At 34.9% G+C, this 129,938-nt stretch overlaps 9 protein-coding genes across 19 annotated transcripts; 3 read left to right on the forward strand and 6 right to left on the reverse strand.

Annotated features, from left to right (window-relative positions):
- Window positions 1-1,670: 1,670 nt before the first annotated feature.
- Window positions 1,671-3,867, forward strand: LOC128215334 (uncharacterized). The gene is made up of 4 exons (XM_052922030.1): window positions 1,671-1,985; window positions 2,219-2,415; window positions 2,634-3,557; window positions 3,849-3,867. The coding sequence occupies exons 1-4, from the start codon at window positions 1,671-1,673 to the stop codon at window positions 3,865-3,867; spliced, it is 1,455 nt and encodes a 484-aa protein (XP_052777990.1).
- A 1,388-nt stretch (window positions 3,868-5,255) lies between these two features.
- LOC128212779 (uncharacterized) lies at window positions 5,256-8,032 on the reverse strand. Its single transcript, XM_052918086.1, has 3 exons — window positions 7,532-8,032; window positions 7,028-7,191; window positions 5,256-6,555 (listed from the first exon to the last, which is right to left on the reverse strand). The coding sequence occupies exons 1-3, from the start codon at window positions 7,946-7,948 to the stop codon at window positions 5,391-5,393; spliced, it is 1,746 nt and encodes a 581-aa protein (XP_052774046.1). The 5' UTR covers window positions 7,949-8,032; the 3' UTR covers window positions 5,256-5,390.
- Window positions 8,033-8,535: 503 nt separating this feature from the next.
- On the reverse strand, window positions 8,536-13,614 carry LOC128213196 (uncharacterized). Of its 5 annotated transcripts, XM_052918753.1 has the most exons (4): window positions 13,506-13,573; window positions 11,163-12,126; window positions 9,738-9,953; window positions 8,536-9,422 (listed from the first exon to the last, which is right to left on the reverse strand). In XM_052918753.1, exons 2-4 carry the CDS (start codon window positions 12,052-12,054, stop codon window positions 9,100-9,102), a joined length of 1,431 nt encoding a protein of 476 aa, XP_052774713.1. In that variant the 5' UTR covers window positions 12,055-12,126; window positions 13,506-13,573; the 3' UTR covers window positions 8,536-9,099. The 5 variants fall into 5 exon arrangements, with proteins under 5 accessions (XP_052774713.1, XP_052774710.1, XP_052774711.1 ...); XM_052918750.1 differs by having other exon boundaries at window positions 8,541-9,953; window positions 11,163-12,057; window positions 13,519-13,614; XM_052918751.1 differs by having other exon boundaries at window positions 8,541-9,953; window positions 11,163-12,057; window positions 13,506-13,613.
- A 10,035-nt stretch (window positions 13,615-23,649) lies between these two features.
- On the reverse strand, window positions 23,650-36,688 carry LOC128212966 (tripartite motif-containing protein 45-like). Of its 7 annotated transcripts, none has more exons than XM_052918385.1 (5): window positions 36,555-36,688; window positions 29,862-30,767; window positions 29,570-29,686; window positions 28,902-29,018; window positions 23,650-26,398 (listed from the first exon to the last, which is right to left on the reverse strand). In XM_052918385.1, the coding sequence occupies exons 2-5, from the start codon at window positions 30,763-30,765 to the stop codon at window positions 26,103-26,105; spliced, it is 1,434 nt and encodes a 477-aa protein (XP_052774345.1). In that variant the 5' UTR covers window positions 30,766-30,767; window positions 36,555-36,688; the 3' UTR covers window positions 23,650-26,102. The 7 variants fall into 7 exon arrangements, with proteins under 7 accessions (XP_052774345.1, XP_052774344.1, XP_052774347.1 ...); XM_052918384.1 differs by having other exon boundaries at window positions 36,550-36,688; XM_052918387.1 differs by having other exon boundaries at window positions 36,648-36,681.
- Window positions 36,689-46,965: 10,277 nt separating this feature from the next.
- LOC128214306 (uncharacterized) lies at window positions 46,966-52,530 on the reverse strand. Its single transcript, XM_052920700.1, has 3 exons — window positions 52,433-52,530; window positions 49,935-50,835; window positions 46,966-48,257 (listed from the first exon to the last, which is right to left on the reverse strand). Exons 2-3 carry the CDS (start codon window positions 50,830-50,832, stop codon window positions 47,404-47,406), a joined length of 1,752 nt encoding a protein of 583 aa, XP_052776660.1. The 5' UTR covers window positions 50,833-50,835; window positions 52,433-52,530; the 3' UTR covers window positions 46,966-47,403.
- Window positions 52,531-59,917: 7,387 nt separating this feature from the next.
- LOC128215335 (uncharacterized) lies at window positions 59,918-60,319 on the forward strand. Its single transcript, XM_052922031.1, has one exon. The coding sequence runs from the start codon at window positions 59,918-59,920 to the stop codon at window positions 60,317-60,319; it is 402 nt and encodes a 133-aa protein (XP_052777991.1).
- Window positions 60,320-69,068: 8,749 nt separating this feature from the next.
- LOC128214179 (tripartite motif-containing protein 45-like) lies at window positions 69,069-75,160 on the reverse strand. The gene is made up of 2 exons (XM_052920517.1): window positions 75,067-75,160; window positions 69,069-71,481 (listed from the first exon to the last, which is right to left on the reverse strand). The coding sequence occupies exon 2, from the start codon at window positions 71,476-71,478 to the stop codon at window positions 70,537-70,539; it is 942 nt and encodes a 313-aa protein (XP_052776477.1). The 5' UTR covers window positions 71,479-71,481; window positions 75,067-75,160; the 3' UTR covers window positions 69,069-70,536.
- Window positions 75,161-83,001: 7,841 nt separating this feature from the next.
- LOC128215336 (uncharacterized) lies at window positions 83,002-85,559 on the forward strand. Its single transcript, XM_052922032.1, has 3 exons — window positions 83,002-83,418; window positions 83,759-83,922; window positions 84,395-85,559. The coding sequence occupies exons 1-3, from the start codon at window positions 83,002-83,004 to the stop codon at window positions 85,557-85,559; spliced, it is 1,746 nt and encodes a 581-aa protein (XP_052777992.1).
- A 1,981-nt stretch (window positions 85,560-87,540) lies between these two features.
- Window positions 87,541-93,587, reverse strand: LOC128215337 (uncharacterized). Its single transcript, XM_052922033.1, has 7 exons — window positions 92,885-93,587; window positions 92,254-92,367; window positions 90,999-91,248; window positions 88,962-89,349; window positions 88,532-88,728; window positions 87,952-88,313; window positions 87,541-87,602 (listed from the first exon to the last, which is right to left on the reverse strand). Exons 1-7 carry the CDS (start codon window positions 93,585-93,587, stop codon window positions 87,541-87,543), a joined length of 2,076 nt encoding a protein of 691 aa, XP_052777993.1.
- Between the last annotated feature and the right edge of the window lie 36,351 nt (window positions 93,588-129,938).

Consider the following 129,938-nt stretch of genomic DNA (forward strand, 5'->3'; position numbering starts at 1 on the left):
TGCCAAATCTCTTAATTGGTGATATCTATGCTGACAACACAACTTGATTATTGTGCGACTAATTATCTTATGTAAAGTGCATTTTGATTGGCTAATTATGTCGTGCGCACGACTTAATAACATCGTGCGCACGACTAAGTAACTCGTGCACACGACTTAGTATCTCGTGCGCACGACTTAGTATGTCGTGCACACGAGATAAATAAAAAAATACACATGTCACCTTTATGCCACCGTAGAAACAAGGTCAGTAGGTGAAATCTTTGAAAAATTGTGTCCCGAACCAAACATTGGTATTAAATAGTCAGTTATGTTCAAATTTGGTCAGAATGTTTACCTTAATGAAATCTTACAAGAGTTGTTAAATTGGTCACATGGGATAAAAACTAGGTCATAGAAATCTTGGGAACACTCAAGAGGCAATATATCTGCTCTAATGTCCATGAAACTTAATCAGAATGTTTGCATCGATGAAATCTTGGAATAGTTTGAAACTAGTAGGTCATGTGGGGTCAATTTTCTTTTTATTTCAAACAGTTGCAATCAAACTCAAACTCATATGTATATTTCATCAACACTTGATTTCCATTCCTTGACTTAGCCCAATTAGGCGGGCGATATCAATTTGCTTGTTAAAACTTCCTGCCAAGGAAGGTTACTGGTTAGGAGATTGAGAACAAATTCGAACTTGTAATGGTACTGTGAAACTCCAATTATTCAGGAAAAATGTTTTGAGACCAATATTTAACAAAAAAATATACAGATCCTTTACAGTTTTAAACTTCGTTACCAATAAAATTAAACATTTTTTAACATACCATTTACCACAATTAAACGTGTGACGTGAAAAATGTCTTTTACATTTTTGAACGGGTACCTTAATTTAGCTAAATATTTTACAATATCAAAAGAGGCGCCGACTAATGACCTACTACAGATCAATTGGGCGTTCTACTTAACAAATGTTTATAAGCAGTTTTTTTCACATACATGTGTATCTCAGGTGAGTGATTCAGGGCAGTAATGACCCTATTCTCTTTAAGATTACAAATGGTTTGCTTTAGCAATCGAAAAGCGAAAAGATCACTTATTTTGCCTGCGAAACACGGCAGACACTCAATAAGTTTTGAACGACTTGGTATGAAGTTTTCGACCTTTGTGGGCACTTAATCAGAAATTGATGTCGAAATTGCATGTTTAATGTCATGTTTATAAAATTTATTATCAAAACTAAAATCAACTCCCATCATGCACTTTTACGTTTTGTTGCAGACACTTGAAACCTTTTGTGCGCATTGAACATGGCAAGTAGATGACCCCGATTTATTATGGGGTATTCCGTCAAAGGTATGTACATGGTCAGTAGATGACCCTTATTGCTTTTGGGGTCAATAGGGCAAAACTTAATGTAAAGTTCATGACATAATATTTCAAATCTATGATGGTTTTCGTCTACTTTCAATAACTTTTTGGCGTAGACTCTTGAAACTTACTATGCACATTGACAATGGTTAGTAGATGACCCCGATATATCTTAGGGATACAGGGTATTGTCCTTTCCGATAACTCGATTATCTTTCCCTGAATACTCTTCAAGTGGGCATGCGCAAAAAGCGGAAATTTACTTCCGGGGACTACACAAACCAGGAAGTAAACAGCAACAAGTGAAAATGGAAAGTAAAGATTCAAAACTAATAAAGAAAACGGGCAGGAAAACCCCTAAGTACTGTTGTATTTGTAAAGGAATTTACAGAGGAAAGGTTATTGATGGGAGAAAAGTGTCATTGCACCGTTTTCCTCAGAACAAACGTTTAAAACGTGTGTGGGTGCAGCGATGTAAAACGGTCATGAGATCGTTCCAGTGGAATGAACACAGACGATTGTGTAGTGAGCATTTTGTTGGCTTCAGAGGACCTTCATTCCAGCATACACTTCCATCTATGTTTCCAACTGAGACTGGTGCTACCAAAACCTTCCAGCCAACGGTATTTTTTATTTCTTATATTAGTTTAAGTTCTTCCTTACATGCACCTCAAAATGAATTATGTTATATCAACGGTGCTTAAAAACAATGTCACAGCACTTATTTGTAAATTTTGTAATTTAAGAAATGATTAAAGAATTGTTTTCAAATACAGCCTGGAAAAATGTGTACCATATAGCCTGGCAGATTTTGTACTAAAACATTTATCTTATACAGTTTCATTTGCAATTTCAGCTCCTTGATGAAGACGTAGGTGATGATGATGATGGTGATACGGTCAATGACGATTTAGACCTAGAACTGTCAAATGATGATAGTATACAGCCACAACTGTCATTTGTATCCCCTTCCGGGCATGCCATTGATACCTCTGTCCACCTGCATGATTACTGCATGGGACCAGTACTACAGCCACAGAATCAGTCCTTTAGGTATTGTTCAATATATATATATATTGCTTCTTGTGCTATGAAATCGATCTGATAAGTTAATTACTTCTGATCATTTTTCTTCATTCTTTAACAAAAATAGGAAAATTTAAGTGTTTGTAAATGTTTAAGGCCAAAAAAACAAACATTTGGTTAGGGTTACCAGACTGTACATGTAAGATGTGGTAAATGGGTACATGATCAATTTGTATATGTTTCAGATGTTGTGACACACAGACTGAGAACAACTGTGCAGTGATGGAAGTACAAACTGAAGAAAGTTTCCTGGGAAAAACAGCAGACTTCAGTTCACAAACAGAACATTCTACTAGAGACTTTGGTGTACAATGTCAGCTACCTATGCTCACATATGATGACGTAAAATACAATGACGATTTGGTCAGTTTTTACACCGGAATCCCTAATCGAGTTGTGTTTGAAGCTTTGTTTGATGAAATCAAGGATGAAGCTGAAGTGCGGACATCAAGGCGGAAACTTAACTATAAAGATTCAGATGGAGGACGGCCAAGAACTCTAAGTGTTCTGGATGAATTTTTCATGGTGCTGATGCGCCTACGTCTAGGTCTGTTATTTGAAGATCTAGGTACTAGGTTTTGCATATCCACTTCACAATGTAGTGACATTGTTGAAAGATGGATCAACTATTTACATGTACAATTATCCTTTCTTGTTCAATGGCCATCTCGTGAGGTAGTGAAAAATAACATGCCTGAACAATTTAAAGAGAAATATTCTAACACTAGAATTATTATCGACTGCACTGAAATTTACAGTGAAACATCCAGTTCTCTTTCTTTGAAAAGTTTAATGTACAGTGATTACAAGTCTCACATGACTCATAAGATTTTGGTGGGTATAAGCCCAAATGGTGTTGTAACTTTTGTTTCTGACTGTTGGGTGGGCTGTACCAGTGACAAGAAACTCACAGAAAAATGTGGACTCTTGGACTTGCTTGAAGAAGGAGACGCCATAATGGTTGATAAGGGTTTCACTATTACAGACCTTACTACTCCAAGAGGCATTCATCTCATTATTCCACCATTTAAACAGAAAGGAAAACAATTCTCTAAACGTGAGGTTCTCCTTACAAAAGATATTGCAAGTTTACGAATACATGTTGAAAGGCAAATGGAGAGAATCAAGAACTTTCGAATATTGCATGGCAATATTCCTATAACACAGTCAAGGAGAATTTCTAAAGTGTTCAAAATATGCACATATTTGACAAATCTATGGCCACCACTTGTTCAATAATAACTCATGTGTCAATGAAAGCGTTTGTATATATCAAGCATTAGATTTAGGGATAAAAACTTGTATACTTCTAACTAGAACAATGAAATTACAATTTTGTTTTAAAATCATTTTTTCGAGCAAGTTATATGATAACATATGAGATTACACATTTGATTCAGGTTTGACAAAAATGGATAAGGAAATATGCTCATGTGAATGGATTTCAAGATTTGATTTGAAACATGTATGCATTAACTGATCAATTTATTGATATAATTTTTTGTTTGTGAAACATCTGCTTTGTATTTTGTGGTTTTATTATTTGTAACATTTCTAAGAATAAAAGTCAAAGATCACTTATTAAGTTTGGCTCTGAAATGAGTTTTTTTTTATTTGCCATGTGTAATTGATCTACCACGTACTTCAAATCATTAGTATTGAATTGCTTAAAGGATTTTTCAGTATGAACCATTTTCATATCAGTTTCATAATTGAACTAAGTGGAAATAAGAATAGGCAAGAGTGCCATAGATCAAACTGAAATGCCCGACAAATGTTAACTTTAAGATACATTAGATTAAAAAAACTAGCCCCATGCTAAATATGTCCCAATGTTTAAAGGGACTGTACACCAGATTGGCACCAATAAAGTTTTTTTCTGTAACAAATCTCAGGACAAATTATTTAATAAAATGTTTTACTCTTCTGATATGATAATGGTAAAGAAATACCAAAATGTAAAAGAAAATTGAGCTATGGATTGAACTAGTGTCACCAAAATAGCTGTCCAGTGTTGTATCCACTTTGCTACGAAGGCTTATCCGAAACCATATGAATGCTTAAGCTAATATACCTTACTTGGTTATATCCCATGATATCATCAACTAGCAAATCACGCATAAGAATGAATTCTACTAGGTATACATACCCAGTAAAAAAAAATTAATGGAGAAATATGGAAAAAATAATGCGAAAATAAATTAATTGTATACTACGGTATGTGGTACTTCAGTTAGTTAGTTTCAATGCATTGTACACATTGATACCAAGTTTATGTCAGTTTTTGACAAGTTTCTTTTTTTTTTTTCGATATTTCATCACACGGTGTATAGCCCCTTTAAGTTTTGCACCCTGCAAACATAAGAAAGTAACACTCATTTGTTGTTTTTAATTAGCAAGTCAGAAAAGGAGAACAACTCGACAGTCTTGAGTTATGGGCCGTGCAGTAGCTACATGCAAACCAATATTCAATTGAACATCTTCAATTGTTTTAGAGTAAAACTCAGCTACTTCTTTAAACAATGGCAATATAAACGCTATCACTATCCTGCACACAAAATGCAATAATAACACACTTGAAAGGTTAAACATATGTCCATTTATTAAGCTCAGAAATACATCCCTGAAAACTAGATAAATGGAAAGGAAAAGTAGAAAAGGTCAAACATAAAACAAGGAAATAATTAAAGTAGATTTACAGCATCGCATAATCACAATATGTTGACAAAAGTACACATACTTTCAAAATACTGCCCAAAATTTAGATTTACAACTTTTTTATTCATGGTTTCAAATTATAGTAACAATACAGTCATTTTGGAGTTTCATTTTGAATATAGTTATGAAAATAACTGAAAGCAAACAAGATATTCACATAAATTGCCATTATTGATCATTCAAATGTACATGTATAAACAACACATAACTAGACGATGTACAAATCAATTGAACAGACTCATTCCCCTTTTAACACGTTGTGCGTACAGTTCAGGAATGTATGATTCAAGGCAAAATCTGTCAAGTTGACACAACATTTTCAGCCAAAATGATTCACAAAATGCAATTCTCTGTATAGAAAGACCTACACATGTCCAAACTACAAAATCACACCATTTCCTCCCGGTGATTCCCATCTGCCCTTGGACCTGGTAGTAATATTTGTGTGTTTCCTTGAGTAACACCTTGCCATTCTCTAACTGACAAAAAAAATCATTGTCTTCACAGCATTCCTCAGGCGTTTGCATCCTCCATTTCTTAGAGGCAGGACACTTAATCTCAACCAGACCAACACTTTCTGTACAATGTGAACAGAACACAAGCCCATCTGGACTGGCACCAAGGTAGGGTCTGTCGGCACATACAACTAGACCACTGTCTTTAACTGCTAGTCCTTTGTGGTCAGTTTGCATTGCTTTCGCATACATTCTCTTTGCAGCCTTCTCATGTTTAATTCCATATTCTGTGTACTTGCTTGTGAAATTGGAATACAACATCTGCCGCAGGAGTCCGTCAGGTTCAGTTGATTCTTTCCTACGACAGATGCTGCCAAAGTTTGAAGCTGTTAGGCGTTCTTTTCTGGCCTCTTGCCATTTCCCACTTTTTTGGCCCCTTGTTAAGATTTCAGTTAATTGAATTTCTTCAGCGCTTTGCTTCAAAGAGTCAAAATGATCCAAAAACACTGTCTTACTAGAACTGTCCCTCAAGTTTACACTATCATGGTAGTTGAATGGCACAGAATGTAACACAGGGAGATCTGGTTCATTTTCAGTTGTTTCAATTTCAAAGTTTTTTAACCAGCCTACATTCAACTTCGAACCAACCAGTTTCTGCCTAAATCTGTCAATGTTAACAGTGCATCCATTGATAGAGTTCAGTTCATGGTTTTTGTTTACAGAAACTTTACGTACTGACACGTTGTACAGTTTCTTCTTTGAGAACATAAGATCTTCAGATTTCCTAGGCGACAGCTTACGTTTCCGTGGTGCAGACAGCATGCTGAAGTTGTTCCAGGCACAGGGTTTGGATGTTGGAGCAAGGGTTTTTTTACGCGTCAGGTCTTCAAGTCCATACAGCAGGGCACCAATATGGTTGCAGCATTCACCTTCACTAGATGAAAATAAAAAAATTCATTTACATGTGTGCCTTTTTACTTGTTATACTTACATGTATATTCCAAAACATTAAAGTTTGAAAATGGAGGTGAATACACAGTATTTTACACTTAGTATTTCCTGGTAGGCCATGAACATACAAAACACAAACAGTGCCATAAGTAAACACCAACACGGTGAAGGGAGTTCATTGAATCAATACATAAGCTCGCCTGTTCTTTCATTCAGAAAAAAATAGCAAAACTCAGCTAACCATGAAAGCCAAAATTATGACAGTTATAACATGTGCTTTTTTGTCTCTTGTAACAAGTGTACCAAGTTTGATAAGAAGATATGAAATAGTTTGAAGAATGCCCCAAGTTTAAGTATTTGATAATACTGACAAAATAGCCTAGCGTGTGTGGGTTTGACACCTTTCATCAATGCAGATCAGAGACTTTGATTTATCACAAATTAATTCAACTTACCCAGCTGGACAGTTGCAGAACGCGGAGTGTATGCAGCCAGTCACTTTCGACAGAAGGATCCAGGGTTGGTACTCTGGTGACTTTCTTTTGTCTGCAGTTGGAAATGATGGCAGCACGGAAGCTTGAACATAACAGTGGCTGCACTCTTCGCTTATGAGATGGACCTGAAGAATAAATTATAAATAATATTTTAATTTAAATGACAATAAATAAACAACATACATCATAGAACATATGAAAATTGTACAAAATACATTATTTTTTTTAAAATTAAGATAAGTATATAGTCAGTGTGGTTCGACACATACATGTGCTTGCATCCACCACACCCCCCTTAATTGTGGCTAGCCCCGCCTACATAAAAATGTTGAGTACATTTTTCACACCAAATTATTTTTATGTCCAAGTCAAAATAGTCCCCTTGAGCTAATTATATAACTAGATGAAGTAAACATGGCAGAAAAAACAGCCTCAGACTTATTATAAACTCACTATTTGACATACCTCAACTTTCTGTACATGTCCGTCCACATAATAAGTCCTCGCCTTCAATTGACGTTTCGAGTCTCTTTTCAGTACAATGTAGTTGTATATATCCTTTTCCTCTACAGCAGGAAACAGATCAATAGTGGACTTCCATGCCTTCAGTGTTGATGGCGGTGGAAGACCCTCGCCACATGGGAGGATAAAGCGTTCGGTTGCTCTTCTCTCTCTTTCTTCCCGATCTCTCTCCTCCAGCACGCGTTTGTCAGTTATAGAAAGTCTATATGCGCCTTTTATCCTCTCAATCAATTCGCATTTAAGACCTGATACATTCAATTTCCGGTTCGCAAGGTATCTTTTCAAATCGACGACCTTAAATGGTGTCAACTCATTGTTATTCATACACGCCCCAGTGATCTCATTGTCTACGTCGGCCATCTTGCAAAATGTATTCCCCGGAAGTAGGAAATGGAGTAGCCTCCCTTAGAAATCAGGGGAAGTAACCAAGTTATCGGAAAGGACAATAGGTTAAGGCCATGGTGACCTTTACTCGAAAGTTTATGGATGTTCTCATCTTGATGTCTTATGGGCGCTACCGGCATACATTTAACAGGGTAAAGGCTACATTCATGAAACTTGGTGGTTGCTATGAGAACAGAAAAAAGTGTGGATGTATTCCCGCTCATCCGGAAAAAAATGAATCCTGCTATAACTAAAGGCATATGCAAGCTATGTACATGTATCATTTGGTACAAGGGGAAAGGGGCTATTTTTTATAACTGTTACTATGGCAAAAAAAACACGATAGGTTACTTGTGCAATGCGAGCAATTCATCTCTCAGTAATTGGAACTCCACAAACACCGCAATGAAGGTCAATCAATAGCTTATTTGGGAGTCAAAACTGCCTACTACGAAATTCATAGCAACACTTCCAAGTCTCCGCCAAACATTTTATATGGGAATTCAATCAAACATTGTATCGCCCATTCCCTCCCTGTCTAATATCAAAAGACCAAAGGCGGAATACTTGCCTTGTAACCATAACTTATTATTATTTTACAGTCAAATAATTGTCAAACTATGTTGGAATCGGAACAAATAAAGATTTCAAAAAAATTCTTCGTATCCGGGCCTTTTTACCTGTTAACAGTCAACAATTAATTCAATCTTCACATAATACATATTGTAGAGCACCATTTTAAAGGCGTTTATACAGATCAGCTGAATATCAAGAAAATACCATCTAGAAATACCATTATTATAGTAATATTGTAATTTAAACATTAAACGAAGTAAACATATAAATGAAGAAAGAAAGAGATAGAGTCTAAGCATTCCATGTAAATGCATATCGTGTACATTTTTTCAGACTGAGGAAGTTTATAGGTACATCACTCAGTAATAATATTTTTTAAATTACAATGCTTTGGAAGCTGTGGGAAGTTGCCCGCTTACCACACACATACTGTGGCGACCTTGAGTAATTCCCCCAAGACAACATTCTAAGATAGAAGATGGCAATGGAAAACATATTTTAACAACCAATTTATTCAGATATTACAAAATGGTTTGTCCAAATGGCTGTTATTATTCTATTGCATTGTACACTTTCACTGAATTTTCCGCGTGGTTAGCATGTCCATGCTTATTAAAGGTGACATAGAGCTTTTTCTGGAGTGGACTGTAGACACAATATTCTGGATCTGGTATTACGTCATCTTCCACATGCAACTGGCTCATCTTGCCACTGGATAGGTTTATGCATATAATGTTGTTACGTTTGACACAACAGATAATCAGCTGGTTCGCAAATACTGAAATGCCCATTGGCCCTTTCAATGCAGGGTCCCTGAACGTCTGGAGGAAGTTTAGGTTCATGTCAAGCTTTGTGATGGTGTTCATTTCAATATCTGAAACATAGACGAAGGCAGTCTGACTTGCTCTGGCCACTATTAGGTGGAAAGGACTAACGAGCACTTGCTGACCATTCATATACTTTTCGGTCTTTCTGATAACGCCCCCTTTCATGTTAAGTATCTGTAGTTTTCCAGAAAAGTAAGACACTATTAAACTTCCGTCATGGTGGGCGATGCCTCTACAGTCATCATCTACCTTGATAGAATCACTAAGAGTAAGTTGTCCTTTAGTCTCCAGAAACTGGATAATAGTTTCCATGGTAACAGCCACCCTATCCCCGGGGAGTAGACACATCCCCCAAGGCTTACCTGGCACACTGACATGGGACACCATGGAGCTGGTCTGTAGGTCAACCAGCTTTAATGTGTCGTTGTGCCAGTCAGCTAGCAGTAGCATGTTCATCGGCAAGAGGAGCATGCTGGAGATGAAGCAGTCCCTGGTGTCAATTGGGGACTTGACCGGAATGGATGCAGCGCGAATAAGCTTCAGTTCTGTCAAATCAACATCCGATTCGATCTGCATCCCTGTAATCAAATCCATGAATACATAAAATAATAAAATCATATTATCGCTGTTTTGTTTAAACCGGGACTGCTGTCTTTATACTGAATGTAATTTAAATATCCAAAAGATCTGTCTTCCGGATTGTATTTATTGCATTTCATCAATTTATTTTAAATGATTGCTTTAATTTTATTTGAAATACGAGGCTGTCCAACGAAATCGTAAAATCGTGTAATATCTTCCATTGATGAAGATCAATTGTTAAAAACTAAAAAGTATAATAAAGTACCAGTAATTAGTTGCATTATCCACACGTGAATTGAAGGTTTGTAGTGCATGTTTAAATTTAACCAGTGTGCATCGTGATCGTGAATCAAATCAGCTCGTTTACGGACGGCATAGTCGAAGACTACTGTTTAACTTGTACGGCAGAGTTATTTATTAATGTCACATGCCTGTGCAAGCTATATACCTCGTCTGCTGATTTATGAATAAGAAAAAGGTACGCGTAATTGCTTCATGAAAATTTCTTGCACGACACCACATATATCATATTTCCCTTAATGACACCGTAACCTCCGACGAAGCTTAGGTACATTACTACGAGCCGGAAGATAAACGCATGTCAATGGTAAAGAATTGGCATGCAGCCTTTCACTGAAAAAGGCAAATGTTTTCTATAATCAACTTTTGCTGAGATTCTAGATTAAGTTAAATCAACCATAATTGCACATTATTTTACACCTTAGGTTCTGAGATAAGAAAATAAAGAGCTTAACCCTAACTCCCCAAAAGAGATCTTTACGTCATAAAGGTACTGTTGTTGGACAATTTAAATTTCTCAAACAATCTAACACATGGACCATTATCACCTTATTTCAATACCATATTCTTGACCACAATTTGGAACTATCATAGTGGCATTTTCTAACTTAATTAAAATGGTTTCATGATGAAAATATTATTTCTAGGGAAAAAAGCTGCGAGCATGTATTTTTCAATGTATTGACATCATCGACTAAAAATTGCTTCAAAATAGACAAATTAGCAATTGCTTGTGTTCCGGGCGAAAATATTTCAACATTTATTTTAAACATATATCATTATAATACATCAAGTAAATTAAGACGTATAGCAAGAGTCCACGTTATACTGGATCAACCTTTGTATATGATTGGGTAAGGATTCAACTAATACATAAATTCCATTGGTAAATTATTAATGTTTACCTAGTGCATTTTGGGTATCAATGACTTCTTTCTCCACAATGCCAAGGCCGGTATTGGATTCCATCAGCCTCTCTGTGGCCGAATCGATATTGAATCTGTATTGGTGAATGGTATTCTTCTTGTTGATTTCCGCAAGAGCGGTCTGTGTTATTTCTAAAAGTTGTTTGGCCCGTTTCGCCTTTATAAACAACTGGATTGTGTTGTTTTCTTGTGTTTTAAGGTGTTTCTTTATTTCTTCTACCTCAGTCTTCAGGTTATCACATTTTGGCCTTAGGTTGTCCAGCAATGCTTCATCGATATTCTTCATCTGGTCAATAATCCCCAGGAGTGCATTTTCTCTTTCCTCGAAGTATTTATTGACCTCATCTCGACATCTCCTAAGTTTAGAAACCTCACATTCACTCATCTCTGCTATTAACGTCTTGTTCTTCTCAACGTCAGAAACACACTTATCAATGTCTTTAAATAACTTAGCAATTGCTTTATCAATGTCGCAATACTCTGGACCATCCTTAAAGGCTTGGGATAGATCTGAGATGACATCAACATGGCATGATCGATGGTTTTGCACTACACAGTGTCCACAATTCAGGGTCTGGTGAGTGGGGCAGAAGTATTTGATGAACTCTTTTGGATGGATCTCACACCATTCTATGTATTCATCGTCATCGCCACTCATTGAAGTAGGCATGCTGAATTTGTCAAGGAGTGCATGTGATCTAGATATTTTCAGTTTCTTGTGTACACTTGCGCAGTTTGAACAGAGGAACTCTTTACAAACAGTACAGTATGCATCAGCAGGAAGGTTGTCCCCATCCTTGAAGCAGGGCTGGCAGTAGGTTGTGTCAACAGCAGATGTTTTTAGCAGCAGTTTTTTCCCGGGGACCTCCATTGTCTAGTATCCAAAGTAATACAATTTGTAATATCAAGGCAACCATTGACTTGTTACAGTAGCATTGTGTGCCTGTAGTAATGTGAACATGTTAAATTAGAGCTACATATTATTTGCACGTGCATTTACAAAGCTATCCTCAACAAAGATAAACACCTCAGCACTGTTGTAAATTAGTCTATTTGAGTTTTTTTAACATTCCAATAAACATTTTCAATTGGTCTTGAAAATTAGACTTGAACATCACAGCAAGTATGAATCAATAAAATGTGGACCTAATAAGAATTTAGACGAATTGCATTTGTCTTTTTTCAAAACAATTAATTTATTCTGACAAACGGAATTATAGTCTAGTCCATAGTCACTAACGTTCAAATCAATGTCTCTTGATAAAGTTGCTGGTAACTTAAAATGTTGATATCATTTATAAAATGGTTACACGTAAACTATAAATAATAGAATTAAATAAAAACTCTTGAATATTTAAATGTTTAATTTATTCAACATATGGCTTTATTTTGATTTGTTTGTTAAACTCTATAGATTTTATATCAACCCTATACTCTTAACTATATTTTTCAATGAGTTCACTTTACTCTGTTTGAAAAAAATCCTTCTTCAGGAATAACTAAAGGAATTGTTTTTACCTAATTAGATGTAATTAGAGGCACCCCAACGCAGCCCATCACCTTAAAGCTGCACTCTCAGATTTACCGTTCTGCCAACTTTTTAATATTTTGTCTAGGAATGGGCCAATTGTTGCGTAAATATCTGCAAAGCAGTGATATTACACTGCTGACAAAAGATCAGATCGAAGATTTTCCTGTTTCCGTTCGGAAATTTATGTTTTATGGCTGAAATCGTTACTTACGGTTTTAGAAAAATGTATAAAACATCATATTTCAAAATTAAATATGAAAATCTGCAATCTGAGTTTTTGTCAGCAGTCTTATATCACTGGTTTCCAAGCATTTTCGCATAAATTGGCTCTTTCCAAGAAAAAGAAAAAAAATGTCAAAACGTTCAATGTCAATCTGTGAGAGTGTAGCTTAAAATTGTCCAAGGGAACATTTTTATTTCGATATCAGAGAAACATGAATAGAAAACACTGGAATGCACCATTTCAATGGTCAAAATGTTTTGGAAGTCATCCATCGCCAAATAATAACTTGTTAGATGAAACTGAAGTTTCGCCCCAAAGGCTCTTACACCAATATAACGTTCCTTTATTAAATAAGTCCTAAAATAAAATTTTAAGTACATGTTCGCATGAAATAAGATGGATCTTATGTCTTATGAGTAATCGATCGCCGGTTAAGAGTTTAAAATACTCAAGAAAATGTTATTCTATAATTAATGTTAACTTCCGAGTTATAAGATCTTTAGAAATACAAATAACAAAATATATACTTTACGATCAAAAATCAATGCAAAACGAATACAATACGTACCAAATGCACTTACATTGTGAGGGAGAAGCAGTATAAACGAATTTCGTTGACAAAAATACCCCAAGAAACGAAACTAGTTGTTGTTCGTTGTAGAAAAGGACAAATTTTCTACTAAGGGAAACAACTTTACAAACATTGAGACTAAAAAAAGGAATGATGCATTAAAATACGTAACGGAACACTAAAGTACAAAAACACCCGAATGCATAAGCAGAACTTAGTCTGGAGTTCCTTCCCCTAACACTATCGTTATCGGGTCAGGCAACGACTAACAATGGCGGCGCCCAGTGGACGTTATAAGGTTACCATATATTTTACTTTTGTTGATCAAGTTAATATAACAACGGCATTTGAACACTATTTATATGTAGAATATAATGGTACACTCGAGTTTCGGTGATCTCTTGTCTGGGAAGAAATATTTTGACTTGAGTGAAGTTTACGTAATTCGGACGTTGTGTATTTTCGGATGATTGTCAAGTGAAAATGAATGCCTTATATGATTTCACCTTCTCTTATGGGGTCACGGACACTACGGACCATGGACATTACGGACCAGACATTACGGACCAGATTTAGGGACACTACGGACCAGATTTAGGGACATTACGGACCATCTTCAGAAACTTACGGACCATCATTTATAATGTTTTTAATGGTTGGTTTCAGTGCAATATGGCACCAAAACGCTCGACTCGAGCCGAAAATCAACGTAATACCTATAATTATGATAGTTTCTTGAAATTTAAACATAGCCTATCATATGCCTACCTACCTAGTGTGTATTTACATATCCATATTTTCCTTGAAACTGATACCGTTTTCGAGAACACTTCTGCAATGTTTCCAACATGTACACAATCCGACTGGTAGGTTACAGTTCCATTTATCATTTTAGCTCAGATTTAGTAGAAAATGAGATAAAAGTTCAGGAAAACCGCATAAAACACTTAAGTTTTGTTTAAATATAACAGGTACGGGTATTTGTGAACAAATATATTAATGATTTTAAAAGATATGAGAACGAAAAGAAAATGATAGGTTGCAGCTCCGATTTTTACAAAGATAGGTTGCAGTTGCATATACTGGGCAGTTGCCTAATTCAGGATCAATTTTGAAGTTCTCTTAAGATACTGTCGGAATTACTGAAGTATAGACTTCCGTCTTGACTGCGAATTCTTTGACCTTTTTTTAGTGTCCAAACCAAAAGTATAACCTTTAACTTTTTTACTTACATTTGAACAAGATCAACGAATTACACTCGACTGGTTTTTTATGTCAACATGCCATAACCTCATTTTCCGCTAAATCTGAGCCAAAATGATAAATGGCACTGTAACCTACCAGTCGGATTGTGTATTGAGCCGTGGGTTCAGTGAAAGGGCGCCGTTACAATCGGTTTTCACACTTTTATGATTGCCAATTAAAGGTTGTCAGTATAATGTTTGTTTCTTTTGTAATATACCGCCGATAATTACGGGTACAATTTGTCACGTAACGCTACTGTTCACTTAACTTTCGTGATAGTTCGTTCAGTAACCAACCAACAACTGTTCAAGTGTTCTAAGTCTTTATTGTTCACCGTTCTTTCTAAGTATAATAATCAGTATATAATAAAGTATCATACGGGCCATATGTCTAGTCCACGCCCAAAATCTAACCTAACTAAAATGAGTAACATGCGTTCATATATACTGCTGATCTCGTCCAGTTTGTGACAGGTATGCATATCTAATATCTTATTATAGACGAAGGGATGTATTCTATAGTCATGAACTGTCACGCTAATTGGTCTAATAGCCAGCGGCTATCACGAACTGTCAGCATCTAAGTGTATCTACATTTGATCATCATGATGAAGTATTTACTTTTTGATACAATTAAACTTTGAATTCTATTATTGATTTTGGTTTTTACTTTAAAGTGTTTCATACGTAACTTTTATGTTACGTAACACTTTAAAGTTGATACGTAACGACGGTTACGTGACAAATTATAACTAATAAACACTAATTAAGGCAACAGAAATTGCCAGTTTCAAACATCAGTTTGCAAGAATTGCAACAAACACACATCGTTTATTTAATATATGCTCGATTTATTTTGGTAAATAAACTGTTTTGGAAAATATCTCTGCTCGATTTATTTTGGAAAATAAACTGTTTTGGAAAATATTTCTTCTGTTGCTTTTAACTGATTTAACTGCCGATCTTTCAAATTTCGTTCATTATTGTTCACATAATTGTTATAAATGCATAGGTCTTTAACACCTTTTGGAATTTCACAAGATTTTATATTGATCTATTCGAACTTCACGGGATTTTTCACAGTTTTATGGAAGATATAACGTCATACTGAGCACTCATATTCAAGTAATTATTAACAAATTAAAAACTAATGAGTGATTAATTAAAAAAAAAATGTTTAAATCATGGTCCGTAAGATTCCGAAGATGGTCCGTAATGTCCCTAAATCTGGTCCGTAGTGTCCCTAAATCTGGTCCGTAATGTCTGGTCCGTAATGTCCATGGTCCGTAGTGTCCGTAATTCCTCTTATTATAACTGATGGTTAAAACGGGAAATTCAAATGAATAGTTGAACAAGTAAATAGAACTATTACACTGTATTTATTGCATGATTTGATTGTTTGCTTAAAAATAAATGGGGATTTATGTTATAATTATCAGACCAAGAGATCACCCTAGGGACCAAATCGCATTTACACATTTCTGACCATCGTGACATACATAAATCTGTATGTCTTGCGACTGTGAGTTCATCTAGATACAGAATAAATCATTAATATAGAACTGTCTAATGCCATAATGCACCTTTTACCGATTTCAGAGACTAGATACCACAGGATGATTTAGTGTACTTTTCTTGTTTTATTTTTAGGATAATTAAAAAAATTCTGCTACATTTAGTGAATTTAACCTCCTTATGAACCAGATCTTCAAAGAATTGAAAGCATTACAGATAATACAATTACTTTCCTGTTATATTAACTTGATCAACAAAAGTAAAATAAATGGTAACCTTATAGCGTCCACTGGACACTTATCAAAGTTTATGTTATGCTTGGAGGTCACAGCAAGCCAATAACATCGTTTTGACACTATTTTACCCTTGTGTCCATGATGTTGCGCTGTTATGATGGAAACGTCTGCAGCAAGCAACAGCAACATACATGTCGTATTATTTGGCCGATTGTCCAGAACTTTGTTAAGTTAACAACATGATTAACATTATCGTTGTTAGCTTATAACGTGGAATATTTGATGGTGTGTTGTATGTTTAGATATAAACAAGTACAACATCAGATCAGAGATTAAACTGCCAGAACAGTGACGATTTTGAAATTTAACAACGATGACGTTATCAATCTTGTTTACTTGAATAACAGTGAACAATTATACCTTTACAACAGCGATTGTACGCATGTTATAAGAATTGATCAAGTTCCTATATAAAGCACTATGGTACTCATTGTCAAGCGTGAGTTTTGATGTTTTATCGAGGACGTTGCGTTGTTATGAATGATTTTTGGACGTTTCAGGTTACATAATCAAGTATTGGTTTTATAACAATAATTTTAATCAAACTCTTATTTTATGCAGAATGGTACTCATTGTCAAAAACCTCGCGTTTGTTTTAAAAGTACTTCATTCACAGCGAATACCAAGGCAATGACAAACCTTTTCCGCTATACTCACCATCAATTACACTTACTTGTATCCTAGTTATATTGAAATTCACTGTGAAACATATCAGTGACGCAGCCACAAAAACAACAAATGATAATAGAAATGCTTAACTTGGTTGTTTTTGGCAGCTGTCGAAATACTGGAACACAGGCAAAAACTGGTTTGTCTTGCTGACACCAGTGAAATTGGATGGAGGGTGGTATCTGAGTATGAGAGCAACCCATTGGACGATGACTCGGATGATGAGAAGAAAATGTATAAAGCAGAAGTCCGAGCAGCCAGGAAGCTGAAGGCCGAGCGAGGCAAGCGGACCCGTACTCGCTTTTCCCCTATCTGAGGGAACCGGCACGCCAGACGCCACGTGCAACGCCGTCGTCCACCGCAAATGCAACAAAGCCGGGGTTGTGTTTCTTGTGCGGCAAGGCCGGGCATTGGAGGTTGGAGTGCCCTGGGAGCACAACCAGTGGAAATAATAAGATAAGTGAAGTTTTATGTTTGGATCAGAATGAGGATCAACTTGCAGTTAATCAGGTGAGTTTGGGAAATAATGCTACTTCTGTAAAGATGGAAGCACCGTCTGTTATTTCTCCAGTTGGTAGACTTAAGGAGCACATATGTCGGAATCCGTGGACCCATACATAGTAAGTACTGTTGAAAATGATTATAAATTGCCTTTTAAATCATTTCCGGAAGCAAAATGTATGAAAAAACAACAAATCTGCCAGGGAAAATCCTGATTTCGTATCAGATGAAATTGATCATTTGTTGTCAAAAGGAGTGATTAAGCAAGTAAATAACGTACCTACAGTTGTTAATTCACTCACAGTGGCGTTTGGAAAGGGAAAGAAGCCCAGACTGTGTTTGGATTGTAGACATATTAATCAACATTTGCATCTTTTCAAGGTAAAATTTGAAGATATAAAGGCTGCAGAATATTTGTTTAAGCCAGGTTCATAAGTATTTACCTACGATCTTAAAAGTGCATATCATCATATCGATATTTTTGAACCCAATAGATCTATTCTGGGATTTTCATGGGAAGTCGAAGGGCAGAAAAAGTATTTTGTATATGCTTCTCTTTCATTCGGAATCAAAACGGCAGGGCATATTTTTACTAAGACACTTCGTGTTGTAGTTAAATATCTCCGTTCAAAGTGACATAATATTGTGATGTTTCTAGATGACGGTATTGGTGGTAGTATTAATTATACTGACGCTCTAAAATCAAGTCAACAGGTAAAAATACATTGTTACGTTTTGGATTTCTCTTGGCGTCTGGGAAATGCAAGTGGGTACCTAGCAACGTAACCGAATGGGTACGTGCTAGATTTTATAGAAACTGTTTTTACATAAGGGAAGACAGGATTTGCATACTTGAGAGGGTTGTTGAAGAGGCTTTGAGCCAGGTAAGGTTAGATAAATTCCATCTACTTCCAGTTAGATATTTGGCGTCAATATTAGGACAAATATTATAGCTACAGTTTGTGATTGGCAACACAGTCCGTATGCAAACCAGGTGTATGTACAATTGTATACTAACTCGAGCTAGTTGGAATTCTCCAGTCATGGTATCGAATAAGGCTGTAAGAGGAATGAAATTTTGGCAGAAAAATGTTCGGAAGTTTAACAATGCTGGTAAGAGTATGTCGACTTTGAAAACCTGTGATTTTCAAATTTTCTGTGATGCTAGTGCAGAAGGTTATGGTGGTAACATGGAACATATTGATTCCGAGTTGAAAGATGTAAAAGTGAGCAGTAGGCTCCCAAAAGTGAGAGATAGTAGGCTCCCGGAAGTAAGCGATAGTAGGCTGCTTGAAGCGAGCAGTAGTAGGCTCCCGGATGTGAGCGGTAGTCGGCTCCCAGAAGTAAGTGATATTAAGCTTCCGGAAGTGAGCGGTAGTAGGCTCCCGGAAGTGAGCAGTAGTAGACTCTCGATATTGAAGTGTAAGAGCTTCCCGGAAGTAATTAGTAGTAGGTTCTTAGAAGTGAACGGTGGTATACCCTCGGAAGTGAGAGGTAGGAGGCTCCCGGAAGTGAGCCTTGGTAAGCTCACGGAAGTGAGATGTGGTAAGCTCTCGGATGTGAGCTGTGGTAAGCTCCCGGAAGTGAACGATAAAAGGCTCCCGGAAGTGAGCGGTAGTAAGCTCCCGGAAGTGAGCTGTAATAAGCTCCCGGAAGTGAGCTGTAGTAGGCTCCCGTAAGTGAGCGATATTAGGCTCCCTGACGTGAGCTGTAGTAGGTTTACAGAATTAATCAAAGGTAAGCTCTCTGAATTGTGTTCTTGTACGCTTCAAGAAGTAAGCATTAGTGAGTTTTCAAATGTTAGCAGGAGTAGTTAATCGGAAGCGAGTTTAAGTGGAAGTGAAAACCTAACAAAAACAATAAGCGGAAAGATCGCAATTTCTAACAATGGTTTTGTGGTAAGATCAGAAGAACAAGTAGTTGGTTCATGGTCTTTAAATGAAGGAACTAAGAGTTCCACTTGGAGGGAAACAGAAGTTGTTCAAAGCAGTGCTCATATATTGCAAATCATACAGTTAAAGTGTATTCTGACATTAAAAATGTAAAATAAATTTTGTTAAACGGAATAAAAAAGTGTGATATTCAGTCTATTGCTTCAGATTTACATGATTTCTGTGAGAAATTCAAAATAATATTAGTTCCAGAATGGATTCCACGTGTTTAAAAAAAGCTTACAATATCTGAGTCAAGCAGAGTCAAGGAAATTGAAGTAAAGTCAGTTTTATTTTGAACAAAGTCAATGAATTAACACGCATTAGTAATATTCAAATACAAAAACATGTCTTTGTTGAATAAATGACATTATGAGAACGAAAATAAGGCATACTTGCATGCTACAGTATCGAATTCAAGCTGCGCCAAGCAAAGTCTAGCAAAGCCTAGCAAAGTCAGATTTATTTTGAACAAAGTCGATATTTTAACACTCATAAGTAATATTCATATACAAAAGGATGTCTTTGTTGACTAAATTACTTTATGAGAACGAAAATTAGGCATACTTGCACGATATAATATCAAATTCAAGCTACGTCGAGCAAGGTCAAACAAAGTCTAGCAAAGCCTAGCAAAGCCAGATTTATTCTGAACAAAGTCAATTTATTAACACTTATAAGTAATATTTAAATACAAAAGGATGTCTTTGTTGAATAAATGGTTTGGATGATACAATATCTGAGTCAAGCAAAGTCATGTAAATTGAAGCAAAGTCAGTTTTATTTTGAACAAAGTCAATGAATTAACACGCATGAGTAATATTAAAATACAAAAAGATGTCTATGTAGATTGATTGACTTTATGATAACAAAAATAAGGCATATTTGCACGATACTCTATCTGAGTCTAGTAAAGTCAATGAAATTAGAGCTAAGTCAGTTTCATTTTGAATAATGTCGATGAATTATTGGCTCAACCAATAAAGAGCGGGGTGAGCGGGGCGGGACGGAATATTTTCACTGGCCGAGAAATACAGGCCACATTATGTAAGAGGTGTGAATATTCTCACGGGAGAGTGGCGAAGATGTGAATGCATTCAGTGGCCGAAAACTTGACAGCGGCCGGATGCGATGTTGTTTATGGCCTGTGTCAGTTAGGCCCTGTGCATTAAAAGACACCTTCAACCATTTGACACCTGACAAATGTCGTATTATGTGTGTTTCCGTAATTTACCGAGTTCCATACATGTCACCTTGCTTTGTTATTTAACTTTATATTTCTAAACCATACATAAACATTCGTATTTAACATTTTTAAAACAACATCAATTCCTTTCCATATACTCCTTACTTCTAAAAGTTCTAAAATTGTATATGGTAGAGTCTGACTCTATTGGTGAAGCACCTTTATTGCTTGTCTATCGTTTTTCGGCAAGCCTTTTCTTACAGGTGCGCACTTCTATTTTCAAGCAATCCTAAACAAATGTGTTTGTTGTACAGCTATATAAAATAGCTGATATAAACAACGCATAGCTAAATGTTTAGATATCCCTAATTTCTGAACCTAATTTGTTTCTTGTATCTTTAAATAAAAAATCGAGGGAATTGAAGGGGGGGGGGGATTAGCAAATTCACCACTAGATCAACCGACATGGGGGAATAAAATTAATCCTATTGACAGCCTCTTTCAAGTGATGTATGACTACTGATTAATGATGAATGCCAGGTGTTTTAATCTCCAACCGTTGATAGTTATCAACTTCTGTGTATTCAAATATTTTCATTTATGACAACAGTGCAATAAATAATCGATGGCTGCACAACAGCAGAATTAACCAGCAAACAGATACTTGATAGTAATGAAAATAAATGATACATAAAATTCAACACATTTATTTAGTTATTTTGCATACGTGTGCATTCCCCCCAAAAAATTATAACGTCAATTATTCAACAAAGACATCATTTTTTAATTTAAATCTTACTTATGAGGGTTAATTCATTGACTTTGTTCAAAATATATCTGACTTTTCTAGAATTTGCTTGACCTTGCTCGACGTGGCTTGAATTAGATATTATATCGAGAAAGTATGCCTTATTTTCGGTCTCATTAAGTCATTTAGTCAACAAAGACATCCTTTTGCATTTGAATATTACTTCTGAGTGTTAATATATTGACTTTGTTCAGAATAAATCTTACTTTGCTAGACTTTGCTTGACCTTGCACGACGTAGCTTGAATTTGATATTGTAGCATGCAAATATGCCTTATTTTTGTTCTCATAAAGTCATTTATTCAACAAAAACATCTTTTTGTATTTGAATATTACTTATGTGTGTTAATTCATTGACTTTGTTCAAAATAAAACTGACTTTGCTTCAATTTCCTTGACTTTGCTTGACTCAGATATTGTATCATGCAAATATCATGCAGATATGCCTTATTCTCGTTCCCAATAAGTCATTTATACGACAAAGTAATCTTTTCGGTATTTAATAACGATTACAAGTGCTACTAAACTGACTTTTAAAAAACAAACAAACTGACTTTGCTTGACTTTGCGAGGCTTTGCTAGGCTTTGCTTGACTTTGCTAGGCTTTGCTTGACTTTGCTAGGCTTTGCTTGGCTTTGCAGTATTTAGTAGGACCGCGGAACATGAGCATGCCGATATGTTGAGTAGATGCGGCGATAGTGATGACTGGTTTATTTCAGATAGTTGGTTTGGTTATATAGACAGCATATGAGGTCCACATACGGTAGATCGTTTCGCTTCATCAAGTAATAATATATGAAAGCGTTTTAACTCGAAGTAAACGAGTCTCATAAGCAGTGTGTGTTTGCTTATGTTTTTGCTAAGGGTGTGTTGAGACTGGTTTTGTTTTCTTGTGTTTTAAGGTTATTCTTGATTTCTTCTACCTTAGCCTTCAGATTATCACATTTTGGCCTCAGGTTGTCCAGCAATGCTTCATCGATATTTTTCATCTGGTAAATGATCTTCAGGAGTGCATTTTCTCTTTTGTCTAAGTATTTTTTGACCTCATCTCGACATCTTCTAAGTTTTGCAACCTCACTTTCACCCATATCTGCTACATTTGTACTAAGGTCTTGCTTGTTCTTGTCAACGTCCGACGCACACTCATCAATGTCTTTAAATAACTTAGGCCTTAGGTCGTCCAGCAATGCTTCATCGATATTCTTCATCTGGTCAATAATCCCCAGGAGTGCATTTTCTCTTTCCTCAAAATATTTATTGACCTCATCTCGACATCTTCTAAGTTTAGAAACCTCACTTTCACTCATCTCTGCTATTAACGTCTTGTTCTTCTCAACGTCAGAAACACACTTATCAATGTCTTTAAATAACTTAGCAATGGCGTTATCGATGTCGCCATACTCTGGGCCATCCTTGAAAGCTTGGGAAATATCTGAGATGACATCAACATGGCATGATCGATGGTTCTGCACTACACAGGTTCCGCAATTCAGGGTCTGGTGGATGGGGCAGAAGTATTTGATGAACATTTTGGATGGATCTCACACGGTTCTATGTATTCATCGTCATCGCCGCTCATTGAAGTAGGCATGTTGGATTTGTCAAGGAGTGCATGTGATCTAGTCATTTTCGGTTTCTTGTGCACACTTGCGCAGTTTGAACAGAGGAACTCTTTACAGACAGTACAGTGCGCCTCAGCAGCGAGGGTTTCCACATCTTGGGAGCAGGGTTGACAGTAGGTTGTGTCAACGGCAGATGTTCTTAGCTGTAGTTTCTTTCCGGGGACTTTCATTGTCTAGTATCCGAAGTTAAAAACAAAGTAATATAAAGGCAAACATTGTGTTGTTACAGTAGCATTGTGTGTCTGTTACTATGTGAAAATGCTAAATTAGAGCTACATACTATTCACATGCATATATATACAAAGCTATCATCAGCAAAGATAAACTGCTCATCACTGTTGTAAATAAGTCTAGTTGAGTTTTTGAACATTTTATTAAACATTTTTAAAATTGATCTTAAAAATTAGGTTTAAACATCAAAGCATATATGAATCAAGAAAATGCTGACTTTATAATAACTGAGGCAAATTGCAATTGGTTTTTTTTAAAACACTGATTTTTTTTTCTGACGAACGAAATTTTAATCTAGTCCATAGCACTAATGTTCAAATCCAAAACAATGAATTTCTTCTGACAAACGAAAGTATAATCTAGTCCATAGACAATAATGTTCAAATCCAAAAACAATGAATTTCTTCTGACAAACGAGAGTATAATCTAGTCCATAGCCACTAACGTTCAAATCTATGTCACTTAATAAAGTTACTGATAAAATTAAAATGTTTGTATTAGTTATAAAACAATATTTTATTGACTAAATGTTTGAAAAAAATCGTTCTTCAACAATAATTTGAATGTTTCTAAATTTTAATAAATAATGTTTAAGGATGTAAGAAGGGCACATATTAATGTCGATATCGGAGAAAAAATGAATAGAAAACACTGGAATGCACCATTTCATATATACAATAGTCAAAAATATGTTTGGGAAGACACCCCATCGTCAAATAATAATAACATGGCTTTTTAGGTTTTCGGGGTTGGGACGTTTCGCCACAAAGTGTCTTACACCTACATTACGTTACTCTTATTAAATAAGTATTGAAAATAAAAGTATACCTGTTTGCATGAAAAATACTATTTCTAATATCTAATGATTAATCCATCGCCGGTTAATAAGAGTTTCAAATAATTAAGAAATTGTTATACTTAAGATGTTTCATTGGTAAACTCCATTGAAGCGATATAATCTATATTGAAATATCTACTACTCAACATTTTAAGCTTAGGTCTATCATTAATTTAAGGGTCGGCAGCGATGCAAAAGTCGATTGAGGGACCAAATATTTTTTAGTTTTAAGGTTCAATATTTAACAAATATGACTCAAATATCCGATGCAACATGAAAAGCTGGATTTAGGAGTTGCAAATTTTGTACGAAATAATATTCTATCAGATTTCCAAACAAAAAGCATTCAAGTTTTCCAGGAAAAGTCAAAATTATCGGAACTGCCGAATTAACAATATATTGTGGTTTTGTTTTAATTGCAGCTATTTAAAAAAAAAATATATATGCATTTTTGTAACATGGAAATGAATTTCATCCACGAAATTTCATTATATTTCTGAATAACTGTTTTATTTGACAATATAGCATCAAGATCTCTCAAGACATTGTTGAATAGGTAGTCTGGGGCTACGAAGTTCTAATGACGACAGACATTTCCGTAATAATGTGAATGTTTTTTTATCCAAAATCTGTTAAACTATTTTTTTAAATATTTGTTTAACTCCTAACTAACCCAAAACATGTCGCCAAGAATAAATGTTTCACTCCCAAAAAAATCGTTCCTCAAAGCTAAATCAAACATCTATTTTATTAAAGTTTTAGTTTTTGACCTTCCCCACCCACTTTTTCATCGCTGCCGGCCCTTAACCGTACGTTTAACTTTGAGTAATTAGATCTTTAGAAATGTAAATAACAAACTATACTGTACTGTTTACGAACAAAAAATCAATGCAAAACGAATACAAGACGTATCATACATATGCACTAAAATACGTAACGGGACCCGAAAGAACGAACATCCTAATGCATTTTATAAGCAGAACCCATTATGAATAAATGTTGTAAAATTAAAATCCAAGCTAAAAAAGTTTTTTAAGGTTAACTTTGGGTTCTGTATCATCTAAAGAAATGAGATCCAGTAAAAGAGGAAGTAAAATGAATTTCAAATGTGAAATTTCTCTGATAGGAAACTATGTCACGATAACAAAATAGCTATAACAAGAGTTTTTCCCTTTTTAGTGACTTTATCAAAAATTGTGTTTTCTCAACCATGCTTAAATCCCCATAGCCCCATACTTCATATGCATTAAAAAAAATAGGTACTAAAGTGTTATAAAATAGTTTAAAGTGACAATCTAATAGCAAACATTGGTTAAATACAAACTAAACAAAGCTTTTCTTGCTTGTTGAAATACAAGTAATTTTGCTTTAACAGAACGTCTGTTGTTTTTAAAAAACACCAAGGTATAAGCACATCTTATGAGACGATATAATTATCAACAGAGACAAATGAATAATGATTTTTAGTGTATATATTAATCGACAAAATACATAGATCGTTGTAATAACTGATGTTTAGTAATTATCTAACATAATACCTCGTCAGTTCCAACATAACAGATTAAACATCATAACTATTAAGTTAACAAATAGTATCGGCTTCACGATAAGTGTTGTTTAATTAATGGGTTTACAATAATAAATACAAATACTTTTACACCAATAACGCAGGATAAATTAGTATCTATACATTTTGAGATATTCTTCCGAGGCTTTCTATGATTGATTATAACCATCGGAGGGGTCTTTGTCATCTATTTGTTCCAGGCTCTCGATACGCTGGTCGCAACCTTTCGATGTTGGTGGTCATTACGGTACCGAGAATCATTTCGGGTTTCGGGTCTACTGCCTTTTTCGAATTCGTTATGAGGCGTCTTAAAGCCCCGTTCTTTGCATTGGGGCCGACCGTGTCGCCTGTCGCGGCGTTCTCGTTTGGAGGTATTGTGTGACGACTGGCGCTGACCCATCCCCTCCTCATTCGCCACCCACTTCTGGTAGGCAACTCCGTCCGGCCAATACATGGTTTCATCTATAATACGCTCTAGTTCATCTGGAACAAATATTGTTGTAGAGCAACTTATCATAGTGCCAGTTTCTAACTTAAATTTAAAGTTTTCTTCATTAAAATACGATTTTAGGAAAAATCTGTGAGCTTCTGTTTTCATTAATTTCAATATCAAAGTATAGCGGGTAGAGCCAGGCGGTGCACCTTAACGACCTCTAATAATCTTTGCTTTATCACCAAACACATCTTCATAAAACTAAAGAATATTGGTGGTTTTATTGTCAACATTTACTGAGATTCCAGAAAACAAGAGGCCCAAAAGGGCCTATGCTCAACTGGCATGGCTCTTGTGGCCATTTTCAATCCAGAGCAAGTACGTTTGAGTAATAGGCAACAGATATATAGTTCACTTTTAGTGTTTGGGTTAGCTGAAAACGCTGCACGTTCAACATCTGTGGACAGGAAGTGTTGTAAGCAGATTAGTTGCATGAGCTATTTTAATATGTGCCAAGTAAAGGTAATCTGAGGGTAAAAAATATTTGCTTTCAAAACCGTACTCATCGTCAAAATTTCATTTCTGTAGCTTTACAAATAAAAAGTCGGTCAAAGGTCAAATTCAAGGACATCCGAGGACAACATTAATGCTTGTTTGCAAAACTGTTCACATGGTCAAAATTTCATTACTGTAGCTTTAAAAAATAATAAATAAGTCAAAAGGGGTGGGGCCAGCTTTTGCACAAGGGGCATTATTTCAAATGTTTTCAATTGCATCATATGATGCTCCACAACAAATATCAAAGGTATGGGCCTTGTGGTTTGAAACAAGAAGATTTTGAAAATATTTCTTAAATAAGTAAAATAAGGAAAATTGTGACACCCAGGGCAGTGCCAGTTTTGACCCAAGGGGCACAATTTGAACAACGATGGTAGTGGACCACTAAATAAAGCCTTGTTCAAAATAGCAAGGATTTGCATAGTGGTTTCAGACAAAAAGGTTTTTAATATTTCCCAATTTAAGGGGGGCGGGGGAGTCCGTCCCTTACAAAGAAAAGAGAACCCTGGGCCTCCGTCGAGGTCGTTTGCATTTGCCGCACTGGTAATGACCAGTAATGACCCCAGGGGCATAATTTGAACAAACCTTCACAAGCAATTGTGACTTTACATGTAAATTTGGCTAAAAAAGACTTAGCTTAAAATAGCATTCTTTATAATTTCAAGACCCATAATCCAGGCATGTATCGGCAGATCTGGCTGGTTTTCAAAAGGAACCAAGTTCTAATGGATATCTAAATACTGTACAAGTTTCATCGAGACACAATCAAAAATGAAGACTGTATCATGTTCACAAGCAATTGTTTACAGACGACCTGATTTTTTAATACTTTCAAGGCCCATAATCTAGGCATGCATGGTCAGATCAGGCAGGTTTTCGAAAGACTGTATCGTGTTCACAAGCTAGTGTTTACACAATAGCATTTTTTATACTATCAAGGGCCATAATCTTGGCATGCATGGGCGGATCTGGCTGGTTTTCGAAAGGAACCGAACTCTAATAGATATCTAAATACTGTACAAGTTTCATCGAGATACAATCAAAACGGAAGACTGTATCGTGTTCACAAGCTAGTGTTTACACAATAGCATTTTTTATACTATCAAGGGCCATAATCTAGGCATGCATGGGCGGATCTGACTGTTTTTCGAAAGGAACCGAGCTCTAATAGATATCTAGATACTGTACAAGTTTCATCGAGATACAATCAAAAATGAAGACTGTATCGTGTTCACAACCAATTGTTTACACAATAGCATTTTTTATACTATCAAGGGCCATAATCTAGGCATGCATAGGCGGATCTGGCTGGTTTTCGAAAGGAACCGAGCTCTAATGGATATCTAGATACTGTTCAAGTTTCATTGAGATACAATCAAAAATGAAGACTGTATCTTGTTCACAAGCAATTGTTTACAGACGCACGGACGCAAGAACGCACGTACGCACGGACGAACATACTACGTACACATTACCATCGCATAAGCTCTTCTGGCCTTTGGCCAGTAAAGCTAAAAATTAAATAAAGTAGAAACAACCACGATAGTATAATATAATAAACATTTAGTACAAGTTATGATTAAAAAATAGGGAAACTTACCATAACCCCCATATTTTCATTATAATGGGATTAAATAATAAATGTACACACCATTAGTTTAATTTTCAAATAATTAAAAGTAACTTAAAGTAGTTCACGTTATTTTGTATGAACCTTCGTAAACACGTCCGAATAAAAAGAAATTGTCATTAAAACCAAAAAAGTAAAAACATGGTGACTGTAAAGTTACAATGGTATTGTATTATACCACGAAGATTACACCCAAATGAAAAACGAACAAAGGTGTTTTTATCTGTCTTATTATAGGTGAAGGGATGCTATAATTACCATAACGTGTAATTATAAACCTGATGACATTTATACATTAAAGAATTCCACACATTCTCATTTTATTTATCATTGAATATTAAATATATAAAGGGAAATTCAGTTACCATCTGTGGAAGGTAATTCTTCCCTCTCAGTGTGTATATTTGTGGATCGTCCTGTTACCATGGTTTGGCCGGCGCTCTTCTCTTCATATAAAGAATGTTGAAGTCCAACGCACTCGCCTGCCAATAAGATTTATTTAATTGTATTCAGATTGTACCTCTTTGTTAAAGATAATTTAGATGTATGTTTCGTATAAGAATATTCTAAAATTATTTTAAACTTATTTAATATAACAACGATTGTGAAACAAGCTATTGCAACTTATATTAATCACTCTCATTGGCACGATGTTGTGCGAGAGTCTTGTGTTGTGGGGGGGGGGGGGGACCGGAGTACCCGAAAAAAAACCACTTGTCCGGCTTGATGACCACTAACCAAAGTCACATGCGCCCAGGCCGAGGTTCGAACCCGGTCGCCTTGGTGAAAAGCGAGTGCGCTAACCACTGCGCTAACCGGACAACCGTACTTTATAATTGAAAGTTGAAACATATTGTACCCACACAACATAACACCTAAAAAGTGTCAACACTTATGCTCTTCTATGACACTCATGAATTAAAATACGATCTTACACAATCAACAAATTTCCCCTGTTTCATTAGTACATGCTATGTTTTTTAAACATAAATATATTATACATAAATAGACTCATATAGGGCAAGTCGTATACCATCTGTGACAGGTAATTTGTCCCTCTCAGTCTGGATAATTGTGGATTGTCCTGTTGCCATGGTTTTGCCAACGCTTTTCTCTAGATATAAAGAATGTGGAAGTCCAATGCTCTCACCTGGCAAATGTATACATATAAAGGTACTAAAGACATTTGATATTAGGAGTTAAAATATCGCCTTTACCTTTCAAAACGACACATCAGAAGTGTCGACAAACTGGTGCTATTCGCGTATTGGGTTAATACATATATAATAATACATAAATTACTGAGGTAAAATATTCATTTTTACTTGGTGTATTTTGAGCATCAATGACTCCTTTCTCCACACGACCAAGGCCGGTATTGGATGCCATCAGCCTCTCCGTGGCCGAGTCCTTTTTGAATTTGTATTGATGAATGGTATTTTGCATGCTAATGTTAGCAAGAGCGGTCTGTAATACTTCAAGAACTTTTTTAGCCCGTTTCACCTCAATAAACAACTGGACGTTGTTGTGTTCATGTGTTGCAATGTTATTCTTGATTTCTACTACCTTAACCTTAAGGTTATTACATTTTGGCCTCAGGTTGTCAAGTATTGCTTCATCATTTTTTTTCATATTTTCTATTATCAGCATGAGTGATTTTTCTCTTTCGTCGAAGTAATTGTTGACCTCATCGCGACATCTTTTTAATTTAGAAATCTCACTTTCACCCATCTCTGCCATTAACTTCATATTCTTCTCAATGGTAGTCGCACAATCATCAATGTCTTTAAATAATCTAGTAATTGCTTTATCGATGTCTCCATACTCTGGACCATCCTTGAAGGCCTTGGATATTTCTGATATAACATCAACATGGCAGGATCGATGGCTCTGCACTACACAGTGTCCACAATTCATTATCTGATGCGTTTGGCAGAAGTATTTGATGAACTCTTTTGGATGGGTCTCACAAGGTTCTGTGCACTCAAATTCATCTTGGTCTCCCTTGTCCCTTGTTAAGGGTGGCATATTTGATTTGTGAAGGAGAGAATGTGTTCTGGTTATTTTCAGTTTGCTGTGTACACTTGCACAGTTTGAGCAGAGGAACTCTTTACATACAGCACAGTACGCCTCAGCAGGTAGGGTATCTCTATCCCGGGAGCAAGGTTGACAGTAGGTTTTGTCAACAGCAGATGTCTCCAGCTGTAGTTTCTTTCCTGGAACCGCCATGTCTAGTATGCAAAATGTTTAATATTAAGGCAAATAAGGCATGGGCACTTGTAATTTTCTATGTCTTGTCTATACTTGCGCAGATGGAGCATAAACCCTTAACAAACAATATAGTATGCATCAGGAGGAGAGGTTTCACAATCCTGGGAGCCGGGTTGACAGCAGATTGTCCGTTACGATGTGAAAATGTTAAATTATAGCTACACATTATTTTTTTTACAAAAAATACTTAAAAAGGATAATCTTCGCATCACTGTTATTTTATTTAAACCGATTAATACATTAAAACAATGATAACAGTCAAAATGACAAGTGCACCTTCCGAACATTCTTTTAAAGATTTTCAATTGATCCTTAAAAATAACAGCAAGCATAAAGCAAGAGAACTTTGATCTTATTATACTTTAGGCGAATTGAATTTATATTTTTTTCAAAACAATAAATTTATTCTGAAAGGCGGAAGTTTAGTGTAGTCCAAAGACATTCCGTTAAACTAGTGTCATTGTATAAGTTAATGTTAATGAAAATATTGATATATGTTTGAACATGTGTACATGCAATCTAAAAAAAACAATCGGTTGACAGGTAAAATATCCAACAAATGGCTTTACTTTTGATTTTTTGTTTATTTTATAGATCCAATATCAACCCTAAAAGCCATGTTAATCATTGATTTCACCATATTCTGTTGTAATCCATATCGTATATATGTTGATTTTTTTAAAGAGTATATTTAATTGAATGAGATAAGTATTCACAAGCTGATTAAGGTGGAGTCACCCCCGACGCAGCTTCAACGCTTTACAACACAGACGTGCACAATTGCATATATATGTATAATGGCCAGTCATATTTGAGGGGAAGACACCCAAACCCCAATGATAACATAATGATAATGTTTGTTTATCGGTTCTGGGGTTTGGAGGTTCAGAACAAGTTTCGACCCGAAGGTGCGCCCCCTCTAACACCAACAGTACGTTACTCTTATTAAGATGGTAATAAGAATAAGAATTTGAAGAACATATATGCATGTAATAAGACAGCGCTGACATTATAAAAATTCAACATTGTTAAAATATATTAATATGTTTTTCAAACACTTCAATGATTTGAAAAGTATATTTAAGACAATAAATCTAAATCAATACATTCGCTCGTTGGAAGTTTAACGTACAAATATAAAAAAAAAAACAAATTGTAAAACTTGTGATTGTTTAGTGGACTCTATTGAAGCGAATTGATCTATTTCGAAATATCTTTGTATTCGACCTTGTAGCTAATGTTTATCATTGATTTAAGCATACTTTGGACCTCATATCAGTAGATCTTGAGAAGTTTAGGTAACAGAATATAATTGAAAACATTTATTACTTGTATACATGTATAAATGTTTTTAAATTGAAATTCATACTAAAAGAAAGTTTATGGTTACCTTGTATGTTCTTGTGCCGTCTTAAATAATTAGATCCCGTGAATGAGAAAGAATTGAATTTGAAATGGTATAATACTCTGATAATATGTTACGATTATAAAATATACAGTACTGTTAAGACCAAACTTGACAGTTAGTGAACTTCTTGTTCACTATCAGTTCACCATCAGTGCACTTCGTAGTGCACTAGGGTAAGACAAGGGGAAGACCAGGGAAAGACTAAATGCAGACAAGGGGCTGACCAGATAAGGTTTATTCAGTCTATAATAAAGGCTATCTTTAACTTAGAATGATGGGTGTAGTTTAAACAGATCTTTTAATGTTAATAAATTTATAGAGAATACTTATAATCCATTTGGACCTTTCATGTAAATGATATAGATTTATTAAATTAAAAAACTGATGTTTTATAAAAAAGAAATTGTCAAACAAAGATATTTAAATGTTTTTGTTTTTGTTTTCTTTATTAATATGCATTGCATTATTTTGATATTAATTGATAGGTATAATGATATAACTTTGGTTCTGGGTTAAAGGGTTTCATCTTCAAACACTTAATGATGAAATGAATTCATAAGTCTTTATTTTAACAATAACAATACGTTTTACAAGGTGATAATAAAGTTGTTCGTTATTTAAAATAGGTAATCATCAAGGTTCATACCTTATTGTTCCAAGCTCAAACTGTGAAATTGTTGTGCCATTGTTGATTCATTCAAAGGTTATATAAACCAAGATTTTCTTCCATCTATTCTAAAACTTATAATTTTATGTTTATTTTTGTTTAACAAATGTATTGTGATTTAAGGTGACAGCCTTACAGCAATCATTATCAAATAAGTACAACATTAATTACTATAGTACATTTTCTAAATTGTACCCAGATTTATTGATTGCATTTCTAATTTGAAACACATAATAGATAAACATATATTTTAGAAGTTTTGTATAATTGGTTCTGCTGCTTCATTATTAAATGAAATACTATCCATTGAAGGCTACACTAAGCCTTCTTTAAGACCCCCCATAGTACACAATTCTGTGTATTGATCTTTATCTTTATTGCCTCCTGCTGTCTTTTAAATCTCAGATCTGTCAGTGTTTGACTTACTGTTTCATTTTGATAACTTTTTAAATCATATTAAAAGCATTATAACAATGCTTTAGAGTAAGAATAAGAGTAATGTTAGTTATTATTAATAATATCCCATTTATATGATTTATATCCTACAACATAAATGTAATGTTACTTTATTTGTTTATTATTTACTTCTCATCATTCAAATTAATACATTGGCTATGCACATATTGTTTATGCAAGAATTGGTTGTGTATTAATAGGACAATGCTATGTTCTACTCTAAATGGTGTCACCTCCAACTGGCCCCGAGCCAATAAACAAATACACAGGAAATTGGCCCCTGCAATGACACTAGTGCAATAAACAAGGGATACACAGCAGAGAATTAACATGACAATCTTCTTAAAACTAGGCAACTCAATATCTTTTTACAAATTTGGTTTAAGAGAAGAGATGTTAACAAATATGTTTTTATAAAAGATGGAAAATAGTTTATATTTATTTATTATATTTTGCAATTGCATTATAAATAAAAAAAACACACTATTTCTTTAGGACACTTTTCATCATTTGTTAATCAAATTGTTAAGAGTAGAGATATTTAATTTTAACCATGCATATCATGTATTTTAACATCAAATAGCAAGTTAAGTAGGAACTCATATTCATTGTAATGCCTGGTTAATGGTTGGATGCATAGGATAATTCCCTTTTTTTGCCATTTTTAAGTTATCACAGCAGGGTTCCTGATACTTCCTGTGTATTGTTTATTGTCCCGACCTATTGGGGCTAACATTGTTACAATGGGTAATCTCATTACAAAAGTATAAATAAGCATTTTATCATTTTCTGAAATTCAAATTTAATGCCTGGTTAGTGGGCCAATTGGTAGGATAATTCCCGTTAGTGCTCTTTTTATAGATAAAGATAAATAGATACATTCAGTATCAAATGCTCAAACTAGGCTTTTAAGATGTTTATTTATGAAAAGTAATGAAATTAATCGTGAATATAGTTACGTAACATCGTTACAGGAAAGTTACAGACAATTGCAATATCATCTAGATTAGTATTTATAAACTTTTTGATGAAGTTATAATGTAATGCATATATGAAAAATCTGTTTCTGAAGAAATAGCCTGAGCTTCTATTTTTAAATCTAATTAAGGCAAGGTATTTTTTTTCAACACTGCATGCATTTTTTTCTACTTTTAAATTACAATTACCTTTTTTATCATAAACATTGGTTTTGCATTCACTGTTTGAATATATAATAGCGCTGTTCACTTATATACTTAGGATTCAGAATTATTATTTTGTAATCACTAATTGACTTTAATTAAATGTCTGAATTACCAAAACAAATGTTTGGATGTTACAATAGTAGCACAATTATATTGATAACACCCCTATTTTCAAATATTGGCTTACAAAGAATATTTATTGGATTTATTTAAGAAATGTTTTATTCTTATTTCACCTACATTAGAATTAAAAAGTTGACAAATATGACCAGTAAACCCCTTGTCTTTAGTTACTGGCCCATTAAATGATGATCATCATAAAGTCATCAATAAATGCAGTATACTAAAATGTTTTATCACAAGTTAATCTGTAGAGGAAATGATCTTATCAGTTAAATTAAATCAATATAGTAAGGCCAATCTGAGTGGACCAGGAAAATCTATACTGGCTTATCTAATAAACTACAGACTACATTAGTTTATCCATAGTGCACAAATTGTTCACTACTAGTGCACTCCTAGTGAACAAGAGTGTAAAGTTTGGTCTTAACAGTACTGTATATAAAGGAGTTATTTCCTTTTTCCGAAGCTATATTTATGCAGCATATGGGTCAAGTTTGTTTTAAGCTAGAGCACAAGCCTGTCGTATGACCCCGGACTGAACAACAATACATATATATATATATATAGGCTGTGGACTAACCCACACATTGAAAGTTTTCGTACGCAATATTTTTGTCTTATTCATTTTGTCCTAATGTCTTTATGTAATTTGTCCTTCTTAATAAACAAACACAAAACAGTTACTGATCGATCTCCGTTGAGCATTTGTTAGCAAAAGGAAGCCTTAAACATGCATTTATCAAAGATCCTTAACAAGTGACCTATTTTGATTTATAATAATTTGAATGTTTCTAAATTTAAATAAATAATGTTTTAATCAGAGGATGTAAGAAGGGGCACTCCGACGCAGCCTAACCCCTTAACCTGTCCAAGGGAACATATTAATGTCGATATCGGAAAAATAATGAATAGAAAACACTGGAATGCACCATTTCATATATACAATAGTCAAAAATATGTTTGGGAAGACACCCCATCGTCAATTAATAATAACATGGCTTTTTAGGTTTTCGGGGTTAGGACGTTTCGCCACAAAGTGTCTTACACCTACATTACGTTACTCTTATTAAATAAGTATTGAAAATAAAAGTATACCTGTTTGCATGAAAAAAAAATATATAATCTATATTGAAATATCTACTACACAACATTTTAAGCTTTTGTCTATCATTAATTTAAGGGTCGGCAGCGATGCAAAAGTCGATTGAGGGACCAAAATTTTTAAGGTTTTAAAACATTAACTTCTTTTTAGTTTTAAGGTTCAATATTTAACAGATATGACTCAAATACCCGATGCAACATGAAAAGCTGGAATTAGGAGTTGCACATTTTGTACGAAATAATATTTTATCAGATTTCCAATCAAAAAGCATTCACGTTTTACAGGAAAAGTCTTAAAACAAAAATAATATTTTTGTGAGTCAAATTTATCGGAACTGCCCAATTAACAATATATTATGGCTTTGTTTTGATTGCAGCTATTAAAAAAAATATATGCATTTTTGTAACACGGAAATTAATTTCATTATATTTCTGAATAACTTTTTTATTTGACAATATATCATCAAGACCTCTCAAGACATTGTTGAATAGGTAGTCTGGGGCTACGAAGTACTAATGACGACAGACCTTTCCGTAAAAATGTGAATGTTTTTTTTTATCCAAAATCTGTTAAACTATTTTTTGAAATACTTGTTTAACTCCTAACTAACCCAAAACATGTCGCCAAGAATAAATGTTTCACTCCCCCAAAAAAATCGTTCCTCAAAGCCAAATAAAACATCTATTTTATTAACGTTTTAGATTTTGACCTTACCAACCCACTTTTTCATCGCTGCCGGCCCTTAACCGTACGTTTAACTTTGAGTAATTAGATCTTTAGAAATGTAAATAACAAACTAAACTGTACTGTTCACAAACAAAATCAATGCAAAACGAATACAAGACGTATCAGATGCACTTTCATCGTGAGTGAGAAGCAGTATAAACGAATTTCAATGACCAAAAGAACCCCAATACACTAGTTGTTAGTCTTTGTTAAAGGACAAACTTTCTACTGAGGGAAACAACTTTACAAACATTGAGACTAAAAAACGTAATGGTGCACTAAAATACGTAACGGGACCCGAAAGTACGAACATCCTAATGCATTTTATAAGCAGAACACATTATGAATAAATGTTGTAAAATTAAAATCCATGCTAAAAACGTTTTAAGATCAGCTTTTGTATTCTGTATCATCTAAAGCAATGAGATCCAGTGAACGAGAAAGTTAAATGAATTCCAAATGTGAAATTTCTCTGATTGGAAACTATGTCACGATAACAAAATAGCTATAACAAGAATTTTACCTTTTTTAGTGACTTTATCAAAAATTATGTGTTTTCTCAACCATGCTTAAATCCCCATAGCCCCATACTTCATACGCATTAAACAAAATAGGTACTAAAGTGTTATGAAATAGTTTAAAGTGACAATTTAATAGCAAACATTGGTTAAATACAAACTAAACAAAGCTTTCCTTGCTTGTTGAAATACAAGTAATTTTGCTTTAACAGAACGTCTGTTGTTTTTTAAAAAAACACCAAGGTATAAGCACATCTTATGAGACGATATAATTATCAACAGAGACAAATGAATAATGATTTTTAGTGTATATATTAATCGACAAAAGACATAAATCGTTGTAATAACTGATGTTTAGTAATTATCTAACATAATACCCCGTCTGTTCCAACATAACAGATTAAACATAATCACTATTAAGTTAACAAATAGTATCGATTTCACGATAAGTGTTGTTTAATTAATGGGTTTACAATAATATATACAAATACTTTTACACCAATAACGCAGGATAAATTAGTATCTATATATTTTGAGATATTCTTCCGAGGCTTTCTATGATTGATTATAACTATCGGATGGGTCTCAGTCATCTATTTGTTCCAGGCTCTCGATGCACCTTCCGATTATTCTTTTAAACATTTTCAATTGATCTTTAAAAGTCACAGCAATTGTAAAGCAAGAGAATGTTGATCTTATTATAATTTACTACGTTACTCTTATTAAGATGGTAATAAAAATAAGAAGTCGAAGAACATTTATGCATGAAATAAGACAGCGCTGTCATTATGAAAATTCAACGTTGTAAGAATATATTAATTTGTTTTTAAAAACTCGCCAATGATTTTAAAAGAATATTTTAAACAAATAATCTAAATCAATACCTTCGATAGTTGAAAGTTTCAAATAAAAATATAAAAAGCAAATTGTAAAACTTGTAATTGTTTGGTGGACTCTATTGAAGCGAATTGATCTTTTTCGAAATATCTTCTATTCGATCTTGTCAGCTAATGTTTATCATTGATTTAGGCATACCAGTAGATCTTGAAAAGTTTAAGTAACAGAATATAAAACATTTATTACTTGTATACATGTATAAATGTTGTAAAATTGAAACGCATCTTAAAAGAAAATTTATGGTTACCTTGTATATTCTTGAGCCGTCTTAGGTAATGAGATCCCGTGAATGAGAAAGGAGAATGAATTTGAAATGGTATACTACTCTGATAGGATAACATGTTACGATTATAAAATAGAAATAAAAGAGTTATTTCCCTTTTCCGCAGCTGTATTTATGCAGCATATAGGTTGAGTTTGTTTAATGCAAGAGCACCAACCTAGCTTATGTCCCCGGACTGAACATTGTTTTTAGCAATAACAATTATATTATTATACCTAAAGAGGATCTATTGTAGTGAAACACACAACAAAGAAATGGAATTTGTTCATACGTTATATATGTTTGTTTCAGAGAAGATATTAATTGTAACATCAATGTTTGTTCGCATTTGAATATTAAGATGTTTTTTCATATACCTGAAGCTCACTGTTTCCACTAGAAAAATCATAAGCACACAGAAAATGAACATGTCAGTAATCGAAATCAACATAGTCCATGGCATGCATGAAACAATATATCGGACTTTATGCATGTATGGAATAACTGTCAGCATTTTCTCAATCGAGTAGTAATAACCTTCGAAAGGTTAGTTTTGGGTGAAATTTCTCAGCTTTCATTACCATTAAAACTACTTATACTTCGAACTGTACAAAGCACTGCTTGCACTGTAAAGCACCTTTTGGTTTGTGGAGGTTGGTCGGAGCTAGCAAGAAGCCCAGTTAGCTTCATCAGTTGTTTGACATGCATGCTTTTGTTTCAGTATTTAAGGATATTTAAGAGTTCCGGCTGCACACTTACCATCATCGTCGCATAGATCTCACTTTTCCTCCTATATAGGCTGTGTCCTAATGTCTTTCAGTCATTTGTCCTTCTTTATAAACAGACACAAAACAGTAACTGATCAATCTCAATTGAGCTTTTTTTGGAAAAAGGAGCCTTAAACATATCATGTTTCGTCAGCTTACTTAGACATTTCAGCCATGTATGCCAGACCATGTCACGATTTTCAATAATCCTTAACAAGTGATCTATTTTGATAAATAATTTATCATTGTTCCAAGCCTTTTGTTAATTTTTCACACATAATTAAATGTTTAAATGTCTGACTCCATCAGAAGCAAACACTGTTTGATTCCAGTATCGTTCAGTTTTTTTTTAAGATCAACATTATCCCAAAATTTGTTTACAATATAAATCAAAAACTGAGCCATATGTGCGCAATCCTATGTAATATGACGTATAAATGAGGTCTTGCTCCCAGTTTTATGACTTTGCAAAGAGCTTCTAAGTAGGTTGAGAAGCAAAGGAGATTTTACAATCTTTATGTTTAAGTTCAACTGTTGACTTTGAAGAATAACTATTAGTCAGAGTTATGGACGATTCCATTCGGTTTATTTATTTAACTAGTTTTAATACCCAGTTACATGTAATGCTGACTATTGCAATGCGGTAGACCTAACATTTTCAAATAAGCTATTATTGCTACCAGTATGTATGTTGGTTTAGCTTTTTGGTATCACGTTCATTGTCTAATTTGCAATGACTATGTGTATCTTTGAATACTTGGCTTAAATATGTTTTTATTATATTTTTGGATGTTTAATTTTAAAACAAGAATGATGAATAATGACACTAATGCTATGCAAAAACCTCAGCACATTTTCTTCAAAAGAAAATAAGAAAAATCAGAAAAACTTTTTAGAAAACAAACAGATAATCAATGAGGTAAAGATGTATATGTTAAATCACATATCATGTTATGTTAAATCCTAGAATTCAATATGAGGAAACACGTTATTTTCAATGTGTATGATAATCGTATCCATTTTTAGCTCAACTATTGGAAGAATAAGGAAAGCTAAAGTACTCTACCCTGGCGTCGGCGTCACACATCGGTTATGGTTTTGCGTGCAAGTACCAATTACATTATAACTTAGCATCTACTTTATGTATTGCATAGAAACCTTATGCAAAGCTTCCCAACCATTACACCAACTGCACTAATCAAGTATGATTACTCATTAGTGCATTTATTGCAAATTATGGCTCTTTATTTCTTTACTTAAAAAATCTGGTTAAAGTTTTGCATGCAACTACATTAAAGTACATATCTCAGCAGCATCTTGATATATTACATTGCAATTTTATACAAGGGGTCTCATCCATTACAACAACTAAATAATTGAGTAAGATTGTAAGTATCTTCCATGGCCGAGAGTGTAAGATAGGTTAATTCCGACCCGCGTAGGGTGTTTTGCGGAAACGATGTTTACCGAGTTTCCGCAAAACACCCTGCGCGAGGGTCGGGATGAACCTATCTTATACGAGCGGCTATGGTAGATGCTTTTTCTCCCACCTCAGTTAAACAAAATTAAGTAAAAATGTATTTTTGCCGGAACTCTTTTGTGCTTAGTGAAAATAATTGCGTACGGATATGCAATAATTCGTGGTTGTCATGGATATTCGCGCAGTGATTCAGAGTATGTAAATGGTCTGATCGGTCTTTAAATAGTTCTAAGACGAGTGAAGCATTATTTCTTGAAAGGTGCGTGAAAACTGTTTTCTGGTGACATTGTAAGCGAGAAATAATTACCTCGCGTTCTAAATATTGCCACCAGACAAGGTTTCCATGATGCGCTACAGACGACAGTCTTCAACAAGGGAGGTAATTACAATGTGGTGACCATTAAAAGAAGTTCCATACGGGCATTTTATCTTCGCCCGTGGGCAAGATAAGAATTTCTAGCATGGTTAAATTAATGGATCTACTTATCTGAGGTGGGAGAAAACATACTCCATTTTGCATATAATGCAAAGTATGGCCTTATTTTTGTACTTCAAAAAATATGATTATAAGTTTTGTGTGTAACTACATTTATGTCCACATCTCAGTAGCCACTTGATTTATCACAACAACTTGTCAAGAAATATAACTCTTAATGCAAATTATGGCCCTTTCTAACAATATTTATGCATTCATTTCAAAGACAAAGCGGCGTACAGTCGAATAGCTCTTGTTGGCATCTTTTTTTATTCATTTCACTATGTGCATTTTAAATTGGTTTGTTCTTTGTTGTAAGATGAGATGATGTGTAAAAGTATATGCTATAGTCTAAATAAACTACCGTTTTTACACAAACTTTGTTCCTCTTTGTAAACCAGCTTGTAACGAAAACATAAAATGCTTGAATTTTGGTGAAAAAAATTGTGGAATAATTATTTCGGTGATTTTTGACGTAAATCATTAAAGTGATGATAAAAGGAGTATCGGACCTTTGACGGACAGATGCATTAAGTGATGTCCGCCCGATAGCGACCCTGTGTATTGCCGACATTAATTTAGAATAGCCAAGATATCGGTCCGACTTGTTACCAATATCGGATTAATATAGGACCAATGACGGATAGACGACTATATTTGTATATGCCCGATATCGGCCAGATAATATGCCGACAAGATATTGGTCCGACTTGAATCCGATGGGAAAAGCGATATCAGATAGATATCGTTTACGATATATATCCGATATTAAAAGTATATCGGCCCTACATCGGGTAGATATGAGATTGCTGGCTGGGTAGTGATGATCTCTATTCGAGCAATTATTAGCACTCCTGTCTTAATGTCTTATAGGCAATACCCGCATAACTAAACAGTGTCAAAACTACATCAGTGAAAATTGGTGTTTGCAATGAGATAAGTAAGAGTGATGATTCCGCCATTCCGAAAAAAAAGAATCCTGCGATAACTTTAGACGTAAGCAAGCTAAGTTTATGAATCATTAGATACAAGTGAATAGAGATGGATAAGGATGAGCATTTCAAACTGTTACTATGACAACATAAATGATAGAGAACGTTTGTATTGCTAGCAATACTCCGTGACCTCTTATTAAAGAAAACTTCTCAAGACTTCACCGAGTCGAATTGCACGCAAATTGAAATTCGTAGCTCACTTTTACGCACATGGTAGAATGTAGAAAAACAGCTGGCTATGTGCTAAGCAAACATTGCTCAAATGAGAGCAGCTATGAGATCAGAAATAGTGTGGATGTCTTTCCGCTCATTCGGGAAAATATGAATACTGCGATAACTGAAGACGAAATCCAGTTAGGTACATATGAATCATTTGGTACAAGCGGATAGGGGCTTTTACTTTGGCAATAAAACCAGAAGGGGACTCTTTCATTGCTAGCAATTCTCAGTGATCTCTCATTAATGGAAACTTGACCAAATTTCGCAATAAGGTCAATAGCTTATTTGGGAGTCAATGATGCCAAATATGAAATTCATAGCAATACATCGAGTCTCAGCCATGACGTATTAACTGTTAATGGGAATTCACTAACTATTGCTGAATTGTAGAACATCTAGTGTATCACCCATACACTTTATGCTCATAGCTCCAAGTTGAACGCTACAGATTTAAGACAGAATGTTTTCTTCGTAAACATAACTTTGCAATTATAAAAAAAAACATTCAAAGAATAGTCAAGCTATGTTGTTATTGGAACAATAAAGATTTTAAAAATATTCTTCGTATCTCAGCTTTAACGTTTTTACCTGTTAATGGAAATAAATTCAATTACAGAATATATACCGTAGAGCACCGTTTTAAGGCGTTTGTACAGATCAGCTTCATATTAAGCATACTTTCTTTTCAACAAATGCTACATAAACTGCCAATATCCGCCTGTTAAGCCCTTATCGCTGACATTCCTTATCGGTGACATCGGGAGAATGGACTGTTTTGTATAACATCTAGAAATACCATTATTATAATGTTATCTTATCTTCAAAAACATTTAACAAAGTATACGTATCAATGAAGAAAGGAAATGAAAGAGTAAAAATCAAAATTGATTTTACATTCCGTTTCATATGAATGCATATGTGTACAGTTGTTACAGAATTTGATGAACTCTTTAGGGTGGATCTCACTAGGCTCTGTTCTTTCGTTGTCATCTTGTTCTTCCATGTCCCTCATTGTGGTCGGTATATTAGACTTATCAAGAAGGGTTTGTTATCTATTTATTCTAAGATCCCTGTGTTCATTTGCACAGTTTGAGCATAGGAACTCTTTACATACATTATAGTACGCCTCAGCAGGAAGGGAGTCCCATCCTGGGAGCAGGGCTGACAGTAGCTTGTGTCACCGGTTGATGCCCTTCGCTGTTGTTTCACGCCAGAAACCTCCATTTTCTATTACTAGTAATCCGAATTATATATAAAATATCATGTACATGTTCGTATTTCCAGGTAGTATTTGTTTTGCTTAAATCGCCATATGCTCACTGTGTATGTGTCGGTTATGTTGTTGCATTTATGTGCAACCTGAATGTTTATCTCATTTGATTTAAGTTGAGTTGAGTTTAGGAATATTTTCTTACATCAATAAACGAAGGAAGGAAGATTGAAACGGATGACCCACATTTTAGTCTTGTGTTCAGTTAAAGACTGTTAACTTATTCGAAACTTTCAAAACAGATAAGAAAGGTTATAATAGTCCATCTTATTTATCGTTTAAAGGAAATGATAAAAATATTTATTTTCTCAAATTTCATCAAATAATATAGTAAAGAGATGGGTACTTCAATATGAGATCCCAGTTGAGCATAATGTTATCTTAAAACTACTTTTTGCACATATCTCACGTTTTTTTAAAAAGATGCAGTCAAATATTTTATTTCATAATTAAACAATATTAAAACAAGTCTTACCTTGTCTCCTAATTTCTTTATATCAATTATAAAGTTAAACACTATCAGCATATTGCCTATGTGATTTATGTTACTATACTAAAAGTTGCAATAATGTAAGATTTGCGTCCCCACAACACTCGCAAACAGGATGTAAGCTATCACATGTTCCTTAGAATTGATCAAGATTTAGTTTTTTCCCTAAGGCGAATGCAAATTGGTAATGTATTAAGATATTTTTATAAAGAACACTGGAACTATGATTTGAATGCTAAATGATTGTGTTCTATGTTGTATAACGTGTGGAATTACGATCCAACTTTCCTGACCAAATACGTGTTTAGTTTTGTACTTATATTCACACACTCCACATGTACTGAAACCCGTGCACATCTCAAAGACATGAAGAGTTTCTAGTTGGTTTGAGTTTGATACTGTGAAGTTAGACAATGTATAAACATAACTGCATAGCATTTACTAACTAAGTATTTATATCTTCAGGCAAAGAAGTTAATTGATGCATTAAACCATAAAAGTGGCACAAAACAAATTAGACTGGTGCAGTGCTTTATCTTTGCCTCCTATGGTAAAACTAGCGCAGATTGATACCTTTCTATCCTGTTTTATATCATATTTTCGAAAATAATTTGAGTATCATGGTTTCAGATTTGATTCAAAGATATATATCATACTTCACCTTTGCGTCTCCTTTTACTATATTGTTTTATCACTCAATGAAGCAACACATTTCTTTACAATAAAAATATAGATGTCCGCCTCCTATTCGAAATGTCGTCGGTTAAATCTCCACAAGGGAAAATGAATTGTAGTCTGTTGCTTTGTCTAGGAGAATTTGTTTAGGAAGATTCACTACTAGAAATGACTAATCTACAGAACAGTATTTCAAAAATCTGATGCGGATTTCGAGATTTTGTTCATTGTAGTTGTTATTGTTTGTACCTTTTACCTGATTCTGATCGCGACAGAGTTGTTGATTAATTAAACACATTGTTGCTTGAGTTCCCCTTGAACAGAGGTGGACAGGGAAGAATATGTAAATATGCATACCAATTTCTGGCCCTATTTAAGATTATATCATATTAGGTACTTATCATATGACTTATTTAGTATGTGAACTACTATGTCCGACTCCAGTTAAATTTAATTCATATAATAAAATATGTTATGGTTCCGTTTGCTTTCATTAATCGTTATATGAATTTTCGTTCATTTTTGAAGAAAGATCATTAATTTTTTGCAAAATTTAATAGCATATGTTTTCTCAACACAGCAGGGTGCTTCATTTTAAGAAAAACATCATCGACACTTTTCATTTTGGCAAAACGTCACAGTACTTTATAATGGCAAATACTGGGCATGGCATGTTTGCATTTGGCAGAGCAGCTGGGCAATCCCGTTGGCAAAATAGCTTGGGAACTTCATGTTGGCAACTTAGCTGTATTCTACATTTTGGTAAAATACCTGAGCGCTTAATTTTGGCAAAACTGCTTGGTACTACATTTTAGCCAAAGAGCTGGGTACCACATTAAAAAAAAACAGTACTTTTTTGGAAAAATGCCGGGCATCAGTTTTAGTGCACCAGTCAAGCGCAGAAGTACGTTGTCCTGCAATATACCTGTACCACCAAATTATGACTTTGTAATGGACCGAAACAAATTACCCAGATGGCCGTTGATTTCTCACCCTGGTCGGTGTTATTTTAATTTTTATAGTCACACTGTAGGTCTTCCAGTCAAACAATGTATAAATGGACGCCGATAGGGTTATTTGAAACCATTGATAATTGATATTTGAAAAAAATAAATAAGAAACAATCGCGGAAATCGATGAAAGGAAACGATTTTTCAAGATAATGTCAAAATGGGGAAACCTTAATGATTTTAAAGAATTCTTTCTTCGGCCTTTGGAATTGGCACATGTTATGCCGACAACTTTTTGAAAGGTAATAAAACAGTTAATAATTGACCACTATTTATGCCAAAAACTAAACTGCGGTAAATAAGGTCATGTACCTTTTCGTACGCCTGAAAAAAACGTTATTGTGAGGAGGTGAACAAAGTCAGGCCGTCTGCTATCAATTTGGTTTCCGATCATAATAAACAAAACCTTTTGATAATACACTTTTTATTGTCTGTTCTGTTGGATAAAAGTGTGTTTACTTTTGAAACAAAAAAGTAAATATATCCCTCTTCGTGTCGCCTATGCAGCACGGAAGACACTGGATTGCTTCATTCGTTGTCTGCCACCACTTGTTTTCGGCATCATATATTTGGATCCGATCTATAAGTTGTGAAATATTAAGTGTAAGGTCTTTGATCTTCCTATGCACATGTTCAGTAGATGACCCCCATAGTGTGTAACACTTAACATTCCTGCGCATATCTAAAAGGTTAAAGTTGAACGAAACAAATTCTTTACTTCGCAGCCATAACTTTTCAAATTTGACGAAATGTCAATCTATTTTAAAAGATCTGTCGTGGATATTTTACACTTCGAGATCAGCGATACACAATTACGTTTTCATAGAAATATTGCGCATCTCAGCCAGAACGTTTTACTTGTCAATGGAAATTAAGAAAAATATATTTTATAGCATCAATTAGATAAAATAAGAAGGTTATTTATCTGAACTTTAATTTTTTATACTACTAATAAATTTCCACATACATCTCTATTTTGGCAAGCAACATTTCAGATTGAAAAAACATAAAATTTCTAGTGTATTTCACGCATATGACAACATAATTTATATACATTTTATTGATTAAAAAAATTATGTCGAGTTTTCTTAAGAAAAATCACTGACATTGAAGTTTAGCACCATAATGTTTTCAAGGAATCTACGTTGCATAAGGCCGTAAGACGGCTTAGTTCTGGTCTAGCAAAATATATTTCATCTCTGAGATATTGATGATTTTCTTTTTTCTGAGTGCAGATTTTGGACTGAATTTAGAGTATTACAACTATAAATAATGTGCGATCTGAAGTAGCATTCTCGCTCTTAAATTCGGAGAGAGAATCTTGGATCACAATCTGTACTAAGCATTTAGGTTTACCGTACCAATACGCAGATGCTATCCTTTCCGCAAGGCATGATCAGGGAGATGTCTTACCGTTATAACGGACGGAAAGTATAACATCTTGAAACACTTTTATTGTTGGATTATATCGTATATAATTTTCAAAAACCGTGAACGAGTTAAAGCTATTGAAAGAAAAAGAAAACAATTGAGTAACAACACTGAACATTTATTTTGGATTCTGTTTCATGCAGACCCTGGCCAACATCTAGGGTTTCTGGGTTAACTGACAGTATGGTTGTTTTTTGTAGAGTGGTCTATGTAAAAAGCTCATGACAACACATGCTATTATTGTTTTAAAAGAAAATACTCATACATCAATGATGTTGGTATGTCCAGGACGTTGCGTGATAATTGGCCAGATTGTCACTTAGCTGTAGGGATTTTCTCGGCTGCCGGAAACCTTGTGACGACCTTGCGTAATGGCTCAAGGAGGAAAGGCTAAGATTATAGATATAAGTCGCATTTTGTTACTATTGACTCTGTCTGCTATTATTGTATTGCATTGTACACTTTTATTGAATTGTTCTCGTCGTTATGTTGACGGTTATTACAGGTAACGTAGAGTTTTTTCTGGTGTGGACTGTAGACGCAATATTCTGGCTCTTGTATCCCGTCATCTTCCCCAAGCAACTGGCTCATCTTGCCACTGGACATATCCATTCTCATTATGTTGTTACTTTCGTCACCGCAGAAAATCAGCTGGTTCGCAAACACCGATAAGCCCCTTGGTCGTTTCCATGCAGAATCCCTAAACGTCTGGAGTATGTTTAGGTCCATGTCGAGCATTGTAATGGTGTTATTGCGAGGGTCTGATACATAGGCGAAGGAAGTCTGACTTTCTTTCACAACTATTATGTGTAAAGGACATAAGAACACTTGCTGGCCCTTTATATTTTTTTCGATCTTTCTGATAACGTCCCCTTTCATGTCCAGTATCTCTACTTTTCCAAAGAAGTAAGACACTATTAAACTTCCGTCATGGTTGGCGATTCCTCGACAGTCACCATCTACCAGGATGGAGTCACTAAGAATAAGTTGTCCTTGAGTCTCTAGAAACTGAATACCACTACGTGACATGGTAACAGCCACCCTGTCCCCTTGGATTAGACACATCCCCCACGGCTGACCTGGCATACTGACATGAGACACCATAGAGCTGGTCTGTAGGTCAACCAGCTTTAATGTCTTGTTGTTCCAGTCAGCTAGCAGAAGCCTGTTAATCGGCAGGAGGAGCATGCTGGAGATGATGCAGACCTTTGTGTCAATTGTGAACTTGACCGGAATGGATGCAGTGCGAATAAACATCAGTTTTGTCAAATCGACAAACGATGAAATTTGCGTCCCTGTAATCAAATCAATGAATGCATTTCAAATTTTATAAAAAAATAATAATTTTAAAACCGGGAACGCTATTTTCCTAATTTGAATGTATTTTAAGAATTCGAAAGAACTGTCTTCCTGATTGCATTTATTGCATTTCTTTAACGTGATACACTAAACTTATTAGTACTGTGTTTTGATCTGGGAGTTAGTATTCGACTCGAGTAGGGTTTTGCAGATTCGGATCTCACGGGGCAATTTTTAGCCAAGTGAAATAAAAATCTGCAAAATCCACGAGAGTCGAATACGACATTCAGGATGAAAACGCAATACGTTAAACTATTTTTTTTATAAAGATAACTGGTTAAATCACTTAGGTCAATACTACTTGCCGGAAGATAAACGCATGTCAATGCTAAGGAATCGACATCCAGCTCTCCACTTAAAGAGGCAAATGGTTGAAAATATTTGGTACATTAGCAGTATATAATAGATACATGTAGAATGTTGTTTATTCACATGGTCGAGGATGGACAAACGCTGAATGGAGAATATTAGTCTTAAAATGAACATTTACTCTTAATTGGCTTTTAAAGGTTGTTCCTCGTGACATAAACGGAAGTTTCGTTTTTATACCATAATGTCCCATTTCATAAAAAGGTACATACGTGGGTGGATTCAGAACAACGCTGACCTTTTACATATAAATTTAAATCTGACTCACTTAAAAAAATGCTATTTTTATAGCTAGAGAAATTTTAGCTCAACACACTGTACCTCTTCTAAATTAATAACTTAACACTACAGCGGGTAGGCGGCTGTCGGAGTGTCTCAAAGCATCATATGACGTTTGGCACATCAACACAGAAACAACTTCATAAAATATGTGAATATTGTGTTTTTTTTATAATCAACTTTTGCTGAGATTCTAAATAAAAATAAAGTGAAGTTAAATCAACCACAACCACACATTACTTTACACCTTAAATTCTGAGTTTAGAAAATAAAGAGCTTTACCCTCAAAACTCCCCAAAACTGATGTTTACGTCATAAAGGTTCTATTTGTGTTCCGTACTGTTGTTGTACAATTTAAATTACTCAAACAATCTGGAATATGCAGCATTATCACCTTATTTCAATATCATATTTTTGAACACAATTGGAATAATCATAGTTGCATTTTCTAACTTAATTATAATGGTTTCTTGATGAAAATACTATTTCTAGGAAAAAAGCTGCGAGCTTGTGTTTTTTTTTGTATTTACATCATTGACTAAACAAATTGCTTCAAAATAGACAACTTAGCAATTGCTTTTACTTCCGGAAGAAAATATTTCAAAATATATTTTAAACATATATCATTAGAATACGTCTTGTAAATTAGAACGTATAGCAAGAGTACACGTTTTACTAGATCAACCATTGTATACAAACATATGAACATAATAATCACCCATCTCATTAAAGCTACAAGGACAAGCATTGCAGCTGTAAAGTTAACTTTTTATTATACCACGAAAATCACACCCAAATGACAAACGAACAAAAACTTACAATAATGTATACGGCACAAGTTTGAACATGAGTTTTACCTTTCAAGAAAACGCTGCTAAATGACCAGATGTTATTACGTATTTGGTCATTGGGTAAAAAATAATCTTATAATACATAATTTCCATTGGTAAAATATTTATGTTTACCTAGTGCATTTTGAGTATCAATGACTTCTTCCTCCACAACTCCAAGGCCGGTATTGGATTCCATCAGCCTCTCTGTGGCCGAATCGATTTTGAATCTGTATTGATGAATGGTATTCTGCCTGTTGATTTCAGCAAGAGCGGTCTGTGTTATTTCTAGAAGTTGTTTGGCCCGTTTCGCCTCTATAAACAACTGGATGGTGTTTTTTTCTTGTGTTTTAAGGTTATTCTTTATTTCTTTTACCTTAGCCTTCAGGTTATCACATTTTGGCCTCAGGTTGTCCAGCAATGCTTTATCGATATTTTTCATCTGTTCTATGATCTTCAGGAGTGCATTTTCTCTTTCGTCGAAGTATTTATTGACCTCATCTCGACATCTTCTAAGTTTAGAAACCTCACTTTCACCCATCTCTGCTATTAAGGTCTTGTTCTTCTCAACGTCAGACGCACACTTATCAATGTCTTTAAATAACTTAGCAATAGCGTTATCGATGTCGCTATACTCTGGACCATCCTTGAAGGCTTTGGATATATCTGAGATGACATCAACATGGCATGATCGATGGTTCTGCACTGCACAGTGTCCGCAATTCAGGGTCTGGTGGGTGGGGCAAAAGTATTTGATGAACTCTTTTTTATGTATCTCACAAGGTTCAATGTATTCATCGTTATCGTCTTGGCTGCTCATTGAAGTAGGCATATTTGATTTGTCAAGGAGTGCATGTGATCTAGTCATTTTTAGTTTCTTGTGTACACTTGCACAGTTTGAACAAAGGAACTCATTACAGACAGTACAGAACGCCTCAGCAGCGAGGGTTTCCCCATCTTGGGAGCAGGGCTGACAGTAGGTTGTGTCAACGGCAGATGTTCGTAGCTGTAGTTTCTTTCCGGGGACTTCCATTGTCTAGTATCCAAAGTTATAAAATTTGTAATGTAAAGGCAAACATTGTGTTGTTTCAGTAGCATTGTTTGTATGTTACAATGTTAAATAAAAGCTACATACTATTTACACACATATATACAAAGCTATCATCAGCAAAGATAAACTTCTCATCACTGTTGTAAATAAGTCTAGTTGAGTTTTTAACCATTTTATTAAACATTTTTACGATTGTTCTTGAAAATTATGTTTAATAAGAATCAAGAATATGTTGACTTAATAAAAATTGAGGCGAACTGCATTTGTCTTTTTTCAAAACACTGAATTTCTTCTGACAAACGAGTATAATCTAGTCCATAGCCACTAACGTTCAAATCAATGTCACTTGATAAAGTTACTGATAACGTAAAACGTAGGTATCAGTTATAAAATGGGTGTATGCAAACTTTATTTTATTGAATAGATGTTTGAAAAAAATCGTTCTTAGAACAAAATATTTCTATATTTGAATAAATACTATTTTTACCCGAGGATGTATTAGGAAGGGCCTCCCCGACGCAGCCCAACCCCTTAACCTGTCCAAGGGAACATATTTATGTCGATATCGGAGAAAAATATGAATAGAAAAGACTGGAATGCACCATGTCATTTGTCCAATAGTCAAAAATATGTTTGGGAAGACACCCAATCTCCCATCGCTAAATAATAATAATAACATGACTTTTTAGGTTTTCGGGGTTGGGACCTTCAACCGAAGTTTCGCCAAAAAAGCTCTTACCTGTAACTGTATAGAAAAAGTATACCTGTTTGCATGAAAAAAATACTTTTTCTAATGTCTAATGATTCATCCATCGCCGGTTAATAAGAGTTTAAAATAATCAAGAAATTGTTATACTACTATTCAATATTTAACAAGCATGACTCATATAACCGATGCAACATTATATGCTTGAATTTGGAGTTGAACATTTTTTACTAAATAATATTTTATCAGATTTCTAATAAAAAAGCATTCAGGTTTTCCCGGAAATGTCTCTAAATACAAAAAGAATATGTTTGTGAGTCAACTTTATCGGAACTGCCCAATTAATAATGTCTTATGGCTTTGTGTTGTTTGCAGCTATTTAAAAAAAAGAAGATATATGTGCATTTTTGTAACCCGGAAATGAATTTCATCCACGAAATTTCATTATTATTCTGAATTACTTTCTTATTTGACAATATATCATCAAGTCTCTCAAGAAATTGTTGAATAGGTAGTCATGGGCATGTTGACATAAAAACGAAGTACTAATGTCGACAGACCTTTTCGTAATAATTTGATTTTTTTTTATCCAAAATCTATTTTTTTGTAATGTTTGTTTAACTCCTAACGTACCCAAAACATGTCACCAAGAATAAATGTTTCCCTCCCCCCCAAAAAATCGTTCTTCAAAACTTAATAAAACATGTATTTTATTAACGTTTTAGTTTTTGACCTTCCCTGCCCACTTTTGCATCGCTGCCGGCCCTTAACCATACGTTTAACTTTGAGTTATTATATCTTAAGAAAATTAAATAACAAAATATACTGTACTGTATACGAACAAAAATCAATACAAGACGTATTAAATGCACTTACATCGTGAGGGAGAAGCAGTATAAACGAATTTCAATGACCAAAAGAACCCCAATACAATAGTTGTTATTCTTTGTGAAAGGACAAACTTTCTATCAAGGGACACAACTTTACAAACATTGAGACAGAAAAACGTAATGGTGCACTAAAATACGAAACGGAAACCTAAAGTGCGAACATCCTAATTGCATTTTATAAGCAGAACACATTATATATGAATAAATGCAATCGGAACACCTCGGCTAGTATCAAGCAGATATGGCCTCGGAAATAATACGGGTTATTAGAAAATAGTCCATCATGGCCGACCAAGGAGATGTTCAAACAACCAAGCGATATGATAGACAAAAGACAGAATGAGGGGCGAACTATTACCACTTATTTGTGTGTAAGTGTTATTTTTATACATGATATATTTTATTAAAATATAAAAATGGTGTAAAAAGTCCCCTCATGAGAAACTAAGTGAAAATGTCATTTATTTTTAGTGGGTGGGGTTAAGTCTGCTTCCAATTGACTGAGATAGTAACTGTGATCAGTGGCAAAAATTAAGAACACAATTACTTTATTTGATTTCTTTGAAATACAAATAAGTCTGAATCTGAACTTTACTTAGATTGATAATAGGTTAGACTTTCTTAAAGCCGCACTCTCACAGATTGAAAGTTTTGACGACTTTTTTTTATTTTTTGTCTTTGAACGAGCCAATTTTTGCGAAAATCCATGGACACCGGTTATATAAGACTGCTGACAAAATTCAGGTCGCAGATTTTTATAGTTAAGTTATTATTTTTTTGATGATTTATGCATTTTTCTTAAACCGTTGTTAAAGGTTTAAGCCATTAAACATTATTTTTTAGACGGAAATATAAAAATCTATGATTTGATTTTTTGTCAGCAATCTTATATCATTGGTTTGCAGATATTTACTTAAAAAAATGCTCATTCCAAGACAAGATATAAAAAAAGTTGTTAAAATGGTAAATCTGTGAGATTGCAGCTTTAACTCACTGTATATACAAACTTCTTTTTATAACTAAAATTTACATTTCTTTAACCAAGGACGTTTGGTTTATATGTCCGTGCTTAAACATACCTCTTCTCCAAATATAATCTTTGACTGTCAGTGACATATTTAAATATATTTGTTCATCAATTTTGTAGTGTGAGTGTTGGTAACAATCAGCTAAATGTAATGGGACGAAATTGGATGCCTGTTCACTAATATAGCTCTCTAAATGAATAAGATCATCATGCTAGTGGTCTAGCAAAATGTGTTTGAACACATAAACTAGCACACATTTCTTTCAAGGTTAAATTCTATAATATCAACCGATGGTGGTGATGCAGAAACATTGAAAAATGCTGACACTTTTGCTGTGTCCATAAATTGCAGACATTTAAATTTTATCTTATTGTTATCTTCAGAGGGCAGTATGGTACCAGTGGTGCGTCCGGCTCTGAATTCCTGGCTTGTTCTAATAAAAATGGCAGATGAGGTAATGGTTGCGCTATTTTCAAAATTTCGGACAAAAATTCAACAATCAAGTACCCTACTGGTTTCAGCCAAAATGTACCTGCATGTTTGTACAATTAATCAACAAAGAATGACGGTATTAAAATATCAACTTTGTAGTGAAATTTCAACATGGTAACAATTTCATTTTACATCAATTCTTAAATTTGTTCCAAAGTTAAAAGCTGCTCTCTCACAGATTGACAGTTCTTCTTGGTCATTTTACAAAAGCTTTTCAATTGAAACCAAACGAGTTCGGGTAGTGATTATTTAAATTAAATGTACACAAATATATGGCTTAAAGCAATAGAGAAAAAAATATTTTTTCGTCAGTTTTCCGAACAATTGAAATCTGTTCTATTATGCATGACCTTAGAATGGCTTATATGACTTAATTGAGGGATTTATACCAAATTTCGAGCTTGAATATTAAAGACTGTTATCTGATATTATGTCAGCAGTCTAATATCACTGGTTTCTAGACATTTGCACAATAACTGCCAGTTGACTCATTAAAAGACAAAAATAAAAAAAGGTGTCGGAACAGTTTATCTGTGAGGATGCAGGTTTAAACTGGTGTGGCACTAAATATTTTGTGAATACTTTTCTATGTGTAACAACCTGATCATTTCATAAATTCATTATATTTATTAATAAAGCGCGATCATGTTCTGCCCGTAGTTAATGTTCTGTCAGTGTCTTGTTATGTATGTTACGTGTATGTAAATGTTTAAGTTTGTGACGTATGAAAGTAGTTGGTTCAGTATGAGTGATTTACCTATTTATAGATTTATAGAGGGCGCTTTTACTAATCAATTTACCCGTGCTAACTTTCCCGGTCACTCATTCCTGTACTGAACACCGCAACCAACGGACCACTATTCATTGTTTACGTAAAGTGTTTAATATTCTTGCAAAAGAGTATTTTGCTGCCGGTAGGTTAGATTGTTATTTCATATTAGATCGAGTGTATTGTTTTACTTTTATTCATTATATATATGCATATATTGTGTAATTATCATTAATTATTGTGTTATTATTAAATACTACTGCAAAAAGGTGATGAATCATCTTTTATATTGCAGGCTTCATCTTCAACATCTACAATAAATATATATTCAAGACCTACAAAGGCGTTATATTATACCCCCGGTTACATATGTCATGTACATGCTTTTAAAATAATTGATTTGAAAATCTCATTCCTATTATTTCTGTTGTATTTTATGTTTTCCATTTCAGGCACTGGAGTGTAATCAAAAATGCGATTGTACTGAGCTGCAATACATGGAAAACATGTAACACACCTGCAAAGCCAACCTGGCAGGGAAAATAAGTGGAAGATGGAAATAACGTGTTCCGTGGAACAACTTTTCATCTCAAATATTTGATGACTTACATACTGATGTGAAGATGCAGATAATAGTCAACCGTTGGCCCGTGATTATTAAATACAAAAAGTAAGTTAAACCTTCCATGACTTAAGCAAAGCAATCCGAAGGTGGATATTTACTTAACAACCTAGATAGAGCTAGACTCCTTAAAAATGCTTGGTAGTGCTTTTCAGTGGTAATCCTCTTGCAGTTAACTTTTAAAAATACATTTCACAGAGTATTTGAGTTAACTTACTTTTAATCTGGACACATATTTTATCACTGTGGAACTTTTTTAACAACGGAAAGTGTATATATATATATATTCAACTGTATGGTAAAGGATTTATCTACTTTTAAATTGGTTCTCCTATGAAGGAGGGAAGATAACTACAAACACAAAAACAGATGGCATTGGCAGACCAAATGAAGGAGAACTATTTTGTCCAGTTCAATTTTAAAGACTTCAGAAAATCCTTTAATAGGGCACATCCTTGGAAATGCCATATTGTAAATTGGGCTCATTAAAATGTGAAAGTAGTCTAGAGGATCAGCCTAGGTTTCTGCCTCAAATCCGAGGTTGTCGGTTCAAGCCCCACCAAGATACTTTCTCATGACCTCAGAAAAAGAATGTCCGTACTAGTTTCTACTAAGGAGACAGAGGCACAAGGTTTTGCCAAAGAGACTGGTAATTTATTTAGACAAATTAAATGCATAGAAAGATCTATAACTCTAACGCATACTTATGCCCATGAATAGGGGTAAACCAGAAAGATTGTTAAGTCTCCCAAAATACTCAATCCACTTAGAAGGGCTTAGCACAGAAGTGAAATTTAAAAATGGGAGCAAAACCTAAATTATACTCAATATAACATTGGATTGCATACAGGTGCCTCTGTTATTGCTGGACTAATATTTAATATAAAATTAAGGGACATGTTGATCAAAACTGAAAGTGACTGGAATTATACTTGTTTGCATTTTATGGAGTCATGCATTAAAAAGTGTCATTATGTGTGAACAGTGATCAATAGGCTTATTATTCAAAATAGGTATCTTGTTAAGTATTATTGAAAAACGTTCCGGTATACATTGCTGAAAGCTTAGTAACCTGGCTAAATATTTTGTTTTAGGCTTTTATTTAAAATAAGAGTTCAATTGAGTATCTTATCAGTTACTGTTTTGGTGTTGTTTTTAATAAAAAATGACAATTTACTCAAAGATATTAAGACTAATAATTCTTGATTAAGACAAATATAATGTGTATGGAAAATTTTAATGAGTGGGTTTATCCACAGCCTAGAAGATAAAGTGAAGCATGATCTGTCGTAAACAAATACTATTTGAAGACAAGTTCTGCCAACTTAACTTACTAAACATTATGGCCGCAATCCCATGAACGTTGTATGATACCTGTAATTAAGAAAAAAACTAACTGGGTGACTACTCACCGCCCCACCCAACCCCACGGAACAGTTTACACACAAAAAAACCACATTAATTTTGCAGCCCAAACCCAATAATGCTGAAGTAAATGCATGCATGGCTATCAACTGATAAAGCTGACTGGGTGCCAAGCTCACAACCACCCTACCACAACCAACAAAACTCTGCACAATGCAATAAATGATTTAACAGAATAGTAATGTTGTTTTAATGGCAAGGAAAGCTGAATTATGTGTAAATAATAAGACAAGCAAAGTTTGACTTAAAACTTACATTTCATAGGTTAATCGACATAAAACAACATACCTGTCGGAATCTTTGGCCGATTGTCAAGAACTCCATTACGTTTACAACATGATTACCAACATCGTTGTTAGCTTGTAACGTGGAATATTTGATGATGTGCTTGTATGTTTAAATATAAACAAGTACAACATAATCATGATTCTCAAATCTTGCTAGAAATACCTCAAATAAGAAGCATATCCATTAAATTGCCAGAGCAGTAACAATTTTGAAATTTAACAACGATGACGTTAACACTTTTTTGAACTGTTGGCTCTATGTGTCTTACAACAGTGAATATACACATGCAATAAGAATTTATTATTCTCCTATTAAAAGCACAATGGTACACAAGGGTAATCGTTCGACTGTTGAGAAAATGCTGACATTTAGTCCATGCATGCATTTAATCCGATGTAATGATTCATGCATGCCATGGACACTATCATCATTTCAATTACTGTCAAGTACATTTTCTGTGTGCTCAATATTTTTCTAGAGTAAACGGAGTGCTTCAAATATAATAAAACATCTAAATATTCAAAAACAAGCATTCTTTGATGTTACAATAATTTTTTTCTCTTAAACAAGCACATTTAACACAATCCATTTCCTTATTGTTACAATGGGCCTTCTTTACGCAGATTGAAAACGGTGTTAATCGCCGGCGGCCGCATCGCACTTTCGTATATCCTTATTTCTATTTACGAGGTCTATCTCGAAGCTTGCCGGAGATGGCCGAGTTGTTACGATTGGAATAAATGTTGTTAAATTAAAACGCATGCTAAAAATGTTTTAAGGTTACCTTTTTCTGTTCTGCATCGTCTAAAGCAATGAGATCCAGTGAAAGAGGAAGTTAAATGAATTCCAAATGTTAAATTTCTCTGATAGGAAACCATGTCACGATTACAAAATAGTTTAAACAAGAGTTTTTTTCCATTTTATGACTCTACCAATGTAGAATAAAGTTCGTTTTATTCGAGAGAACAAGCCATTATTATATACCCGAACTGAAAACTGTTTGTTTCTTCACCCATTTTATCTTTATCATTATCTTGGTGTAATTTCAATAGTAAACAAAGTCATGATTGAAGAACAAATCACTAACAAAATGTGTCATAAAACAAAACAACAACTCGCCAATTTCTCAAAGGTCAAGTCATGCTTGGAGGTCACAGAAAACCAATATAACATCGTTTTAACACTATTTAATCCTTGTGTCCATGACGTTGCGCTGTTGTGGTGAAGGACTGCAGCAAGCAACAACAACATACCTGTCGGATTCTTTGACCGATTGTCAAGAACTCCATTAAGTTAACAACATGATTACCAACATCGTTGTTAGCTTTTAACGTGGAATATTTGATGATGTGCTTGTAATTTTACAACATAATCATGATTCTCAAATCTTGCTAAAAATACCTCAAATAAGAAGCATATCCATTAAATTGCCAGAGCAGTAACAATTTTGAAATTTAACAACGATGACGTTAACACTTTTTGAACTGTTGGCTCTATGTGTCTTACAACAGTGAATATACACATGCATTAAGAATTTATTATTCTCCTTTTAAAAGCACAATGGTACTTCTCATTGTCAAAAATCTCGCATGGACCCATTATGGTTTACAACGGTCAAAGTCATGGCTGGTGGTTAAAGCAAGCATGGTTATAACACTATTTGACGTTTATGTCGATGACATTGCGTTGTTATGAATGACAACTTTTGGACTTGCAAGTCAATATAGTCAAGTATGGGTTTTTTATAATAAATATAGCTAGCAATTATAATTGTTATCGAACTCCTATTTAATGCAGTATTGTACTTACTGTGAAAAATCTTTCGTTGACCCATTTTGTTTGACTTTATTCACCGCGAATACCCAGGCAACGACGGACCCTTTCCGCTTTTCTCACCATCAGTTATACTTATTTTTCTTCATTTATGTTGAAATTGACTTGATAAGAGAACTGTTGCGCTGACAATTAATTGTTTATAATTATGATATTTGTGAGAAGTCTTGCTTTGCCACTTGTAGAAACTGACTATTTATGTCCCCAGCAACAATAACGTTTCCCACTTGGGTACAATGAAAATTTAACTATTCTATATCATGTAATACGTTTAAAACTATTCATTTAATTCTGTAGTGCATCCAGAATGGCGAGCGTTCGCCAAACGTAAGCAAACTGTTTTGTTTTGTATCCCTGCTGCAACGCAGCACATTAAACCCTAACCAGGGAACAAAACAGCAAACGTTTGCCGCAAACACGTTTACTGAACACAGTACTGACACTTCACTACTTAAACAATTACTCATTCTTTAGAAATAATCACAAATAGTTCTTTATAGTGTGATAATGACTTTTATATAAAATGGCTACTCAAGCTTAACAGTTTTCAGAGTTATATTTTACTCTCTTCACAAAATACATGTACAACTTGGACCCCAGGGGATTTGGACGAAGTGGAACTTACCTGAGAGGAAAATCATATGGCAGGAGCTATGGAGGTATGAGCCACTTCAACTGAGTTTCCTTCTCCGATCGGTGTATGACATGTTACCCACTCCAATCAATTTGAAGCAGTGGAAGTTATTAGAAGACCCTTCCTGCTTTCCGTGTGAGAATTCCGGTTCGCTGCGCCATATACTATCTTCTTGCCCAACAGCTTTGGCGCAAGGGCGGTATACCTGGCGACATGACCAGGTTCTAAGAGAGATGGCATATGTCTTAGAAAATGAGAGGAGAAAATAGATACCTTTGAAGCAGACAGGCCCCCAGTTAATCAGCTTTGTGAGACAAGGGGAGAAGAAGCTGACAACAACAGTGTTTAGCGGCATACTACAAGAATCGCAAAACTGGGACATGTTGGTAGACCTGGGGAAAAAGTTGAAGTTTCCAGAGGAAGTGGCCCATACCAACCTTCGGCCAGACATAGTACTTTGGTCCAGGTCTCCAAAGCTGGTTGTACTGGTGGAGCTAACAGTACCCTGGGAAGAGAGATGTGAGGAGGCATATGAACTGAAGACGGGAAAATACCACGACCTGGTAGACACATATAGAGAGAGGGGTTGGAAGACGTGGCTCTTCCCAGTGGAAGTTGGATGCAGAGGCTTTCCAATACAGTCAGTGTGGAAAATGCTGGGAGCTGTGGGCATCAAGGGACGAGTCAGGAAGACTGCCATCCACGCTCTTAGGAGAGCTGCAGAGAGGGCGTCCAGTTGGCTCTGGCTACGACGCAGCGAACCGACTTTGAAGCCAACATAGACGAGGTAGTGACTGATTACCACTACCTGCCCCGCCATCTAGAGGGTGTACCGAGATAAGGGGCGAAACACCTAGTGACAGATGGGCACTCGGCTGAGGACGTCTATGTTAAGCAGTACAGCTGTATCTTCACAACATGATATGAGGTACAAATATTTACAGAGTATGTGTATGAAATACACAGCCATATAATTGAACCAAATTGCAAAGTCAAATCTTGTTTGTATGACAAGATTATTATAAAACTTTCTTAATAACAGATCGTATTACACATACAAAATATAATAATATAATAAATGGGAAAGTATGTATACGAGGTTAATAATCTAGGTTTAGCATAAATACATACTAGAGTTTGGAAAAGTTGTGGGTTGCTAGGTGGATGTTCTGAAATTGTCAATACAATTGATGTTTTTCGACATCATTTTCTAATATAATGATTTGAAGGAAATTATATTGACAGCTAGTATTATTATAAAATGCAACAATCGTTTTCACTCAGTATTAAAGTTGGACTATTTGAATGTATAGTGAAGTTCATCACCAATATCGTTGAGGTTGAATATGCTACATTTTCAACATTGACGGTCGATACTTATCCGTCGACCGTTTTCGACAAGCATATGATTATAACAGAGTCAAAGGCGATTGAACATGTATATCAGGTAAAGTACAAAAGAAATTTTCTAGCCAATGTTCTGTTTTGTAAATTCTGTAGTTGTACATTAAGCAGAATTGTTAGCGTTGTTAGACCATGTCTGTAAATATTTTTAGTTAGCTTTAAGTGACTTTTCAACATGGTTGGCTAAGGCACTTGTAGAGCCTGTAAAATTTTGATTAAACCGTACGTAACTAAAACCACATATAGGAATAGTTTTAACATTTGGTAACAAACCGTTTATTGTGTTAATATGAATGGACTCATTCAAAACACCTTTTACAAAATAGAGGATACGTTAACTAATTTTCCAATTAATATGTTCCAAAACGAGATCATACTATTCTAGACCACAATGTTAAGGGGAAACAATCCCGGTCACCATAAAGAATGTCATGCGGAGATCTGTTCTTTTCATTTAATATGTGTTTCATAAAAGCATATTTGTTTTCTCAATCATGCTTAAATCCCCATAGCCGCATACTTCACATCCATTTAACAAAATAGGTACTAAAGTTTAATAAAAAATGTTGAAGTCTAACGCACTTGCCTGCCAATAAGATTAATTTAATTGTAATCAGATTGTACCTTTTCTGTTAAAGATAATTTAGATGTTTCGTATTAGAATACTCTAAAATTGAAATTTGAAACATATTGTACCCACAAGGTAACACCTTAAAAGTGTCAACAATTATGCTCTTCTATGACAATTATGAATTAAAATATGATCTTACACTGTAATCAACAAAGATTCTCTATTTCAGTAGTACATTATATGTTTTGAAACATTTATATATATATATATATATATATATATATATATATATATATATATATATTAGGGATGGCAACGAGTAGTAAAATTGGTACTCGAGTACTCGGACAATATTTCGATCGAGTACTCGGGTACTCGATTACTCGGAAAAGAATTTGTTTTGGTGAAAGACAAGATCGTGTACACATGTATCGTTCATGGCGTATATAATGCGCGTTGGTCGTATTATTGGTCGTATTATTGGTCATTTTCATCTTTAAATTAGACTTTCATTATTTACTTTAACAGGAAATTAAATAAAAGGGAAACAAATGCTGTTTCATGCTTTTAATATTGTCTTTTTTCATTTCATATTAATGATTTTACATAAAGTATGCACGGCAAATTATCTACAATAAAGCTGGAAAGTTAAACCCGGATTTTATTCGAGCGTCTAGATAGCCGAGATTTATAATGAACATCAATCATAATTACAATAAACGAAAATTAATAGCTTACATAAAAAATAAAGAACGAATTACTTCGTACTGTATTATTGTTGTTTACCTCATTAATATTCATAATTCTTGATTTAAGATACCAACCAATCAATAGTGATAATCATTGCAAAAATAGTTAAAATACGCCCATTAATAATATCAATCCTCGTAACGGTCGCTACTTGTTCGCTCGTTAGCGTACATTGTTTGGTGAAAGGACTCTAAATGGTAAACAATAGAATTGTGTAGGTGATAGTTCCGCTATCAAAACTTCGCTAATTGACATCAGTGATAATTGGAAATAGGGGCCCTTTGCTGACAGTTTGCAACTCTCAACTTATTTATTAGGGTCAATTGTGTACACAGCGGGGATTAGAGGGACCGTAAATTGTCCTCTTGGCAACTAACCAGATCTGTTCCTTCGTCTGTAAATTGTGTATTTTGTGATTTTTATAGATTTTTTCCGAGTACTCGAGTAGTGATTTGGTACTCGAGTACTCGGACGTTCGATCGAGTACTCGGGTACTCGTTGCCATCCCTAATATAAATAGACACATGTATAGGGAAAGTCGTAAACCACCTGTAAAAAGTAATTTGTCCCTCTCAGCTTGGATAATGGTGGATTGTCCTGTTTCCATGATTTTGCCAGCGTTTTTCTCTTGATATAAAGAATGTGGATGTCCAATGCTGTCATCTGGCAAATTTATTCATGTATAGGTTCTAAAGAATTTTGATATTAGGAGTTAAAACATCACCTTTATCTTTCAAAACGGTACATCATAAGTGTCGACAAACTGGTGCTATTCGCGTATTGAGTTAATAAATATATAATACATTAATTTTAGAGGCAAAATACTCATTTTTACTTGGTGTATTTTGAGCATCAATGACTACTTCCTCCACACGACCAAGGCCGAGTCCTTTTTGAATATGTATTGATGAATGCATATGTTAGCACGAGCGGTCTGTAATACCTCAAGGATTTTTTTAGCCCGTTTCACCTCAATAAACAACTGGACGTTGTTGTTTTCATGTGTTGCAATGTTATTCTTGATTTCTACTACCTTAACCTTAAGGTTATCACATTTTGGCCTCAGGTTGTCGAGCATTGCTTCATCAATATTTTTCAACTTTTCTATGATCAGCATGAGTGATTTTTCTCTTTCGTTGAAGTACTTGTTGACCTCATCGCAACATCTTTTCAATTTAGAAATCTCACTTTCACCCATCTTTGCCATTAACTTCATATTCTTCTCAATTCTGCACAATCATCAATGTCTTTAAATAATCTAGTAATTGCTTTATCGATGTTTCCATACTCTGGACCACCCTTGAAGGCCTTGGATGTTTCTGATATAACATCAACATGGCAGGATCGATGGCTCTGCACTACACAGTGTCCACAGTTCATTTTTTGATGCGTTTGGCAGAAGTATTTGATAAACTCTTTGGGATGGATCTCACAAGGCTCTGTGCACTCGTTTTCATCTTGGTCTCCCTTGTTGAGGGTGGCAAATTTGATTTGTCAAGAAGAAAATGTCATCTAGTTATTTTCAGTTGGCTGTGTACACTTGCACACTCTGAGCAGAGGAACCCTTTACATACAGCACAGTACGCCTCGGCAGGTAGGGTGTCTCCATCCTTGGAGCAGGGTTGACAGTAGGTTTTGTCAACAGCAGATGTCTCCAGCTGTAGTTTCTTTCCGGGAACCGTCATGTCTAGTATGTAAAATGTTTAATTTTAAGGCAGAGAAGGCATGGGATCATGTTATTTTCGATTTCTTGTCTAAACTTTCGCAGATGGAGCATAAACTATTTACAAACAATATAGTATGCATCAGGAGGAGAGGTTTCCCAATCCTGGTAGCAGGGTTGACAGCAGATTGTGTCAACATCAGATGTCTCAAGCTATGTTTCTTTCAAGTGACCTCCATTTTCTAGTAACCACAGTCATAAAATGTGTATTATCAAGGCAAACATAATGTTGTTTTAGAAGCAATGTTTGTCTGTTACGATATAAAAATATTAAATTATAGCTACATACTATTTATTTACCAAAAATACGTAACATATATAATCTTTGCATCACTGTATCCATTATTCAAACCGGTTAATACATTGAAACCATGATCAAAAGTCAAAATGACAAGGGCACCTTCCGAACATTCTTTTAAACATTTTCAATTGATCTTTAAAAATCACAGCAAGTGTAAAGCAAGACAATGTTGATCTTATTATACTTTAGTACATTACTCTTATTAAGATGGTAATAAAAATAAGAAGTCGAAGAAGATTTATGCATGAAATAAGACAGCGCTGACATTATGAAAATTCAACTTTGTAAGAATATATTAATTTGTTTTTAAAAACTCGCATGAGATTTTAAAAAAGAATATTTTAAACAATAAATCTAAATCAATACCTTCGATAGTTGGAAGTTTCAAATACAAATATAAAAAACAAATTGTAAAACTTGTAATTGTTTGGTGGACTCTATTGAAGCGAATTGATCTATTTCGAAATATCTTCTATTAGACCTTGTAAGCTAATGTTTATCATTGCTTTTAGCATACATTGAACTTAACATCAGTATATCTTGAGAACTTTAAGTAATAGAATATAAAACATTTATTACTTGTATACATGTATAAATGTTGTAAAATTTAAAGTAATACTAAAAGAAAATTCATGGTTACCTTGTATGTTCTTGAGCCGTCTTAGGTAATGAGATCCCGTGAATGAGAAAGGTGAATCGATTTGAAATGGTATACTACTCTGAGGATAACATCAGGGGCGTAGCTGGGCCTATTACGAAGTATAGGCCCACTTGGTAGGGGGTTCGGGGGAGCTCCCCCGGGATTTATTTTAAACTACAGATCCAATATGGTGCGATTTGGCGTATATATGCCATGGCGCGTATTTGGTCATCAAAAATAGCTTCATACTAGTAATTCACTTGACTAAAATTTATTTTTGTCTTACGTATGATGTAGAGTAACAGAACTGAAAAACAAAGATTTGATACGAACTTGTCAAAGAGGCTTCAAAATAGAAAATACTATGTTATGGTTAAATAAGCGTCTCTATTTGGTTTTGTTTATGATAATATATCGAGGGTCTTCGAATAAAGTCGAAGTTCCTGCAATTGACTGAAGCAAATGTGTTTATGATTATATTTATGTCTATCTCAACATCGCGTTTAATATGGAGGACGCCAAGTGAGGATAACCTCTCGCCGGTCATTGAAGAACGAAGGTATGTCTTGATACGCCTCATATAACTGAAGGAAGGCTCACATAAGGTGGATGTGGCAGACATGGTCAGCAGTGTCTGCAGTGTAATGTATATGCGCGGATAAGCTGCCTCAGTTGTCTTGTTGTGTGTCACCAGCAGTGTCGAAAGCTTTCCAGCATGCAGCTGCCATCGCAGATTCTACCACCTTACTTCCTCGCTGAACTCTTGCCGAGTCTTGGGCAGGCCTGGATCATAGGCCTCGTAGATCCTGTCCACATTGGCCGGCTGGAGACCTTCAGATTTGGTCGGAATTAACCACTGATTAGCCTGGAAGCGCTATTCATTCTTCAGGATACGAGTATCCGCTTCTTGAATCTTATCACGTTTACCAGTTATTATGTTACTTATTAAGTGGAATTTGCAAACAATGACTAGGTAGTTACTGTAACAAGCCAAAAGTATGAATATTTAGATGTTTTTCATATACCTGAAGCTCACTGTTTCCACTAGAAAAATCATAAGCACACAGAAAATGAACATGACAGTAATCGAAATCAATATAGTCCATGGCTTGCATGAAACAATATATCGGACTTTATGCATGTATGGACTAATTGTCAGCATTTTCTCAATCGAGTAGTAATAACCTTCGAAAGGTTAGTTTCTAGTCAAATTTCTCAGCTTTCCTTACCATTAAAACTATTTATACTTCAAATTGTCTAAAGCACTGCTTGCATTGTACAGAACCTTTTGGTTTGTGGAGGTTGGTGTGAGCTAGCTAGAAGCCCAGTCAGCTTTATCAGGTGATTGACATGCATGCTTTTGTTTCAGTACTTAAGGGTTCGGGCTGCACACTAACCATCATCGTCGCATAGATCTCACTTTTCCTCCTATATAGGCTGTGTCCTAATGCCTTTTAAGCATTTGTCCTTCTTTATAAACAGACACAAAACAGTTACTGATCAATCTCAATTGAGCTTTTTTGGAAAAAGGAACCTTAAACATGTCATGTTTAGTCAGGATACTTAAACATTTCAGCCATGTATGCCAGACCTTGTTACATTTTTCAATAATCCTTAACAAGTGACCTATTTTGTTTTATAATTTATCATTGTTGGAAGCCTTTTGTTCATTTTTCACACATAATTAAATATTTAAATGTCTGACTCCAACAAAAGCAAACAGCTTTTTATTCCAGTATCGTTCAGTTTTATTAAGATCAACATTATCCTAAATTTTGTTTAAAATATAAAACAAGAACTGAGCCATATGTGCGCAATCCTATGTAATATGACTTATAAATGAGGTCTTGCTCCCATTTTTATGACTTTGCAAAGAACTTCTTAGTAGGTTGAGTAGCAAAGGAGACTTTACAACCTTTATATTTAAGCCCAATGCTTGACTTTGAAGATTTGCCAAGAATAACTATTAGTCAGAGTTATGGACCATTCTATTCGGTATATTTATTTAACTAGTTTTAATACCCAGTGATATGTTTTGCTAACTATTCCAATGCGGTAGTCCCAACCCTTTCTACTAAGCTATTTTTGCTTGGTGTAGCTTTTTGGTATCACGTTAAGTGTCTAATTAGCAATTACTATGTGTATCTTTGAATACTTTGCTTGACTATGTTTTTATTATATTTTTGGATGTTCAATTTTAAATCAAGAATGATGAATGATGACACTAATGCTATGCCAAAACCTCAGCACATTTTCTTCATACGAAAACAAGAAAATTCCGAATAACAACTTTTTAGAAAACAAACAGATAATCAATGTATAGTAAAAATGTATATGTTAAATCACATATCATGTAATGTTAAATCAACTAGAATTCAATAAGAGGATTTATCTAAATTGAAGAAAAAAACACTCAAACTCGAAGATACATGACATTTAATATAAAAAACTATGACCGCTTTCGCCTCCGATCAATTATTTGAACATTTTAGTTAAATTTTTGATCCTTAGAGTGCACGTGTTGCATGTTCAGTAGATGAACCTCATTTATTTTGTTGTAACAGGTCAAACGTTAAGGCCATAATGATCTCTACTCGAGCAGTTATGAGCACTCCTCTCTTAATGTCTTATAGGCGCTACCCGCATAACTCAAACAGTGTCAAAACTACATCAGTGAAAATTGGTGTTTGCAATTAGAAAAGTAAGATTGATGATGTCTCTCCGCCATTCCGAAAAAAAGAATCCTGCGATAACTTAAGACGTAAGCAAGCTAGGTTTATGAATCATTAGAGACAAGTGAATAGGGAAGGATAGGGATAAGTATTTCAAACTGTTACTATGGCAACATAACTGATAGAGGACGTTTGTATTGCTAGCAATACTCCGTGACCTCTTATTAAAGGAAACTCCACAAGACTTCAACGACTCAAATTGCACGCAATATGAAAATCGTAGCTCACTTTTACGCACATGGTACAAAATGTAGAAAAACAGCTATGTGCTAATCAAGTATTGCCCAATGCTCAAATTGAGAGCTGTTTTGACAGTGTGTGTAAGAGTAAATAATGTTTCGGGAACATGTTAATGAATGGGAATTCAATAAATTATTTCGGAATTATGGATAACCTGAATGTGCCGTACACAAAATTCCTGCTCATATCTCTCAAAAGTCTGAGTTAAACGAATCATATTCTAAAGCAATACTATGTTTCTTAACCAAAACCTATTCGGTTATTAATGAATATTCAAATATTTTCAAGCCATGTTGGGTAGTACTATTTCACACTTTGAGGTCAATATAAAAACAACCTATAAACGTTTTCAACTCCGATCAAGACCTTGTACGTGTGTATAGACACTTCAAAGATTTTATGCGCATTGAGTATGGTAAGTAGATGACCGTGTTTATTATTTGGTATTATGTCAAAGCTAGGTGGCCCTTATTGATGTTGGGATCAATAGGATAAAGTTTAATGTCATGTTAATGACATTTAATATACATTCTATGATAGCTCTCGTCTCTTATCAGTTACTTGAACGTTTAGGTGTAGACTATTGAAACTTATGCATATTACTGAATTAGTCTGACCGTGATCTGTTTTGGGGTAACAGGTCAAATGTTAAGGCCAATGTGACCTTTACTCGAAAGTTTATGGGTGTTCCCATTCTAATGTCTAATAGGCGCTCCTGGCATTTATTTAACAGTGTAAAACTAAATTCACGGAACTTGGTGGTTGCCATGAGAACATTGGATGTCATACGTGAAAATATGAATCCTGTGATAACTTAAGACGTATGCAAGCTAGGTACATGAATCGTTTGGTACAGGTGGATAAGGGCAAATAAGATATCTTTTATAACTTTTACTATGGCAATTAATTCGGTGGGGGTACTTTTGGATTGCGAGCAATTCTCGGTGAACGCGCATAAATGGGAACTCCACAAAACTTTGCAATAAAGGTCAATGGTTAATTTGGGAGTCAATGCTGCCAAATATGAAATTTATAGCATACTTCGAGTCTCAGCCATAACGTATTAACTATCAATAGGAATTTAATGAAAGTTTGGGCTTAATGTGTCCCCATAAACTTCTTGCGCATAGCTCCAAGATTAAAGTTGAACGCAACATATTTAAGACAGAATACTTTGCTTCGCAAACGTTTATTTGCAATTATTAATGAATATTTCAAGAAATACAAGCTATTTTGAAATAGAGCAATAAAGGTTTTACAGAAATTTTTCGTATCTCAGCTATAGCGTTTTTACGTGTTAATGGAAATCAATTCAATCTTCACAGAAAATATATAGGAGGACACCATTTTGTAGGCGTTTGTACAGATTAGCTGTATAGTAAGCAAACCTTTCATTCAACATATGCTAAATACAATGCCAATATCCGCCTGTTAAGGCATAATCGTAGACACCAGACGAATGGATTGTTATGTATGACATCTAGAAATACCGTTAGTATGGTAATGTCGTTTCTTCGAAGCATTCAACAAAGTATACCTTAAATGAAGAAAGGAAAGAAAGAGTAACAATCAAAACTAATTTTCCATTCCGTTTCATGTGAATGCATATGTGTACAATTTTACAGAGAAACAGTATAGGTAAAAAAATCAGTTATATTTAAATTCTGGTACTGGCATCTGCTGAAAGTTGATCGACAACCAAAAACATACTCTGGCGACCTTGTGAAATTGCTTCAAGACGACATTCTAAGATAATAGGTAACAATGGAAAATAGCAAAATATCACGAAAGGTATGGTTGAAGAAAAACACGTACTTCTTCCCTTCGTTGATATATTTTCACTTCTATTTGTACAGGTTTTAAACAATGATTAGTCCAAATTGCCGCTTTTATTTAAATGCATTATACACTTTTACTGAATTGTTCAAATCAGCATATCCGATACGATAAGAGGTAATAAAGAGCTTGTTTTGGGGTGGAATGTAGACGCAATGTCTTGTTGATTGTATCCCGTGATCTTCCACAAGCAACTGGCTCAAATTGCCACTGGATAGGTTTATGCACATAATGTTGATACTTTTGTCACAACAGATAATCAGCTGGTTCGCAAACATCGATATGCCCCTTGGACCTTTCAATGCAGGATCCCTGAACGTCTGGAGGACGTTTAGGTTCATGTCAAGCTTTGTGATGGTGTCCTTTCCACAGTCCGATACATAGACGAAGGCAGTCCGACTTTCCCTGACCACAATAAGGTGGTAGGGACGTTTAAACATTTGCATACCCCAGCGATTCTTTTCGATCTTTCTGATAACGTCCCCATTCATGTCCAGTATCTCGACTTTTCCAGAGTGGTTAGACACTATTAGCTAAAGTTACTTAAAAAAACTTTTCTCAATATAGCACCTCAATATTGGCAACACACTGGTGTCCTATGACTCTCGTGAAATAAAATTACACTGGAATAATTTTTTTTTTGAAAGGTAACACATATATAGTGTAAGTCATAAATGGTCCCTCTTTCGGTGTATACGTTTTAAAACAGGTACTTAAGATGTTTGATAATGGAAGTTTCAAGAAAACACTGCTTAATGACCAGATGTTGTTCACGTATTGGGCCATTCGGTAAGGAATAATCTTATAAAACATAATTTTCATTGGTAAAATATTTAACATGTATACCTAATGCATTTTGCGTATCAATGACTTCTTCTTTCACAACGCCAAGGCCGGTAGTGGATTCCATCAGCCTCTCTGTGGCCGAATCGATATTGAATCTGTATTGATGAATAGTATTCTGCTTGTTGATTTCAGCAAGAGTGGTCTGTGTTATTTCTAGAAGTTGTTTGGCCCGTTTCGCCCCTATAAACAACTGGATTGTGTTGTTTTCTTGCGTTTTAAGGTTATTCTTTATTTCTTCTACCTCAGCCTTCAGGTTATCACATTTTGGCCTCAGGTTGTCCAGCAATGCTTCATCGATATTTTTCATCTGTTCAATGAGTTTAAGGAGTGCATTTTCTCTTTCGTCGAAGTATTTATTCACCTCATCTCGACATCTTCTTAGTTTAGAAACCTCACTATCACCAATCTCTGCTATTACCGTCTTGTTCTTCTCAACGTCAGATGCACACTTATCAATGTCTTTAAATAACTTAGCGATTGCTTTATCGATGTCGCCATACTCTGGACCATCCTTGAAGGCTAGGGATATATTTGAGATGACATCAACATGGCATGATCGATGGTTCTGCACTACACAGTGTCCGCAATTCAGGGTCTGGTGGGAGGGGCAGAAGTATTTGATGAACTCTTTTGGATGGATCTCACAAGGTTCTATGTATTCATCGTCATCGTCTTGGCCACTCATTGAAGTAGGCATGTTGGATTTGTCAAGGAGAGCATGTGACCTAGTCATTTTCAGTTTCTTGTGTACACTTGCGCAGTTTGAACAGAGGAACTCTTTACAAACAGTACAGTACGCCTCAGCAGGAAAGGTGTCCCCATCCTGGGAGCAGGGCTGACAGTAGCTTGTGTCAACGGCAGATGTCTTTAGATGAAGCTTTTTCCCGGGGACTTCCATGGCCTAGCATACAAAGTTAAAAACAAGAGCTGTCACAGTATGTGACGAATGCCCCCGAATGTGACATTGACCTACGAACAAGGTCAGTACATGAAAAGTTGATCTTGCCTTTACGTTTCAAGTACATATGGCAAGTTATTTTAAATTGCCTCTGAACATAAAAAAATACCACCCATACTTGACAACATACACTGTTATGTCCTTATATTCAGAATTCCCTTGTGAATAAACACTTAGTGTATCTTTCACCTTAGAGGTAGGGACATGGGTCTTGCACACGACACGTCATCTTGGTATGTGGAACACATGTAGCAAGTGATTTTAAAATCTGTCAATACAAGGGAAAGTAACAGCCCTGACACGACAACCTAAACTCTATGTCCTTATATGCAGCACTCCATTGTGAATAAACACTAAGTGTGACCTTGACCTTTGAGGTAGGGACACGGGTCTTGCACGCGACACGTCGTCTTGGTATGTGGAACACATGTGGCAAGTCATTTTAAAATCTGTCCATACAAGGGAAAGTTACAGCCCGGACACGACAACCTATACTCTATGTCCTTATATGCAGCACTCCATTGTGAATAAACACTATGTGTGACCTTGACCTTTGAGGCAGGGACACGGGTCTTGCACACGACACGTCGTCTTGGTATGTGGAACACATGTGGCAAGTTATTTTAAAATCTGTCCATACAAGAGAAAGTTACAGCCCGGACACGACAACCTATACTCTATGTCCTTATATGCAGCACTCCATTGTGAATAAACACTAAGTGTGACCTTGACCTTTGAGGTAGGGACACAGGTCTTGCACGCGACACGTCGTCTTGGTATGTGGAACACATGTGGCAAGTCATTTTAAAATCTGTCCATACAAGGGAAAGCTACAGCCCGGACACGACAACCTATACTCTATGTCCTTATATGCAGCACTCCATTGTAAATAAACACTAAGGGTGACCTTGACCTTTGAGGTAGGGACACGGGTCTTGCACGCGACACGTCGTCTTGGTATGTGAAACACTTGTGGCAAGTTATTTTAAAATCTGTCCATACAAGAGAAAGTTACAGCCCGGACACGACAACCTATACTCTATGTCCTTATATACAGCACTCCATTGTAAATAAACACTAAGTGTGACCTTGACCTTTGAGGTAGGGACACGGGTCTTGCACGCGACACGTCGTCTTGGTATGTGGAACACATATGGCAAATTATTGTAAAATCTGTCCATACAAGAGAAAGTTACAGCCCGGACACGACAACCTATACTCTATATCCTTATATGCAGCACTCCATTGTGAATAAACACTAAGTGTGACCTTGACCTTTGAGGTAGGGACACAGGTCTTGCACGCGACACGTCGTCTTGGTATGTGGAACACATTTGGCAAGTTATTTTAAAATCTGTCCATACAAGGGAGAGTTACAGCCCGGACACGACAACCTATACTCTATGTCCTTATATGCAGCACTCCATTGTGAATAAACACGCAGGGTGACCTTGACCTTTGAGGTAGGGACACGGGTCTTGCACGCGACACGTCGTCTTGGTATGTGGAACACATGTGGCAAGTTATTTTAAAATCTGTCCATACAAGGGGAAGTTACAGCCCGGACACGACAACCTATACTCTATGTCCTTATATGCAGCACTCCATTGTGAATAAAAACTAAGTGTGACCTTGACCTTTGGGGTAGGGACACGAGTCTTGCACGCCACACGTCGTCTTGGTATGTGGAACACATGTGGCAAGTTATTGTAAAATCTGTCCATACAAGGGAAAGTTATAGAGCCGGACGGACTGACGGACGGACGGACGGACGGACGGACGGACGGTGCGATTTTAATATGCCCACCTTCGGGGGCATAAAAATACCACCCATACTTGACAACCTACACTGTTATGTCCTTATATTCAGAATTCCCTTGTGAATAAACACTTAGTGTATCTTTCACCTTAGAGGTAGGGACATGGGTCTTGCACGCGACACGTCGTCTTGGTATGTGGAACACATGTGTCAAGTTTTTTTTTAAATCTGTCCATACAAGAGAAAGTTACAGCCCGGACACGACAACCTATACTCTATGTCGTTATATGCAGCACTCCATTGTGAATAAACACTAAGTGTGACCTTGACATTTGAGGTAGGGACACGGGTCTTGCACGCGACACGTCGTCTTGGTATGTGGAACACATGTGGCAAGCTATTTTAAATTCTGTCCATACAAGAGAAAGTTACAGCCCGGACACGACAACCTATACTCTATGTCCTTATATGCAGCACTCAATTGTGAATAAACACTAAGTGTGACCTTGACCTTTGAGGTAGGGACACGGGTCTTGCACGCGACACGTCGTCTTGGTATGTGGAACACATGTGGCAAGTTATTTTAAAATCTGTCCATACAAGGGAAAGTTACAGAGCCGGACGGACGGACGGACGAACGGTGCGATTTTAATATGCCCACCTTCGGGGGCATAAAAATATAATATATATAAAAGCAAACATTGTGTTGTTACAGTAGCTATTACAGTAGTTATTGTTTGTCTGTTACAATGAGAAAATGTTAAATTAGAGCTTCATACTATTTACACGCAAATATACAAAGCTGTCATCAGCAAAGATAAACTTCTCATCACTGTAAAAGTGTTGAAAATAAGTCTAGATGAGTTTTTTTTAACATTTTATCAAACATTTTCAATTGATCTTGAAAATTAGGTTTAAATATCGCAGCAAGTATGAATCAGTTAAATGCTGACTTTGTCTTTTTTCAAAACAATTAATTTCTTCTGACAAACAGAAATTAATAGTCTAGTCCTTAGCCACTAAAGTTCAAATCAATGTCAGTGGATAAAGTTACTGATAACTTAAAATGTTGATATCAGTTATAAAATGGGTGCATGTAAACTACAATTGATTGAATTAAATCAAAACTTTGAATGTTTAAAAATTCAACAAATGGCGTTATTTTGATTAGTGTGGTGAACTCTATAGATTTAAATAATTTGAATGCACCCCCACGCAGCCCAGCCCCTTAACTTGTCCAAGGGAAGATTTAAAAGTCCATATATGAGAAACATATTAATACAAACCACTGGAATACATCATTTCAGATGTACTATGGTCAAAAATATGTTTTGGAAGTCACACACACCCCCATCAACAAATAATAATTACTGTTTTTTTTTAGGATTACGGGGTTTGGACTCTTACACCAACATAACGTTACTCTTATTAAATATGTCTTGAAAATAAAAGTTTAACCTATACATGTTTGCATGAAATAAGACGAATTTAATGTATTATTGGTTATCCATCGCCGGTTAAGAGTTTAAAAATCCCCAAAAAATATTATACTTAAGATGTTTGGTGATCTCCATTGACGCTATATTATCTATATTGAAATATCTACTACTCAACATTTTAAGCTTACCTTCCCCTTAAGTTTATCATTAATTTAACCATTCGTTGAGTACTTTGAGTACATGTAATTAGATTTTAAGAAATTTAAATAACAAAATATAAACGGAAAAAGTCAAGGCAAAACGAATTCAAGACGTATCGGATGCACTTACATCGTGAGGAAGAAGCAGTATGAACGAATTCAAATGAACAAAAGAACCCCAAGACACAAATTGTTATTCTTCGTAAAAGGGCAAATTTTCTACTAAGGGAAACAACTTTACAAACATTGAGACTAAAAAACGTAATGGTGCACTTAAATACGTAACGAAACCCTAAATTATAAACATCCTAATGCATTTTATAAGTAGAACACAATATATATGAATAAATGTTAAAAAATTAAAATCCATGCTAAAAAAGTTTTAAGGTTACCTTTTCTGTTCTGTATCGTTTAAAGCAATGAGAACCAGTGAAAGAGGAAGTTAAATGAATTCCAAATGTGAAATTTCTCTGATAGGAAATATGTCACGATTACAAAATAGTTATAACAAGTTTTTTCAGCCTTTATAGTAACTCTATCATTGTAAAGTTCATTTAATGCGAGAGAACAAGCCTTTATTATGTACCCGAACTAAACAATTGTTTGTGTTTCTTCGTCCATTTTGTCTTTATCATTATCTTGGTGTAATTTCAATATTAAACAAAGTCATGATTGCAGAACACATCACTAACAAAATGTGTCCAAAACAAAACAACAACTCGCCAATTTCTCAAAGGTCAAGTCATGCTTGGGGGTCACAGCAAACCAATATAACATCGTTTTAACAGTATTTAATCCTTGTGTCCATGACGTTGCGCTGATGTGATTGAACGATCTGCAGAAAGCAACAACAACATACATGTCGGATTCTTTGGCCGATTGTCCAGAACTCCATTATGTTTACAACATGATTACCAACATCTTTGTTAGCTTGTAACGGGACATATTTGATGATGTGTTTGTATGTTTAGATATAAACAAGTTCAACGTAATCATGATTCTCAAATCTTGTTAGAAATACATCAAACAATAAGCTTATCCATTAAATTGCCAGAGCAGTAACAGTTTTGAAATTTAACAACGATGACGTTAACATTTTTTTAAACTGTTGGCTCTATGTGTTTACAACAGTGATTACACACATGTAATAGGAATTTATTGTTCTACTATTAAAAGCACAATGGTACTTCTCCTTGTCAATAATCCCGCATGGACCCATTATTGTTTACAACTGTCAAAGTCATGGCTGGGAATTAAAGCAAACATGGTTAAAACACTTTTTGACGTTTATGTCGATGACGTTGCGTTGTTATGAATGACAACTTTTGGACTTGCTAGTCAATATACTCAAGTATGGGCTTTATAATAATAAATATAGCCAGCGAATATAATTGTTATCGAACACCTATTTAATGCAATATTGTACTCACTGTGAAAAAACTCTCGTTGACCCATTTTGTTTGACAATATTCACCGCGAATACTCATGCAACAACAGACCCTTTTCGCTATTCTCTCCATCAGTTATACTTACTTTTTTCAAGTAATATTGAAATTGACTGTGAAACATATTAGTGACACAGCTACATATCTAACATGTAATATTAAATGCAGTCGGTCAGTTTAATCACATTATTGTATACATCCAATACTGTCTTGTCTGTCTTGGTCCGATGTCTTTCTAAAAGCTGTAGTGCATTTGGCGGAGTCGACACCGCAACATTTCATTGCTTCAAAACATGGAAACCTTTTGTTTTTTTATGTTTTATTTAGAATGGCAACTTTACTGTTCTTGACTGTATTGGTTGTCAGAGGATTACCATTGAATGTTCTTAAGTGGTTACAGAGCAGTTTGTTTGTTTGTCGGCAACTTTGGAAACTGATCTCGGCAACATATTTGAAAATACATTTTTCCAGTTTCACAACATTTGGCAAATATGGGATGTATATCAACATACAATAATAAACGATCGGTGTGGGACCAGCAATCATTCGTCAACTGTTTGTCTTTGTAATAATCAACTGTTATCATAACATCCATATAACAGCAAGTAGAGCCTTTTTAGTGGAAACATTTTGAGGCATAGCCGATATATCTAAGATGACATAAATACGGCAAGATCGATGGCTCTGCACTACACAGTGTCCGCAATTAAGGGTCTGATGGGTGGGGCAAAAGTAGTTGATGAACTCTTTTGGATGGAACTCACAAGGTTCCATGTACTCATCGTCATCCTCTTGGCCACTCATTGAGGTAGGCATGTTGGATTTGTGAAGGACGGCATGTGATCTAGTCACTTTTTGTTTCTTGTGTACACTTGCACATATGGAGCAAAACTACTCTTTACAAACAGTACAATAAGCCTCAGCAGGGAGAGTTTCTCCGTCATGGGAGCAAGGCTGACAGTAGATTGTGTCAACGGCAGAAGTCTCTAGCTGTAGTTTTTTTTCCGGGGACTTCCATTTGCTAGTTACAAAAGTAAATAAATTGTATTGTCGAGGGAATTATTAAGGTTTTACAATTCGGAAAGTATTATATTTAAGGAACATAATATTTATTAACATAATAGACTTACTTCTCATCACAGTTTTCTGTTTCATTACCAATGGTTAAACTAAAGTCATGATTACATGTATAGGTAAAAAACACAAAAATTATTTCTGAAAAATTATATTCAACATTCCAATCATGAAATATAGTAATAATAATATCACAGCATGTATGAGGTTAAAAAATGTTGAATTAATTAGAATTCGGTAAATTTGCATTAAATAAATACCTGTTTTTTAAACGTATCATTTTGATAAACGGAAGATTTATATGGTCCTCTGTCATTTTAATTTAAATGTTATGTCATTTAATGAAGTTAATGATAACTCAATCAATTGACTTCAAATATGTTCAACATATTGGTTTACTTTAATTTGTTGGTGTACTCTATAGATGCAAAATATAAGATAAGTTCATCATTGATTTCACCATAGTGTGCTTCACTTCATAGATAGTTTGCACTTAATACAATATTTACTAGAACCTTAATTACTTGTGTGTCAATGTATATATGGGAAGACACCCAACACCCAATCACCACATAATAATAACATATGTTGTTTAGGTTTTGGTGTTGGGACACTCAGATAAAGTTTCGCACCGAAAGTGCGCCCCTCTAATATCAATATTACACTACTCATATTAAATATGTCATGAAAATATGAAGTTGAAGTACATCTACGAATGAAATATGGCAACGTTGATATTTTAGAAAACAACCTTGCAAGAATTCCGTTCATATAGGTTTAAAGATATTCCAATGACTTGAAATATATAACGTATTTATTATAAGCTAACAAATGTAAGTAAAACCATCGGCGGTTGGAAGTTTTAAACATTCGATATATTGTAATATTATTCTTTTGTTGAAGTGTTAGGAGGACTTCATTGAAACGATATTATCTATTTTGAAATATCTTCTACTCATTGACAAGCTATTGTTTAGCATTGAATTAGTTTACCATACGGTTAACTTCATATTATTAGATATTAAATTTTAGAAAGTAAATATATACGAAATTTGTCGTTACTTGTTACGTGTATATATGATGTGAACTTAAAATCATACTCAAAAAATGTTAAGGTTACCTTGTCTGTTCTTGTGCCGTCTTAGGTATTAAGATCCCGTGAAAGAGGAAGTTGAATGAATCTGAAATGGAATATTACTCTAAACTAAAAGTCTGTCACGGTTATGAAATAGTTATAAAACTTGTTACTTCCTTTTTCAGTGGCTGCTCTATCAATGTAGGGTATGGATAAGGTTATTTTATGCGAGAGCACAAGCCTTTCATGTGTTGTTTTTTTCATTAATTTTATTATTATTATTATTATTATTATTATTATTATTATTATTATTATTATTATTATATACCAGATTTTATAGAGCTCATTCATGTACAAAATACACGTTCAAAAGTGCTTTACAAACTTCATATTACATAAAATAAAAAACAGAATAACCATTTTTGATATAAAAAGGTTTAAATAAATTCCCAATACCGAATTGTAAATTAAAACAAATAAAACATTTTTGAACAAAGATCACTTTATAAAACATTGCAAAATAATTAAAACAGTTGTAAAAGTTAATGTGGATTAAATATTATAACTAGTTATATATGATTAAGTTTTAAGATTACATATTGTCTTTTTAATATAAATTTGATATTGTACATATAATCAGTTCCCATATATTCCTCAGTGAAAAAGTGAGTTTAGAGTGCTTTTTTGAAACTAGCCAATGTTTTTCAGTCCTTTATATACAAGAGGGAAGCGCGTTACACAACCCTGCAGCTGCTGACAAAAAGCTCCCGTCGCCATATCTTACTGTACGACTTTTTGGAACCATAAGTGTTAAAGACTTGTTTTGGGATCTTAAGTTCCTGGATGGCGCGTATTTTTCAATAATGTTTACTACATATTTTGGTCACTGAGTGCTTTAAAAGTATATGCAAGAATCTTGTTCTCCATCCTGCACAGCACTGGAAGCCAATGGTGTCCGCGTAACACGGGAGTAATGTGGTCATATCTAGATGTTCTGGAAATGATTCGAACTGCCGTATTTTGCACATTCTGTAGTTTGTTGATTGAAAGTTTTGGTATTTCCTTTAGAAGAGCACTGCAATAATCCAACCGTGATGTGACAAGAAAGTTCACAAGAATTCTAGTTGCAGTTGATGATAGATATTGCCTGATGTCGCCGATTTTCCGTAACTGTGTAAATGAATTTTTACATACACTGTTCACATGTTTTTTTTCATTTTCATGTTCGAGTTCAGAAAAGCACCGAGGTTTCTAACGCTAGACGATTGCTTGATTTCAGAATTGTCCACACACACACATATATTAGCAACTGATCCAGCATTGTTTTCAGATGAAAACATTATTACTTCTGTTTTGTCAGCATTAAGTTAAATCATGTTGTTAGTCACCAAATTTACTATATCTCAGGCAGCTTTCAAAACGATGAATGGTCTCTTCGCTAGAAATAAAGTCCGCAGGTTTAAAAGATAAGTACAACTATGAATCGTCCGCATAGAAATGATTGTCAAGTCCGTGCTTTCTGCAGCTAGTTCGAACAGGTTTTGTGTACATAGTGTAGTTTTTTGGTCTAAGGACGGATCCCTGGGGTAAACTGAATGAGCACTGGTATTGATAGCTCATATTCAATACCCATAGACAATATGATATTAGAATATCTTAAAACGGATGCTGAGTACTGCATGCATAAGGTAACTAGTCTGCCATAGTTTACACTTTATAACTTTCTATGAAGGACCATTAGTCAAACAGGGGGCGACGTAAGCATCAGAACGTATTCGAAACACATTGACGAGTGGACAATATTTGCATGCCACTCTACTACCCGTTATGCAAGCGATAATAAACAAGTCAACACATATTATTGTCCATTAAACAACGCAACTCGTTTAGCATATGTCTGTGTGCCATTCCAAAGGCATTTCTTTGTAATTAAAATACATTAATCAATGAACAATTATTGGAGAAGTGTATTACCATAGTGCGTTGGTGCACATACGGATCGGATCATTAACCCTTGAAACAGCGTATATGTGTCCACCCCGAACCATCACTATGTAACTAATAAACTTTAATTAGTGAAACGTATACGATGTGTGTAAAACCAAAGCGCGACGGTGCGCGCACTCGTTCCTTCCTGATCAGATAAGAAACACTAAATCTGTTGCCCCTTTTATCATTGAGAACAACTTAAATCGGAGCAATGTATCCTAGAGATTATTTAAAAGAACATGGTCTGCATGTATGTACTTCTTGATCCCTGTGACCTCTATTAGCACAATTGCACGGTAAAATATATTTTATTTTATTTTTTATATTCGGCCGTCACCGTTATACATTCGAAAGTTCACGTGGTACGCTATTCTCCAACCTGTGAGTGACATAATGTTACATACGCTAGTTATCAAATGACATAATAGGTCAGATGGTAACGTCTAAAGACATGAACACTTTATGATTCTTTTTTGTATTATGCTCGAATGTTCGAATCCTGATCATGTGTGTGTGTGTGTGTGTGCGTGTGCGTGCGTGCGTGCGTGCGTGTGTGTTTGTTTTCTTTGATATCATTGTATCTTATAAGAAGAATATGTATGTCATAATTTGTAGGGCAAAAAAGCGGTTTCTAAGACAACATAAATAGTCTGGATGTCTTTTCGCTCATCCGGACACAAGACTTTTCAATCCTTACACTGAAATGCGGCAGAAAAGTCGAGCGCGCTGTTTCTGTGACAGCTCTTGTGATAGGAAGAAGTTGATTGCCAACTTGGAACATGGAAAAAAATGTTAAATATATATTGTGTATTTGGCATTTAAGTTAATTTAATGCACTCCAAGAACTTCTGATGTTTGAAATGTGTTTTCATTTTTTATTCCTTATTCAGTAAGAGGATGGAATTCATTTAACTAATATATTCAATACACCATGCAGCTCTTCAAATTGTTGAAAACAATTATTTTACAAAATCTGATATTAAAGGGACTAGGCACCAGATGATAACATTGTAAGAAAAAGAGAAAATTGTCAAAAACTAACATAAAGTTTATATGGTTGTGTACAGCGCATTGAATCTTACTTACTGATGTATTATATCGTTAACGGCCCGATTTTTGCAAAGAATTCCAAATAGAAATTTGCTTGGTTTGGCTACCGTGTATATCCAAGAAAAAGATTGGGTTTGTATATGTATCTGTTCTAATCATGTGACTTTCACTTTGCTAAAAATGCTCACTTGAACCGGGCCACCATTATGTGCTATTTTTAAACGGGTAAACTAAACTGAGACAGCGACAAAATATTATTTTAATCGTGTAAAATGGTATATTATCGGTCTCTCACTAGTTGGTATTGATTATGAAAAAGAAAAAAAAGGTGGTATTGATTAGGCTAGGCTTGTTTTGTGGTAAAACTTTTTTTTTTATTCAAATTTATATTACAGTATATGTTGTGCAGAAGAACATCAATATGTACATTTCTTGAAGAAAAAAAGGACATTTGAGCATTTCACAATAAATTTTTCATAATCATTGGATAATTATATAATATGAAAAAATATGAAATATGTAGAACATAGTTTATCATAGTTTGTTCTGTGTTTTTTATATAAGAAAAGAGAATTATGAACACAAAAAGGAAAGGATTTGGGCACGTAATTATTAAGACTGATCAAATATTAGAACGGATGTAAAACCATTTATTTTCATGCTGTTTCATTTTATCATTTATCAAGGCAATTTCTTTCTCTATGTTATGTCTAATTATCATACTGAGTAAATTGAGGCGTTGTTTTTCTATACTTTGAACCAAAGATGTAGAATTTCATCAGCACAATTAAGAAATTAGTAATCGCTGTGTGTTTTTCATTGCTGACTATTCCGAAGCTGATATTTTTAATGTTAAATTTATATTAATATGATTATCTTTTAAGAATTGGTTTAGTCTACTCCATAGCGGTTGTATTTTCGGGTTTTGAGGTAAAACTTAAGTTCTCGAGTTCGGACCATCTGCTGTCTAGTCCCTTTAAAGTTTGTGTGGTTATGAATCAGCCGCCTGTGCTGAGTAAGGGACAATGCTAGTGTATTTGCAGTCATGGGTTTGATTCCCACATCAGGCGTACTTACCCGTAAGATTTACCAACCTATGAACATCAACATTCGGTTGGCAGGGTATAGTTTACTTACGTATTCGTTAGTATAAAATGGGTGATGGGGGTAGTACTTCACCATTAAATCGGATTTTTTGACACTTGGTTAGGCAAAAATGAAATACTGTAGTCAATAACATAGAAGTTTTTACCTAGACAATTTGATCAAACAGGATAATTATTAAAATGTGTGGTGTGTGTTGTGGTGGTGGTGGGGGGGGGGGGGGGCGGTAGTTATCCATTATATTGTCCTTTCCGATAACTTGGTTACTTCCCCTGATTTCTAAGGGAGGCTACTCCATTTCCTACTTCCGGGGAATACATTTTGCAAGATGGCCGACGTAGACAATGAGATCACTGGGGCGTGTATGAATAACAATGAGTTGACACCATTTAAGGTCGTCGATTTGAAAAGATACCTTGCGAACCGGAAATTGAATGTATCAGGTCTTAAATGCGAATTGATTGAGAGGATAAAAGGCGCATATAGACTTTCTATAACTGACAAACGCGTGCTGGAGGAGAGAGATCGGGAAGAAAGAGAGAGAAGAGCAACCGAACGCTTTATCCTCCCATGTGGCGAGGGTCTTCCACCGCCATCAACACTGAAGGCATGGAAGTCCACTATTGATCTGTTTCCTGCTGTAGAGGAAAAGGATATATACAACTACATTGTACTGAAAAGAGACTCGAAACGTCAATTGAAGGCGAGGACTTATTATGTGGACGGACATGTACAGAAAGTTGAGGTATGTCAAATAGTGAGTTTATAATAAGTCTGAGGCTGTTTTTTCTGCCATGTTTACTTCATCTAGTTATATAATTAGCTCAAGGGGACTATTTTGACTTGGACATAAAAATAATTTGGTGTGAAAAATGTACTCAACATTTTTATGTAGGCGGGGCTAGCCACAATTAAGGGGGGTGTGGTGGATGCAAGCACATGTATGTGTCGAACCACACTGACTATATACTTATCTTAATTTTAAAAAAAATAATGTATTTTGTACAATTTTCATATGTTCTATGATGTATGTTGTTTATTTATTGTCATTTAAATTAAAATATTATTTATAATTTATTCTTCAGGTCCATCTCATAAGCGAAGAGTGCAGCCACTGTTATGTTCAAGCTTCCGTGCTGCCATCATTTCCAACTGCAGACAAAAGAAAGTCACCAGAGTACCAACCCTGGATCCTTCTGTCGAAAGTGACTGGCTGCATACACTCCGCGTTCTGCAACTGTCCAGCTGGGTAAGTTGAATTAATTTGTGATAAATCAAAGTCTCTGATCTGCATTGATGAAAGGTGTCAAACCCACACACGCTAGGCTATTTTGTCAGTATTATCAAATACTTAAACTTGGGGCATTCTTCAAACTATTTCATATCTTCTTATCAAACTTGGTACACTTGTTACAAGAGACAAAAAAGCACATGTTATAACTGTCATAATTTTGGCTTTCATGGTTAGCTGAGTTTTGCTATTTTTTTCTGAATGAAAGAACAGGCGAGCTTATGTATTGATTCAATGAACTCCCTTCACCGTGTTGGTGTTTACTTATGGCACTGTTTGTGTTTTGTATGTTCATGGCCTACCAGGAAATACTAAGTGTAAAATACTGTGTATTCACCTCCATTTTCAAACTTTAATGTTTTGGAATATACATGTAAGTATAACAAGTAAAAAGGCACACATGTAAATGAATTTTTTTATTTTCATCTAGTGAAGGTGAATGCTGCAACCATATTGGTGCCCTGCTGTATGGACTTGAAGACCTGACGCGTAAAAAAACCCTTGCTCCAACATCCAAACCCTGTGCCTGGAACAACTTCAGCATGCTGTCTGCACCACGGAAACGTAAGCTGTCGCCTAGGAAATCTGAAGATCTTATGTTCTCAAAGAAGAAACTGTACAACGTGTCAGTACGTAAAGTTTCTGTAAACAAAAACCATGAACTGAACTCTATCAATGGATGCACTGTTAACATTGACAGATTTAGGCAGAAACTGGTTGGTTCGAAGTTGAATGTAGGCTGGTTAAAAAACTTTGAAATTGAAACAACTGAAAATGAACCAGATCTCCCTGTGTTACATTCTGTGCCATTCAACTACCATGATAGTGTAAACTTGAGGGACAGTTCTAGTAAGACAGTGTTTTTGGATCATTTTGACTCTTTGAAGCAAAGCGCTGAAGAAATTCAATTAACTGAAATCTTAACAAGGGGCCAAAAAAGTGGGAAATGGCAAGAGGCCAGAAAAGAACGCCTAACAGCTTCAAACTTTGGCAGCATCTGTCGTAGGAAAGAATCAACTGAACCTGACGGACTCCTGCGGCAGATGTTGTATTCCAATTTCACAAGCAAGTACACAGAATATGGAATTAAACATGAGAAGGCTGCAAAGAGAATGTATGCGAAAGCAATGCAAACTGACCACAAAGGACTAGCAGTTAAAGACAGTGGTCTAGTTGTATGTGCCGACAGACCCTACCTTGGTGCCAGTCCAGATGGGCTTGTGTTCTGTTCACATTGTACAGAAAGTGTTGGTCTGGTTGAGATTAAGTGTCCTGCCTCTAAGAAATGGAGGATGCAAACGCCTGAGGAATGCTGTGAAGACAATGATTTTTTTTGTCAGTTAGAGAATGGCAAGGTGTTACTCAAGGAAACACACAAATATTACTACCAGGTCCAAGGGCAGATGGGAATCACCGGGAGGAAATGGTGTGATTTTGTAGTTTGGACATGTGTAGGTCTTTCTATACAGAGAATTGCATTTTGTGAATCATTTTGGCTGAAAATGTTGTGTCAACTTGACAGATTTTGCCTTGAATCATACATTCCTGAACTGTACGCACAACGTGTTAAAAGGGGAATGAGTCTGTTCAATTGATTTGTACATCGTCTAGTTATGTGTTGTTTATACATGTTCATTTGAATGATCAATAATGGCAATTTATGTGAATATCTTGTTTGCTTTCAGTTATTTTCATAACTATATTCAAAATGAAACTCCAAAATGACTGTATTGTTACTATAATTTGAAACCATGAATAAAAAAGTTGTAAATCTAAATTTTGGGCAGTATTTTGAAAGTATGTGTACTTTTGTCAACATATTGTGATTATGCGATGCTGTAAATCTACTTTAATTATTTCCTTGTTTTATGTTTGACCTTTTCTACTTTTCCTTTCCATTTATCTAGTTTTCAGGGATGTATTTCTGAGCTTAATAAATGGACATATGTTTAACCTTTCAAGTGTGTTATTATTGCATTTTGTGTGCAGGATAGTGATAGCGTTTATATTGCCATTGTTTAAAGAAGTAGCTGAGTTTTACTCTAAAACAATTGAAGATGTTCAATTGAATATTGGTTTGCATGTAGCTACTGCACGGCCCATAACTCAAGACTGTCGAGTTGTTCTCCTTTTCTGACTTGCTAATTAAAAACAACAAATGAGTGTTACTTTCTTATGTTTGCAGGGTGCAAAACTTAAAGGGGCTATACACCGTGTGATGAAATATCGAAAAAAAAAGAAACTTGTCAAAAACTGACATAAACTTGGTATCAATGTGTACAATGCATTGAAACTAACTAACTGAAGTACCACATACCGTAGTATACAATTAATTTATTTTCGCATTATTTTTTCCATATTTCTCCATTAATTTTTTTTTACTGGGTATGTATACCTAGTAGAATTCATTCTTATGCGTGATTTGCTAGTTGATGATATCATGGGATATAACCAAGTAAGGTATATTAGCTTAAGCATTCATATGGTTTCGGATAAGCCTTCGTAGCAAAGTGGATACAACACTGGACAGCTATTTTGGTGACACTAGTTCAATCCATAGCTCAATTTTCTTTTACATTTTGGTATTTCTTTACCATTATCATATCAGAAGAGTAAAACATTTTATTAAATAATTTGTCCGGAGATTTGTTACAGAAAAAAACTTTATTGGTGCCAATCTGGTGTACAGTCCCTTTAAACATTGGGACATATTTAGCATGGGGCTAGTTTTTTTAATCTAATGTATCTTAAAGTTAACATTTGTCGGGCATTTCAGTTTGATCTATGGCACTCTTGCCTATTCTTATTTCCACTTAGTTCAATTATGAAACTGATATGAAAATGGTTCATACTGAAAAATCCTTTAAGCAATTCAATACTAATGATTTGAAGTACGTGGTAGATCAATTACACATGGCAAATAAAAAAAAACTCATTTCAGAGCCAAACTTAATAAGTGATCTTTGACTTTTATTCTTAGAAATGTTACAAATAATAAAACCACAAAATACAAAGCAGATGTTTCACAAACAAAAAATTATATCAATAAATTGATCAGTTAATGCATACATGTTTCAAATCAAATCTTGAAATCCATTCACATGAGCATATTTCCTTATCCATTTTTGTCAAACCTGAATCAAATGTGTAATCTCATATGTTATCATATAACTTGCTCGAAAAAATGATTTTAAAACAAAATTGTAATTTCATTGTTCTAGTTAGAAGTATACAAGTTTTTATCCCTAAATCTAATGCTTGATATATACAAACGCTTTCATTGACACATGAGTTATTATTGAACAAGTGGTGGCCATAGATTTGTCAAATATGTGCATATTTTGAACACTTTAGAAATTCTCCTTGACTGTGTTATAGGAATATTGCCATGCAATATTCGAAAGTTCTTGATTCTCTCCATTTGCCTTTCAACATGTATTCGTAAACTTGCAATATCTTTTGTAAGGAGAACCTCACGTTTAGAGAATTGTTTTCCTTTCTGTTTAAATGGTGGAATAATGAGATGAATGCCTCTTGGAGTAGTAAGGTCTGTAATAGTGAAACCCTTATCAACCATTATGGCGTCTCCTTCTTCAAGCAAGTCCAAGAGTCCACATTTTTCTGTGAGTTTCTTGTCACTGGTACAGCCCACCCAACAGTCAGAAACAAAAGTTACAACACCATTTGGGCTTATACCCACCAAAATCTTATGAGTCATGTGAGACTTGTAATCACTGTACATTAAACTTTTCAAAGAAAGAGAACTGGATGTTTCACTGTAAATTTCAGTGCAGTCGATAATAATTCTAGTGTTAGAATATTTCTCTTTAAATTGTTCAGGCATGTTATTTTTCACTACCTCACGAGATGGCCATTGAACAAGAAAGGATAATTGTACATGTAAATAGTTGATCCATCTTTCAACAATGTCACTACATTGTGAAGTGGATATGCAAAACCTAGTACCTAGATCTTCAAATAACAGACCTAGACGTAGGCGCATCAGCACCATGAAAAATTCATCCAGAACACTTAGAGTTCTTGGCCGTCCTCCATCTGAATCTTTATAGTTAAGTTTCCGCCTTGATGTCCGCACTTCAGCTTCATCCTTGATTTCATCAAACAAAGCTTCAAACACAACTCGATTAGGGATTCCGGTGTAAAAACTGACCAAATCGTCATTGTATTTTACGTCATCATATGTGAGCATAGGTAGCTGACATTGTACACCAAAGTCTCTAGTAGAATGTTCTGTTTGTGAACTGAAGTCTGCTGTTTTTCCCAGGAAACTTTCTTCAGTTTGTACTTCCATCACTGCACAGTTGTTCTCAGTCTGTGTGTCACAACATCTGAAACATATACAAATTGATCATGTACCCATTTACCACATCTTACATGTACAGTCTGGTAACCCTAACCAAATGTTTGTTTTTTTGGCCTTAAACATTTACAAACACTTAAATTTTCCTATTTTTGTTAAAGAATGAAGAAAAATGATCAGAAGTAATTAACTTATCAGATCGATTTCATAGCACAAGAAGCAATATATATATATATTGAACAATACCTAAAGGACTGATTCTGTGGCTGTAGTACTGGTCCCATGCAGTAATCATGCAGGTGGACAGAGGTATCAATGGCATGCCCGGAAGGGGATACAAATGACAGTTGTGGCTGTATACTATCATCATTTGACAGTTCTAGGTCTAAATCGTCATTGACCGTATCACCATCATCATCATCACCTACGTCTTCATCAAGGAGCTGAAATTGCAAATGAAACTGTATAAGATAAATGTTTTAGTACAAAATCTGCCAGGCTATATGGTACACATTTTTCCAGGCTGTATTTGAAAACAATTCTTTAATCATTTCTTAAATTACAAAATTTACAAATAAGTGCTGTGACATTGTTTTTAAGCACCGTTGATATAACATAATTCATTTTGAGGTGCATGTAAGGAAGAACTTAAACTAATATAAGAAATAAAAAATACCGTTGGCTGGAAGGTTTTGGTAGCACCAGTCTCAGTTGGAAACATAGATGGAAGTGTATGCTGGAATGAAGGTCCTCTGAAGCCAACAAAATGCTCACTACACAATCGTCTGTGTTCATTCCACTGGAACGATCTCATGACCGTTTTACATCGCTGCACCCACACACGTTTTAAACGTTTGTTCTGAGGAAAACGGTGCAATGACACTTTTCTCCCATCAATAACCTTTCCTCTGTAAATTCCTTTACAAATACAACAGTACTTAGGGGTTTTCCTGCCCGTTTTCTTTATTAGTTTTGAATCTTTACTTTCCATTTTCACTTGTTGCTGTTTACTTCCTGGTTTGTGTAGTCCCCGGAAGTAAATTTCCGCTTTTTGCGCATGCCCACTTGAAGAGTATTCAGGGAAAGATAATCGAGTTATCGGAAAGGACAATAAACGAAAGTCTGTAACTCTTCGTATTTCCAAAATAAAATCAGCTAGGCAATAAATAAACTGGAAGATCATTGACGGTGACACGGCCATTACATAACTAGATTTTACGACGTCTGTATATCGACGATACCGACGGCTACATACACCTAATTAAAATCTTGAGGTTTTTTGTTTTTTTTTTATTAAAATCGCATTTTACTACATTATTTTGGAAACAGGTTTGTCGAAGTGTTTGATGAAACTAATGACCTCATCATATTTCGGAAATGAAACAAATGCGGGGCTCTTTAAGCTGCATAGACTGTCCTTTGTTTCATTTAAAATGCTGCTGTAAATGAAAAGTTATCTTTGATTAAAGTCTTCATTTTCAGCAAAGATTTGCCTTCCGACGTAGCATATTTAACGTAGTTTATCACGTGATATACACACACTGGGAAACTACGCATACTCAACTCATCGTCGAATATTTAAACCGGGACTGCTATTTTCATACTACCAATGTATTTCAAGCATTCGAAAAATCTGTCTGCCGGAATGTATTGCACTTTATACATGTATACATATAAATGAACCTGTTGTTTTTAGATTTGTCACCAACACATGAAACATTCGTATCTAAAAGATATCATTTTATGACAATCAAGTGCGTCAAAAAAACTAAACCATATAGTTATTTATCATTTCACACTGAAATGATTACCTTGAATACTGAAAAAATCGTGTTTAATTATGTTCAGCAAATTTAAAACCATGTATGCATATACGACACAAACTGAAAAACGTGTATATATAAGAAAAAATTTGATTTGATATCATGCGCATGATAACATTTTTCCTCTTACGTCATATTAACGGAAGCACGTAAGATTAGGACGTCAGACTTTTCAACTGCATACGTAACACGTGATTTGAATGCATAACGTGTGTGTGTGTGTGTGTTGGAATAAAACCAGTATGCATCGCGTATCGATGTCTAAAGAAGAAACGGCATGTAGAAATAAGGAATGACACCTTACAAAGATGTAGACAAGGGCACCGTGTGGACCAACACAATTCCACGACGGCAACAAAGATTATCGCAGTGGAAAATGACGGAGACAAATGGAAAAAAAACTCGTGAGGTGGCGGCAGATGCCGGGTGCAATAAGTTTACAGCTTAACGAATACTGAAAAGCGATTTACCAATGTCATTTGCTAGTGCATGCTGCATACCATGTATTTTGGCCATTGATGTCAAACGAGCGCGCAAAAATAATTCAAGGAATATTTTCGCCCAACACCACGGAGATCAAACTTTCCTTTATCATATAATTACTTCCGAGTATACCTTGGTACACAACTACTAGCCGATAGTTTTCCACCGAAAATGGAAAGGTTGTTGAATCTATTGGAACGGTCATGTGTACTATATTTCTGTTCATATAGTTAAGACTGGGCAAAGCGTCAATGGAGAAGACCCTTCTAAGGTATTTTATAAGATAAATCATCAATACAACACATATAACAGTGTATATACAATTTCAACGCATGCTTAAGTTTGTACACATTGATAGGCGCCTACACCTAAAACGACTTCACCAGTAGGAACTTTGTTTGTAATACCCTCCGATGTCTTCGCAATTCAGTGATGTCTCTAGATTATTAAAGCGATTCCTTAACTCCTTAGTCCAATGTCCGTGCTTCATTTCCCGTGGGTCAACAGTACTGTCATAACTTGAATATAAGTTTCGCGATCTGCCTTGACGGCGACTAGTCTCTATATCGCTGACATGGACGTCTGAGGTGTAATATGAAGGTAAACGATCATTGCCGCTATCATCAGAATTTTCGGAAAGGTATCTTCTCCTTGACCCTGCAAAAGAAAAATGTACTGTATTGTTAAACAAAAACAGATAAAACAACAAAGGCATCCATATCATAACACGGCACAAATGTTTATATTGCTTAGTTATTACATTATAACCTCTTTTTGCAGTTCGTTTCAATGGATAGGTTTACTTGTTTAAAAGTGACACACTCTCCCAAATGCATGAAAAATTATTTTGTCACTATCAACTTAAAAAACTTCGGTACAAACAACCCGGTCTTCTTGCATACAAATTTAAACTAATTGGATATTTGCCTAATTTTATAGCCCCCAAAACACAAAGGTATGCTTTGTTAGAATTTACCTCATGAAATTTCATCTCAATACATTTTATATACCTCTTAAGATAAAGTAGGTAGAACAAGGCAAATCAACTCAACTTGTCAAATTACGTTTCCTTCATCAGTAAAAAAACAACATTTTATAAAACATGTAAATATTGATATTTTTTTCATACATACCTTAATGAGATTTTAGATAAAACAATATGAAGTTTAAACAACCATAACTGTTTACTGAATATGTTTTACATATTTGGTAATTTCCAAGTTGAGATCATGGTAACCCTTACCCTAATCATAAACACTGTTGTTTACGTCATAATTGTAACATTTGCGTTGTCATAGTATCATTTTCTAACTTAATTTAGAAGTGTTCTTGATGAAAATACGATTTCTAGGAAAACCCTTTTAGCTTATTTATAATCTTTGGTATCAGGAAGCAATTCGTCTACTGGGGTTTTATTATCAGGAAGCAATTCGTCTACTGGGGTTTTATTCATGTAATATACATTTTTCTATAGAGTTTGTGAAACTTTAACGCGTTTTGTAAAAGTCTCCATATTATAAAGGGGATGCTATATCATATGCTATCATATGCTATTTTAAAACTTAATTATGATATTTTGCTGTTAAAGACTTCCATAAATTTACGGCCAAATGAGGAATGTTAATCACAACGTATCTATATGCTATATGGTAAGCCATTTACCATTTGTGACATCAAGGGGTAATTCGTCCATCTCAGCGTGTATAATTGTGTTTTGTCCTGTTGCCATTGTGTAGCCGGCGCTCTTCTCTTCTAAAGATTTTTCAAAGCAATCGCCTGGAAACATAATTCAGTCATGTGTACACAAATTGCACCTATTTTGATATTAGAAAAAGAACGGAAAGTTAAAATATATCCTTTACCTCAACCTAAATTTGTAAAAGAATGATTTTATTCAGGTAATACTGGTATTTGTGTTTCTAAGACTTTTGAGGAATAAAAGACTCTGAAGTCAACAATTATCATTAGTGTCATAAACATATAGGGGAAATCATGTACTATTTGTGGACTTCGAAGGTAATTGGTTCCTCTCAGCGTGTATGTGCTGTTGCCATGGCTTTGCCGGCCTTGTTTTGTTGATGTAAAGAATGTGGAAGGCCAATGCATTTGTCTGACAATAAAATTCAGATGTTTATATACAAAGTATACAATTTGTTAAACCTGTGTTTCCTAACATATGCATTGCCTTTCAAAACAACACCTATAAATTGAAAACCAACTGATGCTATTCACATATTGCTTTCAAGAATACCTAATTATACATATTTTCCACTCTGAAAATATTCATGTTTACCTTGTGCTTTTAGGGCATCAACGACTTCTTCTTTCACAATACCAAGGCCGGTTTTGGAAGCCATAAGGCTCTCTGTTGCCAAGTCCTTTCGAAATCTGTATTGATGAATGCTATTCTGCTTGTTGATGCCAGAAAGAGTAGCCTCTGTTACTTCCAGATTCTTTTCGGCCTGTTTTGCCTCTATAAATAGCTTGATTGGTTTGTTCTCTTGTGCTTCAAGGTTATTCTTGATTTCTACTACCTTAGCCTTGAGGTCGTCACATTTTGACACCAGGTTGTCCAGCATTGCTTCATCTCTATTTTTCATCTGTTCTATGATCTTTAGAAGTGATTTTTCCCTTTCGTCGAAATAGTGGTTGACCTCATCTCGACATTTTCTTAGTTTAGAAACCTCTCCTTCACTCATCTCTTCTATTAACTTCATATTCTTCTTTACGTCAGACGCACAGTCACTAATGTCTTTAAATAACTTAGCGATTGCTTTATCGATGTCTTTATACTTTGGATCATCCTTGAAGGTATTGGATATATCTGAGATAATATCAACATGGCATGATCGATGGCTCTGAACTACACAGTGTCCGCAATTCAAAATCTGGTGTGTTTGGCAGAAGTATTTTATTAATTCTTCTGGATGAATCTCACAAGGCTCTGCGCACTCATTGTCATTTTTATCTTTCTTGTCCCTCGTTGAGGGTGGCATATTTGACTTGTCAAGAAGGGCATGTGATCTAGCTATTTTAAGTTTCTTGTGCACACGTGAACAGTTTGAGCAGAGGAACTCTTTACATACAGTACAGTATGTCTCAGCAGGAAGGGTGTCCCCATCCTGGGAGCAGGGCTGACAGTAGGTTTTGTCCCAGGGGGATGCCTCTAGCTATAGTTTCCTTCCGGGAACCTCCATTATCCTGATGATCCGAATTTAATAATTATGAAATTATCATGTTATGTTCGTATTTCTAAGCAATATTTGGTTTGCTTTGATTGGCATGTGCTCACTATAATAGATGTTGTTGCATTTTTATGCAACCTGAATGTTTAATAATTAAGCTTTGAGTTGGGTTGAGTTGACGAGTATTGCCTTCCTTACATCATTGAAAGAAATTAGGAAGATTGAAACAGGGGACTCATATTTTAGTGCTGCATTTTTTGAAATTTAAAATTTAAAAATTCCACACGAGTTAAGAGACGTTATAACATTTAAACCAGTAATACTTTTATCTTATGTGGAGTGTTTTTGACAGATATATTGCAACAATTAATACCGTTTTGTACACGTTAGTCAACGACTGATACTCATAGGTGCTGGTTAAACAAAAACACACAAAAAAACCCGGAAAAGCCTTGAACGAATAACCTTTGGTCTTGATTAATCTGTTTATTGTATCTACTTAAAGTCGATGATAACATTATAGATACTGATATCAGTTTGGGACATGCCATTGACGATATATCCACCGATAGCGTAAACAATCAAGAATTCGGCGTTAACCTCATCAAAGAGGTTATCACAGAAACAAGAAACAAGGATGCCCAAAGACGCTTAAACAGCATACAACATTTATCCAAGAGTCAAAACAAGTTACGGTTCTTGTTTCCATACCTACTTAAATTCTTTGGGCGTATGTTTACATAAAATCTACTGAAGTAAAGGTCATGATTTAAAGCTGAAGTTGCACACATTTTCATACATTACAAAAACATATTTCCACTGTCAAATTGCATCAGATAATATACAGGGAATCCAACGTGAATTATTTTGCGGAATCTTAAGTGAGGGAAATATGCGACGGGGCACAAAATGTTGGATTGATTGAGCATTTTAGTGTGTTTGAAGGATATTTTGACCTGGTAGGTATATTTATATTACTTGTATCGCAATAGGATTATGCCTACCCGCAGGCCAGACGTATATTGCGATAAAAGTGATATAAACTTACTAACCAGGTAAAAAAATCCTTTAAACACACCAAAATAATCAAACAATCCGCCATTTTGTTCCATGTCCCTCTATTAAGAATCCGTAAAAAATAATTACGTAAGACCTCCTGATAAAGAAAAGAAATAGTAGGTACTCGAACTTGAGATCCCGGTTGAACATGATGTTATCTTTAAAAGAAATCTAGCTTATATTAACATTTTTAATATTTTACGTTTTTAAAGATGAAGTAAAGTAGTTCACATTATCTTTTATTATGATGTTGGAATGTCAAATATCATAGTATGTAAGGAATATAAATACATAAACAATAACGTAATACATGATTAAAACAAGTCTTACCTTGTCTCCTGATAACTTATTAATTCATTCAATTACAAAGTTAAACACTATCATAAAATTGTGCATGTGATGTATGTTACTATACTAAATGTTTAAATTATGTAATATTTGTGTCCCCTTAAAGCTCTACAGCTAGATAAAAAGTATCAAACGATAATTCCTTAGGAATTAGTTTTTTACCTTATGATAAATACAAAGTGGTATTGTATTCGGAACTTTAAAAAGAGGACACTGAAAACATGGTTTAAATGAATATGATTTTTAAAGTTTTATCTTTGTCGAGCCACCTTATCGGAAACCGACATGAATATTAGCTCGCTATCTATTTAGTGATCTCTAACCTATACACAAAGTTGAAATAATGTAGGATTTGCGTCCCCATAGATATGTTACTATGATATCATTCGACCTTAACAAAAGAATATACGTAGTTAGTTTCATACCCTACGATGAATGAAAATGGGTATTGTGTTCTACAACATTTCTTAGTCTAGTTTCATTTTTAGAATGCTACGTGCAGGGCATAATTGCTTTGTTTTATTATGTGCAGAATCACGAGCTCGCTTTCTTCGCCAATTTGTCAGAACGACGCACGATCACCTCAATGTCAACAATGTACATGCGTTGCTACATGGTGAGTATTTGTTTTGATACTGTTAAATTGGATAATGTACCAACCTAACTTTGAAACATTATAGAATATAAAATATATATTAAGCAACTACATGTATGTAGACTTTAAGTATACAATAATAATTGATGCATTTAAACCGGGATATTCGTTTAACTATATCAAATAAATGGCTAGAAAAGGGACACAACAAACTAAACTAGTGCAGTACAGACAACGTCGGTTAAACAACCCTGAATTGAAACCGGTCACTAGTTTTCATTTTCCCATAGGCTCGAAATTCATCATAGCATTTTTTTTTAAATCTGAATTGTACATACGTGTATATCATCGACTAAAACTTGGAGTGTTTTTTTTTTATTCTATGACTCAAGGAAGCTATCATATTCAAAAATAAAAGCGGTCTAGTGAAATAGGTGCCCGCCTCTCATTCCAGTCGTCGTGGATTCGATCTTTACAATGGGAACGTTTTCCTTGTCTCTTAAGAAGAACACCAATACCTTCAAGCCAGGAAACAGAATTGAAATTTATTCATAACATCGTCAATTTGTCTTCACAATCGAGTTAAAATATGTAAGTTTAAAGCAATTTAATACGACGAACACGTCTGTACTCTGTCTGAGGCTTTGAGCAAATAAACAGTAATTTAACTAAATTGTCTCATTTAACTAAGCGATGGTGCAAAGTTTGACATGCTGTATGTCATTGTTTCGAAGGAAGTGTGGTAATTTGTCTTGGTGAAATTGTTTAGAAAGATTCATGACCAGAAAGAAGTAGGCTTGCGATTTCAAGATTTTTTTCATTTTTGTTGTTGTCGGTTGACGCCTTTCGCCTGATTTTCTCATGGCGACCGAGTTGTGGACAAATAAGACTTTTTAAATAAATATTATTTTCGCGAGAGTACGCCCTTCACAGACGCGGACTGGGATGAACATATAATAGTGTTTATAAATATCTGGCCTAAGTTAAAATTGTATTATATGAGGTGCTTATCTTATGAATTATTTAGTAGGTGATATACAATGCCAGACTTCAACAGCAATCAGGTCCAGTAAGAGCCTTCCACAATCAAAATGCGTAGGTGGGTGGGGAAGGCCAATAAATAAAATGTTTGAATAGCTAATGCTTACCTCAGTTTTGAGGAGCATTTTTTTTCAGGAGAAGAACACACATACTTTGCAACATAGTTTGGGGTAGACCAAATTTTACGAAAGAAGATTTTGGTTTTGTCAACAATACTAATATTTTTATGCCAAAATGTTCCAGACTAACCAATCAACAATGTCATGTGGGTTCTTGATGATATAATTTCAAATAAAAGATATACTCAAAGATAAATTATGCAAAATAATGGATTAAATTCATCTCCTGATTACAAAATGCAAATATATTTCTTAAAGGCATGTTTGGCATAAAAATACCCTGCTGTGCATCTCCTGCTAGTTGCACTGATGTCACAGTAGGGGCCATTTAGGGTCCATTTTTATTGGACGGTGCCCCTCAGGGCCCGTCCTAAGTAGGCACATCAGCCGAGCAAACTACAAGCCAAAGAACGCCAGTGCGCTCAGTAAATAGTTCTCATCATTTTTTTGAATACACAGCTGATTTAAAGTGGCTGTTACATAGTTTTTTTCCTAAAATGTCTGGGCGAATAGTGAGAGAAGTGGGTCATGTATAATTTATTGCCAATTGGTACTGAAATCAAATTTTTATATTGATAAATCATTTCGCCAATATTGACTACTACATGGAAATAGTTCCACTGCATTACTACAAAAATGCATTCGGAACTCCTCGGCCATTTTACTGTATCGATAAAAATAAATCCGTAAATGTTTCGAACTGAATACTGAAGTACATTGTTGCTAAACATAATTAATTCAATACTTTGAACTATCGAAATATTTTAAAATCTATATCATGCTGTAGACTTTTTAAGTAAAATCATCAAAATATGATGTGTTAATGGCATGACCCAAAATGACCCGGTTTATCCAAGATGGCGGATGAATCAAAACATGTCCGTGGAATTTCCGATGTCAAATTGGATTTAAGGCATCACACTCGAGTTTTACAATGGATTGTTAGTGCTAAAAAGGAGAAGTAAAAATAATTAATTGAATAACATCATCACCTTGCGGTCAAATTGGCTGAATTTAACGCAATACAATTAATGACTGATATACATCTGGTGAAAGGTCACCCACGACTAAAAGTAAGTTGCAGTAAAACACGGAAATACAAACTTAGTGAAAATCAAAAAAACAATGACGTCGTTTTGCTTCGTGCCAATAATTGTTGCAAATTTTGATGTGAAAAATAATGATAATATAAATAACTCGAAACAACTTGCATCTGCGTCACAGTTGTCATCTTTCTGCATAAAACATACATTACAGTACAGTAGGTACTTCAGATTTTCTTTAAAATGCACCAGTCACTTAATTATTCTCTATCATGGTCTACACATTTTTAGGTAAGTGTAAAATACAGTATCTTTTGTATGTTAAAATTAACAATGGTAAAAGATAATGCATAACTTAATTGTGCATGCTGGGGATATCGATATTGTATACATGCATATAGCTTTACGGATATTTACAGTGTTTAAATAACTCAAAAGGGTCTTACTCAATGAAAAAAATCAATCAAAATACTAGAATGTAGACAGGATTTTGACATTTTTTGGCAATTAATTAAATTCAAGGGTGTAGCCAGGCTGTACTAAATGTGAGAGGCTATGGGATGGGGAATCCCTGTAACCGTAGGAGGTGGGGGGCTGCTCCCCACGGATTTTTTAAAGTGATTTTTAAGGCTGTGTTAGCTATCTCGCACAGAGAAACAATGCTTTCTATAACTGATCTACCCTTTAAGGTTTTATTCTGATGTCAAAACATAACCCTCGACTTTGATGCCATGTTTGACCATTTTTTTTTTCATTTTTCAAATTGATGTTACGCATGTGCGTAAGTGTGTAACGCTGGCTACGCCCCTGAAATTGTTCTGTTGCAATTTTGGGCAAATCATTCTCATTGGTATGCCTATCAAGCATCAAACATGTATGTCTAACAAAGATCAATAAAAACAAGCCATATTACTGAAATGTTCAAGGCCAACAGATCCCTTCAGAGAAAATCATGCATAACCCTTTTATCTACATATATTCTCCCTCCAAACAGAGACCTGGTATGTTAATTTGCATATTTAATCCAGGACATTCACATACTATGAATGCATTCCCTCTTTGGCAGAATGTTACATTACCCTTATTCGTTATTATGCCCCCTTCGAAGAAGAGGGGTATATTGCTTTGCACAGGCATGTCGGTATGTCGGTCGGTCGGTTGGTCGGTCGGTCGGTCGGTCGGTCCGTCGGTAGACCAAAGCTTGTCCGAGTGATAACTCAACAATTCCTGGACGTATGGTTATCAAACTTCACATGAAGGTTGGGCCTGACCAGTAGATGACCCCTATTGATTCTGGGGGTCATCGGGTCAAAGGTCAAGGTCACAGTGACCTTTAATGGTAAAATAATTTTAAAGTTTGTCCGAGTGATAACTCAACAATGCCTGCACCCATGGCCCTCAAACTTGACATGGAGGTTGGGCCTGACCAGTAGATGACCCCTATTGTTTTTAGGGGTCATCAGGCCAAAGGTCAAGGTCACAGTGACCTTGAATGGTAAAAGGTTGTCCGAGTGATAACATGACAATGCCTGCACCCATGGCCCTCAAACTTGACATGGAGGTTGGGCCTGACCAGTAGCTGACCCCTGTTGTTTTTTGGGCTCAACGGGTCAAAGGTCAAGGTCACAGTGACCTTGAATGGTAAAAGGTTGTTCGAGTGATAACTCAACAATGCCTGCACCCATGGCCCTCAAACTTGACTTGGAGTTTGGGCCTGACCAGTAGATGACCCCTATTGTTTTGGGGGGTCATTGGGCCAAAGGTCAAGGTCACAGTGACCTTGAATGGTAAAAGGTTGTTCGAGTGATAACTCAACAATGCCTGCACCCATGGCCCTCAAACTTGACTTGGAGGTTGGGCCTGACCAGTAGATGACCCCTATTGTTTTTGGGGGTCATCTGGCCAAAGGTCAAGGTCACAGTGACCTTGAATGGTAAAAGGTTGTCCGACTGATAACTCAACAATGCCTGCACCCATGGCCCTCAAACTTGACATGGAGAATTGGCCTGACCAGGAAATGACCCCTATGGTTTTTGGGGGTCATCTGAGCAAAGGTCAAGGTCACATTGACCTGGAATGGTAAAAGGTTGTCCGAGTGATAACTCGACAATGCCTGCACCCATGGCCCTCAAACTTGACTTGGAGGTTGGGCCTGGCCAGAAGATGGTCCTTATTGATTAAAGGGGTCATTGGGCCAAAGGTCAAGGTAACAGTGACCTTGAATGATAAAAGGTTGTCCAAGTGATAACTCAACAATGACTGCACCCATGGCCCTCAAACTTGACATGGAGGTTGGGCCTGACCAGTAGATGACCCTTATTGATTTTAGGGGTCAAAGGTCAAGGTCACAGTGACCTTGAAAGCAAACTCGACAATTTTTGGACCTATGGTCATCAAACTTGACATGAAGGTTGGACCTGCCCAGTAAATGACCCTATCGACTTTGGGGGTCATCAGGCCAAGGTCAATGTCACAGTAACCTTTTAACGCAAAAAAGTTAACAAATCTTCCCCCACTGATATCTCAACAATGCCTGAACATATGATCATTAAACTTGACATGGGTGTTAAGCCTGACCAGTAGATCACCCTTATTGATTTTAGGATTCATAGAGCCAAAGGTCAAGGTAACAGTGATCTTGAATGGTAAAAGGTTGTCCGAGTGATAACTCAGCAATGCCTGAACCCATGGCCATAAAACTTGACTTGGAGTTGCATCTGACTTGTAGATGACCCCTTATGATTTAAGGGGTCATCGGGTCAAAGGTCATGGTCACAGTGACCTGGAACGAAAAAAACTTGTCTTGTGATAACTTGACAATGCCTGCACCCATGGCCCTCAAACTTGACATTTAGGTTTCTGGTGACCAGTTGATGACTCTGGATTTTGAGTTCATAGAGTCAAAGGTCATGACTGTCATAACCCACTTTATCCTCACACTTTAATGGTCATAATCTTAAAACAGCAACAAATCAGCTGTCATTTCGGTCCATGCATGTTTCATTCAATTGTCCATATAATCCCGACAACATGGCGCTCAGGGGGGGCATAATGTTTGACAAACATCTCTTGTTTCAATTTATTTCTGAAGACAGCATGAACTTTTATAGAAGAGGAGTGTCAGTAATTTAGTCTGACAGTCTGTGATTTTTTTTTCAATCAGAAGGAAATTTTGCAATTTTAACATGGCCATGTTTTGACATGCTTGCACAGTGTGTGAATTTTGATCAAAATTGTGCTTGATTAATTTTGTGCTAATGCGTATATCATGGACTTGACATATTTCTTAGTTACCACATGGCTTGTTCCAAAGGGTAAAGCATTTGGAAATGTCAGTTCAAACCTGATAAATATGAAATTCTTTTTTAATTCAATTTTGATATTTTCAAAACACCCTCTTTTTTAAAAACTTGTTTTAATAGATGTTTATTGATAAGAAGACTCTTAATTTGAACATCAGCTTGTTTAGACTAAGAAATAATGATACCTTAAAGCTGCACTCCCATAGATTGACTATTTTAACACCTTTTATTTTTTGTTTTGGAAAGAGAAAATTATTGCGTAAATATATATATGTGCAAACCAATAATAAGATATCTGATAAAATATCAGATCTTAGATTTTCATATTTATGTTCAAAAATTGATGCTTAATGGCTTAAACTGATACTAACGGTTAAAGAAAAAAATGCATAAAACATCAATTTTTGAACTTAAGTATAAGAATCTATGATCTGATTTTTTGTCAGCAGTCTTATATTACTGGTTTCCATGGATTTTCGCAAAAAAAATGGCTCGTTCGGAAACAAAAAATAAAGAAGTTGTCAATACTTTCAATCTGTGTGAGTGCAGCTTTAACAACAAAAATAGAACAAACCTACAATTAAGTAAATGAAATTTCAGATAGGTATAAATGAAGTGCTATCCTTAATCATTAACAATTTCATTCTTCAAGTTGGGTTTTTCCTCAGCCTACTGTCACTCACCTGATGCACAATCCCTGCATAAGATTTTACGTCGACAATGAATTAGACAATGAGGTTGTTTTCAAAGTCAATTAAATGACCTAAAGTAACTAGCTTAATGATTAAGAAGGGCTCATTATCATCAATCACTCCACCCATTCTGAATAATGTTTATTCATAAAGATTTTATTTTTTTCGTGTTTTTTTATTTACTTGTATACTTTATATCCAGTTAAATACAGCCATCACACATTTTTTCTCTCCTAAATACACATGGGGATATCAATATAACATTGGTCTATTTCTATTGGTCAAAAAAATGTCACGACTCCCAATATTTATGAAACACCGCTGTTGGTCAAGGACAGGTCACGCGGTGACACCACATTTTTCCATTTTCCAAATTTAAATTGCAACAAACATTTAAACAGGAGAACAGGTTGTCAACGTTATACTTACATTACGGGGTTAGTAGGTGACATAGTATTGGAAATATGGGGGGCAAGAATCCATATTTAGGTTCGAGCTTCACTCCACTGCAATATGGTTTCCTTTACATTGAATATCCCATATCGCGGGTTACCTACTGACCATGGAACTTATAGTATCCTTCCACATGTTTTTAAACAAATTCATAGACAAGAATGTTTTTTTTCAAATGACAATTTGTCATTTTGTATTCATTGTGATGAAAAAAATGTAAAATTAAATTTCCAACCAATTCTTAAGAGGAAAATGTGATATTTATCTTATCTCCTGATAAAAACTTTCAATCACGTTGGGTACTGAATGGGGTACTATATATTGGTTTAAATAGGAAATGACGTCATGAACACATAGTAATCTATGACTTCATCTTACCGGTGACCATTATGATGTCACAATTAAAAAGAGTTTAGTTTTTTGTTGTTATTCCTTTCTGCTGTACTTGATATCACCTTTATATGTATTCTTCTTACAAACAGTGTGAGAATGATCGCATGATTCTTTGGTTTGAAATTTTTCCTAATACAAATTTTTGCAATGCATGCTTGTAGTCCAGAGAATAGCATCGCTTTAATGGTACATGTATCCTGTTTTTAGCTTGACTATTCGAAGAATATGGAGAGCTATATACTACTCACCCAAGCGTCGGCGTCACACCTTGGTTAAGGTTTTGCATGTATGCACCTTTAAGTCATTATCTCAGCAAATACATCATGTATTGCATTGAAACTTTAGATGTGTATTCCCAACTATCTAACCTACTAAATTAATGAAGTTAGATAACACTTATTTGGATTTAATGCAAAAAATGGGCCTTTATTATTTGACTTTGAAATTCTGGTTAAGGTTTTGCATGTAAGCACACATAGGTTGATATCTCAGCAACTACTTGATGTATTGCATTAAGATTTTATACAATAGTACTCAACCATCCAACCTTCCTAATTAACCAAGTAAGATAACTCTAGTTTGCATTTAATGCAAATAATGACCCTTTATTATTCGACTTAAAAATTCTGGTTAAGGTTTTGCTTTATTATTTGACATATAAATTCAAATACATCATGTTTTGCATTGAAACTTTATACACAGGCTCCCAACTATTCAACCTTCTTAAATAATCAGGAAAGATAACTCTATCTTTTATATTTTATCATTTTTGCCCCTTTATTATGCAACTTAGAAATACTGTTTAAGTTTCAAGTATTGGACTTAAAATTTTCCATGTAACCACATTCATGTTAATATCTCAACAAATACATAATGTATTGCATTGAAATCTAATCTAATTTTACAGTGATCCATGTTTCGCCAAAACTTTTTAATCCTTACACTGAACAGCCGCGTAATAGTCGAACGCGCAGTCTCTGTGACAGCTCTTGTTTACTAGAGAAGTAAAACAGGTAAGTTGTTTTTGTTGTCTTTACTTAAAGAATATTTTGATAAAAAGATACTAAAACTCGTCATCATATAATAGACTGTATTATACAACTCGTCAAAGAAATATGTTAGTAAGATCGACAAAGGCTAAGTTATTTACACATTTCGTGAAGTTGTTGAATATGTTTTTTTAAAGCTTCATCAATGAAAACTTGACATCAGTACTGTTTTGAAAACAAACATATATTTATATATGTCGTTCTCGGATGACCCTGACTGGGACCTTTTTGACCTAATTATTTTTTAGAGCTATAGCATTTTAGACAGTTTTGAAAACAATATTTAATGTTGTCTTTTGATGACCTAGATTGTGGCCTTTTGACACACATTAAAATTTGAAGCTTCAGCCATGAAATTAAGACCATTGATTCGAACTCAAAAATCAAAATTGTGCTTTGATAACGTTGTCCTTTCGACATACTTTCCTATTTTTAAGCTACTTCAATGAAAGTTTTTTAGTACAGTTTTCAAAACAAAAAGCAATGTTGTGCTTTGATGACATAGAATATGATTTTTGACATACATTCTATTTTTGAAGCAACAGCAAAAAAATTTAGACCATGTGTATAACTTTTAAAACAAATATCAATTTTGTACTTGGATAACCTTGATAATTACCGTTTGACCATCTTTTCTATTCTAAGGTACTGCAACGAAAGTTCAGTAAGTTTTGCAAAACAATTATCAATGTTGTCCTGAGATCTTCTTTACTGTGACCTTTTGACCCTCTTTCATAAAATGTACTGCTTTAAGAATAGTTATGAATGTTGTGTTTGGCTAACCATGATTGTGACATTTTCACTTACTTTTTTTATTTTTGTGGCCTCTGCAATAAAATGTTGCTATGTTTGGAAAACAATTCATCATTGTTGTTCTCGGGTTACTTTAAAGGGACTGTACACCAGATTGGCACCATTTTTTTTTCCTGTAACGCAACTCAGGACAATTATTTAATAGAACGTGTTAAGCTTTGAATCATAATTATAGAGAAAGGACCAAAATGTAAAAAAATAGCAGTCCAGTGTTGTATCCGCTGTGCTACAAAGGCTTACTCCAAACGGGTGGTATTTTTAAGCTATATACCTTCGTAGACATACCCAGTAATATTTTTAATGGAAAAATACAAAATCACTGCTTAGCTAAAATAAATTGTAAACTATGTGGTACTTCAGTTAGTAAGATTCAATGCATTGTACACATTAATACCAAGTTTATGTCAGTTTTCGACAATTGTTTTTCTGGCAGATTGATCATCTTGTGCACAGTTGCTTCAGCTAAGGCCTACGTTTTTAATTTTGAGTACAACATTAAACTTTGGACCATGTATACTGTTTTAAAAAACATCTGTTAATGTTATGCTTCAGTTATCTTGATTGTGTCCTTTTGGCGTATTTGTTATGCAACTGGAATGAAATTTTGACTATGAAGTAGTTCTGCAAACAAACATTAACGATGATATTGCCAGGTGACCTTTTCATCAACTTTTCAAAGCTACAGCATTAAGATGAATAATTATGTTTGGAAAATAAATATCAAGCTTAGATATTTGGTTTGAAGCATTGTCTAATTGTCCTCACATGAGAGTGTTCAAATTATGCTTCTATATTCAAGATTAGGTTCCGATGATTTTCTGTGTTTATAAGAGAAAGGACTTAGTTCTATACTTGCAGCAGACCGAACAATGTCACCGTCCATCAGCACTTTCAGTGCTTTGATTATAATACCTCCAAGATACTCCAGGATATTCAAGATTGGATCTGATAAGACAATTAGGCAATAAAATTAAGATTAAGATTAATACACAGAGATGGTTTACTATACACGTTTTCTTTGTGTGTGTTTTTTTGTTTGTTGTTGTTGTTGTTTTTTGGTGGGGGGATGTAGAGGTCACTTATAGAAGGATTAAACTAGGCCTTTAATATATACCCGCAAACACCACAAATCCGCAATTCATTTTAGGTCGAGTATTCCTGACGATCTGACGATTTTGACACAAAATATAGTATTTTTCATAACAAAATTTCCCGCTAAAATCTTTAAATGCAAAATGCTTTTTGATTGAAAATATGATAAAATAATTGCTCAACTCCTTATCAAAGCTACACATGTTGCATCGGATGTATGTATTATGCTTGCTAATTATTGAATCTCAACCCTTAATAAAAGCCGATTATTAAACATTTATGTTTTGGCCCTTTTAACAAACTTTTGCGCTGTGTAAAGGCCATTAAGAAAAATTTGAATAAGCCCGCTTGTTCTCATAAACAGTAAGATAAATTTGCGGTTTTTTTTTGTAAAATAATAAGCATTAATATAACTATTATTAAAATCGTGAACGAATGTTATATATAATACATGATGATTTTTTGTCCGCTGACAGGTTTAAACTAAAGTTATGTTTCAAGTCGTTCAAAGTAAAAATATCAGTGCTAAATAACAAAATATAATACAGTATAAGAGCTCCCTTCATAAATAAAATGAAGAAACAAGAAGGAAATATTATTTTCTACGTTTGAGTAAAACGAACATTATTTTCCCTTGTTTGTAATGGAATAACCACCAGCCAGTTGTATAAACAGATTTACCCAGGGTAATATTTTACCGGCGGTAATTTTTCTGGTAAATTGGCGGTAAACAATTGTATAAAACAAAATTCAGATTTTACCAAGCTATTTACCGCGGTAATATTTACCCTCCTCCAAGAGGTGGGTAAATTGATTTACCGTCTCAATTACCAGAATCAAGATGGCCGACCAGACATAAACAAACGCTCGATTCACAACTCATTTTGTCGATTTTAAAGACAAATTGAAACATTCGTGAATAGAAAACTGTTCCATTACATCCATATCAATAGAAGACAGGAATACAGAGGTAAGAAATTGGTAATAACCACTGTCTGGACAAATTACTGGTTGAGAAGCAGTTTCCGACGGAAAGCAGTTTCCGACAAATCGCTTTTTCGCGTACTTTCTTTATAAAGAAGGTATTGTAATTTAATTATATGGTTACTAGGCAATCAAAAGTTGAAGTTTTTACCGAGACACGTAAATAACTTTTATTGTTATTTAATGTTTAATGTTTATTTTTCAATTTGTACACAAACTTGCACGTGGGGGATCGTCACGCGCAGCGCATTGCGCATGCGTGTGAACTTATTTGCATATCTATGAATAGCTACAAGGTTGTCCTTAATTGACTTATACAAACGATGATCATTGTGTACATATTTGCGAACACTGTTGTCATGCTAGTTTCACACCCACATTCACTAAAATGATTTCAAACACAAGTTCTTATTAGAAATGAAACAAAATATCATTGATATTTAGTGTCTGCCTGACTTCCAGAATGATGATTGACTGGCGTAAGTTTTTAGGTTTAATTTTTGGTAAATGCTGAAAAATTAAATAATAGTTCTCGTACTGTAGTCTTCTATTTAGTATATTAAATAAATGGATAAAAAAACACACAATAGGCACCTAAAATCTGCCGCGTATTTGATTTATCGGAAACTGCTTCTCGTCAACAGCTAATCAGAACAGTTTAAGTACCCTCTTGGCGCCCCCATTAGATACACTAAATGTGACGTCACACATGTGAAAAATATATCGACAATAGCAGCTTGAGCTGTAGTTATCTAAAATGTAAACAATTTTAGTAGGAATTTTAACACGTATGAATAAATCAATAAACACTTGTAAAAACTGTCGGAAACTGCTTCTCAACCAGTAATGCATTAAAAATATTCCAACGAACACATTTCATGTACAAAAACAGTGACACAAGAAATCTGAAGTTTAAGAATGTATTTACCTTGTTTTGCGTTTAAATAATTCCAAAGTCTTTCAAAATTCAATGCAATGGTTCGAGACCAACACTTGATTGCAGGTCTCGACCTTACTTTTTTGAATTGTATCCCACTTTGCACATATTTTGAGTATATTGCACATAAATATTTACAATCAAATTGAACCGCCTGTAAACATTGACAATAAATGACAGCTATGACGTCATTTTCTATGAAAAATACCCTCAGTCTATATAGTCTATTTCTACAGTTTTCTTTTATATAGAGGCACACAACCAAATACAGTAGAGTGCATTGATAATATAAAAGTTTACCGTATATTTGATAAAAACAACAGCTGTGGTATGACAACATACCCAAGTATATTTTTTTGAGTTTGTTAAAATGTATATAAATTATACTGTTACATATACAGTTCTGTGATTAACACATTTATGTTCAATTATTTCATAATTGTGATAATAAATATGAATAATCATTTTAGGCTTTTCATCAGCGGAAGTCAGCAGAGCCAGTGTGATGTTAGAACATATAACAGAAACATGATTAAAGATACCAAGAGCAGTGAGGTAATAATAAGATGTTGTTGTTTTTTCTTCTGTAAATTATCAGTATACTGTCATTTGAGTGAAAACAAAATATTAATAACTGGTTTGTTTATTGTGAAAGCCATCATTTCTTACCGACGCTCTTGTTAACTTATCTTTCAAATTTAAAGAAACATTGGCCTCTAGGGAACGCCGTCACCCCCCCCCCCCCCATTTCCATATCCGCGCCAAATATTCATGAATCAGCCATAAAGCTGATTTTCACAGACAACATAATTATAATTTTAATGATTACAAAATAATTTTACTTTTCTTCAGATTGCCACCAGTGGAGGACCAAGGTTATATGACAAATGTACCGCCAGGAAAACATTAAAAATGAACTTCATGGAGCCGCTAGTGTATTATATGCTGTTTAACATTGCTGATTCTGGTTATTGGTATCTACATAAGAATTGACTTTGATTTTGAATTTAAAACCATTTATAGTTTTATGAAAATAGAAAATAAATGTTACACTCCTTGTATATTGACTTTATGCTCCTGAAAAATGGAAATATGGTGGCTATATGAGTAAGTTCTTCTAACACTTAAATTTGTCATCAACAATAAGACAGCTTAGTTTTTAAAAAGTTCAAAAATATAATTAAATAGTGCTGACAATAACTGAAGAGATCATGTTTCATTCTATTTTAAACAGAAACAATGATGACATAAATAAGCAGACACTAAAAATAATTTCATTATGTTAATTATACATGATTGCACTTTTAGTGCCAAGTTGAGGTTAATGCAAGCCTAAGGGTAGAAACATAATTATACAAACATATATATATGTTTCAAACAAGATCAAAGAAAAAGATTCAAGATCATTTGGTCATTAATAATAAACATAACTGATACATTATACAAATGTCGCATATAGTTTAATAATGAATTTGCAAAGTGGTTGGATGCAGCATTTAATAAATGGAATTCTTCAAGAATTGACATTTCACATAGGAGATATAGAAAAGATCAAGTACACTTATAATATGTGTCTGTATTGCACTAAAAAATCAGTGGTGTTTGCTTACATATTTTCTTAATTTCAGCAATATTTCAGTTTAAAATATAACAATGGACCCTAGCTTTAATTAAAAAATACATGGAATACTGAAACAATGGTACATATTATATTAAAGATATGAATTATTGATCACTTTAATGAGAATCAATTCTATAAAACATTTCTATAACAAGTTGAAACTGACTATAAATTCCTTAGGTGTCCGCGTGAGAAAAACGGACGATGCCATTAAATTTTATTCAAAGATTTTTTTGTATTTTGTGTAAGCAAGTATAATTGCTTTTCAGATAATTTCAGTTATTCAGATACATTGTGTCATTATGACTTGCATATCGTTACAATAATGTTCACATTTTCCTGCGGTATTCGTTGACCGTTTTGTACAAACTAAAGAGTAACACCCCTGAATTCAGAATAAACCTACCCCTTGAAGTGTTGCATGTGTTTTATTGATTAGCCACGGAGTAGCATATAAATACTGTACTGTTTTGTTGAATATTTCCCATGTAAATTTTTGGACCGATTTAATAAATTTTGTCATTAAACCTGCCTTTTAGATTTTTTTTTATAAAAATGGAATGTGGACTTTCATTTTTTTATAAAAAAGATACCTCCAATCTGACAGCTATGCGGGGGAAAATGACGTCACTCTATTGCATTATGGGACATTTTGGTAAAATTTACCCTGGTAAATTTACCGCCTTGGTGATTTCTTTTATACAACGTATTTACCGCCATGGTAATATTACCACGGAATTTACCGGTGGTTTTACTTACCGAGGTAAATATTTACCATTGTTTATACAATTGGCTGTGGCGTTTTATAAGCACGAGTGATTTATATGCACGAGTATTTCGTGCGCATATGAATGTAAAGGCATTCAGCGCTGAATAAATTTACATCGATACATTCACATCGATACAGTAACTGTTGATTGTTAAATTTTACAAGCATATGTTTAAATTGCAAGTTTTCTGTTATTATGCAATTTCATCATATGAATTATTTATTTGTTCTCACGTGTATACATAGCGTTGTAATTGACACTTGTATAACTTGATATAATACGTATACATGAATGATATACATTATATGTTTTATACATAATTGTTAAGGGGCATACGGGTGATCAGGCCCGACAACTAGTGGTGCGTGACAAATCCTGTAAATCTGGATGACAAACGGGCAGAGGTTTCTGAGTTTTCACCAGAAGGAGGGTATTATCTCAGTATTTCCTCGGCCAGTCGACCACGTCTGTAAGCTCCATTTTTTGCAAGCACGTTGCTAAGTAGACATACTTTGCTCGTGCTGCAAGTTTATGCTGTATGTGTTAAGCGGTTTCCCAAATCGCTTTTCTCAAACTTCCAAAATAATACCATTAAAAAGTATTGATTTTGTTGTTTTCTGTAGGAGTTTATAGAATGGTATTAAGGGAAGTAGTGTCAATCTTATACGAAAACAATGCACTTTGAATCAAGGGACGAAGCACTAAAAGCACACGCTTTGTAAACCAATCAGCGTAACGTAGACAAAAGCGTTTTTACAACAGAGACTTATCAAGGGACGAAACACGGGCGAAAAGAAATATCTTAAATCAAGAATCGAACATTTGTTTTTTTTTTTGTTTTTTTTTTTATCTTGAATCAACTAACGTATTACATAAACCAACGTATTTCTTTTAATCAAGCAACTTAACAAGGCATTTTAAATCAAGCGATATAACATTGTAAAAAATGATGTTTGAATCATGGAACACAACGCGTCAAAGAGATAGCCTATTTAATGAAGTGATCAGACACAAAGAACACACATTTTGAAGCAAGCAACGTAACATAGACACAAACACGACATTCTGAATCAAGCGACACAACCCGACCAAAAACAACGCTTTTTGAATCAAGCGTCGTAACGCAGACAAAATCAACGTCGTAACACAGACAAAATCAACGCATTTTGAATCAAGCGGCGTAACGCAGACAAAATCAACGCATTTTGAATCAAGCGGCGTAACGCAGACAAAATCAACGCATTTTGAATCAAGCGTCGTAACGCAGACAAAATCAACGCATTTTGAAACAAGCGTCGTAACGCAGACAAAATCAACGCATTTTGAATCAAGCGTCGTAACACAGACAAAATTAACGCATTTTGAATCAAGCGGCGTAACACAGACAAAATTAACGCATTTTGAAGCAAGCGGTGTAACGCAGACAAAATCAACGCATTTTGAATCAAGCGGCGTAACACAGACAAAATTAACGCATTTTGAATCATGCAGCGTAACACAGACAAAATTAACGCATTTTGAAACAAGCGGCGTAACACAGACAAAATCAACGCATTTTGAATCAAGCGGCGTAACACAGACAAACCCATGAAACTCTCATTACACTCTCTCCGCCGCAAATGTATTAATGGAAACGATGGAACTCATGCTCGATCGATAGTGCCATACACGACGCGCAAAGGCCAATGGCGAGGCAGGGAAAGTTGATGACACAAGAAAACGGCACCATTGAAACCAAGTGAGTTAGAATACGGTCTAGCTACGCTGACAGTAGCCGTCTGCTATGGTTGTATTTAAATTGGTGATATCTGACTTTGTGATGTGTCGTCTGTGGTGATATTATTATCAGTCAGTTATTAACGCAAAAGGCTGTTGGCAAGGCAATGCTCGAAGAGATGTTTAGTCTGCATTTATTGAGGTCGTTATGAATAATTTATTCTATTACCAATTTAATAACTTGATATTATGTCTCACAGCAGAGACGCCCGATGTCTTGGAAACAATCGACGACAGCGTTTAAGCTTTGGAATTGTGGTTTTAACATAACAGTGCAGGAACTGGAAATCGATAGCGGAGCAATGCTAGTTAAACAGATAAAGGTTTAGAATGTGCTTTGATTGGATTATTTCATAATTGCAAGCTGAAAATGATGGTGAGTGTTCTTAGTATTGTGAAAATAAAAATAGATCATCAATATATCGTGCTGCAAACCATTTGCTGAAAATCATGAATTGTCCTGCAAATGGCGCACGTGTTTTGTGTAACATGAGCGTGTCGGTTGTTTCTGTCTATATATTTATTATGAAACACTATCGATGTGTGTTTTATAATGTTTGATCAAAAAAGTAGAAACACGTACGCATGTCTGATATCTGGTGCAAGTTTTAAACTAAGAATGACACTCTTATTCAAAATCAAGACATATACATGTATAACAAACATAAATATTGAGTGATAAACCTTTAACTACTTACTAAATAATGCATTTATGGAAAATATTAATTACTGATAATAAAATTGTAACAGTGTATTAAAAAGCTGAATACGCAAAAATATAAAATGATTGGTGAATGCTAAAATATTAAATGCGATCTACTATCGTCTTATAAGGTAGAAATACCGTGTTTTCTGCACCTTTCTTTCAAATCAAACTCAATATCCGTTATAAAAACATTGATTTCGACATATGTTCATCCTTTTCATTATATTAAAACAGGTGTATGAATTGTAGTACATATTATTGGGATTAAGAGTACATCTGTAAGTGTATTACTGCTACCGTAGGAAGACACTGAGTTTTTTAATGCAGTAAAACTGCGATCGTTCGAGAAACGGCCATTGGTCGAGGACGAGGCTAAGTCCCGACCACTTACTCAGCTATTTTCAAATGAAATGCACTGGCGATGGGTCGCAACCTAAATTAACCGAAGTTAACAACTGCAATGACGACATCAAGCTTTGAAAATACATTGTAAGACATTTCTTAACGGACTAAAATGGAAATTTGGGTCGTTCGAAACATCGGATCACTCGCTGTTTTAGCTGGGGCCCCGACGTCCTCGAACGATCGCAGTTATAATGTTTCTTAATGTTTCTTATGACAGGCAGAATACAAAACATTTACAATTCGTCTATAAAAGGTCGTAAATAAAAAAAGAATAACCTATGACCTGACCAATTTCGTTTTTGCCTTTCAGGAAGATTTACATTTTTCTAGAGACTGTTAAACGTGATTCATTATTCTAGGATGAAAATTTAATTTAAAATTGGGGAAAAACAGATCATTAATTTCAATCGCATATAAACAGAGCTTGATTAATTGTGCCACGTTGTCCAATGAGCCCCGTCATTTGTTCCATCTAGACAAGGGATCGGCGGAACAAATGTATGCTCTCCGGCGTCGCAGGTCGAATGGTTAAAGTGACACTCTTATTATAAGGAACGCTGTAAGAAAAAAAAAACACATCCATTTTCGAGCATAAATATGAAACACTGCGATCTTATCTTTAGTCAGCCTTCTTATATCACTGGTTTCCGGACATTTACGCACAAATTGGCTAATTCTAAGACAAAAAAGTGTTGCTTTAAATGAGTGGTGTAGCTCCAAAACAGAGCCCGGACCGAAATGGTGGTGTACGTGTCCTACATGTGCGAACCGCGACAATCATAGTTAAATATATTTAGAATTAATAGTTTTTGGCATCGTACAGACGCGTAGCTGTCTGTACGAAAATACGCAACGTAATTAGATTTTGACAGGTCGAAATAAAACCGAAGAGGGTAAGGGTGAAGGGGTTAATATGCTGTCAGGCATCGATCTGCATTCCAAATTGGCCTTTGCTACGCGCCTGTCATATGGAGTATAGTTTACATATGATTAAAAATAGAATACTTTATATAGCACACTTGGCCTCAAAACCGATGACATCATGTTCGGTAACTGGAGACTTTTACGTCATGTGTTAACATAAAACGTCGAAAAGAATCACCACAGAATTTATTGCGTTATGTACCCAACGATATCCCAACGTAATTAAATTATTAAAACTTCTTGATCATTGTCACTTATGCAACTAAAAGGTGCTTACACAACGAAGTCCAATCAATTAATTGAAATATGCCAGCCATACAAAATATAGTATTGTTAATGAAATGGGAAATTACATTGGGGTAATTTCTCATATTAGTCTGGCATGAACAAAGACCAATTTTCAATTGAAACATGACACATATCTCAATTTCAATAACATCACCAATGGTTTATTAACTTGTTTCTGTACATTTAGCAAACTATAATCAAACGGCGAATTCCGATTTGTTTTGCAACCTGGTGTGGGTAACGATTAAAAATCGTTAACTGCTTTTGTAGAAAGAAAACTGATGGAGTTAATATGGTTAGATTGTATTAAACGTGCCATTCAAAAGCACGCGTGGCTACGAGACTTTCTCAGTTGAGAATATTGAAATAGGAATCAATGTGGATTCCAATATGGAACGATTCACAGAAATGGAGATGCCACCAGAGCACACTTAACCTGGCATATTGTAGGAGTCATAAGATACACAGATACTAAGCGTTTCCAGGAAAAGGAAATATGATATTGGGCTTATCGTATTTCACCGGCGACAAAGCACGTGGAGCGATTATAAGTGTAGGAATAAAAATAAAGGTCGACAAGGAGAGGCTGCTGAGAATTCATTGGTATTTCCAAGAATTGGCACTACTTCAGTAACACCGTGCATACGATCAGATACAGCATATTATACTGAAGACAAATCTTTAAGAGGCACATTATAGATTAAAGGGACACCACAAAAGTAAAAGGGACAGAGTATAGGTAAAATGGACACCACATAGGTTAAAGGGACACATTATAAGTTAAATGGGCACACAATAGGTTAATAGGGCACACTACAGGTTAAAGGGACACAGCATAGGTTAAAGGGACACCCCAGGTTAAAGGGACACAATATAGGTTAAAATGACATACTTTTAGGTTAAAGAGACACAATATAGGTTAAAGGTGAACATTATAGGTTAAATGGACACAGCATAGGTTAAAGGGACACCCCAGGTTAAAGGGACACAATATAGGTTAAAATGACATACTTTTAGGTTAAAGAGACACAATATAGGTTAAAGGTGCACATTATAGGTTAAAGGGACAAATATAGGTTAAAGGGACAAATATAGGTTAAAGGGACAGATATAGGTTAAAGGGGCATATGTTAAGAGGCAGGGTATAGGTTTCAGGGACACATTGTATGTTAAACGGACACAAAATAGGTTAAGGACATAATATAGGTTAAGATGACACAATATATGTAAAAGGGGCACACATTAGGTTAAAGGGACACAATATAGGTTAAGAGGCACACTATAGGTTCAATGGACACCCTATAGGTTAAAGGGGCACACTACAGGTTAAAGGGACACATTATTGATTAAAGGGGCTCATTATAGATTAAAGGGGCACAATATAGGTTAAAGGGGCACTATATAGGTTAAGGGGGCACAATATAGGTTAAAGGGACACACTTTAGGTTAAAGGGGCACAATATAGGTTAAAAGGGCACACTATAGGTTAAAATGACAAATAACTATTAAAGGGACACAATGTAGTTTAAAGGGGCACACTACAGGTTAAAGGGACACATTATTGATTAAAGGGGCTCATTATAGATTAAAGGGGCACAATATAGGTTAAAGGGGCACTATATAGGTTAAGGGGGCATACTTTAGGTTAAAGGGACACACTTTAGGTTAAAGGGGCACAATATAGGTTAAAAGGGCACACTATAGGTTAAAATGACAAATAACTATTTAAGGGACACAATGTAGTTTAAAGGGGCACACTACAGGTTAAAGGGACACATTATTGATTAAAGGGGCTCATTATAGATTAAAGGGGCACATAATAGGTTAAAGGGGCACTATATAGGTTAAGGGGGCACACTATAGGTTAAAGGGACACACTTTAGGTTAAAGGGGCACAATATAGGTTAAAAGGGCACACTATAGGTTAAAATGACAAATAACTATTAAAGGGACACAATGTAGTTTAAAGGGGCACAATATAGGTTAAAGTGACACAATATAGGATAAAAGGACATACCATATGGTAAAAGGGACAAACATAGGTTAAAGGGGCACATAATAGGTTAAAGGAACACAATTTAGGTTAAAGGGACACAATATAGGTTAAAGGAACACAATTTAGGTTAAAGGGACACAATATAGGTTAAAGGAACACAATTTAGGTTAAAGGGACACAATATAGGTTAAAGGAACACAATTTAGGTTAAAGGGACACAATAAAGGTTGACGAAAATCATATTTTTTCTCAATTTCATTGCATTATTATGCTTAGCTCATTTGACTTTCATAATGGAAACAAAAAAGCATGTAGTTTCTTTTACCATTTACTTCAGGAATGCGTTTAGGTATTAACATACCATATATAGCATATACGAACAAAAACATGATACAATAAATTAAAACATTTTCACCGAAGCAATTAATCAAAATTTTATAATAAAAAAATGTACAAAATATAAGCGATATGTTGGCGTTTTTTAACAATTGGAGACCACGTAGCTATAAACTGTTTTTTTTATAAAAGCTTACATTGTTTTATCTGTACAAAAATCATGGACTATTTTGGTTTTGATAATTAAAGTCAACTGAGTTTTTCATAATAATGCATTAAAATCATAAACATTTTTTTCCCTCAACCTATGCCTCTCTAACAGTTGTGTTAACATTTTTTTCTTCTTTTTGTTCACATTTTCCCTATCAGTTAATTCAGTTCAATAACTTTTACTCGGTAATCCAATTTTGCAAAATTGTGATTATAAAAATTCACGTTTCCAAAGCGTTATTTACTAGTACGTGAAACGGCAAGCACTCTGTGCTATAGTCACCTATGTATATGGGCTTTGTACTATGATTATTACAAACATTTTATATCCAATATCCAATACCTTGCGTCAGAATCAAGTTATAAAATTTGAAAAATTCTAAGTTAATAATTTTGCAAAACACATCAAAAAAGGCGTGGAAAGTTAAACAACAGTATAAATTTCGTAGAAGAATTTTCATTGTTAAAAGTGCAATTCGAATGAACGCATGGCTTTGATTCTCCAACAGTATTTAATATCTAAATAAATGTGAATCCAAAAGAGAATGAATCCGAGCCGCAATCAGAACCAGCGCACATAAAGCGACATGGTGTAGGAGGTAAAACTATCAAGGCTGCAAAGCGCTCCAATACTCCTTCCAGGAAGGGCAATATGAGCTTTATCGTCTTTTCATCAACACCAACGCGCGTGGGATAATTGAGTGTTTTTGAACGACGATTTAATGTCATAAAAAGTATGGTAGAAAAGGTTATTTTGATTCGGCGGAGTTTTATTTATCTTACTTCTATAGCCATAAAGTATACCATATTACATTTGCATGGCTTCAAATTCTTTTTAACCTTTAATTAGTCGGCGCCCTTCCTATTTGATATTACTTTAGAAATATTCCAACTTAGGGACTAGTTCATAAATTGCAGAACAATGCTTTAAATAGTTTCCACGTTGCATGATAAAATATGAAGTTTAGTTTGTTTGATAAAACTTGACACTTAAATTGATATTAAATGAAAACTTAAATTATAATAGCCCTGCTTATCATTTTGAAAATTTTGATTTTAAATACCAACTCAATCATAATAATAAAAACTCGGCCATCTCCGAGATAGATGAAGGTTACACGGTACTATTAAAATATCCTTTATGTTTGTAAACCTCCTACGCAGTAATCTCCCTTGGTGACAGCAAAAATGCCGAGTTTTGAAAAAATAACCTTGAGCTTAATTGTTTGTTTTGAAAATGTCATTCGAAAGAATGAACTCAAGATAATTCCCCTTTGATGTATATATGGTACAAATAAAAGGTGAATTTCATGCTATTGAAATGTATTAGACCATTGACTCTATTTCATCCGAAGAAACGTATGCATATTTTTTTGTTATAATTTAGTTTTAACAGGAGGATTAGCTTGGGGAAAAAACCAGAATATCTATAATTCCGGGCTTAAACTATTGTAACAATATTATTAACCGTAATGTCCTTCGAGCATATGTACACCCAACATAAAACCAAATATTATCATTGAAATAATAACCATTTTTGGTTATCTGCATGCACGTTTTTCTTCTAATTTCATTGCGCCGACTTGATGCTATGCATCAATTTCTTTCTTGTTCATAATTAGTTCTACTTTATAAATAAATATCTTCGTTTTATTTCCGCAATAAACCATTTCTCTAAATAACTTAGATGCACTCTTATTCCCAGATAAGATTCACCACAATTAATACTTTTGCTTTAATATTCCAAAAAGGATTAATAAATGTCAAAAACAATGTTTTCTTATGAAGGAAAACGAGTTTAATTTGAAAGAAATGAGCATAAAACACGGTATTCTACCTTATGAGACTATTGTAGACTACAGTAAATATTTTAACACTCACCAATCATTTAATATTTTTGCGCTTTCTGCTATTAAATTCACGGTTACAATCTTATCAGTAGTTAATAGGTTCCACAATAGCATTTTTTAGTAAGAAGTTTAAGGTTTATCCGTCAAAATTTATTTTTGTTATACATGTGCATGTATTGATTTTGAATAAGAATGCCACTTTAAAGAAACCCGCTTGTCAATCAGTTCAAAATAGTAGATGTACCAGAACAGTAGGTCTAGATATTTTAACCGCCTTTCTGAAAAATCTAAACTTGCGCTGTATTGGCAATGACAGTTTTATATTTGGCTTACCCAAATATGATTTTTATTTCTACCCATTTGATTGAATTATTTTGTTTATGCTATAAACATAGAATTGATTTATGCAATAAACTATGAAACTGAACTGAAAATTTTAAGAGCAGTATAGCAGTTTTGTCACGTGTTACTCATTGATTGTTTTCTTGCGCTTTTTTGATATGCACCGAAATTTAAATCTGTTGGCAGACACTTGATTCAATTGGGATATTTCGTTGCTTCAAACACTTGAAATGCTAAACCGATTTGCAGTAGCAGTACCAATGTTTATCTCTTCAATACTTTGTAAGGTAAAATGTTTGACTGATATAATGTTTTGCCTATTGAATATTGAAAATGTTTTTAATGATCACCTTATGCACCAGTCAATTGCAACCACGCCTCTACCCCCAGTTATGGGGGTAAACCGGGGATAACGGGGGAAATGGGCCGCATTTTACCTTCCAAACGGCCCCGCACTGCCGAGAGAACGTGGTGATTTTGTTGTTGCGCCGAAAAAGTCGGTGAATGGGTCATGGCTTTGTGCAGGAAAATATCCGTTCTTTTAACGGCATTTGTCCTCAAAGCCTTTTCCGGAGTTTAACGAGATCTCGCACGATATACCCGTATGCTTTAAATGTATGCATTATAATAGGCCTAACCTTGGATGTCTCCTTGGTGCGGGGGCATTTGGCGGGGATTTTACCAGAAGTTTGTCCCCGCAGGATGGGGACTTTACCTGGGATTGGCTTGACCACAAGTCAAAGTCCCCGCTATTCCCCGGACTGGGGTGGGGGGGGGGCGTGGTTATTATTGACGGTTGCATTATTCTTTCATGGTTTTTTTATAACATATGGAGATCTACAAGTGAAATAATAACAGTGAAACTATTGATTTTCACTGCAAACTTACAAGTTAAATTATCAACATTAAGAACTAATTTCAAAAGCAATTGTAGTACCTACCCCTTGATAGAGACTAAATACCACCAAAACCAGTATTTTCTGTCAAAACTAATAACTTGATATTTAACAAATGTTTGGGGGACAAAATTCCAGTATGTTAATTACCAAAAATATCTTTATGTATACATATTATATGTTTAAATAAAGATATTTTTGGTATTAAACATACTGAAATTCTGTCTCTCAAACGTGTTTTAAGCAAATGTTTGCTTTTGTACAAAACATTGCAGACTGCAACTGCTCGAACATTACTTTGATGATTTACCCTTTAACTGCATGACTTTGTAATACAAATTTCCCGAAAAATTCCTTGAATACCTAAAATACCCATCAACGCCCCAAAACATGCTATTTCTGTCATTCGTGGTCATAGAAAAACTATTTATTCTATGAATATTTATGGAGAAAAAATACCAACCGTGAAATAAAATAAGACCTTACATTGAAATCATAAAAAAATATTTGTTCCATGGTCACGTTTAAGTTAAAATGTAGAACAAAATTATGTACCATATCAGAGTTTAACACCATGGTCAATAGAATATTACTTTATTTGATGGTCAAAAAGCTTAAATATCAACATCATGTGATGATGTATAATTGTTTTCTATATTGCACTAATTTCTCTGTCAATAAGCTCCCCGGAAAGTTTCGGATTTAATCATTTAGAAAGCTCCTTACGGAGCAGAAATGTAATTGGAAATGAAAATTTACTTTATGATGGTCATACAATTCGTCCTTGGATGTAAAAGTCATACTGATATGAGAAGAAAGAAAACATAAATAAAATTTAATATGAACCGCCAAATGCAATTTACATGTATGTACATTATAGGGTTATTAGAACTGCGTTTTGATCCGGGAGTTGTATTCGACTCGAGCGGATTTTTGCAGATTCGGATTTCACGAAGCGCAAGCCGAGTGAAATCAATATCTACAAAAAAACACGTGAGTCGAATGCGACATTCCGGATCAAAAAGCAGTACTAATAGCTCTTTTATTACATACATTACTGGTTATATCACTTAAAAGCTAATGTTTTCATAAAATTGTCATTTTAACGACGCTCTTTTTTGTTCTATGACGTCATTTTAACATCGCGCAACGATACCTGTTATGACGTGACGTCACAAGAGTGGAATACGGCCGTATTGCACTGGAGTGGAATACGGACTACCGTATTTTGCGATATGTATTGCGTGTGGATTTATGATGGGTATATAATAAAATACTATATATTTAGGAAAGGAATATATATATTATTACGGATAATATATATGCTGTAGTTAAACTCTCCACGCCTATATTTGACGTGTTGTGTTGTATCATTAACATACAGTCGAACCCCGTTGGCGCGAACTTTCAGGGACCGGCGAAAATACCTCGAGCCTCAGAAAATTCGAGCCAAGCGGGATTGTTTACTTTCAGTATAAAGAATCGGTCCTTTACAACTAGTTCGAGCCAACGAGGAATTCGAGCCAAACGAGTTCGAGCCAACGGATTCGACTGTATAATGGTTCAAAATTGTACTTATATAACTTGATATCAGCATGACCATTGATATTTATATCACATACTACATTAATATATCTTTTACTGCTCGGCAAAATGCCGTATGTACTCTATAATTCTACATTGGATGTTGTTAGCACATTAAATTGTCTGGACGTCCAAAAAATGGCACCTATTTGCAAATGCAGAAACAATTATCGGACCAGCAGGGACTTTTTGTAATGCTCTGACCGCAAAAACATGCAATGCTGCATAAAATTGTGAATTGGCATGGTTTTCATTAAGTTTGTCCAGGAAAATACGAATCATTAAATACTGGTTTATAATTAAACGATATCCTGAGACTTAGGGGCGGATCCAGCATTTTGACATTAGAGGGGGCGTTACTAAGGGGGCTTAACCGTTTGAATTGCGCCCCTTCCTTAGAAGCGAAATCTAGTTAACTAAAAGAGAAGGAAGAAGGATAAGGGATACTCTTCAAGCCAAAAAAAAACAATATCCAGTCCGATATTGTGCATTTTAACCAAATAATGGCGTATTTGTTTGCCAGGTTCCCCCTTTCTCCCCCTGATCAGCTAATGCTCGTATGTATACGTTTTTAATATGACGTCGACCAATGGTCAATCTATTAATACTTGGACATTCATTTTTTAATAAGTATTGAATGATCTTCGATTTGCTTACTTACTTACAATCATATGAGAATGTAACGATATAGATGTATATATATATATAAAAGGGAATGGCTCTATATGAAGCTTTTATTAGAATAATATACGAATTTTACTTACAAAAAAAGGTATAAATATGTAAGAAATTCAAGAGTAGAGTGTTACTGTAATTTTATTGATACTTGTATTTACAAACACATGTATTACAAATATACATTTTGAGTGATAAACCGTTAAATTACTACTTACTAAAGTATGCATTTACGGAAAATATTAATTACTGGTTACAAGATTGCAACCGTGCATTTAGTAGCTGAAAAGGCACAAATATCAATTGACTGGTGAGTCTTAAGAGATTTACAGTGATCAATTTTCATCTCATAAGGTAGAAATACAGTGTTTTCTAAACATATCTTTCATTTTAACACGGTAGCCTTCATAAGAACCATTGTGTTCAATGTTTATTCATCCTTTTCGGTAAATTTAAGCAATTGTTTTATTTGTGGTACTGCTTTTATGGGAGTAAGAGTGCATCTTTAAACAAAAAAAGCGATTGGAAAATCATAAGCAAGTATTTGAGGATATAATTTTAATAACTATAATGAAACGTTCGGCAAACAATGTTAATGTTAAATTAAGAAAATATAGAGATATAAACCGAGAATATAGAAAATGTAATAAAGCATTATAAATGTAATATAAATTGATTATATGCCTCTAGGTATTTAATGTACTTGCCAAATCTAACCAAATTTCAGAACTTTTAGTCATGCGGCAATGATAAATAATGAATAATATTGCTACCTATTTATTATTCCTACATTTCATAGAAGAAATGCGTCGTTTCATTTATTTTTATTAAACTATAAGACACGTATAGTGTTGGGCATGCGTTTCTCCTTATGATCAATGTTGTGATAATGATATCATGTTTATTGAATATATGAATTTCACTTCATTTATTATGTCATTAATGTAATGTTGTATGTACTTAGCATATAGGCAATGCTCTTATAAAGTATGATTATAAAACTTTACTTGAGAAAATTCACTAAATCATCAATTGGTTATTTAGCTGTTCGCGCACGCGCGCTGGCTAGAATATGAAAGTATAGCCACCATTATCCGACGATGCGCCAACATTAAGAGAGATTTTGGTTTACTGTTTGTTTTACTAACCAGTTTAATAAGCTGCAATACTACGCCTAATAAAATGGCGCCTATATCATTCGACATCAAAACGACCTTACAACAAAAATACATATTGCTAAAACATGTGATGCTCCCATGCGCCAAACCCTTATAATCGAACGAAGTAAGTACTGACAATCATACTGTGAGATGCATTGTAAGGTTTTATCGATACCTCCAAGAAATTGATATCATTATTATAAAGCCGTGCACTCTTGTGAATGTCTTTCACAGAAATAGTAAATTACATCGACGGAGATCTGCAGAATAAGACTGGACCTTTCCAGGTAATCCTATCACGTATCGGTAGGGCTATTTTGATGAGTGTGTGATCTATGTGTGGTATTTGTATGTGGTGTTTATTCGTATGTGTCTCTAGGTCATTGTCGTTTGGGACCTTCCATTGTGCCTCTTAAAAGGGTAACGTTTGAATTTCGTCTTCTTGGCTCGCCCGTTTGGTTTTCATTGTATTATTTAGATACGATTTTACCCTTTGGACACAATTACAATTTCCGGGATGGGTAGGTAGATAGACTTCCTAGGCCCTTAATGACGTAATGAAAAGCAAAATTAATAACCATCCCGAGAGGTTAAAGCTGCATTTTTTGCAGATTGAAGGTTTCGACAACCTTTAATGCGAAAATGCATGTCAAACAGTGATATAAGACTGCTTTAACAAAAAATGAGAATGCAGAAATTGGCTTATTCCAAGACAAAAATTAAAAAGGTGTTAAAACGGTATATCTCTGAGAGTGCAGCTTTAAAAAATATTTTTTTTGTGAGTCGGTCGGTTAAGGCCGAACATATATTTGCACACCACGTGATAAATTACGTCATAAATGCTACTTCGGCGGGCAACATTTTGCTTCGAATGAAGACTTTAAACAAATATTACTTCTACTATTTTTTCACCATTTTAAATGAATCATAGCTCAGTCTACGCCGCTTACGGAGCCCCGCCTTCGGTCTTTTACCAGAGTTTGATTGAGAGTTTAGTTTCTTACCACACTTCCATAAACCTTTTCACAAAACGGCTGTCTGAGGGAGCCTTGTCAAAACATTATTTTAGGAATAGGTTTGCCGTCCTAGCAAACTCCGGTAATTAAATTAAATTAAAGGCGGAGCTATTTAAGCGGCATAAATTGCCTTTTGTTTCATTCAAAAGGTGTAGTAAAAGAAGAGTTATCTTGGTTTTAAGTCTTCAATTTAAGCAAAATGTTGCCTTCCGATGTAGCATTTATGACGTAATTTATCACGTGGTATAAACACTGCTTACCGCTATTACATAATTATTGACCATGCAATAACTTCTAACTGACTTCTTAAACAACCTGAAGCTTCAGATTGTCTCGAAGAAATCATTAAGAATTCATACAATATGTAATTACTCGCTTTCCCAAGTATCTGATAGACGCTGTGTTTCACATGGCACAAACTGATTGCTTTATAACACGTGTATAATTATGTTTGGTTGGTTTAAGTGATTCAATTTTTTGTAAATGGATCGTAGGCGTCTTTTATAAGACTTTGTGTGGCTAATAAGTTGTGGTAAGTGAAAACAAGCTCTGCAAACAACCGATTGACATTTAGAATCCTGTAACTCAGTCACGATTTTCGTTCTGATATCAATATATAGAAAGACCTCACCAGCAATCACTGCGGTGGCAACGAGTTGTCTGCGAACAGTAACGGGTTGTCATCAGCATCACTGTGGCATATGTCGGTGAAAAGTAGGTGTCTTTATACGAAATCTAACGAGTTGTTTTGACATTTGAACTTTGTCGTAACGACTCGGCAGTTGATTTTTGACGAAGAGAACATACGTTGTATATACAATGTGTTCAGCAGTTTTACAACAAGGCTCGGCTACTACTACTACTACTGCTGCTGCTGCTGCTGCTGCTGCTGCTGCTGCTGCTGCTGCTGCTGCTGCTGCTGCTGCTGCTGCTGCTGCTGCTGCTGCTGCTGCTGCTGCTACTGCTACTGCTACTACTACTACTACTACTACTACTACTACTACTACTACTACTACTACTACCACTACTACTACTACTTATACTACTACTATTTCTACTACTACTACTTCTACTTCTACTACTTCTACTACTACTACTACTACTACTACTACTACTACTACTACTACTACTACTACTACTACTACTACTACTACTACTACTACTACTACTACTACTACTACTACTACTACTACTACTACTACTACTACTACTACTACTACTACATCTTCTACTACTACATCTTCTACTACTACTACTACTACTACTACTACTACTACTACTACTACTACTACTACTACTACTACAACTACTACTACTACCACCACCGCCACCGCCACCGCCACCACCACCGCCACCACCGCCACCACCGCTGCTACTGCTACTGCTACTGCTACTTCTACTGCTACTGCTACTACTACTACTACTACTACTACTACTACTACTACTACTACTACTACTACTACTACTACTACTACTACTACTACTACTACTACTACAACTACTACTACTACCGCCACCGCCACCGCCACCGCCACCGCCACCACCACCGCCACCACCGCCACCACCGCCACTACCGCCGCTACTGCTACTGCTACTGCTACTTCTACTGCTACTGCTACTACTACTACTACTACTACTACTACTACTACTACTACTACTACTACTACTACTACTACTACTACTACTACTGCTACTACTACGACTACTGCTTCTACTACTACTACTACTGCTACAACTACTGCTACTACTACTACTACTACTACTACTACTACTACTACTACTACTACTACTACTACTACTACTACTACTACTACTACTACTACTACTACTACTACTACTAATACTACTACTACTACTACTACTACTATTTCTACTTCTACTAATAATATAACATATTTATGAAAAGCATAGTTTTAAACACTAAAGGCTTGTTAAACACGAACACATACTTCTTAACATTTTTGTTCTAGATAATTTCAATTAGTTAGCAAGATAATTATCGCGAAAATATGGCGCAAATGAAGTGGTTAACACTTAACAGTTCGCATTTTCAGGTTATCGTACGTTATTTGCCATAGTCTATAACATGATATTTTATTGTTTTCTAAGATATTAAAGATAAAGGCTAAAAGAATACTCGGTCAAATCTACGACATAGACTCTTCAACTGATTGGTACCTATGTTCCTAAAACTGTGGTGAAACCCCCACAATGAGACGATCTGATGAAGCTTCAAAGATAACAGTATGTTTACGCAAACTGTTTTCTTTTTGCGTAAACATATTGTTTTCTTTTTGCGAACACAGAAAACGGTATGTTTGCGCAAACGGACAACATTATATTTGTGCAAACGGACAAAAGTATGTTTGTGCAGACGGACAACAGTATATTTGTGCAAACGGACAACAGTATGTTTGTGCACACGGACAACAGTGTGTTTGTGCAAACGGACAAAGGTATATTTGTGCAAATGGACAACAGTGTGTTTGTGCAAACGGACAAAGGTATATTTGTGCAAATGGACAACAGTATATTTGTGCAGACGGACAAAAGTATGTTTGTGCGAACGGACAAAAGTATGTTTGTACAGACGGACAAAAGTATGTTTTTTCAAACGGACAACAGTATATTTGCGCAAACAGATAAAAAAGTATGTTTGGGCAAACGGACAACAGTTTATTTTTGCAAACAGACAATCGTATGTTTGTGCAAACGGCCAAACGTGTGTTTGTACAAACGGACAAAGGTATATTTATGCAAGCAGACAACAGTTTATTCGTGCAGATGGACAAAAGTATGTTTGTGCGAACGGACACAATTATGTTTGTGCAGACGGACAAAAGTATGTTTGTGCAAACGGACAAGAGTATATTTGCGCAAACGGATAAGAAAGTATGTTTGTGCGAACGGACAAAGGTATATTTGTGCAAATGGACAACAGTGTGTGTGTTCGCACAGACTAAACTATATTTTTGCAAACGTACAACAGTATAATTTTGCAAACAGTTAATCGTATGTTTGTGCAAACGGACAAAAGTATATTTGCGCAAACGAACGGACAACCGTGTATTTGTGCGAATGGACAAAAGTATATTTATGCAAACAGACGACAGTATATTTGTGCAAACGGACAAACGTTTGTTTGTGCAAACGGACAAAAGTATGTGTGTGCAAACGGACAACGGTTTATTTGTGCAAACGGACAAAAGTATATTTGTGCAAATAGACAAACGAAGATCTCCAAATGAGCTCCACTTACTAATTTTACAGATGTATAGTTTTGTTTTGTTCTAAGAAGGATCAAAAGTGTCAATCAGTTAATTGCATTTTGTCTTCGTAGTTTACAATGAAGAAACCAATCCATAAATATTACGTCTCGTGTGGATTTTCTTTTTGTTCTGGTAAGAAGATGTCATGATCTAGTTGAAACAAGTTGTAATCATTTTATTTCTCCGGTGCATAAATAGCCGAGTTGATTTCTTCTCCTCTAGAGACTGCGTGTTTTAAACACACATGGCTCTGAGGGAACTCTCAACATATATTTGGACATGAACACCACAGGAATTAAACTCTTCTATAGAAATCAATGATGCTGTTCTGTCAGGAAGTCTGACCGAGGAGATTGAATGTGTCTATTGCGCTCGTGTAGGCAAACCATAATGATTCAGATGTAGATAAGCACCGTTTTGATAAGAACTTAATCCCGATTGAAAATTCCGAGTGAACGTCTTTTTCGCCGACTGTTCCGAGGGGGGAAACCCTCATATTTGTTAGTAAAGGCGTGTTGATGCATATGTTTTCTCTCAGTGAGCATGGCCGTATCGGATATATATCGGCATCTGGTCGGAATGTCGGCAGATCGTCCCGATGATGGCCAGATAACAGTCTGATATTTACGAAATTATCCCTGAATGGTTATTGGTACACTGTAGCTCATTTGTTATTCAAATAGTTTAATAAATAAAATACTCTTAATAAATATTGAATAGTTTATGAATATTTTTGAAACGATCGAAAAATAAGTCTGTTCAATATCGGACCGATTTCTTTTTAAATATCAGATAGATGTCAAAATCGATATAAGACCGATATCCGTACGTTGGTGAAACCCTTTCTTCTAGAATATATCTATCACTCCCCTTGATTTCAATTCACGTGAATTTAAGTTCATTTGTTTGAAATTTCCATTATAAATATCTCGAATATGACCAAATAAGGTAATTTATAAAACACTACTAAAACGGATATAAGTTATTTTTAGAAATGTTTTCATGAACATGAATGAAATAATAATTACTTACACCTTAAAAAGGCTGGATCTTCTTGCCTGCATTTAAATAGTGTGTCTGGCGTAGCACGTCTAGTCCACAAAAAATTTGATCTAAATACATAATTTATCTGAAGCCACAAGTTATCTGAAAGAATGTCGAACCGAAGACTGACAAATGATAGTCAGATGACAAACGTTTTATCGGCCCGATATCTGCCCGACAAGATATCGGTCAGACTTGTAACCGATTGGCAAATCGATATCGGATAGATGGCGTTTTTGATATCTACCCGATTTATGAAATATATCGGTCCGATATCTATCCGATAGGCGATTGCTGTCTGGGCTGTCTCTGATATTTTCGGCGTTTAGTTTCTCTGGATTAGTGTCTGGTTGGTCTTATGGTGTGCCTCTAACCAGGGTAATCGTTTAAAGTGATAACCTATGAGCTTTAACCATTGTATAATTAATTATCCTGGTAGTGGATGTACGTTTCAAATAGTTAGTCAGTTGAGGTTAATGTTAGTTGCTTGAAGGTAATCAAACTACAAATCGGGGATTAAAAGCGAAAAGGTTCTATCTTCTTGTTTATTAAATGTAACTTAGAACCTTTTCGCTTTCACCACTCGAAATGTCCGTGTTTCAAAACATTGAGGAGATATTTTGATATATAGCGGAGTGATTCTTCCTCATTTTTATTATATTAGGATACATGACACAAGAGCTACACAACCACTTATGGGACATAACTTCTGGGTGTTTGATAACACTCGAACAGTTATCAAACTTATGCGAGAAATACGAATACTCATTCTAATATAGTTAACGTAATTGGAGAATATAAAGTTAGAGAATAGACAGTGCTAAGTTTGTTAACAAGAGGGCCTTTAATGGGTTATATCGATTACCAGCGCGCAAACTCTTAATGTGAAAACAGGAGATTAAAAGACTTTGAACGAGATCTTTATAACTCAACCGAATTCCGTGAGAAACGGTTTTAATTGAACTTTAACTAGATTTTATCGAACTATATTTTCTGATTTAGTGTAAAACAAATTGAGTAGAACATGATTAAAAAGCCTAGGATGACTCTGTACCAAGTTTCATCAATATCGCAAAGAGAGGTCAAGCATTATGATCCATTTTGTGACCTTGTGACTTATATTTAACCCTACAAAGCCCAAATTTCATGAGAATGTGGTGAGCAAATTTATCGACTAGGGTATTAACACAATTTTAGAAACGACAATTCGTGCAAAGTTTCATAAGATTTGCTTGTCTGACCAATATTTCCAATCATAGAATTAAAAAAAAAATCTCTAAATTTACAAAAAAGACTAAAAGTCAAACGTTGTGAACAATTTTCATGTAGATCTAGCGGATAAGTTAATGTCCGGTATTATGGAACATATGACCT

This window comes from Mya arenaria, chromosome 13, assembly GCF_026914265.1.
Source record: "Mya arenaria isolate MELC-2E11 chromosome 13, ASM2691426v1".
Taxonomy (NCBI): domain Eukaryota; kingdom Metazoa; phylum Mollusca; class Bivalvia; order Myida; family Myidae; genus Mya; species Mya arenaria.

Excerpts from the sequence above, each read along its gene's own strand:
- LOC128215334 (XM_052922030.1), top strand. The coding sequence starts at position 1,671 with ATGGAAAGTAAAGATTCAAAACTAATAAAGAAAACGGGCAGGAAAACC. Across the intron at positions 1,986-2,218 it reads CCAAAACCTTCCAGCCAACG|CTCCTTGATGAAGACGTAGG; the intron begins GTATTTTTTATT and ends TTGCAATTTCAG. Across the intron at positions 2,416-2,633 it reads CCACAGAATCAGTCCTTTAG|ATGTTGTGACACACAGACTG; the intron begins GTATTGTTCAAT and ends TATATGTTTCAG.
- LOC128212779 (XM_052918086.1), bottom strand. The coding sequence starts at position 7,948 with ATGGCCGACGTAGACAATGAGATCACTGGGGCGTGTATGAATAACAAT. Across the intron at positions 7,192-7,531 it reads GACATGTACAGAAAGTTGAG|GTCCATCTCATAAGCGAAGA; the intron begins GTATGTCAAATA and ends TTTATTCTTCAG. Across the intron at positions 6,556-7,027 it reads TTCTGCAACTGTCCAGCTGG|TGAAGGTGAATGCTGCAACC; the intron begins GTAAGTTGAATT and ends ATTTTCATCTAG.
- LOC128213196 (XM_052918750.1), bottom strand. The coding sequence starts at position 12,054 with ATGGAGGTCCCCGGGAAAAAACTGCTGCTAAAAACATCTGCTGTTGAC. Across the intron at positions 9,954-11,162 it reads TGATACCCAAAATGCACTAG|GGATGCAGATCGAATCGGAT; the intron begins GTAAACATTAAT and ends ATTTGATTACAG.
- LOC128212966 (XM_052918382.1), bottom strand. Across the intron at positions 29,687-29,861 it reads TGATGCTCAAAATACACCAA|GTGAGAGCATTGGACTTCCA; the intron begins GTAAAAATGAAT and ends TACATTTGCCAG. Across the intron at positions 29,019-29,569 it reads CAAATTACCTGTCACAGATG|GCGAGTGCGTTGGACTTCAA; the intron begins GTATACGACTTG and ends TCTTATTGGCAG.
- LOC128214306 (XM_052920700.1), bottom strand. The coding sequence starts at position 50,832 with ATGGAAGTCCCCGGAAAGAAACTACAGCTACGAACATCTGCCGTTGAC. Across the intron at positions 48,258-49,934 it reads TGATACTCAAAATGCACTAG|GGACGCAAATTTCATCGTTT; the intron begins GTAAACATAAAT and ends ATTTGATTACAG.
- LOC128215335 (XM_052922031.1), top strand. The coding sequence starts at position 59,918 with ATGTTGGTAGACCTGGGGAAAAAGTTGAAGTTTCCAGAGGAAGTGGCC.
- LOC128214179 (XM_052920517.1), bottom strand. The coding sequence starts at position 71,478 with ATGGAAGTCCCCGGGAAAAAGCTTCATCTAAAGACATCTGCCGTTGAC.
- LOC128215336 (XM_052922032.1), top strand. The coding sequence starts at position 83,002 with ATGGCCGACGTAGACAATGAGATCACTGGGGCGTGTATGAATAACAAT. Across the intron at positions 83,419-83,758 it reads GACATGTACAGAAAGTTGAG|GTCCATCTCATAAGCGAAGA; the intron begins GTATGTCAAATA and ends TTTATTCTTCAG. Across the intron at positions 83,923-84,394 it reads TTCTGCAACTGTCCAGCTGG|TGAAGGTGAATGCTGCAACC; the intron begins GTAAGTTGAATT and ends ATTTTCATCTAG.
- LOC128215337 (XM_052922033.1), bottom strand. The coding sequence starts at position 93,587 with ATGCCACCCTCAACGAGGGACAAGAAAGATAAAAATGACAATGAGTGC. Across the intron at positions 91,249-92,253 it reads ACCCCTTGATGTCACAAATG|GGTCAAGGAGAAGATACCTT; the intron begins GTAAATGGCTTA and ends TTTCTTTTGCAG. Across the intron at positions 88,729-88,961 it reads CCAAAACCTTCCAGCCAACG|CTCCTTGATGAAGACGTAGG; the intron begins GTATTTTTTATT and ends TTGCAATTTCAG.